The sequence below is a fragment of the Rhinolophus hipposideros genome (genome assembly GCF_964194185.1).
Source record: "Rhinolophus hipposideros genome assembly, chromosome: 6".
Lineage (NCBI taxonomy): Eukaryota > Metazoa > Chordata > Mammalia > Chiroptera > Rhinolophidae > Rhinolophus > Rhinolophus hipposideros.
In genome coordinates this window covers 75,070,819-75,192,714 of record NC_138052.1, presented here as the reverse complement: position 1 = coordinate 75,192,714, position 121,896 = coordinate 75,070,819, and the positions used below count along the sequence as shown (strand labels likewise).

At 38.9% G+C, this 121,896-nt stretch overlaps 1 protein-coding gene across 1 annotated transcript; it reads left to right on the top strand.

The window, feature by feature from the left end:
* The first annotated feature begins 12,279 nt into the window (after positions 1-12,279).
* Positions 12,280-68,795, top strand: INO80D (INO80 complex subunit D). Its single transcript, XM_081052113.1, has 11 exons — positions 12,280-12,664; positions 27,791-27,883; positions 27,999-28,245; positions 32,918-33,666; positions 40,286-40,394; positions 48,344-48,568; positions 53,586-53,695; positions 55,398-55,531; positions 61,413-61,630; positions 62,334-62,491; positions 64,096-68,795. The coding sequence occupies exons 3-11, from the start codon at positions 28,028-28,030 to the stop codon at positions 65,256-65,258; spliced, it is 3,084 nt and encodes a 1,027-aa protein (XP_080908239.1). The 5' UTR covers positions 12,280-12,664; positions 27,791-27,883; positions 27,999-28,027; the 3' UTR covers positions 65,259-68,795.
* The last annotated feature ends 53,101 nt before the right edge of the window (positions 68,796-121,896 follow it).

Genomic DNA, 121,896 nt, shown 5'->3' with positions numbered 1-121,896 from the left:
ATTCTCCTGCTGCCCTTATAGATGGCGGGGCCACAAGGCAAAAACTTGAGAGTGGCCTCTAGGAACTGGGAGTATGCCCAGTTGCCAGCCAGCAAGAAAAATGCTCGGTCCTACAGCCAAGAAACTGAATTCTGCCAACAACCTCCAAGAGGACCACAAACTCCAAATGGGAATGCAGCCCAGTTGACCTTGATTTTGGCCTTGTGAGACGCTGCGCAGAGAGCCCAGCCATATACTTTGTCTGCACTTCTGACCTCCAGAAACTGTTAAGTCTGTGGTGATTTCTTAAGGCAGCAGTAGAAAGTTATTTGTCATAACTCATCAACATCACGTCCTCCTCCATGATAGGATGCTCTGAAATGCCCACATCACTTCTGAGATTTTCTTGCCCAAAATACATTACCTCATGCTAATCATGAGAAAACATCAGCCAAACCCAAATTGAGAGACATTCTACACAATAACTGACCAGTTATCTGCAAAAGGGTCAAGGTCACAAAAGATGGGAAAAACTGAGTGGAGCAGAAAAAGGACGGCAGTGATAAACTTGGTGAAATCTGCAAGAGTCTGTAGTTTAGTTATCGACAACAAATTACAACAAAACACACTTACAGTTACTTCTCTCTAAAATTGGGCTAGTCTATGTAATCTTAAGCAATTCACTTGCCAGAACTGGTTTGTCCAATTGTTAGGCAACATGAAAAATGTTTGTAATGTGCTTTAAGATTCTTAGCTGAAATAGTAAGTTATGTTGCTACTGTTTGTCTCTTAGTAACTAATTTTATTTTTTTGTCAAGATAGCTTAATTTTGGAAGAGTTGGTGTGTTTTTGAAAAATTAGGAGTTTTCAAAATTGTAATACATTTGATGCGATACTATAAATTAAGGAAAACAAATACTATTAATGGATGCAATCCAAAAACAAAAATTTGGACAACTGAGTACATTGGGGAAGCTTTTTGTGGTTGTTGCTTTGATGTTTGCTCTTTATTTTTATTTCGAATTATGGAGTTAGCGTGTAAAACCATAAATCCACAAAAATCTTTCAACAGCTTGAAAGAATGAACATTTCAGAAGTTTTCTGAACTAAAGTCAAGATAAAGAGAGGGAAGCAAAAAAGAACTCAGTATACACTATTTGAACAGTTTGATACAGACAAGATAGAAACCACCCCCTTCTAATAGAAAAAAAAAAGGGACAAATGGCATACATGGAGTAGTTAGAACAGCTTTCTAAGAATGGTATCATGAGTCTCCTTCCCTATAACTTTTTTTCTTAGCTTCATTCCAGAGAGATGGATATATACCGTAGGGGCTGAAGAGTAATTTATCACATCATCAGCAATTAGTGTATGCAGTACTCTGACTCCGCTGCTCATACATTTTAGGGAAGGTCATTCTTCCCTCCTTCCTCCAAGGAGAGAAACATAGTACTTACCATCCAGCCCAAAGAGGGCTTAACGGTCACCTCTGAGGTTAATGTTAACATAGTTCTGGACGCAGCAACAGGAAGCATCTGTGTGTTTTACCACAAGCTGAGAGGATCCATTCGTTCCCCATTTGAAGTATAAATTTTGTTGGGATTAAACACTTAAACATTTAGATAATATGAAACATCATGGTGGTAACCTCTGAGAAAACTGAAATGATTTATGACTATGTAAATATTTATTTAGTTCTTTCCAAAAAGTCAATATTCTTTTTCCCTCCTCTGTAATTTAAAGGAAACATTTTATTAGGAAAGCTAGTCTTACAAATCTTTTGTTCTTATGTTCTAGAACCATCTATGGTGACAACAAAACTCGGAACCATGTTAGTCAATTACCAGCTGCCAAATTACCCAGGGAGCAGATGGTATAATTGATCATGTTTTACAAAATGCGGGGAGGGAATCCTCAAAGATATTTGCTCAAATTTTCTAGAGTTTCCACACAAAAGGCTATAATGAAAACCATATTTTTTCCTTTTGTATGTTTGCTTTTTACTTCAGGTGATTCTCTTATATCTGTTTTTTATTTTTTAACCTATAGAATTTTCAATATTAAGTGACAGTCATTTTAAAATAGAGTATGCATACATTTAAGAGTTTTTAGCAATAAAGTATGTATAACAGAAGCATGGTAATAGAAAAAAGTAGGATACTTAGCACTACTTCAAGATTTTTTTAAGCTAGACTATAATATGGTTAATTGGAATAGAATGCTCCAGAGTTATCAACAGAATTGTGCAGGTATTTTACTAACTACCTTAGACTATTCGTGAAATTGAGAGTCCATACTTGCTTCCTCAGAACCCTTCTCATTTAACCTATTTAAAAGCCATATCTTAATTATCTAGTAGTCTCAAAGAGATTGCATTCTTAGGAATTCAAAATCTCAAATATTAATTCAACCAATATTTATTTTGTGCCAGGCACACTGTTCTAGATGCTAAGTGAACAAAACAGATTAAAAAAATAAAAGGGAAAAAACCCTACCTAGCCTTTATGGAGCTTATATTTTTTTTTTTTTTTTTTTAGTTTTATTTTATTTTATTTTATTTTTACATCCCTCACACCGTGAACCCCCCTGCCCCCATCCACCACCACCCTGACCTCACACCGAGCCATCACATTATACACATAAAATTATAGTTGGCATTCATTAATGTCCAGCCTCTGGTGTACAATGCCATGACCAGGCATCCACAGCATCCCTGAGGTGGTCTCCCAAACAGGACACATGTTCATCGGACACCCAACAAAATCCCCAAACACTATTGAATAAGTTCCCCAAAGTAATTCTCAAAAAACCCTGAGGCCATCCTGTGGTCACCAGCCGCCCCCCAATCCCTTTACCCTTACCCCCATCCCCAGCCCCCTCCCCCCGCCCATCTAACAACTCTCGGTTTTTTGTGTCCCCAAAACTGTTTCTGATTAGTTCATACACATATTCTTTTCTTTAAATTCCGCATATAAGTGAGATCATATGGTACTGTCTTTCTCTTTCTGACTTATTTCACTTAACATAATGTTCTCTAGATCCATCCATGTTGTTGCAAATGATAAGATTTCTTTTTTCTTTATGGCTGCGTAATACTCCATTGTATAAATGTACCACAGCTTTTTAATCCAGTCATCGACCGATGGGCATTTCGGTTGTTTCCATATCTTGGCTATTGTGTAAAGTGCTGCAATAAACATAGAAGTGCATACAGATTTTTGAATTGGAGTTTTGGATTTCTCCGGGTAGATGCCTAGGAGTGGAATTACTGGATCATAGGGTAGTTCTATCTTCAGATTCCTGAGATACCATGGAGCTTATATTTTTAAAGGTAGGGTCTGTATAAAAATAAAACATCCCCTAAACAATAATTCTTTTCTCTCTTGCCAGACGTAAGCCACTTGAGGGCAGGGTCTACTATTTCCTCGACATCCTAACCATAGTACCTACCTAGCACACTATAAATGATTCATAGGTACTCCTTGAATCACTAAATAGCAGATTCTTTTTGCTTAAGCACAAATAATGGTTTTTTATTGCCTGTTATAGCTGTTTGACCTTTTTCGGCTTAGCTTTCAAAATCCTCTTAATTGGGCCCTACCCTGTTTCCTCATTTTCCACCATTTCTCAGCGTGTAACTCCTATTGTATTGTAGAGAAGGCAGTCACTCCTGCTTTACCTTATGCTATTTTCTCTGTCCCAGAGAAATAAAAATTCTCTCCATTTAGATTCTACAAACAGTGATAGGGTATCTTTTATATGCCAGGACTGTGCTAGAGATTTTCATGCCTTTTCTCGAATCTACACAAGCACTCTTCTTTGGTTTTTAGGAGTGAAAGAGGCTCCAGGTTCAGAGAGCAGTCCAGGGTCACTCAGCTCCTGAGTTGGGTTCCTGCATCTCCTCCTGAGACAACCCTGAACAGCCTTCTCTCCTCACTCTGCCCGGAGCTGAGCCCCTGCTTGTTCTCCAAAGACTTCCGGGATGTTATCTTTGCAACTCGATGGTAAGCTCTCTGTGTCACTGGGTATTATATTTTATTTCACTTCCTTACCCCACAGCCTAACTCAGTACTGTGCCCAGCGAGCACTCACTGAGAGAAGGCTAACCACATTGGGCTGAATTTCCTCGTGTTTTCAACTGTTACAAAGTTAACTTTTGCAACATGTTTTGTCTTTTGAATTAAGTTCTATATGGTCAGAACTTGCTATGTGAAAAAATGATACCTATTAGTCTTAAATATGTCTTTTGAGATTCAAGTTATCTTTGATTTACAGGTAAACAATGTAATGTTCAGCCGGTCTACTACCGTCACTGACTTTAATCACAACTCTGTTCATTTTATTTTTCCAAGCACAGAAGTCCTAGCATTGCTGGGTTTTCTTTTATTTTTTTGATCACACAATGGCTCCTTCCTGTCTTTGAGGTGAATTGCATGGACAAGTTGCATTTTGATGAGATAACCTATCTAATGTGCCACAGACAGGTTTAACTTGGCCAGCAGTTGGAAAAAAAACGAAACAAAACATTTTTAAGCCCAGTGGGCTCAAGTTCCTGTCAGTCCCCACCTCGGAGCAGGCCGGGTTAGACCTTTATCCTATGCCTGGACTGTAAAGCCAGTGAGCACGAGGATTGTCTTGTTCACTACGTACCCACTGCAGGACGCTACAGATTTCAGTCTTCTAATGTATAGCAGTAGCTCTTCAACTTTTTGTCCCAACCCACCATAAAAAATATACTACATACATGCGTAACTAAAGAGAACAATTTCAATGAAATAATACTTTGACCAAAATGACTGGATATGTTCTATTTTCTATCATTCTATTCTTTTTAGTAGGTCAGAATCTGCTAAATGGATTTAAGTTCCGTTTCAAATACACTATGCCAGAGTTGTGGTGAGGTTTCTTGCCACGGTATCACGAGTGCTAATAAGAAGACCCCTGTAATCATTTCCTGTGAAGAGCCAAGTGCTAGGGAAATGCCTAGCAGTCTGGCACATGGATGAGGGAATAAATGCTTGTGGTTTTGTGTTGGCTGATCCTGTTTTTACTGTCAAAATACATAGTTCAATCATGCTTTTTAAAATTAAACTTAACAGTACTCAAGAATACTAACAACTTTAATCAAAAAAAGAAATCTCACATAAATCATGCAAGAAAATATAGTAAATATGTAAATAGGGTTCTAATTAATTTGATATTCTTTAATACTTTAGAAATTGATTCTAGAGCAAGACCTCTTTTCACTTTTCTAATTAAAGTCTAACTTTTTCTGAATTCACCGAAGAAGAAATAGAAATTAATAGTTATGGAGTAGCTGTTATGTGTCAGATATTGTACTACATATGGTCCTATAAATCATCTTATTCAAGCAATTGTGTTAAGAATGAGGACACTGAAGTTTGACAAGCTAGGGAACTTGCACCAGTTTGTACAGCTAGTAAATAAATATTAGCTCTGGGAGATACATATGGTTTCCTGATCAAAACCCCACACTTTGCCTACTACCTAACACTGTATGTGCATTTTAAAACAAAAAACTGGTACCTGTGTTACAATGTTTTATATAACATTAGTTGGAAATATTACATGTGTCAAACATCTACTACTCCCTTTGTGTGATGACTCTTTTTGGAGATACTTAATAATCTTTTTTTTGTCTCATTGTCAGAAAAGTCTTTTTCATCAATAGCTCATATTGAATTTAAATGCATTTCTCTTTCTTTAGAATGGCTAATGAAAGAGGCATGAACTGGTTACAATATTTTCCTGTTGTGTATTCTATATGTACTCTTCCTGTGCCTCCATTTAAAAATTTTTAAGACCTTGATTCAGTGTGAAGTACACCAAAAGCTCAATTCAACTTACAATTCTTTGTTGCAGACTATCAGCTATCTGGATATTGAAAAATAGATGGGGGGAAAAAAAATCAATGGACTGTGTCTGTTTTAATGTAGATATTTGGTGTGCTGTAATCATAGTCTTTCATCTTTTTTCTGTGTTGAATTGAACTTGTGACTAGTGCTAAATCCACTGACTTGGTAGTGTTTAAAAACAAAACAAAATACTCCCTGACCTTGAGCCCTACTGCCTGTGAGGTGTTTATTGGCAAGCAACCAAAAGAGCAGCTGACCTTTACGTAGCACATACTATATGCTGGAGACCCTGCCTTGTGCCTTACATGCACTATGCCATTTAAATGTCACAACAACACAGTGATGCAGATACCATTGTTATCCCTATTTTCACAAATGAGGAAACTGAGGGTAAGTAGCTGTCCCAGGGTCGCATTACCAAGGAAAATGGTGGAGCCAAGTTTCTAAGCCAGATGACCTTGACTGGAGATTGAGTTCTTAACCACTATGGGCCCTCATGCACAAGAGGTACACATGTGGAAAAACGAAACCAGACCAAACCAAACCTAGAAAACAACTCAAGGCATTAAAATAAGGTCACTGTAGAATCAGGTTGGTACCAGAGGCTTCAAAGACAAGACTTTGAATAAGGCATCAAAGCATTGTGAGATTTATCTGGTAGATGTGAGAAAAATGGAGGCACCAAGACAAGAATGGCCATGGCCTGCCGTGGGGGTCAAAAACAGAATCAGCCTAAAAGAATTTAGGACAAGGTTGGGTAACTTTTAGTAGAATCTTATCTACTCCAATCCCCTCAGTTTTTTTTCTGGTTTTCCTTAAGAATAAAACAAAATGCAAATACCTACTGTAAGAGCATATAGCACCCAGATATGCATAAAACAGAAATACCAATGTATTTGTAGTTAAGGTAAATAGTACAATATTTAGTTACTGAGGTCTTTTTTTCCTTCCTCATGTACAACTGGCCTCATCATGTTATATCTGATAACCTTCTTTACCTGAATTTAAATCAAGCTGTTTGAATTGTGTTAATAGTTACTTCTTATTTTAATAATGAGAGGATTTTCTCCCTATTTCCCAATCTTACTACTGAATCCTGAAAATCTAGAACAGATATATGGAAAGACGTTATAGTATAGGAAGTCCAAACTTATCAATGGGCTGTATTCCAGAACTGCAAATTAGTTGTTTGGAACCTGGAATTTGTTTTCCCATGGAAATAGTAGTTAAGTTACCTGTGGGTCCACAGAAGCTTGCTTAACCAGGAATGTGTACAGAAATGAATAGTAGCCACCTTTGTGTGGACCTCTGCCTATTGCTCTGAGGACTCTATGGATTTCTCTTCTTACTACAATGTTTTGGCTAACCACTACTTTTGGGACATAGTTTTTTCATTATAAATTATAGAAAAGGCTATCACTTATAATTCTACCCAAGTCCAATCTTTTTTTTTTTTTCAACAGTGTGTACTTCCAGGACTGTTTTCCAAGTCAAGTTGTCCTTTCAGTCGTAATTGTGGAGGGCGCAGCTCAGCTCCAGTTCCAGTCGCCGTTGCCAGTTGCCAGTTGCAGGGGGCGCAGCCCACCATCCCTTGTGGGACTCAAGGAATGGAACTGGCAACCTTGGGGTTGAGAGCCCACTGGCCCATGTGGCAAAACCGGCAGCCCTCGGAGTTAGGAGCACAGAGCTCCAGCCCCCAAGACCAATCTTTAATACTGTTTTAGGCTGTTTCTTACTACTAATCATTACTTAAACTATGACTTCAGTTGCAGAGTTGTTTTCCTTAGCCTAAGGTAAGGGAGTCTGTAGAATGGCCCAAGAATGCTTATAGCCTAGGCTATGACATCACAATTCTCTGCCTGCAGCATGATGGCAGTGAGATGGCACCAGGGACACATCTTGCTCCTGCTGCTGCCAGTGACCATCTGGTTCCCAGAGGATATCTTTTGGTCCTTGTGGGGATTAAACAAAAAAACAAAACAAAACAAAACAAAAAAAGGCTTTCTTGGTTTCTGGCTTGACATCAGGGAGAAGTTCCCAGATCTCAATGCCCCTCGATTAGGTGTTAGAACTTGGGAGATTTATCTGATCATGTGTTTTGACTACCGTCGAATCTATATTACAGAAATTTCATACTTAAATAATCTAAAGCTATGATGTGGATGTCTGCCAAAGACAACACTTGTCTCAGAAACATTTCCTTGCAGGGCCCAGTAACCACAATAAAACCAAAATCTTTGCTTTAGATAGAAACATTACCAATAAATGTTTCCAAAACAGAAATGCTTAAAGTGAAAAAAATTTGTGTCTACGGCCATCATAATAGCATGGTTTTAAAAACTTTTAGGCTGTGTACACACCTCACTTTTTTAAAAATAAACTTTATTGGGGAATATTGGGGAACAGTGTGTTTCTCCAGGGCCCATCAGCTCCAAGTCATTGTCCTTCAATCTAGTTGTGGAGGGCGCAGCTCACTGGCCCATGTGGGCATGGAACCGGCAACCCTGCTGCCCAGAGCTCACGCTCTAACCAACTGAGCCATCCGGCCGCCTCTACACACCTCACTTCTACCTTTTCACCTCCTTGGGAGTTTTTACACCAGCTAAGGATTCTCGGTATGACTTTAGAAATGTTAGAAAAAAACATCTGTAAGATTAGGGAAGGTTTATATTCACACTCCTGTCCCTCCAAACAAACAAACAAACAAACAAACAACACAAAAAAACAACCCACTAAATTTGTATAACCATGTCAGTGTCTTTTTAAACACACTTGGTGATTCTGTCAGCACACATTTGCTAATAAAGGCATGGCTTTATTGCTTAAAGACATGCATAAATCTTTCACTTGAAGACCACGCAATCTAGAATGAGGCCTTTTAAGGATATAGGTGGTATTTTCTTAATAACTTCACTATAGTACTCACAATAAGGTAGTTAATTTTTACAAAATTAAAAGCATTAATCCCAAAAGGCAGATCAATTAAATATTCTAATAGTAAAAATGTGAAGGCAAGAGTTTCCTATTTCAACTAAAGGCCAAACAAGCTACTTGTGAAAGTAAGGCATGATAACATTAGATAAAAGGCACTACTGCTTCAAGTATCACCTAGGTAAAACTTTGGCATTCATGGCTGTGGGTCACTGTCCTCTACTGACTAGATCTTTTACAAAACAGCATAAGTTTATCATTGTAGGTAACATTTCTAATTATTCTAGTGCTTACCAACATACACTGTTCCTTTTCAGGATCAGGAAGTCTCTCTTAATCTCAGTGCATTTCAGTTGACAAATAACTTATATTTTTGTATTCCTCAAAACAACAGATAGACTTAGGCACTAGACTTCACAAAGGTGAAATAAGCCACTACTAAATGAAGAGGGCTCCAAACTGCTGGCTACTCAGTTTGTTTTTGGGAAAAGAGCATATGGCAGGAACTTAGCATTTCCAGATACAGAGAATTGAGCTGTGGTAGGTACCTCAGAAAATCTACAGCAGGAAAATTTGGAATCTTATTGGAAAGCTGTAGGGCCAAGTAGATCTACACTTCTTGAAAGTGAAGACAGTTATCCCAACTGTTTAAAAGAAGGAGAAAGAAAAAGAAAGGAGGAGTAGGAGGAAAGAAAGACCAATAATACTTTTTAGAGCTCTTGGGGGAATTAAATGAAAGCACATACATAAGTGTCCAGTTTGGTTACCAAGATGCATTAGGTACTCAATAATGTTAGCCAGATTTGAGTACTGGGAATTTTAATGGGAACATGTAGGATTATTTGAAGTTATGTCAGTAGTTTTGTTAGCACCTGCAGCTTCAAGGAATTATAGAGACATAGCAGCTGAGATAAATTCAATTATCAACTGAAATAAACACTGACCAATCAAATTCACCAACATTGCAAATACAGTGGAATTTCTTGGTCAGGCTATAACTCACTGAGTTTGGGCTATTTAGCTCAGCTGGTGGATAAATATCATAGGTCATAGCCATGTACAAGCAAGCTTTATAAAGAGAAAGACATTCAAATGCTAAGGTTATGCACCACATCCTGATGCCCAGATACACATCATGCAAACAAGTTTGTTGGTTATAGAAGAGCGACTGCATAAAAGGGTTCAGTCAGGAAGCACATCTTAATTTCTTGAAAAATTTAAAGCATATCTATAAAGTAATGTCACATATAAAGAGCAAGTTGTTCAAAAACACGTTTTTCAAGTCCACTACTTTGAGGGAAGTAATTTCCTTGTTATGACTAATGTGTTTAACCTCCGAATGTTTTTAAAAAAATTGTAAATATAACACAAATTCCTAAGTAAAATTTCCAAGATGGTAAGAATCAATTAATTTTACTTTAGTTGCTTTAGATTTTTCTACCAAAGAGAAAAAGAAAAAAAGAACCTAGATTATTCAGGTACTGTATTCAAATTTAGATGATAAAAAAACGGGGTCAGACTATACTATACATTTGAAACTAATATAAAATAGTATTGAATGTCAAGTCTAATTGAAAAATTTAAAAAGAAGGGAAAAATAGTATTGTGATAGCATGTGTCAGCATTGTATCAGATGGTAGTGTCAGATGGTTGCTGGACTTAAGGTGATCACTTCCTTAGCATAGGGAATAAAATCAATAATGTGGTAATAACATTGTATAGTGCTAGGTGGGTACTGATGAATAAATATGATGTACACCTGAAACTAATATAATATTGTATGTGAGCTGTATTTTAATTAAAAATCTTTAAAAAACCCAACTTCAAATAAAAACACAAGTAAGTCTTGGGGATATAATGTACAACATTGGGAATATACTCAATAATATTGTGATAGCTCGGTATAGTGTCAGATGGTTGCTGGGCTTAGGGTAATTACTTCTCTAGATATATAGATGTTGAACAGCCATGTTGTACCCTGAAACTGATATGTTGTCTGTTAGCTATACTTTTTAACACAAATCTAAAAGAAAAAAATGGGGGTCAGCATGAAAATAATATCTGAACTCACTTTAAATTAATGGGAATTTCTAAATTTGGAAGTTCAAAAATAAACATTTTGAAGTAGAGACATCAACTATTTTCAAAATGCTTTGTAATAAATTTTAAGTGAAAGAAATGAAATATTCTATTGATTCAAGGCACCAATATTACAAATTAATTCCCACTAGGTTAGCCAACATGTGTTAGAAAAATAATTTGGTAAGATTCAACTCATCATTCCCCGGAGAACACACAAAAAGATCCCCTGGTCATGTTCTAGTGTTCTCTTTATCACAAAAATAGGAAAATATCTCTGCAATTTATTCCCCTCCAGGAAGAGTTCCATGGGAATGGTTGCAAATGGGCAGCACCTTCCTCTCTCTCACCTCCTTCCTACCTCAGCACTCTGTAACTTTGATTCCATTTATCTAAGCTTTCCTCATTAAAAAAAAAAAAAAGACTGATGACATCCACTGCAATATATTAAAAGTTATTTACACAGGCTGGCAGCACACTGGAAGTTTGTAACCAACACCATTTCAACTCTAACAAACAGCCACATTTCTCAGTTCTGTGACACAGCAGAAAGTGGACAGCAACACGGGTAATGCTCCAAAGACCTAAACCTTAAACAATCTAAAAAAATAAAATAAAAAAATTAAATGCTTGGATATAACGAATTCTTAATAAGCCATTCTACTGAAAATCTAATTCCAGTTCTACAGTAACCTTTCTTCGTGGGCCGACCCTAACAGAATTTAGGATTATTTCCAGAAACATGGTTAGTTATACTTAAATTGTATTTAATCCCCACTGATCTCTGTCTTTATTTGCACTGTGAAAAATAATCAGCTCTCTCATGCCTTTCCGGACAGTCAATAGGTTTTATTTACACTGTATTGAGAAAAGGAGACAAAAGACATCCCTTGACAATTGTCTTTCAGCCATGTCAGCTTTGAGGAGAATGTATAACAAAATTTTACATATAAGGAAACATAACTTTCTATATATCCAAAAACACACATAGAACACACAAAGATCAAGTGGTGATAAAGTCTCTTGAAGTACCAATTTATGAACTGACCACTAGACACAGAACTTAGATCTACGCTGGGAAAAAAAAAAAAATCACTATGAGCCAGAAAAAAAGAAAAAATTAAAATACCACTGTCACTTATCATGGAAAAAATTAAATAGAAAATAGAAAACAATAATCACCGGAAAACCTGGGTCCTGTAAAGATTTCTTCCCATCAGAAGGTGCAGAAACATTTTTCTCCCTGGTGCACAGGAGAACGTTTCTCAAGCCTGCCCAGTTTCTTCCCTCTGCTTTTTCCCCCCAGACGCCGGTGGACACGGCCGGGGTGGACTTTTTCCCGAAGACGAGAAGTAGAAGTTGGTACTTTCTCGAGAGCGGGTGCACTTTTCCCCCGCGCCCCCCTCTCCTCTGCCTCCAAGATGGTAGGAAAGTTGTCGTTTCCGAGGGCCGAGGAGCGGCTCTCTGGTGTTATGTCCCCGCAGTGCCTGTAGTGGTGCTGTAGGAGGCTGCTGCCTCTTCTGGTGCAGCCCCGGCAGCCCTGCCTTCTTGGCTGGAGAGTATATTCAGGGATTTCCCCTTAATAATCACAGACCCTGGGAGCACTTTTTAGTTTCCAAAATAAAAATATGATCCTCACCCCTCTGGCTTGACAGGGAAAGGCTCGCTCCGGAGCCCAGGGGGGAGCCGTGGCAGCGGCAGCCGAGCTTCCTAGTCCATTGCCAGCGCCTCTCACTCTGATCTGTCAGCCCAGCCGAGGGAAAAGGGGGGAAGGAGAAAAAAAAAAAAGCGGCTGAAAGGTAAGCAGAGGCGGCCCCAGGCCCGGCCCACATCCCCGGGCTCCCGTAGGGCGGCGGGCTGGGCCGCGGAGGCAGGGCGGGCGGCGAGCCCGCTTACGTGAGGCCGGGGATTCGCCGGCCCGCGCCAGGCCCCGGACGGGATGAAAGGGTGAGAGGGGCCGGCGCCGGGGTGGCGGGGCCTTGGGACCCGGGGGCCTCGGGGGCGCCCTCGGCGGCGACGGCGGGCGGGCGGGCGGACGCGGGTGCAGCCGGGGCCGGAGCAGGGCGAGCGGCGCGGCCTGCGGGCCGGGGTGGGGGTGCGGGGCGGGGTGGGGGTGCCGGCGAGGCCTGCGGCCGGCGGGCCCCGCGGCGACCGCGCCCTGCCCCCGTGCTCGGGCCGCCCCGCGCCCCTTCGGGTCCCCCGGGGCCTCCGGGGCCGACGCGTCGTCGCGGGCTTGCATGCTGCGCGCGCCGGGAGGCTCCCCGGTGGGGCGGCAGGCCCGGCGGCCCGGACAGGGGCGTGAGGGCCTAGGAGCGGGGAACGGGCGCCCACCCACCCCTGGGCCCTGGTCGCTCGCCAACGCCCCCTCCCCCATTCCGGTAATACATTTATTTATCCCCCCTCCTCCGCGCTCCGGGCGGCCTGGCTGGGGCGGGGCGGGCGGCCTGGCGGGCGTGGGGTGGGGTGGTGCGGCGGCGAGGAGTCAGGTGCAGCCGCGGCCCGGAAAGTTTCCTGTTAGGCCCGAATGGGGGGCTGCCCTGCTTTGCGGGGCGCCCCGGGGCTAGCGCTCGCGGCCCCCGAGGGCGTCGGGGACAGCACTCGGCTATCTTGAAACTCTTTGGCAGTTCCCGTCCATCGAAGGTACTCCGCTCCCGCGCCCCTGGCCCGCGCCCCACCCCGCTCCCCGCGGGCCGTCCCGGGCCGCGAACTCCAGCGCGTCCCCCGGGGGCCCCCAGGCCGGGGCCACGGCCTGCTCCTGCCGCCCGGAAAACTTTCCCGGGGGTTTTCCTCAGCTTGGTAGTTAGTGACCGGGCTTTCGGCGGTGGGCAGGGAGGAGGTAAATTCAGGTGGTATTTCTGCTGGGCAGCCCGTCCCAACCGCCCCTGGGGTCCCTCCCCCAGGAACCGGGGGTGTTATTTCAAAGGTCGCATCTCCCCCCGCCCCCACCCACCCCACCCACCCCACCCCCACCCCGGCCCCCCGTGCGGGACTCCGTGGGGTCTCCAGCCCCCTTTTCTGCACGCCCCCCCCCCCGCGGGAGAAAGCTGTCGGCAGCGGCGAGGACACTGTCAGTGCGAGGGGGCTGGGTTTCTGGAGCAGCCCCCACTCGGACGAGTTTCCTGTCCTGCGGGGTCCCCGTCCGCTGACACCAGCGCGTGGACCGGCCCCGACAGGGAGCCCGGTTGTCAGAAGGCCCGGAAGCGTTCAGAATTAGGAGGGAGAGGAGGTGGGCAGGGCTCGCTCCCGGGACGAGGTCTGCGGTCTCGGGCTCGGGGGTCCATTTACTCCGATAATAGCTGGTTGGATCGACGTGATCGCGTGTAGTCCACCCTGGAAGCAGGAACGGGGGCATTTGCAGGAAATGGGTTATTGCTGCCAACTCCGAAGGGTCTGTGGGAGAGCCCTCAGGGCACTGAGCATAGCTGACACTGGGTGGTTTGGTGGTTTTGTTTTTTTTTTTTTCCTTTTTCCTTTTCTCTAGGTTTAAACGGATTCAATGTTAGCTCTGTTTTGGTGCCATGAGCTTTGGAAGTTTTTTTTTTTTTTTAAGTTGAAAAGTTAAATTTCCAAATGTAGACATCCTGGTTTTCAGGGATGGGATGTTTCCTGTGGCTACACTTAATCTCCTTCTGGTCGTTCGTTCTTTAGAATGGCAGTGGGAATGTTAATGTACCCTGCCCCCCACTACCAGCCTCTGCGGTGGGCACGCTTGGAGAGCTTCTTTTTCCTCGTTCACTTGCCCTCCCCGCCTTCTCTTCGTAGTGGACCTAGAGCTGTGTGTTGTGTGTATGTGTACGTGTGTCCTGCCTGGTGGCAGGCTGGCTGGAGTTCGCTGGCAGAGGAGTGCCACAGGCTGAGCAGTGAACCCCCACAGCACTGTCGTCACCCACTGAAACGCTGGCACTTTGCAGAGCAATTGGTAACCCACGTGCGGACTTCTGTCAGGCCTGCAAGTGAGACTTCTGTGACTCTTACTGTGTCTTTTTGTCTGCCTAAAATTAAACTTCTGTTTCTCCACCGTGATAGCCAGCCAGTTAGCCTTATACTTAAGAAAAGCTTGATATTTGAGGTGGTATAGATTTCATAGAAAAATGCAAATTACATTTAATGGTTGTTTAACTTTCTTGATTAATTGCAATTGCTTATTGACTTGGGAGTTCATTGGCTTATATACTTGTGTCCTCAAAATTGTTACTTCTATTATGATAGCTTGTCCTGATTTTTTTTTACAGCATATTGGTTGGAAGAAATCATTCCATGAGTCTCTCTTTTTTGTTTTTTAAGAACATTTTAAGGCTTTTTTTAAAAAAAATATCTCTTTGCCTCATAATTTGATATTTTTAAGGTATAGTGTCGACTTCACATTCCTAAGTTTTCAAACACTGTAGATGTACAAATACCAAAACTTTTGTACTTTTTCCACCCTGTCCCAAACATGTATTAAATTTCCTAATCCAGTCACCTCAAGGGCTACTTTATTTCTGAAGGAATGGCGGGTTTGATATTTTTAAAAGTTACATTTTATTTGAAACTAATAAAAGACAAATATGAAGGGTAACTATTGAATTAATTTAAAATTGCTATGGTAGTATACTTTTTCACTCTTAAATATTTAGTTTCAAAAATAGATGTTTATTTTCATTTATCTGAAATAATGAAGTTTTTTCTTTCCTCTGAAAGATTGTACAATGAAATTTGTACCCCACCCTAGCTATTTTATTCAGCATATCATGTCACTACTATTTTTAGAGAAATGAAATTTTAGTTTAGATGGATTTTAAAATTTTTAAGTCAGAGCATCCAAAATTAAACAAGTCATTGCGAAAAAAAATAAAATGCTGATCCATTCATTCTTAATCTGAGCTGTTCCCCCAGGGTTAGCAGCTCACACTATCCAGGTTTGGAAAATTGTATGGATAATGAGAGGCCATTTATATCTGAATGCAGTTAGTATTCTCAGACATGAAACACCCTGTCTCCACACACACTTGGTAACTTGTAAGCAATAGATAGATAGGTGAGACTGGGTTGGAGGCAGCAAATTGTCCCCAGAGTAGATACTCCACTGCATATACAATGGAGTCACATCCAAATCCATTTAATTTATGCTAATGTAACTCTGTTTGTCCTACAGCCCTGACTGTGATGCTGATTTTAGACAGTACTTCTGGCTATTTTGAGACACTTGCAAAGAGACTCTCACTAAAGTTTAAGTTAAAACCTTAGGCCTCTCTCTCTCTTCTCTCCTTGCACTTAAGATGTTAGCCTACTTGGTTCTGATTCTTTCCCAGAATGTGATTTAAAACAGCTTTTCAGTTAAATTGTATTTGTAGCATGATATCCTACACACATTTGGACTGGGCTTGGGTTCTCATCCCATCTCTTCCGCTGGATGGGTTATTCCACCTTTGGTTTCTTTATCTGTAAAATGGAAATAACATTTTTTTGATGTAAGCATTAGATGAGATAGCCCATGTGCTTGGCTCTTAGTAGGTGGTCCTCAAATATTAATTCCCCAGCACACCTTACCTTTCTGTTATAGCCATCTAAATACCATTTCTCCTATTTGCTTGTTTGCGTTTTGTTTTTTTCTCTCTAAAAGTAATACATGCTCATATTCATCCCATTCAGAACTACTTATCCCACTTAGGAGGCAACCATGCTTAATCTTTTTTTTTCTCTGTTCTTAAGTTTTACAACATAAACATAATCTTAGGATTTTCCATTTAACAATGTTGTGTAGTTTTTTTGTTGGTTAAAAGCTTGGGCTCAGAAGTCAAACTGGCCTTTGAATCCTACCTATGTGACTTGGACAAATTACTTAATCTCGTTCTCAGTTTCTTCATCTGTGAAAGAGGGTGATAATACCTTCTTCATAGAGTTGCTGTGATGGTTACATGAGGAATTGCACATAAAGCCTTTAGAATGGTTCCTGTATATGACCTTTAGGTAATATTTTCCTCTAAAGATTTTTAATACTTCTCGATGTGAATTTTTTCAATGTGAATGAGTTCTTGACTCAGTATATACTAATAATACTAGTGAGTATTTGAGTATAGATAGAATGTTATAATTATCTTCATGGGGCAAATAAATATTGTTGTGCTGGTAAAAAAAAATGAGCAGATATTCATAGAAACTTTCAGCAGCTTGGTGTTAGCCTAGTCTTTGCTGTTGAATTCTGAGTTGGCAAATGTAAAGGAGTGCTAAGTATACCAGTGGGCAAAGAAGGTGGCTTTACTTTCCTTCTAGCTCCTTTTAAATTCCTGAAGTTCTCTCTCTCTCTCTCTCTCTCTCTCTCTCTCTCTCTCTCTCTCTCCCTCCCTCCCTCCCTCCCTCCCTCCCTCCCTCCCTCCCTCCCTCTCACTGTCTGGCATGGACTTGAAGGCACTGAATAGTTACAGGTTTTGGTGGCTTCACCTTGGGAGGGGGGATGTTTACCTGTGATGGCAGGAGTCGCTGAAGCCAGGGCTGTTTGGCTGTTTCTCATTCATTTAACAGTAGCTGTGGGCCTTGTAACACAAAGACACATTCTCTCCCCTTTGAGAAGTTTTTAGTATAGTGAGGAAGAAAAGAAACCTGACATTTACAATTCTGAATGATAAGGGATATATTTGCCTGGAGGAAGGAAACCTATTTATTCTGGCCTAGGAGCAAGCCTTTAAAGTGAGCATTTTCCAGGGATGTTTCTGCCCTGAGCAGATGGGAGGAGTTAGGCATTCCAGGAGGTAAGACCTGCAAGCATGAATAAATGCCTAAGGACACAAGAGTATTCTGTGTTGCAAATTGTCGGAATTGTAGCAATAGGAATAGCGGGGAAAGGGGCAAGTCAGCCTGTCCTGGCCCAAGCGGCTTTATGGGTTAGGCAAAGGAGTTTGGATTCCTGTTACATTTGTAGGCAGACCCCGAAGGCCTTGGCCAAATAAAGTATTTGCATTGTAGAGGACTGAGGATTTGAGTTGTACGAAGAATGGAAGAAAGGAGGGTAACACTGGGATTAGGCTAGTGAGATGGCTGCTGAGAAGAGATTGAAGGTTTGAACTGAGGTGGTGGCAAATGGCAGTGGAGATTCAGTTGAAGGAAGTGGAGAGGCTGCTAACTGAGGTAAGGGGTTGTGTGTGTGTGTGTGTTTGTGTGCGCGCGCAGGTTGACCAGATGTAGATTTGGGAATCATCCTCATGAAGATGACAGCGGAAGTTGTAGAACAATTTGGCTTTGTCAGTGCTTCTTAGTCTTTTTTGAGAATATGATGAACTTCATGGACCCTTCTCCAGAGAAATGCATTTATTCACATTCAACAATTTTGTACATTTGGTTTGAAACCTGGGATAATAACCAAGTGTTGGGGTAGATGTAGAGTAGAAATTAAAATAAGAGCCTGTGGAAATGTTTTATTTGACTCACATTTGTGTGTGTGTGACTTTATCATTGCCATTTCATAGATGAGGAATCATATTTATAAAATAATCTTGTATTTTAACAATGTAAGTGAGCTGCTGACGGGAAAAAATCGTATATTTTGTGGGAAGATTCGGATTTTTACCTTCTTATGAAAAACATTGGAAGATCTGGAGACCCTGGTCTGCATTTTTTTTCCATTTAAATCGCACCAGTTTACTGGAACTGATTTGAGTCAGCCGCCTTTAGAGGACCAGTTTGCCAAACTGTGCCCCTGGCCCACCTATGTCAGCATTTCATCTTGCATCTCTATAAAACAAAATTAAGAGACTCTTGGGGAACACAGACGTTTAAGTGTCAGGGCAAGAGAAAGTAACCCATTGAGTAGTCAGAAAGGAGAGATTTTCAAGAAGGAGAAAGTGGTCAACAGAGTCAAATGGCTACAGAGAGGTCACGTAAGATAAGGATAGAACAATGTGAAATTTTGCAACAAAGGAATCATTAGTTTCATATTCTTAGAACAAAAGAATGGTCTTTGAGGACTAGAGCTACAACTTTTCCCCTTATTCTACAACATAGGGTTTCTGTAATTGAGAGGGACTGTGGCATGGATAGAAGCTCAGAAAGCATTTGTTGTATAGGATGATTAACTGGAGCTAATAAATGCTGTAACCAAATCAAGCACTGCTAGTATTTTCCATTACAAGAACATCAGTATATAGAAGTTAAATAGAATGTAGAAAATATTTTTAACGTTAAGTTTTTAATATGGACTATAAGGAACAATCCTCAGTGGATTGTTACCATAGCCCCAAGAAGGTAGGAGGGCCCGACTTAATGGAGAATTACACTGTACATTCAGAAAATCACTAGCAGCTGGAGAGTACATTTTAGCTCTGCAGATTCTAGATTAAAATGGTAATACCAATAAACTACTACTTACAGCTTCTAATAGTAGTTAACGTTAAGTGATTACTATGTGCTGGGTGCCATGCTAAGCACGGTTCATGAAATACCTAATTCTAAACGACTCACTGAGATACATACTATTATAATTCTTTCTTTACATATGAGAAAACTAAAACCTAAATAACTTTCCCAAGGTCACAGACCTAGTAATTAGTGGAACCACATTTGAGCACATCTCTGATACCCACTAGAACCAATGAGTGCGCTTAACGGCTGCCTGAGCGCTCCTTTACTTTTCGGATAAATCAGGTAAGGAATTCAAATAGCTTAAAGGCTATTTTAGTTTAAATTCATATTGCAAACTTATTTGCATAGTGCAGTTTGAGCACAGTATTGGGCACATAATAGATATTCAATAAGGATTTATTTGATTTAAAATATTCTTGTTTGAACTTTATTGAATATTGTTTATATGTTGGGGTGATAGGCAATATTTCTGACTGATATTTCTCATTGAATCACATCAGTTGATAGACTTGCATGATTTCTAATTTTACTACTTTTCACATTGATATGTGGGCTGTTAGTTTTTTTGTTTTTCAAATCAGTATACTCATCTGTGTAGTATTTTATTACATTTTTTTGTGCTCCATGAAGTTGAATTAAAACTCATTTCAAAAAAAGTTTAAAATTGGGGGGGGGGACTTTTTTTTAAGACTTTGAAGTATGTGATTTCGTAATAAGTAAATATTCTTTTCATTTGTAGTAGATATACTATAAAACTAACATTCTGAGAATTTAGGTTTATGCTGGATTAAAAAAAATGTAAGGTATGTTGTAGGTCTAGGCTCTTGAAAGGGAGTAGAATATAAAATTACAGATGGCAATTAGGGAAAAATGCTGGGGCCGTGAAATGAACATGCTTTTGAAACATGAGACTCAAAAGAACAGTAATGACATACAGAGATTCCACATGGAGGTGATAGAGCAGCAGTCCCAAAGAGAATAATGTTCATATTTTTGTCAAATTGGTTTATGGTTGCTGTTGGAAGACTGAAAGGGCTGTAGTTTGCTTTTGTTAAAAGCTGATCTTCCTTTTCTCCTGTAAGATCTTATTCCTCTATTTTTGCCCACTGTTCCTATAAAAAGGAATTGTTTTCTTTTCCAATTAAACTTAGCAGATAATATCAAGGGGGATTTTTTTTTAAAAGATTTTATTGGGGAAGGGGAACAGGACTTCATTGGGGAACAGTGTGTCCTTCCAGGACTTTTTTCCAAGTTAAGTTGTTGTTCTTTCAGTCTTAGTTGTGGAGGGTGCAGCTCAGCTCCAGGACCAGTTGCCGTTGCTAGTTGCAGGGGGCACAGCCCACCATCCCTTGCGGGGGTTCGAACCAGCAACCTTGTGGTTGAGAGGACGCGCTCCAACCCAGCCATCTGGGAGCTCAGTGGCAGCTCAGCTCAAGGTGTCATGTTCAATCTTTAGTTGCAGGGGTCGCTGCCCACCATCCCTTGAGGGACTCGAGGAATTGAACTGGCAACCTTGTGGTTGAGAGACCACTGGCCCATGTGGGAATCGAACCGGCAGCCTTTGGAGTTAGGAGCATGGAGCTCCAACCGCCTGAGCCACCAGGCTGGCCCGGGATTTTTTTTTGGAAAAAAGATTTTATACCTAATCATATGTCCTACTCTTGAATTCCAATATATGGATGTGTTTACTGTGGAAATATTCTTTCTGTGAGACTATTCTCAGTAATTGTTATTTTTTCTTTTTGGTAATAATTAAATAAGCCTATATTCTGCTGCTACTCTAAAGTGCCAATTACTTGCATTCTCTTCTTTAAGGGAGCGTGGATCGTTTATATTCTCAGCAAGTGATTTCCATAGCTGAAGATAATATCTGCTATAGCTGTTAATAAATGTAGTCTGGTTAGAATTTTTTTTGTTTTTTCTTTTTAAAATGATAGTCCTCATGTGTTAAAAGGTAGAGCTTAGGTATAGCTTTTCTTCATGGATTAGACATGCGGTAGTATTTAAATATTAGGGTCTGTAAGACATTGATTAAGATCATGTGGACTTTGTATATTCTGTGTTTCCTCTCTTCTTTGTATATGACAATGAATGTCAAAGAGTGAACTTCACCTTTGGTGGAGTAGAGGTAAAGAACTTCAGTTGTGGGAGGCTACGTGTAAAGAATGAAAAAAAATGGACGTTTTCCCCCTGTGATCTGTCCTAATGCTTTTGACATGATTTCTTCCCATTAAAATAGAGAAGACCAGATGAATGGTTGTTTCTAGTTTATAGACAGAGTGATGTTGATAAGAAATACCTAGTACTCTTAGAAGGATGTGAGATTTCAAAGCAGAGGGCCATTTCCCCCCAACATTCTTAACTTTTATGGTATATAAAGTGAGTCAGATCGGGGAATTGAAAATATAAGTATAAAGATAAGTTGAACTTTTTTTTTTAAGTGTGTTTTTCTAAGAGGGAAGACAACAGAAGGATAGGCAATTAAATTAGAATGTAATGAGCACCCAAAGAGGGAAATGCACATACTTTCATGGAGCCTGTAACTAACTCAATCTTAGGGAATCTGTCTGTGGTGGCAGCTAAGCTGTGTTCTGAAGAATTAGACTAGGGCTGGCCAGAAGAGAGGGTACAGAGAGAGGAGATGTCCATTGCTCTGGACAGAGGGAGCCTCTTAGGTGTGGTGACACTAGAGGAACCTGGGGTGCTCAGAGCTGTGGGGGAGGTCCTCCAATTACTCACTTCCTTGTTTTTCAGTGCATCTCATCTCAGAGATTATAAGGGCAAAAATTGTGTCTCTTACTATTATATCCTCTATAGCTTCTGGGAAAATGATAGCCTTTTCATAAGTGTTTAAAATAAGTAAATACTTGCCATTAAAGCTAGAATCGAGAATTTGACAGTGAAAATGAACTGAATCAAGTTTAGTAAATTCTTTAATAGCATGTCGATTCTTTAAAATAAAAAAAAGAAAATTATTGCAAAAGAAATGTAAAAATTATATAATAAATTTTATGATTTTAATTTTATTTTGGTATATTTTAATATACAGAATTTTAAAAGGTATTTCTGGTTAATGATGGCAGAAGTCCGGCATCTCTGTTCTCTCTTCTCTAAACCAACTAAAAATAGTGAAAGTGAGAAACAGAAAAGACAATCTTTGATAACTATCAAAACCTTGTAATGAGAATATGTGAATTACTGATATTAAGTGCAGTGAAAATTGAACAAGGGCAAGAGAAGATGCCAGGAGAGGATGATTTCCTCTATAGAACTCAGGCAAAGTGAGGGCAGCAGCTTTCTTCCAAGTAGGTGACTTACCATGGGGACAAAACGAATAACTCCATATGGGAATGGTAACATTGGTATGTACATTGGGCTCCCTGAGTGGCAAGAGACGTGGGGCTGAATTACAGACTGTACAGTTATACTATTTTTGCAAGAAGTTTAGAGTGGAGAAGAAACTGACAACAGGCAGCCTTACTGGTCTTGGTCTCCTGAAGATAAGTAAAGTCTAAATTACCAGCCCCTAAAAATCTACGTACGTCATGGGCCCCTGTGAGTTGGAGAGACTCATGCCTCAAGGGAGGAATGGATCACTGATAAGACACAGAAAGAGATAAGAGTGAATTGATGGACCAGGGTACAAAATGAAAGAGAAAAATACAGTCATTATAGAAATGAAGGTCACTTTCAAAGCAGCAAATATACATGGCTAGTTGGTGATACTGGAGGTAAGCTTGAGAAATTTGAGCAATCCAAAATGGAAAAAGTAAAAATTTATGAGGGAGGGAGGGAGGGAGGGAAGGGGGGGGAGAGAGACAGAGAGAGAGAGACATGAATACAGTAAATCTAGCTTACCAGTAATTGATATCCCTGAAGAAGACAATAAAATAAATGAAGCAGAAAAAAATTTTCAGGACATTAAGGAAGAGTTACCCACAACAAAAGAGGACTAGAAATTCTAGCATGGATTTTAGTCTTTAAATATAAAAACTTTTATTATTACGTCAAAATAGAAAAAATAATCAAGCCTCCTATAAAAGAGGCTGGCCTCAGGCGTTTACATTCTAGAAGACATGGAAAAAAATATACAAGGTCGGTAGACCCCCTGAAAAATAAGTAAATAATAAGACCCAAGGACTTTATGACCAGGCAAGCTATAGTTTAAGCATAATATCAGTTTTCATATATTTCCAAACAGGAAAACCATGGCTTAGTTCCCATAAGTTAGCCTTGGTGGTGGTGGGGGGGCGGGAAGGGGGTGGGTAGGTGGTGGGGTGAGGTGGGAGTTAGAGAAGGGAGGTGACTATATTATAAACTGTTGAATCAAGAGATGAGTTGAAAACGAAATTAAAAGGATTAGTGATTAGCATTGAATAAATTTAAATGTAGAACTAACATTAAAATGTTACAAACTATGTCAATGTGGAAATAATAACATGAGGAAAAAATACTGAGTTGAGGTTGGGTAGGTACAAAAAAGAAAATTTTTCTCATTGTTCCTAACATGAGATCAATCATGCTAATGCTAAGTATACTAATTTTCTTAGTATGCAGTAAAGCAATGTTAACTAAAGGACACAGACTATACATCTTCCAAGAAAACAGGCTATATGATGAAATATTTAATGAAAAGATAGACTTGAAAGCTAAATAAGCAATGCAAAAAAATAAGATGATAAAGTTAAGATGAAATATTTGCCATATAAATAAATATAAAATTATAAATTAGATAAACTCATTTATTGAAAGAAAATGACACTCAGATTTGAGCAAAATGTCAAACCCATTAAGAGATGCTATCTAAAAAGGGACCAACAAATATTTGAGGCTTTGCAGTCATAAAATCTCTGTTGCAACTACTCAGCTCTACTGTTAAAGCATTAAATCAGCCATAGACATGTCCTGTAAGTCAGAGTTTTCTGACCCATGATTTGAAACAGTGACTCAGAAAACTTGAGTAAAAGGATGGGCAAAGACTTAATAGGCAACTACAAACCAAAAAAATGTCAATGCAGATATTTGTGTCAGACGCGATTGACTTCCAGACAAAAACTGTCAATTGAGTTTCATTTTCTAATCATAAAGGGTAATAGTCTAGTGGTTATTGAATCTCATATGTCAAATAATACAACTTTAAAATTTATAAAACAAAAAATGTAAGGAGCAACAGACAAATCAGATTATACTAGGGGATATTGATTCATTTCTTTCAGTTCTGGATAGAGCAACCAGACAAAAGTAATAACAGCGGAAGTTAATAGCTTGATATATGATATAGTGAACAACATACCCTGGATACAATGAATACTCTTTTTCAAGAACAATGATTAGGCTCCAAGAAAATCTCAGTCAAATCCAAAAAGCTGAGCTATATGCAGATTATGCTCCTTATTAACTAGAACTAAAAGGAAAGCATAAAACTCTATCTGAAAAAATTAAATAACTCTTGGGTCAGAGGAGAAATTAAAAAATCAATTCCAATTCAACTAGAAAGTACTGATAATCAAATGTCTGTGTATTAGTACCTATGGGATATTGCTAAAGCATCACTCAGAGGAAAATTCATAGATGTAACTAAATCACTAAGCAAAAAAAAAAGTGAAAATAAAAGAATTCAGCTTAACTTACAAAAGTAAAATCAATGGGAAGACAGCAGAAAGAATTATCAAGGGTAAAAGGACAAATTGATGAATTGGAAAACATACATGGTGGCCCTAATAAATCCAAGAGATTTTGAGTGTTTTTTTTAGAGGATTTTGGTAAAAATATGAAACAGATAAACCTCTATTGAACCTATCATGAACAAAGGGAAATAGCACATATATCACATACATGTGTGAATACACACAATATGAGAGTGAATCATATATATTTAGGAAATTAAATATAAGAAGTCACATTGCTAAATTTTAAGTACATAAATTTGAAAACTTGATCCACTGCACAAAAAGCACTAAGCTGGCAGTCTTCTGAGGAATGTTATGACTGCAATGCTTTTTGACTTGTTCAAGAACATAGAAAAAGAGATTTTCTAAATTATTTTTTGAAGTATATTGATACCAAACTCTGACAAAGCACACACACAAAATAATAGACCAGCCTCAAAATACAAACGTCTTAAATATTAGCAAGTATAACTCAGCAACACATTAAAAGAATGTGTTAAAAGAATAATGACCCAAGTTGCTTTCATCCCAGTACTGTAAGAAGAGTTCAATTAAAAGGATTAGTGATTAACGCTGAATAGATTTAAATGTAGAACTAACATTAAAATGATACAAACTACTCGTATGTCAATACTAAACACCGTATTTTAAAAAGTACAAAAGAGAAAAATGATCATCTTCCCAGAAGCTGAAAAAGAATTTGATACAATTAACCATCAATTCTGAGTTTTTTTTTTTAAAGAAACAACTCTTAATGAATTAGGAATTACTTGATACTTCCTTAACGTAACAGAAAATGTATCATAATAAAAATCAGCATTATTCCTCCCATTAACTTAAAGCAGTCTCAGTCATTTAAAGTTAGGAGTAATAGTGGTCATCATTATTAGCATTGTTCCAACAGTTTTGGTCAATTCGAATAGGAAAAAAAACTGTGTAAGGTTGGAAAAAAGGGGAACTCAATCTTGACAGATATGATTACATACCTAGAATATGTCAGAGTAAAAAGTAAACATTGCCCTTCATATCCTTCCACTCCTGCCCACAGACTTCTTTCTATGATTTATAAAATGTTATAGGTATTTACATGGGCTTATTTTTTTTTCATAATGACAATCAAATTGATTCTGTAAATTACATTTTTCACTTATAAAAATCCCATATATTTTTTCCCCCTGAAGTTCATTTAGATTTACTTGAACTAATTCATACAAGATTTATGTTTGCCAGGTGGATGAGCAGGCCAAAGAGAGTGTAAAAATGAAACAGCACAGGTTTGCTTTGAAGTATTTCCTGTCCTGAATGTTCAGACCTTCAGGGCAGCTAAATTTAGATCTTTAGTTCAATTTTTCTTCCTTGCATCTTTTTTTTTTTTTTTTTTTTTTGAACAGAAGCATTTAAAAATGTGTCCGGCTCTGGAAACACCTCTTTCCATTGATTCCTCCCAAAGGTCAGACGCTTGACCCCCGAAAGCTAATCACCTCTCACTCTCCGGGTCCTTGACTCAGCAGAACAAAGCTCTTCCTTGCATCTTAATAAAGTGAAAAGGAAACGGTCTTATTTTTGTTTTACATTTGTGTATGATTAGATTTACTCAGTAATGACTGATTTTTATTAACTAAGCTAATATTTTAGGTTTTTGTTTTTTTTCCTACCTGCAATGATTCTCAAGGGTACTACAAATTCTTTATCATCGGTAGGTAGAATGTAGTAATAATAAGAATTAACATTTATAATAATAACTCCCATTTGTTCAGTGCTTAACATATACAAGGCAGGGTACTTACTTAATATGTTGTATACTTTGTATCATTTGATCCTTACAGCAACCTGTTGATAGTATAGCTACTGTTATTATCCCTATTTTACAGATGAGAAAACTGAGGTTAAATGATTTGTTCAAGGTAACACACACTGTAAGTGGCAGATTTTGGACTTGAGCAAACATGTCTTCTGATTCCTCAAGCATTTATGTATCTTGTCATTCACTGGCATAAATAATTTCATAATGTAATTCTTGTAAAGGAGAGAGTATTTCTTGAGTTTTTCTGTAGCTGATATCTCAGCTGTTCCATTAGCTATGTGGGTGACTTTCGGAGTGTGGATAAAAAAGTGGGTTAGACCACATCACCCCAATACAATGCTGACTTGACAAATTAGTCGATTTAGTTTCATTGTAGATTATGTGATTTTATGATATATAAATGCTATTGCTGGCTGGCCTTTTGTGTTTGGAGAGGTAGTGAGTATTGTGTGATTTCTTCCTCCCATTTGCTTATTATACCTTCAAAGATTCATAAGTCATGCTTATTATTCTCTTTAGTGTAATTGAAAGTGCCACGTGGTACAGAGCACTGAACTGAATGGTGGAAGTATGGTCAGGTGACTAGTCTTTGGGCTCAAAATGTTTATAGTTTGGATGGCATAAGTGTGGGGGAAGATTAGAAGGGAAAATGACTTTTTTTTAAAAAACAGGAATTTGTTCTTTTTTGTATTTCATAGAAACATTTGTTACAAATTGCCAAATATTTGCCAACCTGTCAAAAAATGTTGACTTTCTGAGGGAAGTTTTAGGTCTTTAGAATTCATTCCATTGGCATTGTAAAGAAGTTTGGGTTCTGAAAATAGGCATAGCCTGCAACCACCAGTAATGAAATAAAAAGGCCTGCTTACCCTGTGACATTTGTTTGGTTGGAAGACCCCTAACGGCTTTCAGGTATTTCCAAAACTTAACCAGAGTAAAAGTTACGTAGTTCAATTTGGAGGGGTAAGATAACTTAGTATTTTATGATGCCTCTTATTATTTGAATTCAGTATTAGGATGTTGGATTACAAGAAGGGTGATATCCCAATATTTGACTTCCCAAGTGAGCAATCTTTGCTTATTTCTGCTTGTTAACTAGGCCTTTTGATATTTTGTAGATAATCTGCTTCGTCTTGATTCTGCAGCATTCCACACTCTGGTATCCTTGGGGGTCTCTTAACAGTGCTATGGTGCAGAAGATTTAAAATCAGGTATGGCTGTGGGGCCAGAAGTCCCTCAGTGAAATTCTCAACTTCAATCTGCCTTACCACTCTCTGATTTATCATTTGGGTTTCTTTTTTTATGTGTGTGTGGTGGTCTTTTTAGCTGATGTTCACAAGGAATAGAGTCACGTGATGTATGAAGGGAAACATATACACTTCTCTGAGGTTGACAATAAGCCCTTGTGCTCATATAGCCCCAAACTGTGCAAGCAGCGGCGACTCAACGGCTACGCTTTCTGTATCAGACACGTTCTGGAGGACAAGACTGCCCCCTTCAAGCAATGTGAATATGTGGCCAAGTATAACAGCCAACGCTGCACCAACCCCATCCCCAAATCAGAGGATCGTAGGTAAGAGCTAAGAATGGAACTCAATCTTTGATTTAAGTAGTAGGCTTGGATTTTTTCTTCTTTTCATATGGTGAATTTAAATGTCGCATTCTGGGAGCAATCCTAAGTAAACTCTGGAATGCTTCTAGAGATGAGAGATGGCAATCTTTTTTAAAACGGAGTAGTAAATTTGGGGAAGTATTTGAACAGTATGTTAGAGTGTTTCCTTTTTTTTATTGATTTAATGGACTTTCTAGGATTATGAGAAAATTTCTTTTTCCCTTGAAATTGTTGCTTGAAGTCTTGGTACTGACATGTTTGGTTTGCAGCCTTATAAAGTGTTTCTGACTTCTCTACTTAGTTTTGTCATTTGCCTAAATGAGAAAAATTGTAGGAACTACTTAGGTGTTATAATTAATGATAATAAGTTTGGAATTTTTAAATCTGTGCTTGAAAGGTAGCAAAGGGTATGTACTTATTGAAAAAAAATTACTCAAAAGAATGATTACTTGAATCATTCAGAAGATTTACTTCCTATCAGACTTGTAAGCAGTGTTTGGCATTGTTTTTAAAACCTTGCCTCTTTTGGTTAAAAAGAGTCCATGTGGAGTATGTTTACTATAAATTAAAAACTAATTTCATAGTAAGGGTAGGCTTTATCACTAGAATTGTGAATTTTTGCTTTGCTGAATTAAATAAAACAGGGCGGTGTTTTTAAAGAAGTGTTATGCATGTTATTTATCTTTCATATTCTTAGGAAAATTCACATTATGCTTCACATATAATCTCTTTTCCATGTCTCTTTTTCTTCAGTTCTGCAGAACCCATGTTGAACATTGTAGGATATTACAGAGAGACACATGCTTATTTTACAAAGAATTTCAAATATTTGTTATCTTTAGGTAGAAAATTTGAATTTTTTTACTTCTACCTTTAAAAAATATATGCCGCCTTCAATTCATCCTTGTTCCTATGCATAAGCAAATGTCACTTCCATAAATTGGTTGAGAAGGAATCATGTATTTTACCTGTGATGGTGAGCAATTTTTACACTTTTAGGGTGAAATAAATAATTTGTGTTGATAGAGGTCTCACCAAAATGAGTATAGTATAATGTGGTGATTTGGGAATACTCTTAGAATTTCTAATAAGCCCTTAAGGCTTCAAATGACAATACCTGTACGTTAGAAACAGCTGCTTAGTGAGGCAAGGAATAAAATTTTAATCTCAGGTGAGAAAGGGACCACTGTATTAGGCAAAGCTTATCTGTCCAGTTGGCTTTAGCAGACTGAAAATGGTAATTTCTTACCCCTAGCCTTTTTAAACTTGAAGAATGGATGAACTTGGATTAATTTTTTTTTACATTAAGCTCCACTGTAAACACATCTCTTATATTGTTTTAAATTCATTTTATCACAGTTGCAATTGTCAACGTTGGATATTTTTCATTTCAGATAAAGCGAGTATTATATTGTGAACAGCAAGAAGTAAAGTGAGAATCATTCTGAATTTGTCTGAAATATTAATTCTGTGAAGCATGTCTTCATTTTTATATTCTAAGCAATTTCCTTTTTAAAACAATTTAAAAAAGGAAAGGACTTTTGTAGTGCTGTGTCAAGAGAAGCTATATATAATAAGTACTAGGTTACATATATTTTTCAAAATTGATCCGAGACTGAATGCAAATGATATTAATACTTTTATTGTTGGAGAGTTGTTTGAAAATAGATTAAAATAGGCATTAGCAGAAGGTAATATATTACCTCAAGAAATCCAGATTGAATTCATGTAACAATATGTCTAAACCTATGTATAAATATTTAGTTGTAACTATAGTACATGACATACTGTAGAAAAGATTAACATCTTTTTGAAAATATGCTTTCATTATTGTTAATGCAGCTACTCTTTGGACACTTAAGGATTTGAGATGGCTTATGTGATGTTTTAGGGAAAAAAATTTCCAAGGACCTTTAATTGACAAAATTATCTGGTTGGTGGTCAGCTAGAGGAAGCTTCTTAATATCTGGTGTCTAGCTTACCTGGTTTGTATTATAAATGCTAACTTACGGTCTATCGTTCTGAAATAGAATAGTGTTATGTTCAGTAGAAGTACTGGTATACTTAAAAAGTAAAGTTCATTTGCTGATATACTGGTACAGTGGGAAATTAAGGCTCATTACTGTAGCCTTTGTTTCTCAGAGATAAGTGGTTATATCAAGTCGGTTATTTTATGTAATATTTTAAATTTAAGTTTGGTATAATTTTATGTATATTTTTAGTAATACATATGTATTTAACAAGAAGTTTTCTTGTTATCTGTATGTTTGTTTTTTAAAGTAGTTTAAGATATAATTCACATTCCATACGATTCACCCATTTGAAGTGTACAAGTCAGTTTTTTTTTTAGTATATTCACAGGGTTGTGTAATTATCACAGCCTGATTTTACAACATTTTCATCCCCGCCAAGAGCCCTATAGCAGTTACTGCCATGGATAGTCATTCTTTTAGACTAGAAATTCCTGTTTGCATACTTATTTTAAATGCTGTTCATAGCTAAGTAAGCTTTTTAAACTCCAGCTGTGAAGAACTGTCCCTTTTAGCAGAGGCAAGGTTTTTAAGAGTTCAGACTCGGTGTTGTGGCAGAGCTGCCAGAGTGGCTGGTGTGAGTTGAGGGTGAGGTTGCAGGAGATCTGTACGTGCGCTCAGTCAGCCTCTGCCCTCTTACGTAAGGAAGCACACAGCACCCTCACTTACCGCTTCGGGCTGCCCACATGTACATGAGCAGAAAAGTCTGCTTTCTAATTTAAAGAAAATACCCCATCTCATTTCCCTCCACTAAAAAAACTAATCCTCTTATTAATTTGAGAATGAGTTGAAAACAACAAAAACCATTTACTCTTTTTTGGGACGCTTCTTGGTCAGTAGTAGTTATCCCTGAAGCCCTTTCTCTTGTTCGCCACAGCTTTATGACTCTATTCTGTTTAAGGTATACGTGGGACTTGGCTCAAACCTGTTAGGTGTGCACACACACACACAACACACATATGCGCGCGCGCACGGAAAAGGTTCTCTTTACTGTCCAGAAAGCTTTTTTCTTAATAGTCATATTGAAAATTAAAGAGTGCCTCTGATAGATTTACTGTTTTCCTGAAAATAAGACCTAGCCGGACAATCAGCTCTAATGCATCTTTTAGAGCAAATATTAATATAAGACCCAGTCTTATGTTATATTGTATTATTATATTCTATAAGACCCGGTCTTACTATAAAATAAGACCAGGTCATATTAATTTTTGCTCCAAAAGACACATTAGAGCAATGTCTGACTAGGTCTTATTTTTGGGGAAACATGGTATTTCTACGACAAACAAATAAAACATCTCCCAATTATTTGGTGTATCTGTATTTTAACAATTAGTAAAAAAAAAATTTGCTGCAGCTCAGTTAGTTTTTGATTAGCATTAATTATTTACTTTATTGCCTTTTTCCTAAACTGTGTTCTGTGGAGCTATCACAGTTGTGCTGCAAGAAAAATAGGTGCCATTTTCAAATAAGTTTGGGAAATTCTGCCTCATGGGTACATTTCCACCTGGAAGCATAATGCACTTTATCGTACAAAGATGTTCTGAGTAGTTGTTCAGCAGAAACAAATAACAAAATCATTATTCTGTTTAAACCATCATTTCCCAAATTTATTTAAGCGTGGAACACTGTTTTCAGACAAACTGGTTAACATACTGTGGGACTGCATGAGGAATAACAGTTTGAAAAAACACTACTTTTCTACTGGTTAAAAACTCCATAGGTTTTAAGTATGGTTATATAACATGCATTCTACTGTCCTATTATGTAGAAGGGTTCTATCCTTTCATAGCAGTTTTGAAATAGCATTTACATTACAAAAGTAACCTGCTCATTATTGAAGGCTTTGTGAGCTTTGATTTTTAGAACAGGTCTTAGCTCTGTCATTTTCCAGATGGATGATTTTAGGCAAGTTATTTAACTTCTATAAAGTTTAGTTTCCTTATCTGTATAAAGGGCATCATTTTAGTGCCTACTGCAGGTAGAAACTAGAGGAGATGGTCCATGACGTCCTTCTATCTGGCTATTGAGGAACCCATTTCATCTATAATCCTACTAACTAGTTTTATTACTTTACTTTCTCCTTCCTTTCTATTCTAATTCCCTCCCCCCTTTCCTCCCTGCATTCCTCCTTCCCTGTAGAACATACATCAAGTGGGCACTTGATATTCTTAAAGGTTATATCATAAGATCTTTGTGAATCTCCAAATATTTGAATGGCATTGGAACATATATTTTTTTCAATATGAGAATTTTAAGTGACTTGATGAGTTAGTTACCTTGTTTGCTACGAATAGAGAATAACAAAGCAGTATGAGAAGCAATAGCTGGGCGGTTATCCATGGCCACTCACTATTGCAATGACTTGTTTGTGTCTGACAACCTCTGCACATGTGCAGTTCACATATTCGCTTCAGCAAAGTTACATGGACTTTGAGGATTGCTTGAAAGTAGTGCAAGTTGCATATATGAAATCCATGCATACCGAGAGTTACGATAGTCATGCCTTTCTAACACAAAAGTTCCTGTTTTATAATATGTCGTTTTATATCCTGCTTTTCTTAATATGTATCATGAACATTTCCCATGTGTATGTGTTTTTAAAGGTACTGCAACAGCCACTTGCAGGTACTTGGCTTTATCCCGAAAAAAGAGAGGAAGAAAAAGAATGATCCTATAGATGAGGTGAAGGTCAGGCACCAGATGGATGCCATGGCCTTCAGCCTGACGGTGCCCACTTTGGCCTTGAAGATGCCCAACGGACTGGATGGGATGTCCCTCTCTCCGCCGGGGGCCAGGGTCCCTCTCCACTACCTGGAAACTGAGTTGGAAGATCCCTTTGCTTTCAACGAGGAAGACGATGACCTGAAGAAAGGGGCCACTGTGAGAAAGAAGTTGCAGAGCAAGTTGGCCCAGAATCGGCAGCGCCAGAGAGACACCGAGATTTTAAAAGTTCGGCAAGAGCACTTTAGTCCCCCTCCTGCACCTTCACAGCAGCCGCCCCCGCAGCAGCACTCCCACCTGTCACCTTTGTCCACTTCTTTAAAACCTTCCGCGCCACCACCGCAGGGTTTAGTCTGCAAGTCACCTCCACCTCAGAACACCAGCCTACCAATGCAGGGAGTGGCCCCCACCACACACACTATAGCACAAGCCAGGCAGCTGTCCCACAAGAGGCCTCTGCCCCTCCTGCCATCCAGTAGGGCTCCTGTTGCGGACCCGCCCAGGACTGACCGGGTCCTTATGAAAGCCACAGCCTTCTCTCCACACTTCTCTTGTATAAGTCGGCTGCAGAGACTGGTGAAACTGTGCACCCAGAAACATCAGTTGGACACTGATCTGTTTCCCCATTTAGGTGAGTTAATATCTATTTTGCCTTATCATGTGTGCAGAACACAACAAAATGTGCCCTTTTGCACGAAGCTTTCTTTTAATAGCTTCCACATAGGTGGTGGGGTAGAAGAGCACTTGCACAGTGTTCCAGTGAAAGAGCCTGTATGTAGGTAGAACACCTTAGAGTAAATTGCTGCTGGAGAGGATAATAATCGGTGAACACAATGCAGAATTTAGAATTCAAGTCATAGCCTCTAGTAGTAGTAGTAGGAGGAGGAAGAGTAAGAGTGGTAATCACAGCAGCAGCAGTATTAAAAGGTAGTTGTGTTTGGTTGTACGCCTCTGAGCTCAGTTGCCTGTCGATCTTAAGTTTAAGTTCTCTACGTGTCTTATCGTAGGACTTTGGAATAATGATAGCATTGTTAACATCTGCCAACAGTTGTGTGTTTTTTGTTTTTTTTTTAAAGCAGCTTTTTGAAAAAAAATTCCCAAAGCAATACCTGTTCATGACTTAAAAGTGAAACAATACAGATAAGACCTGAATATAGTTCATGTCTTTCCTTCTGAGTTTTCTTTCTTGCTCAAGAAAATCTCTCAGATCCGAAGTTTATACAGATACTCTACATTTTATATTAAGAATTTGATTGTTTTGTTTTTGATCATTTAAAGTTTTCACTCATTTGGAATTCTTGAATGTGGCATGAGCTGTGATTCTGACTTTAGGAAAAATTATATGACATGACAGCAATAGAAAAATGAGAAAGGGATGGGAATAGAGGAAGGAGAAGTCTAGTCAATAAACAAATGAAACCCTCAATCATCAGGCATGGAAATGCAAATTAAAATAACAATGAATTATCATCAGGTTAGCAAAAATTACATCCAGTGTTGATGCAGCTATGGGATATATTGCTGGTGAGTAATACGACAGTATCTGTTAATTAAAAGTGTATGTATACCTAGCATACTCACCTTTGGGACTCTCCTGTGGATAAAAATAATCAGAGTGTAAGGATATGTGTTCAAGGATGTTTATTACAGCATTGCTTGTAATATTAAAAATCTGTAAACAATTTTTACAACCAATAGGAAACCATGAGTAAATTATTGTACATATATGTTTTATGAAGTATTATGCAGCTACTAAAAAGAATGAATGAAATCTATCTTTTACCTGATTGTACCCATGATACGTTAACTAGTAAAAAATGATCAAGAGGTATTATGTGATCTTATTTTTGTGAAAATAAACTCAATAAACAAGGGATATCGGTACATCTATTGATCAAGTATATGATAGATGTTTACCAGTTAGGACTGAGCCTAGGTAAAGCGTGAGTGGATATGCATGACTAGGCCATTAACGTTGGCTGTCACACAGGGGTGGACTTGGACGCGATGTATTTTTAAGGAGATGGGAGTGGTACCTCTTCTTATATAGCTTTACATTGTTTCACCTTTTATTAAACCATGTATGACTTTGGTAATTAAAAAAATGAATAAAACTTTAAAAATGTAGATAAATAAAAATAGTAGATTAAAACACCTCAAACCTATGAATACATATTTGTTAATACCTTGGTATATTCTTACAGATATATAAAAGTAGGTTCCTTCCATACATACAGTTGTGTAGCCTGTTTTTAAATTTTTCCTAATGTATTATCAATTAGTAATTTTTCATACACAGCATAATTTCTTGTGTATGAAAAAATAACACCTAAATACTTTCTCTAATTTAAGTCCTTTCCAGTTTACATCATTGTAAAGTGTTGTAGCTGTATAGCCTTGCAGTAAAATAATTACTGTCACATCTTTAATTTTTCCTTCAAATAGTTTCCTAGAAGCAGAATTTCTGATTCCAAGCTTACCATTTTTTAAAATGGTTTTTGATATGTGTTGAGAAATTTTCCTTCAGAATTATTTTGTGAGTTTACCCTTTTTTCAGCAGTGTATGAGAATGACAGGTTTTCTACATCTTTACAGCCCTGGATATTTGCATACCTTAGATCTGAGTGTTTCTTATATTTATATTTTTGGCCTTAGAATCCCTTTGTGGTCTTAAAAAGTACTGAGGACACCATAGTGTGTATGTAAATTATATCTATTGACTACTGAATTAGGAATTAAAACTGAGAAATTTTAAAAATGCTAACTCATTTAAAAATGAAAACAAACTCACTACATGTTAATGTGTTCTTTTTATGAAAAATAACTTCTCCAGAATAAAAATAAATGTAATGTAATATTACAAATGCATTCTTTTACTTTATTTTACAAATCTTAATGTCTGATTTACTAGAAGACTGCTAGATTCTCCTATTTGCTTCTGTAGTCAATCTGTTGTGATACATGGTTTGGGTTAGTAGATGAAAATATGGTCTTAACACATTTGTAGCTGGAGAAGGGAGGAATATTTTAATAGTTTTTTTTTTTTTCCAATAATTGTCGACATTCTTATTTGATTCTACACCAAACCTTGACAAGTGGTAGTTTCTTGAAGATTAGTTACCATGTGGATTCTGAAACCATATCAGGGCATCTTGCATACTGGTACATTAAAATCCGTTGATCTGCCTTGTACTTCAAATGGATCTTTTACCCACGCAAGGTTTTGTAACATCATGTGTTGATCATTTGGAGAAAATACTGATTTACTGAGTTATACAGATGTTCCAAATGTTGACATATTTCATTATATAAATTTCATTATATAAAATATATCAACATTTGGAACATCTGTACATATATCATTATATAAAGTTTTTAAATTACATTCGTTAGTATTACCACCAATCTCAGCAGAAATGTCTATTAGGAAGTTGTCATACTTTCAGTGATGAATTCAAGTTTTCAAAAAAATTGAGCTTTCAAGTAAAACTTTGAATTTTATTATTGGTAACAAGCACTATCCATTGTTTACCTTGAAGAGATTGTTTTACTGTGGTCATTTTAGAAAAAAATGACTGCCAAATATCTAAGTCTTAATAACCATAGATTGTCAGTAATTCTTTCAGATAAAAATGGTATTGAATGAAAAAACACACAGCTAGGTTAGGTCACAATTAAAAGTCACGCAAGTACTTTTCCCCAAGACAACCATCATACTTTATATGCAGCAGAGGTGCTTTATCTATATACTTCACATTTAGTCACACAAAATACTATAAAGACATACTCAAGAACAATCTTTAATAAACAAGTGCTTTATCAAGGACCTTCTGGACACTGTTTTGTTTTTATTTCACTTTAAGTCATGGTGTGGAACATAGAATGACTACTAGTACAGTTGGGTGTCACTGCCTTGCTTCATGCTGAGGTGCCAGCAGTTTTACCCATGATGGTTTTTTTTTTTTTAACCACCAGTACAAATCTCAGCACAGTGAAAAAGGCAAATAATGCCTTCTTAGTGTTGTTTTGAAGGTAGTGTTGACCTAAGGAACTCCCTGAGAAGGTTTCTGGGACCTCTGGGGATCTGTGGACCATACGTTGAGTAACAACTGCTATTTTGGATTAATAATATAGTTTTGAATATTTGTTCATAGGCTATTTTGGACATTTGTATTTTCTATTTATTTTGCCTTTTCAATTTTTCACCCATTTTTAATGAAGTGTTTCTCTTTTATAGGGATTGGTAAGAGCTTTTTATACATATTTCATGGTTGTGGCAAAGCTTCTCCTTCCTCCCATTTGTTATTTGTTTTTAAATATCTGTTCTAATGATTTTAGAATTTAGAAGTTAAAATTTTTTATGTATTCTCTTTTTTAAGGATTTTTTCCTTTTGAATCAGGTGGGTTTTTTTGGTTTTGTTGTTTAGATTTTATTGGGGAAGGGGAACAGGACTTTATTGGGGAACAGTGTGTACTTCCAGGCCTTTTTTCCAAGTCAAGTTGTTGTCATTTCAATCTTAGTTGTGGAGGTTGCCGTTCAGCTTCAAGTTGTTGTCCTTTTCTGTCTTAGTTGTGGAGGGCACAGCTCAGCTCCAGGTCCAGTTGCCGTTTTCTAGTTGCAGGGGCACCTAGTTGCAGCCCACCATCCCTTGTGGGAGTCAAACGGGCAACCTTGTGGTTGAGAGGACACATTCCAACCAACTGAGCCCATCCGGGAGCTCAGAGGCAACTCAGTTCCAGGTTCCGTGTTCAATCTTAGTTGCAGGGGGTGGAGCTCACCATCCCTTGCCGGACTCGAGGAATTGAACTGGCAACCTGGTGGTTGAGAGCCCACTGGCCCATGTGGGAATCGAACCGGTAGCCTTCGGAGTTAGGAACATGGAGCTCTAACCGCCTGAGCCAACATGTCTGCCCTGTTTTTGTTTTTTTAACCCATGTTTGGACTCTCTTCATTCCAAGAGTATATAATTATGTTCATTTTCCTTTAGTCCTTTTATTATTTACATTTTAGTCATCTATTTGGAACTCATTAGGTGTTAGTTTTGAGACAGAGATCTTTTTACTCCCAAATATTTGCCTCTTGTTCTACCATTTACCTCTATCATCTACGAGATTTTTATTTTTACTTCTGGAGGCTGATTTTTTTTTTTTTTTTTTTTAGCTTTTGAATGTTGTGTTGAGGGCTGATTTTCCATCATTTGGAACAGAATGAAAACTTACAGAAAAAGTATTGTCTTTTTGTTTATTTATTTTTAACTCAAGCATATTAGGGGCCCAAGTTTTCAAAACAAAGGTTCTTTGGAGAAATCAGAAATTGTAATGCACCATTATGACCGAGCATAGTCTGCATTTATATTCACAAAGAGTACTTCAAGACAAAAGCAGTTCTTGTAATTAGCTTTTGTACTCCTGTTTGGGCTGGTTATCTCAGTTCGTTACATTAAAACTAGTGATAATGAAGCCAAGATCAAAGGTTCGCTTTATTGGACAGTTAATTTCACAACAGGAGAAACACTTCCATTTTAGTACTTATGACTTAGATCTTGACTTTTTCAGAGAAAGCTTAGCTGTCTTAGAAATTATTGTAACTTCTACAGGTAACTCATGTTCTAATTTTTAAAAGTGACTTAAGTGTCACTTTGTGTTTGAAAGACCTCACCTTTCAACATTTTGAAGCTGATGCTGTTGTGATCACTTAATTGTTTTTTACTTAAAACAAAAAAAAACAAACAAATTACTATTTTAGTTGAGAGAAAGTAACTTACTTTTTAAGGTGACCTCACACTTTGGATAGTCATCTTATAACTAGGTTTGAGGTTTCTTTATGCCAGTTGCAATGTGTTACCTAATTTTAAGTATTTATAATTTACATTTCAGTTAACTTTTTCTTAATTTCCCTATTTGGCACATGTAAACTCATTTAAAATGTGGAAAAAAATCTCTGAGGTCCTTTTTTTCTTTTTTAATTGGGGAACATTGGGGAACAGTGTGTTTCTCCAGGGCCCATCAGCTCCAAGTCCAGTCGCCATTTTCAATCTTTAGTTGCAGGGAGCGCAGCCCACCATCCCATGTGGTAATTGAACCGGCAATCTTGTTATTAAGAGCTCGTGCTCTAACCAGGTGAGCTATTTGGCCGCCCCTCCGGCAGCTCAGCAGCAACCTGTTGTCTTTAATCTAGTTGTGGAGGGCGCAGCTCACTGGCCCATGTGGGAATCGAACCGGCAACCCTGTTGTTCAGAGCTCACGCTCTAACCAACTGAGCCATCCAGCCGCCCTGTGAGGTCCTTCCTAATCTAGCTGCATCTAAGTTGTGTGTCAAGAAGGAAGACGTAGAATACTAGTTATCAAGGTCTCTAAGTTTCATAGTGGTATGAGTATATGACAGTTATATAGTCCCCACACTGTCATATTTTAGGCCATGCAACGTCAGTGTTTATCAAGACCGCTTCAAGATGTAAAACTTTTGAAAAGGTAAAACCCTTCTGTTGGAAGCTAGGAACTATCCAATTAAAACTAATAGCATTTAACAAAATCAAGCATTGTTCATAATATATTTCTCTACTTCTCTCTTGAAACTTGTTTTTCAAAATTAAACACAAAATGTGGCAGCTATTATTTAAAAGAATTAAACGAAACTCCAAGCCACATTAGAAATAGAATTGCCATCCTACTCTTCTCTCTTCTTGTGGAAGGAATGGCCCTGTCTAGTGGATGGAGTCCTTTCCTGTAGAGGTGTTGGGAAAGGGGAATGGAGTGTTTGCCTTTGGCAGTTTACTCTAGGGCCTTTCTTTGTTGAAGTATATGATTCCGCGACCCCTTTTGATTTTTTTCTTGCCTGAACTGCTTTTCTCACTGTCTTGAATATGTTTTATGTTTTTTCTGATATTGTAGTGATGTTTTGATACTTAAGGAATTCTACCTTTTTTGGACTTGAATTTGCTTGTGTTGTTTCTATTCCGTTAGTGAAGTGTCTGACAAAAGAAGTTCATCCTTGGAATATAGATAGCCCTTTCTGTTATAATGTCATCGTTTCGGACCTCACTGTATGTTATTAATATCTTTGTTAGCCATTCATTATTCATTATTACTATTAATGACTTTGTTAGGGATAAAACTCATCAGGAGGCATTTGTTCACACTATGATTGTACTTGCTGTAGGTGTTGGGTTACGTATTTTAGGTGGCTTTTTATTTAAATTTTAAATAGAAGTAAAATTTTCTAACTTGCAATATCCTCTCATCTGTCCCAGGGTTGGACTGGTCTGAAGAAAGCGGAGAGGAATTGGAGGACTCAGAGCAGGCCTCACCATACCAGGTTGCATGGTCCATCCGAGAAACCCTCAGATATGAAAGACACACGTAAGTCTTCCTTTTTGTTTTTATTCTAAATTACTGTAGTAGATTGATTCTTTCCTATATATGCAAAAGTTTCTTTTTCATTATTGGATCTAGTTTTATTGTAAGGAGGTAAAATAGATTTCACTTGGGAAGAAATGTGCTATATTTTTTGAGGCAAGTTATTCTTCAGTTGTCTTGGTAAATTTATTTCTGTGTCTTTCCCCTTTGTCACTGTAGGAAACAATTGAAATAGAATTTAGATTTGAAAGGGATCTTAGAGATGATTTGATCTCATTTCCTGACTTTACAGAAGAGGAAATCAAGGCCCAGAGAGGTTAAGGAACCTGCCAGGGCTACATGGAGTCTCTCTGCCTGACTTCTCCGTATCTTCGTTGGCCTAGCCCCACAGTAGCTGGAAATAGTGCTTTTTACTTCACCTCTAACTTCGGCAAGATTGATCTATTCTGTAATATGTTAATGTGCTGCATATTTCAAATGCCCTAAAATGGTTTTCGAGATAATCTCATTAAAGATTCTTAGTATCTACCTTATCAGAAAGCTGTAGATTAATGAACAGCCCCTGCAGTGAGAGTGAGAAAGCTAGTTTTTTTTTCAGGGGACTGACTGCCTTGGCCTCACAGGAATTCACTTGGTGCAAGTTTGACAGTATTGAGGGAGATCTTTATCTGTGGGGGCAGAAGATAACTCACAGACTCAGCTAATTATTTTTTTATTTTTTGAATGGATGCTCCGTGAGGTAGAGGGGAGACCAGATATCTGCCCCAGGACGATACAGTATCATTGTATGGACATACATTATAGGGTCTAGTTTTTAATTTATAGGCTTAAAAATGTGATTTGTGAGTACACCCAGAGGTGATAAGGCTAAGGGAACTGATTCATAAGAGACTACTTAGGTATTTCATATAAGTAGAATTATATAATAATTGTCCTTTTATGCCTGGCTTATTTCACTTAGTATAACATTTTCAAGAGTCATTCATGTAGCACGTGTCTTATGATGTGGTTTTTTTGGTCTTTGTGGGGTCTATTACATTGATTTTCATATGTTGAATCCAGCTTGCATTCCTCAGATCAATCCTATTCGTCATGGTATATAATCCTTTTTTACATGCTTCTGGATTTGGTTTGTGTGTATTTTGTTGAAAAGTTTGCAAAAACATTCATAAGGGATATCAGTCTGTAGTTTTCTTTCTTTGCGATGTCTTTGTTTAATTTTGGTATTGTGGTTATACATTCTATCACTGGCCTGATAGAATGAATTGGGAAGTGTTCCCTCCTCATTTTTTCGAAGAATTTGTCATTGATTGGTGGTAATTCTTCTTTAAACATTTGGTGTAATTCACTAGTAAAGCCATCAGGTCAGGAGGCTTTTCTTTGTGGTAAGTTTTTGATTACTAATTCAATCTCTTTACTAGTTACAGGTTTATTGAGATTTTTCTATTTTTTTCTTGAGTGAGATTCAGAGGCTTGTGTCTCTAAGGAACTTGTTCATTTCATCTTTATTATTTAATTTATTGGCATACAATTTTTATAATAGTTCCTTATAATCTTTTTCCCCCTATAAGGTAGGTTAGTAATGTCCCCTCTTTCATTTCTAATTTTGGTAATCATCTCTTTCTTTTTGGTTAGTTGAGCTTTAAGGGTTGTCAATTTTGTTGATCATTTCAAAGAACCAGTTTTTGGTTTCATTGATTTTTCTCTATTATACTTTTGCTATTCTTTTTTCATTTATTTTTTCCCCTAGTCTATTATTTCATTTTTGTTGATCATTTCAAAGAACCAGTTTTTGGTTTCATTGATTTTTCCCTATTATACTTTTGCTATTCTTTTTTCATTTATTTTTTCCCCTAGTCTATTATTTCATTCCTTCTGCTTGTTTTGGGTTTAGTTTTCTCTTCTTTTAGTTCCTTAAGGTTGAATGTCGGTTATTGATTTTGTATCTTTATTTTTTTAAAAAAGAAAGGGGATTTAGCTATACATCTCTCCCTAGTCTTCACTGTGAGATAATAGAAAAAATATATTGGTCTCTGTCCCGAGTTCCTGACACAGAGCTCCGGGAAGCCTTGTAAATTGCTAAGTTATAAGAGCACAAAGAGCATCTCTTGTTCTTATGAGGTGACTGTAGGTGGGCTCCTAGATGGCTTCTGGATGGGTGCTGGTCACCAGTAAGACCAAACCATAATTAGAAGCTTAGAATTTTTAGCTCCACCCACAATCCTCCAGAGAAGGATGAGAAGATGGAAACGGAATTAAGGATTGATCGTGCCTATGTGAGGAAGCCTCCATAAAATCCCAGGAGTATGGGATTTGAGGAGCTTCTTGGTTGGTGAATTCATGGCGGTGCTGGGTGACATGTGCACCCCTTCCCACATACCTCGCTCAATGCATCTCTTCCATCTGGATGTTCATCTGTATCCCTTAATAAACTGGTGAACATAAGTTGTTTCCCTAAGTTCTGTGTGCTACTCTAGTATAAATTAATCGAACCTGAGGGAGCAGGTTGTGGGAGCCTCCTCTTTACCGCCACATTGGACAAAAGTTGTGGGTAACCTGGAGACCTACTACTTGCGATTGGTGGCTGAAGTGGGGTGGGAGCAGTCTTGTGGGACATAGCCCTTAATCTGTGGGATCTGAAGCTATCTCCAGGTAGAGGGTGTCAGAATGGAGTTAAATTGTAGGACACCAACCTTATATTGCAGATAGTTGGTTGGTGTGGTCTGAGGAAAAACCTCCACACGTTTGGTGACCAGAAAGGAAATGTTTTGAGTCAGGAGTGAATGAAACTCACAGGAAAGAAAAAGCATTAAGGAAGAACTGGGTTTTCCTCTATTCAGGAAGGAAAAATCTGAGTTTTTCTTTTACATTCATCAATAAATTACGGTATCTGTATTTCATTTTCATTTATCTCAAAATATTTTCTAATTTCCTTTGTGGTTTATATTTTGGCCAGTTGATCATTTAGGAGTGTGTTGTTTAACTGGCATACATTAATGAATTTCTCCACTTGCATATAGTTATTGATTTCTAATTTTCTCCTCGGTTGTCTTTAGAAACCTAGGTTTAATTTTAGCTTTAACGTTTAGTTCTATAACCATCTCAAGTAAATTTTTATATGTGGTGTTTTGGAGTCAAGGTTCATTCTTTTGTATATATGGATATTTAGTTGTTTTAGTACTATTTGTTGAAAATACATTTTATTTCCCATTCAAATGCTTTGATACCTTTGTCAAGAATTGACCATATAAATGTTAATAATATATATAAATGAACCTATTTTTGAACTCTGTTCTGTCCCATTAATTAATGTTTAGGCTACTTCTGACTCTCTGACTAGTTTTATATAGTAAGTCTAGAAATTCAGTTGTTTGTATGCTACAACTTAGTTCTTTTTCATGATTATTTTGACTATTCTAGATACTTCTCATTTCCACAGAAATCTTATAATCAAATTGTCATTTTCTGCAAACTAGCCCATTGTAATTTTGTTTTTTATTATAAATTAATTCATGGAGAATTTATATTTTAGCAATAGTAAGTCATTCAATCCATGGTTATGGGATACTGCTCTAGTTAAGGTCTTCAAAATTTTTTCTCAGTAATGCTTAGTTTTTGGTATGTATGTCATGTACATATTTTATTAAATTTGTCCTGAAGTATTTTGTTTTTGATACTGTTGTAAACTGAATTGTTTTTGTAATTTTATCTTTCATTTGTTTGCTGCTTAATAAAATTTGTTAGACTGATCTGCACTCATTAATGTATACTTCAATTTTGATAAATTTACTTATTAGTTCTAGACTTTTTTTTGGTAAATTATGATTTTTTTTTTGCAAATAATTACATCATCCATGAATATAGACTGTTTTATTTCTTCCCGTCTTATGACTTTTATTGCTTTTTCTGGCCTTACTGCATTGGCTAGGACCTTCAGTAAAATATTAAATAGAAATAGTGGAGATGGGCATAATTGCCTTGTTTCCTTTCTTTTGGGTAAAATGTCCACGGAATTTGGATTAAAATAATTTTTGTATGTAGGTATTACATTTATTTCCTTTTCAGATCTACTGATCATTTCTGTTTGTCTTTTCTTGCTTTCTTACCTTTGTAAATCCATCCTTTAACATTTCATACATAACTATTTTATATTCAGTATCTCGTAATTGCAACCTTTGTAGTCCTTGTAAGTCCTTATTATTTTCTTCTTGTCATATAAAGTGGTTTGCCTTCTCGTGTGCATGCAATTTTGATTTTTTTTTAGGTCCTAGACTTATCCTAGAACTTTGAGTTGGGCTACTTCATCTTGTTGGAATGAGGTTTTATATCCGCTGTTAGTGCTTCTAGCATCATGTGCCCTGAGTGCGGTCCATTCCCCTGCCTTTTGTTCCCTGCTTCCGACTTTAGCTTCAATTCTGAGTTTTTAAAAAAGTTTGTTTGTTTGTTTGTTTGTTTGTTTGTTTGTTGACCAAATGGTTTGGGGAAGAGATTTCCTCTACTTCTTTTGAGACCAAAAATGCGTCCATAAGTGTGTCTTATCCTGTATGTAGTTGCTTTAGGTCCCGTGGAGTATCTAAATTGCCATATTGTTGCAAGTCTTTTATCCTGTTTTGTTTGTTTGTTTCAACTGTTATCTCTGTGAATAACTCCCAAATCTTTTTCTCATGTCCCACCTTTCTTTTGAGTTTAAACTACCTACCAGATATTTCTCATGGAATATTCTGCCAATACCACAAATTTAGCATTTGTAAAATTAAACTCATTATTTTCCTCAATATGTGAATTTCTTCCTGACTCCCCTGTTTTATCAGAGATGTTGCTTCTTTGCCCTTTCGTTGTTTTTTAAATAAATTAAAATGAATTTCATTTAGGGAATTTCATGTCATGCCTTGAGATGACAGACAAATCTGAAGTCTTAGGAAATCAGGTTTGGAATTTACTGCCCATATTTGGAGTTATTAGCAGCATTTTAATAATAATACCTGTACTTATATTGTGATTTCACATATATCATTTCTTTTCATTCTCTTAACCTCAGGGGATAAGCAAGCCCACTGGTTATAGCTCTCATTTCACAGGTGAGGAAAGTTAAAGAAGGAGGGAAACTAACATATTGAGGATGCAGGAGGTGCCAGGCCTTCTCCCTGCTGGTAAATGATGGGAACTGGCCTTCGTCTTCCCAGTTGCTACTCTTCCTCAGCAACCTGGTTTGAAACAGTATTGTCATATCTTAGAGGCATCTTAGGAAGCATCTTGGAGATCTTGAGTTTCGGACCATGCCAGGGATGGTCTGTGGACCTGTGCCAGCCTACAAACTGTTTATTACTTACTGCTCCACATCAAGATGAGTATGAAAATCATGAATAAGCTTTGAAAACTTTTGCAATGAGGTAGCAACCAGGTGCACCTTTCCGTAGTTCACTTGAGAACCATTGCTCTAGGCCATTTTTCCCTGCAGTAATAGTCTTTCCAAATAACAATTTTGGCAAGTGATTACCGCCCTCTCCCCCGACCCCCCACCGTCCCCAGGAGCTTTACTTTCCCTTAAAGACTTGCTGTTTGTCCTCTCTCTTTCCTTTTTTTAATGGAATGACACTTTCATTCTCCTAGTTATGCAGATTCAAAGTCATTGAGTCATTATTGACTTTCTTATCCTTCATATCCAGTCACCAAATTGAGTTAATTCTTTTGGAATAGCTCTTATGTTTTGTTCTTCCTAGTATCTCTGTGGCCTTTTATTTTTAGTCACTCCCCTGTCTTTCAGTTGTTAGTTGTTGACTCTGAAATCTGTATCTCTTCCCTAAATGTGCTCCAGTTTATCATTTCCAACGGTTTTTCGACTGCTCCCTTTGAGATCTCATCTGTACTTTATATTCCGTAGGTCTGAAATTTACTTTCTGCCCCAGAGCTGGACTTGCTCCTGTTCCCTAGTCTTTGCTGATGGAAACTGAGTGATAATTGTCCCTTCCATTTTCCTTGCCCAGTTGACAGAGTCTGTTTTTCATAAGTGCAGATTACCGCTCATCTTCTCCAGGCCTGCTGCTGCCGCCCTGATGTGGCTCCTTGTTATCTGTTATCTGGAGTTTTATAATAATTTCCCGACTGTTCTCTGCTTCTGTCTCTCCCTCCATTTATATTCTCTGGCAGTGTAATCTTTCTCATGCACAGCTCTATTACTGTTACCTATTTTCTTAAAAATCTCCAAGGTTCTTCATTGCCCGTGGAATAAAGGTTAAACTCTTTAATTTGGCATTCAGCTTTAGAAAGTTTACCTTACCACAGTCATTCCCCTCCCTACTCCACACCTTAGCAAAGCCAAGCTACTTAGCACTTGCTGTTCCCCATCCTGTTCATCTCTCTATCGTGGCGTATACTGTTTTATCTTTGTGCTATACCCTTTGCTTCTCATCTTCCAATTCTACCCCTTCTTCAAGATTCAGTTGTATTGTCATCTTCTCTACAAAGCTTCCATCCAGTAATCTTTCTAGTGAACTTGAATAGCTCTGTAGCTGTATTCTCTGATATTAATTATTGTTGTCTACATCATGTTAAAGATATTTATGGCATGGACAGCTCTACTAAAACTTAGCACTCCCAAAATGAAGATCTGCTGAGGGACTTGGTGGGGACAATTCAAAATAAAGATGCATGGGCCCCATCCCATGGAAACACTGGTTCAGTAGATCTTGGAAATCTGAAATTTTAAAAAGCTCCCAGATATTGCTAATTCTAGGCCAGATATTTGAATCATTTGTCTGTTTGCCCCACAGTTTTAGTTATTGATTTTATCCTCTTTGCTTAACACTTGGGATGCATTTATCTTGTGTAAATTGCACTTCAGACTTCATGAAATGTTTTGTTTCTCCTCTGTAGTATTATACTTAGCATAATAGACATGCAGTAACTGCTGAATGTTGACTAAATGAAAAGATTTAAGTAAGATCCTTCAATTGGTATATCTGTGTTAGAATGTACTCGTATACTGAAGAGAACATGTTTCTTAGGACATATACTAAACGGAAGTTTACAGAGTAGCCTGTTAAGGAGCTATTCTGAAGGAAAAAGGAGGGATACCACTTAAGAGAAACCAAGCAATGATTTACGGAAGATCAGTAGGGTAACATGTAGTTTGTAGTGTCACTGGTGTGCTATTTATATGTTACAGTAGAAGAGAAAGAAGGTAAAGTAACATGGGTCAGTTTTCAAGTCTACTGTGCATTATTCTTAACACTAAAAAGTGAGATCACATTTGTTCCATGGAAAGGGACCTTTCTAACCTCACCGATGGGACATTGCTAACTAACTATGCAGCACTCTTTCTTGTTGAACCTAAATTGCCTTTCTGCATCCTCTTCCATGGAGCACTTCCACCGATCAGTTGACATTAGCATAATGACAGAAAAAACCCTAGTATATGAACTGTTGTTTAGGATGTCTCCTATAGCAAAAAACCCCCAAAAAACTGTAGAATGTTTGTGATCCCTACAATCAAAATTCTTCAAGAAAAAGGTAGTTGAAAACCAGTACATCTAAAAGGGCAGTTCTTTGATAATGCACTGCTGGAATTCGCTGCTCTATTTCTGGTATGACCTATCTTTTATGAAATTTTGCTGTATTTCCTCATAACTGCCATGCCATTTACTCAGACCTTTTTGTAAGTAAAGGTAAAGAAAATATATTCTTCCCAAGAATTCCTAGTCATTTAAAATTTGGAAGACACTGATTGTGACATGCTAAGAAGGTCGAGTCGTAAAGCATTGGGTTGTCTCTATCCCCCTACTTATTGTTGAAACATAGTACTTTTATTTTCAGCTGTACTGGAATTCTCTTCCTCTAACTTTGTTAAAGTATGTGCTCAAATGCCTGCCGCCAAGCTTTAACCCTGTGCACCTGGCTCCCCTACTTTTCTCCACATATAATCAGTTTTTCATTTCTCTCCCTGCTCCTTCCAGGTCTGATGACGATGATATGGAGAGTAGGAGCTCCAGGGTGACCCAACTTTGCACTTACTTTCAACAGAAATATAAGCACCTCTGCCGCCTGGAGCGGGCAGAGTCTCGTCAAAAGAAATGCCGGCACACGTTAAGGAAAGCCTTGCTGCAGGCGGCTAGTAGAGAACCAGAGTGTACTGGTCAGTTAATGCAAGAACTGCAGAGAGCTGCAAGCAGTCGAACCAGGTTAGAGCCCCATGCAGTCACTTGTTTCTCAGGAATTGTTTCCGTCTGTTTCTGTATGTTTTGAGAGGATAGTTAAGGCACAATAATAAGTGGTAGGCTTTTAAGCCTGAAATATTTATTCATTGTATTTCAGTTTTGTTGCTCAAAGTTCTGTTCTACACAGGTGGAAAAATAATACTGCCATGAGCTGATAGTAAAATTAAAGCATTACTATAATTTTGCTAGAGTTTGATTAGAATTTATTCAATAAAGGATTTGAGAATGTCTTTAAAAAAATACAATGCTTAGAAATTTCTTACGTTATTTAAAAGTAATATTTAGAGTTTTTTATTACAAAAGTACCATATTATGTTTTCTGTTTACATTATTTAAAAATTCTTTCAAATGTATTTTCTGTTAATATTTACATTACCCCCATATTACGTGTTCAAAATATTTCATTACATTGGATTTCTTTTGAGGAAAATCCCTCTGTTTATAGTATAGATACTTGCTTATTTAAAAAAATTTGAAAAATGTCAATAAAAAGGGAAAAAACCTATGTAATATCACCATTCACAAAGCAGAAAGAGCACATTTTGATTCTGTTTCATTGTAGTCTTTTTCTGTGTGTGTGTGTATGTGTGTGTGTGTGTGAGAGAGAGAGAGAGAGAGAGAGAGAGAAATCTCCCAGGAGCTGTTTGTATTAAAAAGCAAAATTGAGATCATGCTGTATGTATTTTTTTTTAAAACTTTTATTTATTTAAGTATGTTTTTCCAGGACTCATCAGCTCCAAGTCAAGTAGTTGTTTCAGTCTAGTTGTGGAGGGCGCAGCTCACAGTGGCCCATGTGGGGATCAAACCGGCAACCTTGTTGTTAAGAGTACCTCATGTGCTCTTAACCCACTGAGCTAACCAGCCTCCCCATGCTATGTGTGTTTTTTATTTCTTTTTTCCCATCCATTTAACACTGAATTATAATTTTTTTCATGATATTAATTCTTTAAAACATGACTTTTAATGGTTTCATAATACAGATGTCAGTCCTTAGACCTTTTCTATTTTAGGTATGTAATTAAGCATAATTCGATATAGACTATTTGAGTTATGTGTCCAGTTTTTTTTCCATAAAAATGTCATAGCTGTTCCCCTGTTTTCTTAAAGATTGTTTTGAAAACAGGATTTATAATGTTTACATAATATTTTATTGAATGAAAATCCATATATTGGAAATGTAGAGTTAGCTGGTATTTCAGTGAAGAAATTATGATATGTTACCATTTTGGAAGTTTGTTCATTTAGGTGGTAAAAACTTAAGTCAAATCATAATTGCTTATATTAGATTATATACCTTTTGAAAATACTAGTTTAATTGAATTTCCAAAATATCTCCTTATTTAACTAAGGAAATAATTTTCAAATTTAAAAGGCTTAGTTCTATATTGAGTTTATTATTTCATACTTTTTACTTATATTTGAAAACAACCTTGAATATGTACAGTATATAACATTTTATGAGTTTATATATCTAAATATTAGCAGTGGTTATCTCTAGATGATGGGATTATTGATGAAGTTAAACACATTTGTAGTCTTTTTTTTTTTAATTTATTGGGGTGACAATTGTTAGTGAAATTACGTAGATTTCAGGTGTACAATTCTATAACACATCATCTATAAATCCCATTGTGTGTTCACCACCCAGAGTCAGTTCTCCTTCCATCACCATATATTCGATCCCCCTTACCCTCATCTCCCACCTCCAAATTTGTAGTCTTATATTCTGCTTTTTCTATATTGATCATGAGTTGCTTGAGAGAAAAAAAGGGTTTAAAACAAACAGAAAACTAAAGCACCTCTGCCTTGTAGCTATCTTATTTTGTTACATACCAATATTTTGAAATTTCATTTTAGTTTTGTATATTTTGGTTTTCACTATGTTTGTTGTAAAAAAAAAAGTAACCTGTTTTTGAATTGTGTATCTTAAAAAGATACTGTGCCCTGAGGAGTTTTGTGCTTCTTGGCATATTTAGAATTGTTTGAAACTATGTATGTGTATCTAATATACTTATGTAATGACTGCAGCCTACAGTATTTTCCCTCACTCTTAGAACTCCCAGTTCTCTGTAGGGGATGGAGTGTCCGTTCTAAAACATCCTTTAGGTCTTAGCTTACTTATTCAGGGACTTACCTTTTTCAGAGAAACACTTCTGTATTCCTTTGACTATGTTAAGTCGCCCTATTATATATGCTTATTGTGCTCTGTACTCTGCTTCACTGTAGAATTTTATACTCGCATCAATGTCTGTCTGTGAGGCTTGACAGTAATTTCTATGAGGGCAGGACAATGTACACTTTGTTCTTAAATCACCAGTGTTGATGAACAAATGAATAGAATTGAACCAGTGAAGAGACATCTGTTCGCTACTTGTTGAAAGAATTCACTCAGTTTGACATGTTTTAAAATAATATCTAAAATTTATATTGTATACTGTATTCAAGTGTATAATTTCAGTAGAAACCTTAAATTTTGTCCAGCATGAAGCAACGTATGTGTAGAACATTGAGTCTTAAGTGCATTATTATGACCTTGTCAAGATGTAAGGGACTATTGTATGAGTTTGGGACAGTTTAGTAGTGATGTAGAACACATATTTATCTATGATTTTTAACTGCAGAAGTAACGCCTTCCTTTTCAGAGCATCTCCCAAACTACCTTCAGTGGTTTTAAAAAAAAATTTCACGATAACTCAGTTTTGCAAAACAAATACCAAGATGAACTTTATTATAATTCTCACATGCATTTGATGTCTTTAGTTATGTCACCTATCTATGATTAGTAAAAGATTTACTGCCCAGTGCATTACTGATAATCATCTACGAGATGATCGTCACTCCTTGGTGATTGGCAGTTTACTACTTCACATTATATTTTAGGCTCACAAAAATCAGCTGTCAGTTGGATAATGCCCTCTATTTGATATTTTTGCTATTGAAGACTAGTTCCACTAAAGTTGCTGTTAAATATTTTAGAAATTCGAACTTTAATGGCTACCTCTTAATAGGTATTTTTAAAAATATAACTCGGGTATAAACTGAATAATATTTAAGTATTCTTACGAATAACTTCGTCATATTTATTGGTGAATATGTGGAATAAACCACTGCAATAGCTTACAGTATGTAAACCCAAATTTAAGTATCTTTTAGCCCACCAGCCTAAAGAGACTTATGTTGTTTGTGTGTCATGTATTTGTCTGTTGTTTGTGTGGAAACTTCAATAGAGCATACAAAAGGGAAGCCTAGTATTTTCATAGTAAAACCATCAAAATGTTTTGGTAATTCTCCCTTTGTTTTGGTAATAAAACATACCCAATTTATCAGGCATCTTTATCATAATTATCCATGGGGATATCAAAATTCTGACTTTGGGTTTATTTGTAGAGATAGATTGGTGATTTGGAACATATTTGTGGTTTAAAAAAATGGAAAACATGGTTTCCTTTGAAGTCTAGGATAAAGAAAACGAGGGCATGCGTTGTGTGCTGGGCTTGGTAGGTGGCTGAGCGTAATTATTCAAGTGTTCAATGAAAATTATCCATTCAGTATAGAGAGCTACCTTCTTTTGAAATCTAGACCAAGAGAATGTGGGCTTAGCTGCCACAATACTGAGGAAAACTTCATTTATTTGAAATTGTGTATCCTTTTTAGAGGGCTGAAATTAATGACCCACTTCCCCACTCTGGTGTTCCTGACAAATCTCGCAGAACTCTTAATTAAAGCAACTTCTGTGGCAGCAGGGCACCTGGTTTTCTATTTTCATTTACTGTTTATATGTTATAATAGAAATATACTTTATTTAGATTTTATGTAAAGTCATATGTAATTTAGATTATGTATGACTGTCTCTAGTTAGTGTAAATCATTCCTTTGAAATCCTTAGACAGGTGCTAGAAACAAAGGATTCAAAAGATTTCTTGTTTCTGATGCCTGACTTGTAACTCAGTGCATTAAGTTCATTCTTTACACATGTGTATACTCAGACATGTGCAAAGGCTTAGTACTTTGTGATGCTTTATAGAGTCACATAGGATAGTTTTTGTACTACTAAGAATTTAAGTATTGTTTATTTTTTTTTATGTGTGTATAAAACTGGAAGGATCTACAAATTACTAAAATGAATACTTACTATAGAGGGATTGGGAACTGGCAAATCAGGACAAGAATAGAACAAGAATTCTTCACTGGCTCCTTTCCTACTCGGTTTTTGGAACCATGTGAATGTTGCCTGTTCATAAACATTTTAAATAATATTAAAATATGTCAATATTAAATGTATAAAGTGGAGATAGCATTTAATGAAAGATGGAGTTGCACATATAATACAAGGTTAAAACATATGTCCAAAGTGAGTGCATTTTGGAAGATGAGAGCAAATCGGCCACTTCTGCATATCAGTATCCCCTTCCTTATGTTTCACATCAAGGTGTTGCAGAATACCTGTTTAGCAGCTTGACATGACCAAACTCTAATTAGGATGATAATAACAGCAGTTAACCATTGACTGCTTACTATGTACTGCACGATATACTGTATATGATAAATGTTTTCGATATGCTGTCTTATCTCTTATCTCCACTTTACAGGTAAGGAAGTTGAGGCTCAAGCAAGGCTAAGTAACTTGCTCAAGGTCACACAGCTAGTAAGACATAGAGCTGATTTTCAGAACCAGGTCTGACTGATCTAGTCTCATGTTCTTCATCACTTCTCTATCCCTTTGTGAAGCAAAAGGAAACACAATATCACCTAAAAACAAACAATAAAACAGCTAGGTATAGTTAAAACTAATTATAATGTAATTATTTGTTTTTCAGATTGGGGAAATATAGGAACTGGTCATTGTAACCCATATTTATATTTTATTTAATGAATGTAGAGAGGTAAAATGTTGGTGTTGCATTGTGGTAACACAATGTAGAAAAATTGCCCTGGATTCTTAAAGCATTTTTTAAAAATTAATTTTTCTTTCCTTTCTTAGCATAAGCCGGACCAAGTTGAGAGAGGTGGAACCAGCAGCATGCAGTGGAACCGTGAAGGGTGAACAGTGCGCGAACAAAGCCCTTCCATTCACCAGACATTGTTTCCAACGTATCCTGTCACTAAATTGAATGTGCATTGAAAAGTACTGACCCAGTCAGGGCTAGTTATTTCATTCTTTTTTTATTTTTTTTATTCTTAAGCCAAGTGAATGACATGAAATCATAACCATTTAATGTTTAAAATAATTTTTATATAACTTCCAATTTTCATGCTGTCTGCTAATTTTTTCTGTTTGTGTCCTTGTTTTTCTCTATTTAAGAATCACATCAAAATAAACAAAATTGACAGCACATAGCAGGTTCTTCCAGTGGCTGTCAATTAAATTTTGTCAACAGAATTCCAATCCTTCTGGGGGTCTAGGTGATTTGTAAGAAGCAGCTATACCACTCATTGATGGAAAAATCAAGTCGTATTATTGAAAAACTGTTTTTAGTCTTCCAAGAAGGTTATACAATTTTACAGTGTGCTTTTTTGCTGTGGGAATAATTAGCTATTTTGTATCAAGTACAGCACTGATTTGAGGTGAATGAAAGATAAACATCACTGACCAGGAAAGAAGATACCTTAAGAAAGAAAATACTTAGTTATGAAATCTTACTATTCTTTTATTAAACATTTAAAATTGAATAGCATTTAAAACATTTGTATAGTAACAATTACTCTTCTTTACTACCTGTTTGACTTTTGCCCTCCCTTCTGTTCTTGGAGTTACAGTTTCACAACTTTTTCAGCAGCATTGAAGGCTTTTAGAGTCTTAACTATAAAAGCATAAAAGAAAAGCAGAAAGATACTTCCTTATCAGATATAAAGTAAATCTGGGGGAAATGTAGTTAGTGGCTAAAAGTACGGATGCTTAAAAAAGTTGATGCTGTAAAGCTGCTATTCCAATTTTAATAGTACTGTTTGATTTAAAAGTAATTTTTCATAAGTTGTAAGTTTGAATGTGGTGTTGGAAATGTGAAATGAAAAATCCAAATTTGGATACATGAGGATTTTTTTGTTTTTTTTTTTAGAATTCTATCTTTAAATTTTTATTTTTAATGAGGATGATATGCAGAAGTTTTCCTTAAAATTAATTTTTTTTAAAACCATTATGGTGGAACTTTTAGGAGTTAGTAGGTGAAGAAGGAAATGGCCCTGCTTCTCCAAATAATGGAAGTCAGAATGACCATAAAGGAGACTCATGTTTAGGAACCCATTAGCAAAATAGCCTCCTTCAGACATACCGTGTTTCCCTGAAAATAAGACCTAGCCAGACAATCAGTTTTAAGGCATCTTTTGGAGCAAAAATTAATATAAGACCCATTGTTATTTTAATATAAGACCCCGACGGGGTCTTATATTTTTTTTAAGAGAAGTTTAATTAGTTTATTTGAGCCAAACTGGTGACAGTTGCCAGGAAGCAAAATCTCAATGGATTAAGAAATGGCTCAGGAGAATGGCAGTTTTGCAGCTTATTTTATACATTAGAATAAAAAAAAAAGTTACATTTATTTTTGCTCCAAAAGACACATTAGAGCTGATAGTCCAGCTAGGTCTTATTTTCAGGGAAACACAGTATCATCTGATAAATAATGATAAAACTGTTATCATTTTCCGGTATCAGTAGTTGGGTTGGTTCTGTAACTTTTATAGATAGTAAAATTTATACTTACTAACACAAGGAAGGGAAGAGGAAAATTTTTTATAAAAATTGAGCAATTAAATAGAGTCCTAGTGTATTTTATTCCTAACTTAAAAAAAAACCCAGATATCCTCTTGAACCGCTCTCAGCAGCTCTTCTCAAGCTGCACGGCCAAGTTTGCAGATGGACAGCAGTGCTCTGTGCCCGTATTTGACATCACACACCAGACACCTCTGTGCGAAGAACATGCCAAAAAAATGGTAAGTTCAGATTTTATTTCTGCATCAGAGGCTTCAAGCTTTTGATAGCCATCCATAGTAAGAAGCATTTTGTGACTTAGTACAAACTATGTGTATACAAAATCAATGAAACAGGTTTTACGAAACAATACTTCTGGTACCTGATATTTTCTAGTCTATTCTGTTTTACCCCCCAAAAATGCTGGTTATGACCCACTGAGTTAATTTCCTACCCTCGTTTAAAAAACAACAACACTGTTTTAGTAGTTACTTAAATATGGTTATTTTGTTTATTATCTATTCTGTACCTCTCCTTTTCTTAAAATACGTTTTCTTATACATAGATTTCCTAAGCTCTTTTTTGCCTCATTTCTCTAGGTTTTTTGTTTGTTTTTAATATATTGTTTTTCCCCCAAAATAAGACGTAGCCAGACCATGAGCTCTAATGCATCTTTTGGAGCAAAAATTAATATAAGACCCAGTCTTATTTTAATATAACGTAAGACTGGGTCTTTAATATTATATTATATTATAACATAATATAATATAATATAATAAATATAATATAATACAATATAGGATCTTATATTAATTTTTGCTCCAAAAGACACATTAGAGCTGATGGTCCGGCTAGGTCTTATTTTCAGGGAAACAAGAAACATGGTATACAATTCTATGGATGTCTTGGATATTTTATAAAATTTCTGTAATTCTACTGAACTTAATTATTGCTTTTCTTAATGCTATTATCATAAACCCTAATTAATTCAAAATAATTTGGAGGAGAGGCAAGTCTGAATTTAATGAGCTGTCTGAATTATATAGTCATTAAATGCATTTGTATTATTTTCACCCATCAGACACTTATTGAGTTCTACTATTTGCAAGATATTGTACAAGGTATATGTACTAAAAATTTGAGAAAATTTTTTTGGGGGAAACAGGGTATATGGGCCATATATTTTGAATATTTGTATACTAAACTGCATATACAAATGAATAATTATTTTACCATTTTAACTTTAAAACATTTCAAATATAAAAAATTTTGTCAGCTTATTCAGGCTCTATCATGATTAAGAAATGATTTCTATGTTTTTGAACCACTTTTGTGGACCTTCACTGATGATTTCACAGAACCTTGGTAATATAGGCACTGCAGCTTTCAAACCTCTGAAGTAAGTCATCTTGGTTGTATATTTTGATTTTAAAAAAGTTACACTGTTCAGCATACTTCTTGTCAGACTAGGAAAATATTATTAAATAGGGAGGCTATACTTCAGGATCTGCTTTATTTATTTATTTATTTATTTATTTATTTATTTATTTTTTAAGGATTTTATTGGGGAAGGGGGAAAGGACTTTATTGGGGAACAGTGTGTACTTCCAGGCTTTTTTTTTTCAAGTCATGTTGTTGTCCTTTCAATCTTAGTTGTGGAGGGTACCTTCAGCTTCAAGTTGTTGTCATTTCAGTCTTAGTTGTGGAGGGCGCAGCTCAGCTCCAGGTCCAGTTGCCGTTTTCTAGTTGCAGGGGGCACAGCCCACCATCCCTTGCAGGAGTCGAACCAGCAACCTTGTGGTTGAGAGGACGCGCTCCAACCAACTGAGCCATTCGGGAGCTCAGTGGCAGCTCAGCTCAAGGTGCCCTGTTCAATCTTAGTTGCAGGGGGTGCAGCCCACCATCCCTTGCAGGAGTCGAACTGGCAACCTTGTAGTTGAGAGCCCACTGGCCCATGTGGAAATTGAACCAGCAGCCTTCGGAGTTAGGAGCATGGAGCTCCAACCGCCTGAGCCACCGGGCCGGCCCCTAGGATCTGCTTTATTGATTTCATAAGTTTTTGATTAATATAACAATTATTATGTGAATGCTTTTAAAGAGATTAAAAGCAGTTTATTCTTTTCATCTGATTAAATATTCCTGCTTAGGCAAATTCAGCTAGGGAAACATAAGTTTAAACTAGTGTAATAAAAAGTCTTAAAGTAATAAACATTTTATATTATATAAATAATATTAATCAGGGTTTTAGAAGGTATTTACAATACAAAGTTTTGAAAATGGTTTTTTCTCTGAACATAGTTAGAGAATCAGACACCAGTTTTAACTATTTGTGTTTTAAGTTAAAAATTCCGTAAGTATATAGCAAACACGTGTAGCCCATCAGTCCTCCACTGGGAGAGACTTACACTGGGTGACAAACACTGTGCAAACCTCTTAGCTCTGCTTTCAGACCATATCTTGAAGGCAAACACATTTTACCACCTTTACTGCTGCCACCCTAGCCTTCGCTGCCATCTTCTTTGCCTGGATTATTGTCATCGTCTCCTAATTGGTGTCCCATAGCAGCCAGTAGATTCTCTGTGTGTCTCACTTTCTTTGCATTTACTCACAGTAAAGCTCACTCTTCTTGGTGTACAGTTCTGAGTTTTGACAATGCATACAGTCATGTAATCACCACCATAATTAAGGTGTGGACCAGCTCCATCACCCACACAAATTCTCATTCTGCCCATTTGTAGTCAACCCTTTCCTTTGTCTCTGCTGATCTGTTTCTGTTCCTATAATTTTACATTTTCCAGAATGGCTTATAAATGGAATCATACAGTAAGTACCTTTAGAGCAGACGTTTTAGAATATACATCTGATCGTTTTAGTCCCCTGATCAAAACCTTCCAAGGCTTTCCATTACATTGAGAACGAAATCCAAAATTCTTACTGTGGCTATGAGCCCCTTCCTCATCTGGCCCTTACAGCCTTCGTAGCTTCATCTTATACCCTCTCCTCATTTCCGGAGTTCCAGCAATGTTGGCTTTCTGGCTATTTCTTGAACACTCTAAGTATGTTTCCACCTCAGGGGCTTTGTACTTGTTTTTCTCCTTTCCTTACATGTTTTTTCTACATGCATCACTTCATTTATTCAAGTTTCTGCTCAAATGTCACTTCATCAAAGAAGCCTTCCACCTCCCTTGTATCCTGTCAGTTTTTTATCCTCATATTCCACCTTATTTTTCTTCCTTATATTTTCATGTACCTACCATTACATTATTTATTAATTAGTTTATGTGTTTATTGTCTGTATCCCTCTACTAGAATGTAAACTTTTCAAAGGCAGGAGCAGTTTTTGTTCATTGCTGTATCCTTAGATGCTCAATAAATAATTGTTGAATAAAGTAAAAGTTAGCACACAGCTGACAGGGGTTGAGATTCAGAACTAGAGGCTCGCACTGCAGAAAGTCCCGGCTGGCAGATAGAGCATGGTATTCAATAGGTATACATTGAATAGGTATACATTGAGACAGATGGTAAGTTAGTCTGTGCGGTATTGTCCCAGCATATAAGTAGAATGAGACAGTCGGGAGTGAATAGTGTTTGTAGTAATAGTGTAGGTAAACGAACAGGCAACATTAGGAAAGCCTCTAGGCTAGAGGGGCTCTAGCTCTCTGGAAAAATGGAGTGAGGGACTGCCAACGGCAAGGCAGGGCCTCAGTCATGGGCAATTCTGTGTGGGGTACTTGGCACATTACCAAAAATATTGCTGGGCTGTGAGGCATAAGCTTAGGAGAATAAGACACAATAGGACACTTAGAACCAGAAGCAGGTGATGTTGGCGGTCTTACAAGTAGGATTTGTGTCTTGGCCTAGAGCTGACTTTCTCTTGCCTACAATCCACTCCGGTCCCAGAGAGAAAGCCTGGAGTGGATGCTTACCACCCGGTGGGTTCTGCGAGTTGCTCAGTCACTGTTTGTTGAATTGAGTAATGGACATACATGTAGACCTCAGGTGTTGAGCCAAAAGAAGCAGCCTCTTTTTTTTGTAGTTTTATAAGTTTGTGCATGTTGACTTGAGCCTATCTATAATTGTGTTTGGAGTCAAGTATTTGGCTGGGACTAAACTTCTTTTAGATTTCCTAAATTTCTGTTTTAATTTTATTCTTTCTTGTTTTGAATTTGTTTGATGCTAATGATAGTTATCAGTCTTTAAATACTATTTCCTATACTCTTTATTTAGTTGTGAGTTATTACTGAATTCATCAAATCAAGTGACAGCAATTGTAAAAAAAACACTATTGTTTTATATACCAGGCAAGAAAGAAAAAATGCGGCACCGTGCATTTCTTGTCACATACAATTTTTTGTTTAATACTTGCTAAAGTAGCTTCTTTAGACTTAGGTGTAGGTTTTATCTGCTATGTTCCTCCTGGTTGTGGCTGAATTACCTGACCTGTGAAAAGGTAGTATTTTCTTACAGCAACAATAACACAGCTTCGTCTTCTTTGTGGTTATTTTCTTTTCTCATTTGGTTTTTGCTTTAAAAAACAAAGAAAGAAATTGTGGTCAGTTCTTCAATAATGAATGTTTCTTTCACTAATAATAATCTTATGCCCTGATGTTCTTTGTGCCTTTCTGCATACACGACAGTTTTTCCTCTCCATGTAAAACCAACAATGCACATACCTTAATTCAAACGATACCAGTACAAAGAGCTGTGACCAACTTTGAGCATGTGTGGGCTCAGTGCCAACCACTATCACCTGGTCTACATTCTAAGATGCCATTATTGTAAAAGATCCCCAATTGCAGAGCTATTAAAATGTGCCTGTGGGAATTGGTGAAATACGGCATTCAGCTTTAACGGTGCCAGCTGAAAAAAGCTAGCTACGTGGTCAGTTTCTTCTTCCTTTGCTGACTCACTTCATTGCAGCAGTTTTATAAAGCTGTGCTCCTTTTCTTCTCCCTTTACCTTTTCTCCCTGAACCATGTCAGTTGCCTGAAGGACTTTTACTGTGTCATGATTTCCAAGTCTACACTTCTATCCCTTTCTTGATTCCTGTGCATCAGATACAGTTTTCTCTTACCTCTTGGACATCTGCATACCTCAAACTGTATGTGAGCCAGACTGAATTCCTTAACTTTTCGTAGGAATCTGTTTATTCTGCTGTGTTCTCCATGCCAACTAATGGTGTCATCATTTAACAATTACCCAAACTTGAAACCCTAGAGACATTTTAGAGTTTCATATTCCCCTTTGACCCTACCACATCCAAGGAGCTGTCAGATCATGAGATTCGACCTCGACAGTCCCTTGCTTTCACATTCCCATTCACTCTGCCCTTCACCATGTATTTCATATCCACTGTTGAAAGAACCCTCATATTGGAATTGTTGCCTCCATTCATTTCTAGCTATCTCTTTACATTGCTACCAGGGTAGTTAATCCTTTTAACACATGTGTCAGGTCATGCTGCTCCTCTCATCAAAAATCATTCCCCATTGCCTACAAAAGAAGTTTGAAATCCTTAAATTTAGGGTATTCCAAGTCATACATGATCTGGTCCCAAACTTCTTTAAAGCGTACATTTATATTTCATCCCCTGTTATGCTCCAAGCACCAGTCAAACCCTGTTGTTTGCTGTTCTTTCTCTCTGATTTGTGCCGTTTTTTGTAGCCTAGAATAGTCTTCCACTTGCCCCGACTTAAAATCCTACTTTTTCTCTAATCCCACAAAATTAAAAATAATCAATTATCCTTTTGTGTACCCATAGAAGATGTGTATATCACTATTACCCAATTTTCTCTGTACTGTAGTTATGTATACTTGTATTCATATTTTTCTCATGGGAGAGTAAGTTCTTTGAGAGTGCAAATTTTCTTTATTTATTTATACTATAGCACCTATCTCAATGTCTTTAAATGTAAGATGGACTATATGTATACGTTGCATTAATTCGAGTTAAATAAAAATTAGTGTTTTATTCATTTACTTATTGTTATATCCTAGTTTTAGGTAGACAGTATATTTTAGGCATGATATAGAATATTAAGAGATATAAGTATTTTTTTAGGTAGCTGTTAGGTTTTCCCCACATAATCTCAGTTTAAAAATATCCATTTATTCATTCCAAAGGATAATTTCTTAAGAGGAGATAGCTCCCGTAAAGTTCAGCACCAGCAGCAGAGGAAACCCAGGAAAAAAACCAAGCCTCCTGCACTTACCAAAAAACACAAGAAGAAGAGAAGGCGTGGACCTCGTCGACCCCAAAAACCCATTCCCCCTGCAGTCCCCCAAGGGAACCTCAGCATGCCCACCAGCGTCTCACTGCCAGTGGGGGCCTCTCAGATCCGGTCAGTGACGGCGCCAGAGTCTGCATTTCCTTTTCACATTATCATGATTGCTCTCATTGCCTTTTCTGGTGTTGGAACTAGGCTACAGAAGCCATTCGGTGTATCAACCTAAACTGTTTAGTTTTCAGCGCAATTTTTATAAAATATCTGACTGGGTTAGATCGGAAGTAAAGCTTTTGATTAAAACAGAGAGAGCAGATGTTGAAATTGAGCATTTAATGGCCTGCCCTCAGATTTTCCTATTTTAACAGAAATTCCATATGTATTCCAACAGAAACGTTTCATCAGAAATCTGATGCCTTATTAATTTTGGCAGGGGTAAGCATTTTGACCATATGAATGAGGCCTCTGTTTTAGTTAAACATTTTAGTTTTATCTGTTTATTTCATTGTTTTAAATTATTATGTTGACCAGGTTTGAAATGCTCTAAAAAGTATTAAGACCACACCACTTGATACACCAAATCATATTTGTTCTACTAATTCGAAGTAAAAATCCCATCTTGAAATGATTGTCTTAATGCATAGGTAGAGGTTGTAGAAATATGTGATAATGGTGGGGTCTGTTTGCTTTCGAATTTCCTTAAAGTAAGAAATGTTGAGTTAGGATTTCCCGTTTTCATGTTTGACGCACTTGTCTTGGTGCCGTTGGTTTCGTGAAGCTAAAAGGGGAGTGGTGAGGCCAACCGTGTCGTCTTCCCCAGGAGCCCATCCACGCCCGAGCTGAGTGCTGATGAGTTACCGGATGACATTGCCAATGAGATCACTGACATTCCACATGACTTGGAATTGAACCAGGAGGACTTTTCAGACGTCCTGCCACGGCTACCTGATGACTTACAGGATTTTGATTTTTTTGAAGGTATGGTCAATACTGGGATTCAAGAAAACTGGGTTTTAAAATGAGTTCTTAAAAAGGGAAACAGTTGTTGGAGGTGTGTTTGAAGTAGTATTCCTCTTCATATATAATATCTTTTACTGTAGCTAGAAAATATAATGCTGCTAAAGCAAATTTACCCTTTTCAGAAGGTAAGGCATGTGTAATTTGTTTAACCATATTATAGACTTAGTTGTTAAAAGATTTTATTGGGGAAGGGGAAAAGGACTTTATTGGGGAACAGTGTGTACCTCTAGGCCTTTTTCCCAAGTCAAGTTGTTGTCTTTTCGGTCTTAGTTGTGGAGGGCGCAGCTCAGCTCCAGGTCCAGTTGCCATTGCTAGTTGCAGGGGGCACAGCCCACCGTCCCTTGAGGGAGTGGAGGAATTGAACTGGCAATCTTGTGGTTGAGAGCCCGCACTCCAACCAACTGAGCCACCTGGGAGGCAGCTCAGCTCAAGGTGCCATGTTCAATCTTAGTTACAGGGGGTGGACCCCACCATCCCTTGCGGGACTCAAGGAATTGAACCGGCAACCTTGTGGTTCAGAGCCCACTGGCCCATGTGGGAATCGAACCGGCAGCCTTCGGAGTTAGGAGCATGGAGCTCCAACCGCCTGAGCCACCGGGCTGGCCCTCAAATGTAATTTTGAGTGAAGACATTTCAAAACTGAGTTTATTGAAGCCTTTTAGAACTTGTCCTGATTTTAATACCCCACGTTGTACTTCAATTGAAGTGCACTTTTCCAAAACAAACTTTACTTTATCCCACCAATTCTCTGGTGATTTCAGGAGACATCTTTTATATTCTTAGAGTGTTCCTTTCACTGTTAAAAACTGGGTATTTTTGTGTTGATTAATCAAGTTCCTAGCAATAGATTTTTTTATATTGGAAATGAAGTCAGTGTAGACCCAAAGGTTTCCATGTTATGAAAAGTAGTTAGAAATGGGAGAAGAATGAGAGGGAAGAATTAGAGAGTATAATGCATCAGCATTTTAAAAGACAATCTATAAAATGAGCTGAGTGGGTGCTGAATTGTGTTAAGATCCATGTATGAATTTCTGTATGAAATGAGCTGAGTGGGTGCTTAGTTGTGTTAAGATCCAGGTATGAATTTCTGTATCCTAGTCTTCCACAGCTGTCCCTCCGGCTGGAAGAGTCTAAGAGAAGAACAACTTGGTGGATTCCTCCTGCACAGCCTTTTATCTCAAATCTGAACTGATAGGATATATTTTCTATTTTAATGACTTTAATATAACTTCAGGTAAAAACATCTGTGTATTCAGACAGTCACAATGAGTTTTGAATTGGTAGTGTTTAGAATCCCTAAGAACTTAATACTTTGGTGAGATAATTTTTGAGAGTACTATAAATAAGCTGAAAATGTGATACAAGTTCTAGGACAGCTTGACATTTCAGACCTGTCCTACACGTTAATATTTCACTTTTTCCTTCTGGTCCAGTCCTTGGAAACTTCTCTTTCAACAGGACCTCTTTAATAGAATATTGTTAGAAATAACTCACATGCATAGTTTTTGTGGTCTGGGACAGGTAAAAGCTCTGCTGATTCTTGATGGCTTTTGCTTACTCAGGAAAGAATGGAGACCTCCTCCCAACCACCGAAGAGGCTGAGGAACTTGAACGGGCTTTGCAGGCTGTAACTTCTCTCGAGTGCCTGAGTACCATTGGGGTACTTACCCAGTCAGATGGTGTGCCAGTCCAGGAATTGTCAGACAGAGGAATAGGGGTGTTCTCCACAAGTACTGGAGCTTCAGGAATTCAGTCCTTGAGCCGAGAAGTAAACACGGACCTTGGGGAGCTGTTGAACGGGCGCATAGTACACGATAATTTTTCTAGTCTAGAGCTGGATGAGAACCTGCTCCGTTCTGCTACCTTGTCTAACCCACCTACACCCCTGGCAGGGCAGATCCAAGGGCAGTTCTCTGCCCCAGCCAACGTTGGCCTTACTTCTGCCACTCTGATCAGCCAGAGTGCACTTGGGGAGAGAGCCTTCCCAGGACAGTTTCATGGACTTCATGATGGCAGCCATGCCTCCCAGAGGCCACATCCTGCCCAGCTGCTGAGCAAGGCAGATGACCTAATCACCTCACGACAGCAATACAGCAGTGATCATTCACACTCCTCGCCCCATGGAAGCCATTATGATAGTGAGCACGTGCCGTCTCCCTATAGTGACCATATCACCTCTCCCCACACATCTTACTCTGGTGATAATATGGCAGCTACTTTTTCAGCAGAGATGCCCATCATGACGCAGCACTTGCTCCCAACCCAACTTGAGGTGCCACTTGGAGGAGTCGTAAACCCCAGGACTCACTGGGGCAATCTCCCTGTCAACCTTGGAGATCCCTCTCCATTTAGCAACCTTCTCGACGCAGATGGACATCTTCTTTCCACATCCCTATCCACGCCACCCACCACTTCAAACTCAGAGACCACACAGCCTGCCTTCGCCACCGTGACCCCCAGCAGCTCCAGTGTGCTCCCGGGGTTACCGCAGACCAGCTTCAGTGGCATGGGGCCTTCTGCTGAACTAATGGCCTCCACCTCTCCCAAGCAGCAGCTCCCTCAGTTCAGCGCAGCCTTCGGCCACCAGCTGAGTTCTCACAGTGGCATTCCTAAGGACCTGCAGCCCAGCCACAGCTCTATAGCGCCTCCTACAGGCTTCACAGTAACAGGTGCCACAGCTACAAGTACCAATAATGCATCCTCTCCCTTTACCTCCCCTAACTGAGTGTGTCTGTGTGTTTGCAGGCAGGTGGGGAACCTGGTGTTTTCTATCTTTGTTTCCTCTTTATCACTCCTTTCCCCTTTTCCTAAAGAAGATTTTAAAAATAACAGATGGGGACTAGAGGGGAACTCCCTTTTCCAGTTAAACAAGTTACCCTGCAGTGGACCTTGCTTCAGTGTTCACATGTGCTCCTTTGCACTGGTGCTCATTCCCTTCTGGCAGGGTCACTCTGCCCCAGTTGGTTTCCTTAGTGGCTCAGCACAGTGACTGGACAGAAGCGACTTTTAGCAGTGAGTCCTAGAAGTGGAAGATACCTCAGATTACCAGTGCCCTGTTTCCTAGGATTCAGATCAATGCTTTCCATTCGATTACCAGGTATTTACATAGGTGGTTCTTGGTAGAATGATGCTCTTCATTGCGTCTCTGTGTGTAAGACGTAGCAAATGGTGTGCAGCGGCAGGTCAAGACAAGGCTCTGACTTAGCACCAACTGCTCACTACCACATGAGGCCAGGAGTCCATTCCTAATTGTGATCATGCTTAATTAAAAAGAAAAACACGAGTCTTTTGACTGCCTGTGTGTATGTGTGCGCCCTCGTGTGTGTGTTTTGTGTAGGGCAGGAAGCAGCTGTCCCATTGTTGTTGTTTTTTTTCCTAATGAGTATAAGGCTCTTCTCCTTTCCCACATCTCACAACCCTAATAAGGTTGGTCATTCTTTCCCACTGAGTTAACTAAGTTTCTTTACTAAAGAGGGTGGTGGTCTGGTCGCGTGAATAGCACAACCCTTTTCTGCTAAGTTATCCCGGAACACGAAAAGCTGGATTCATATTAGTGCCGTGGGGATGTCCTGAAAAGCTCGCCTGGAGTGACCGCAGGGTGGCTGAAATTCTGAGGTCTGGTGGTTATATTGCCTTTTTAGACACGCAGTTGTTCCTAAATCCCTCTGTCCTGGAATACATTCGCAAGATGTAATTAAAGAAGATACTTCGATGTGAAACACAGGATTGGTCAGATAGATTTGGAAAGATGGGATCTGTGAACTTCTTGATCCATCTTTTGCTTTTAAATTTTTCATGTTTACAGTAGTGATTCTTTGGTGAGATTTGTAAAATGTTGAAGACGCTTGTGGAATCAATGTACCAATTGTGAAGTGATATGTAATATCTGAAGGATACACATTTTAAAGTTTCTTTCAAAGCAGAATATGGAAATGAGACATAAATTTTACCTACCCTTTGGTACTTTTAAAATAACTTAAGTACTTAGGTTTAATTTTGGGGAAATTGTTTTAAAGTACCAGGATTTTAGGCTTAAAAATCATGATGGGTAGTTTAGTAAGTTGGTGACTATGAAATGAACATGTGTGTTTTCTTTTTACCTGCCTTCTCCCTTGCCCTCCCATCTCCTCCCAGAAGAAGGGTGGAACTAGATTTTAAAGGCATCTGTGCTCTGCTTTTGCCGAGATGGTTCACTGTCCCTTGAGATACCATTGGCTATTTATACCTGAGTCTAGTCTAACTTACATATATATATTTTAAAAGATGATTAGAGAGAGCATATCTATTAATGATGTGATATAATGATTCATTTGTCAGGGAATATTTGATCTTAATTCCTTTTCAATAGGTAAAGATTTGGATGTATTTTCCTACTTCCTATAAGTATTCTCTTTATGCCGTGCTAATTCTAACCAATCCCTTCTTTTGAAAGCTTTTCTTTCTCTGCTTTTTAAAGGAATGATGATCAGCAGGCATTATGCAGATACCACGTGCCTGAGATGATGGAGGGGAAGTGTCACATGGCTGTATGAAATCATTATATGCCCTATTTTGTATTTATTGAAATTTCTTTTTGTGGTCCAAAAATAAGTTTGTAATATATTTAGTTTTTTTTAATCATGATAATTGGAAGATTTATTTTTAATAGCTTTGATCTTTTTTGCAGATTGAGAAATTTCTAAATTATAAATTATGTCACAAAGCAAAATTATATTTGGTATCACCATAAATTTCTATTGTGAATGGTGAGAACAGATAATTTGACTATTTCTCACCTGTGAACCTGTTAGTAAGCTTTTTTATTTTAATGTACTATAAGGAAATGACTATGAGTAGTTATCTCTGCTCAAAAGTGTCATTTAGTTTGCTAAACTCTTTTCACACCCCATTGTAATCATCACTAGATAGCTGCCCATTCCCAGCTATTTGGTTTGTCCTCCATTGTGTACTAATGAAACATTGTAGCCGAGCAGTGCATTGACTTTCTTCTTATCAGCCCTTCTTTGACAGCAAAGGGAAAGTCACTGGTAGTCGATCTGAACTTTAATGGCAATTTGTCCCCTCATGGTAGCTGCTTAAAATTCTTCAGTTATCAAAACTGAGTTTGCAGTAAGTTGCACATTTTATTGTTTGCAATTTTCTGTTTTATGTGCATTTAAAAACCCTTTTCTGCTTTCCAGTAAGGAAGCAAGAAATGATCAGGAATGTTGCCAGTTACAGCTTCACACCAAAAACTTTGAGTAAATTCATTTTTGTTTAGATACCCAGGATGATAGCTTGAAGAAAGAGCACGCAGTAGAAAGTCCCAGTGTAGACTTGAGGAATTTGTAAGAAAGGAAATTTTCCTCTCATTTCATCTACTTCAAAACAAACATCTGAGCTTACAATTTGCTTTGCTCTTGCTGTTTCTTGTTTGAGTCCCTCTTTGGAAGAGAGAAGAACATCTGTGAACCCAGAGATATCTTGTTTTTCTTTTAGCTAACGGAGCAATTCTAGTCTATTAGTAGTAGGTTTGCTATTAAGGTGTAAAGAAAGGAATGGCGTGTCTTTCACTCCAGAAATAGGAAAATTAGTGTCTTTTAATGCCATAATAAGGCAATACTGGAATCAAAAACAAATTTTATATAAGGTCCTAATTAGGTGGAAACTAGTTTTTATTCTAATGTTCAACTCATGAGAAGTAGTAGCAAAGAAGGTTCATTCTGTTTGTGCAGTTTTGGGGGACCATTTATAAAGGCCAGTTAGACTGTGTTAATGTGATTTAATTTACAGAGTTGCTGCAGTTAGTGGATACGTTCTGTGTTCTGAGAATCCGAATTCCATTCTAATGTATGATGTTCATTGGCTGTGATCTATAGCATCCGAAGAAAAGATGTGTTTTCTCTCCTTCATTCTCTCTACATATTTGTTAATATTATTTTAATTAAAGTACTTACGACATTGTTTTTTCCTCTGTTAAAAATGGCTTAGCAATTTGCACATCTGGGTAGATTATGTAGTTAGTAAACAATTCACAATAGTTAATAGCAATTACACTTAACCCACCAAGTGACAGACTATGCAATGAAAAACTTTTCTAATTATCGTCGTGTAGCTTATACGGCAAAGGATTATTTTCTCTAGTAACCTACCATGTGAGATATGACTGCTTTATAAATGACTTCCTGAGCAATTTCATGTTGGCAGGCAGCATGTTGTGTCTAGTGTCCCTCCATGAAAAGATTATAATTTAATGAGAAGCAAATAGTAGGTATGAAAATAAAGTTGGAAAAATACTTGTTTTTCTTTTCCTTTCCTTAAAATTGTAGTTACATGTAGTTACATGTAATTGTAGTTACATGTAGTTACATGGCTCAAGGCTAAAGAAAGCTAACCCTTTACCTTTGCCAAATAATTATTTATAAGAATTATTTCTTAAGTAAGCCCAATCTCTCCACTCCAAGTTAGGAATCACCATTTTCTGTGACTAACACTAAAACTTTTCCTCATCAGAGCTTGTTCTCAATCCATGATCACAATCCAGAGAAGCAAAGACAGTTCTTTGATTTGGAAAGAAACGGTGTCTGGAAGACACACAGGTACCCTCTCGGTACAGTTTTCTTATGTGTAAGAATTTCTGTGTCTGTGGACCTGTACCATTCAGTTCTTATCAATTGGCACTAGAATTCGAGCCTGTAGGGAACTCCCGTGCTGTCAGTTGATCGACACTTGCTCCCTCCTTCCTGCGCCCTTGTACCGTGGGGGTGGGGGTTGGTGATGATGGGTCAGAGGCTTCATCAGCAGTGTCGTGTGAGGCAGTTACCTTTTCTCCAAGTTAGTTCAATAGCTTGTCGTGGATTGGTATTGTAAAAAGGTGAAGATATTAATAACACTAAACAAATTAATAGGTTTGAAATTCAGTTCAAATGTTTTTAGATATCATTTCCATTTTCTTCATCCTCTTTTTAGCCTTTTAAAATGCTTTTAAATTCTGTTTTTAATCTAGTATACATAGAATAATCTAATATAATGGTCTTCTAAACGGTCAACAGAATTCTACAGTTTATTGAGGCAATTTGAAGGAGTCCTAGAAAAAGAAAATGTAGTCCTACTGAATAGTCTTCATTTGTATCTCTTTCATCACTAACACCTACATTGCTCAAAGGATTTTTTTTTCCCGACAAGAAATATATTTCTTGGGGGTAGAGGTGAGGGATGGGAATATATATAAAAAATAGAACATAGATTTCCCCCCACCTCAATACTTTGAAAATAATTGAATCATCACTGGCATTCTACAGAAAGGTAAAACATTGAATGACTTCTTAATATCTTGGACTTTATAAGCTTTCCAATATTCTGGAGGGAACCAAAATCCATGGTTAGTAGATTAAAGTAATATTGTAAATGCTATCTTTCAAGAGATTTGTTATAAAATACCAGTGAAGATCATATTCGTTTTCCCCTGAGCAGTGAGTAAGGAAAGAAAACATAAAACATAAATTAATAATTATGTCTCTCCTAAGAACCAGTGTCATCAATGTGGAAATTGTGGGTCAAATTTAGAGAGCCTTATTTCTAAATAGCAAGAATTTTCTTTTCACTCCAGCTCTTTCTTTTTTTTTGTTAGCTTTCCTCTCTGTGCACTGTGATACAGAGCTAGTAAAAGGAAATGGGACATTTCATAGAGAGAGCAAATTTGGTTATGACTTTCCTTACCCTAGGTTCCCAGATCTTGGGAATGTTAGGCTACTTTCAATGGCAGAGTTTTTGGTGATCCAAAGTTTAGTGTGAAAAACAGTCTCATAAGAGAAAACCTGTCAAACTCTTAGGAAGCTAGGTAGGCAGCACAGCTTCCTTTCTTTTTCCCTTCTGCCGCTTGCTCAGCCCACGTCCAGTCCTGAAGTATGCACACGTACACACGTCTGTATTGATCCTGGCCTAAGAGTAGTAGAATCCTCTTCTTTCACTTTTTGTTTGTTTATTTGTTTGTTGTTTATTTTTAAGCTAGGGACCACTGAAGTAAGCTCTATATGCACCCAAAGTTCCCCTTGGAAGAATTTTCAACATGCAATGCAGCAGGCTCCCATGCAGCTAAATGCCACACCATTGCTTTTACTTGGGGAATAGACTGATTTGCCCTGAAATGACTCCACCCTGCGTGGTTAAGGTACAGTGGGTTCCAGCAGATAAGTGTGGAAGTGATGGGAAGTCTTAGTCGTGACGTTGTGTTCATCTGCTTGGAAGGGTTGAATCAGTTCCTTTCAACAGTGATCGTTCTTTTCACTGTATAGTGTTGAGTATGTCTCAGGGATTCCTTGTGGAAATGAGGGCAGTTTTTAAAATAAGAAAATAGTTTTCAAGAAACTAAAGGTGACTCATCATTGAAGAGAGCGCAAGAAAGAGAAAACATTTGGTTTCGTAGCCCACAGTGTCTTGCATAGGACTTTCTTCCTTTCTCCTTCAGCCTCTCATCTCAGCTTCAGCATACAGAATCCTTTCCCATCACGCACAGCTTTAAAACTTTTATTTAAAAATCTCCTTCCCCAATGAGCTTTCAGAATACTTATTGTAGATTTTAAGAGAAAAGGTATATTAATTTATGCTATTAACATCACCTCATAAATTATAAGTTTTATACTAAAGCTGTATTGAGTGTAATGAATTATGTTGCCTATGTGTTTGATAGCTAAAAAATTATATATGAGCTTTTTTTTTTTTTAAAACAAAACAAACTAGTGAAGCACCTTTTTACACTGGATCTCTGCCGTGTCAAGGTGTATAGCTATCCTTTGCTACCTTGCAGATATATAAAATAAAAGGATATTCTGGGGCCTCAAAATGTAGAACACCATTAGACCATTTATTACTACTCATAGAACTGTTGAGAATCATGTTTCTTTAGTAAATGATCTGTGGTTTACACTTAAGATGGCTAGAAGCTTAGTTACAGGGTAAATAGAAATACATAGATCAAGTAAAATTCCCAACTACTGTAGCTGGAATTTGTAAACTAATTTAAGACCTCTTTTATTTCCTATGGATTTATTCTTTAATTTACAGTTGATTCTGTAAGTTGGGAAGTAAAATAGAGAAAAAATAATAAATCTAGATGTTCTCAGTGTCTTATTCAGGAACCTTTTTATCCCCCCTCACTAAGGAATTCCCACTGTGACTTAAAAATAGAATTAAATTACTTGTGTGTATGTATATGTCTGTGTTTTTACACACATGCAAAAATATACATTGGGGGCACAAGTGTGAGAGAGATGAATGTGTGCTTCGGTAAAAATAGAGAAAGGTAACAGAATGTATTGTAGAAATATGATTTATTTAGTTGAGGTATTTTATTTAGTTGAGGGAGTTACTTTCTCATTGTCTCTTGTATAAATACACCAAATTCTTCATCATGTTATGTTAAAAGGCTAGCTCTGATATCATGTGCATTTTAACATTTTGATTAACTTACATTATGCTATGTTTTTAAAATGACACGAGAAACAGTAGGTTTTAAAACCAGCCTCTTGCTTTTGAGCATAAAAATAAGACAGAGAGAAAGAGAGAGAAAGACCAAGACATGAGCTTTGTTTATCTATTGGGGTGATGGGACCAGAGATCATCAATTGAACTTTTTTTTACATTAATAGATTTTGTTATATTCTGAGTTAGAAAATACTATTGACCATCTTTTCTTGGTGAAGTTAACAATATTATAGGCTTTTTATAAAGAATGCCACTTTTCAAAGCGACTGCTTTGTTTAAAGTGATGGTGGGATCATTTCGCCATGCATATTTCAAAGCTGGGATGATTGCCGGTATTTCCAAAAATTAAAAAAACAATTACTCAGTTGTGCTATTACTTATGAAGTTAGCATGTCCCCCTACCCCATAGTTTGGCTCTAGGAAGAATAATGCTACCTTTGACTTGATTCATATGTAATTAAAAAAATACATTCCTATAATTTTGAGATTTGTCATTTTGCTATACATTCATTACTGGAGTATCTGGTGGTCTAACATAGTTAAAACTAGAGTTGTTATTAAATGCTCCAATCACATTTATTTTTAATATTAAAAAATCATGTACTTTGAAATATGTCAAAACAACTTTGGATAATACACCTGAATTTGTAGTTATCTTTGAAGCCTCATTCATCTTATATATAGTCAAGACCTTGGAAAGCTTTATATGTTGTTCTTTTTCCGTTGTATTTTTGTAGCATCTCCCAGTTCCATTCACTCTTGCTTTATGGATTTAAAAAAATCTGCATATTTCTTGTACATATGCATGCAAATGAAAGAAGGGAGTTTGTATTGGTACCATTTCTCCCTTCAGTGACTAATTAATGGGATTTGCTAGAATAAATTCCCCCTGATTGAAGGGTGAAAATAAACCCTTTGTGTATATCTGTACAGAGATGTGTATATGGGATGTGGTGGCACTTTGCTGAATGTGAACTTGCCTTGTCAATGGAAAGATTGAGAAGTATTATGTTTATTTATACATTTGTATAATCTATATATACACGTATGTATATGTGTGTGTATAGATAAAGCTATATACATATATTTCCCTAAAAAAAAGTGTGTGTATAATAGATAAACAGCCTTTGTTAAGCAAGATTATACATCTATGGAAAATTCTGGATTACTCTGTAAGCAAGAGGAAGTGACAGTCTAGAGTACATTACCAGAGCGTACTAAAATGGAAATCCTTTCTGTTCTAGTCTTGTTTATGGTTATTATAAATTAATTTCTCTTAGAACTATTCTTACTTGCCAATTCCATTCATCTTCACTAACTTCTAAGTCAGTCTTTCAACATTTAAAAAAATCACACTTCATTGTGTTTTTTTTCTCCTTTATGATGTCCTTTCTAGCCAGCAGCATTTGTCTTAAGTGTATTTCATTAACTTCTCAATTGTTTCTTTTAAAGATCTTTATCTCTGAAATTTCCCAGAACATACAAGTTTTGGTAATATTTTCTATCGTAATTTTGAGACTCAGGCATTCGTCTCTGTCTCAAAAACAAACAAAAATCAACATTCAGTCAAAACTGATTTTAAAATTTTACCTAGACAATTTTGGGATATTTTACTTAAATTAAAAAAGAACATTATTATGATTTTATTATTGATGTTAGTGTTAGGTTTATTTCCTCATTTATTGTCATTAATTTGTCATTTGAAAATTTAGTTTACTTTGTAATTTTATCATAAGTTTACCATTTTCGTTTTAATGGAAAGCATACCAAGTTACATGTAAACCTCTTGAATTTTATAACTAACTCATTTTACTCATGACGAAACTGCTTTAATGAATTCTTGTGTAATGAATTCTGCTCTATTTCCTTTTGACTCTTCTCATATTTTGTGACATTCTGTTTAACTCTGCTGCAGCTCTTTAGCAAACTTGTATCTCTCTCTATATTGTGCCTTTAAAGCTCTTATGCACACACAGACAAAAGTGTATATATACATGTCGGAGCATGTGTACATATACTTTCGTATATACTCACACAGTATGTCTCTAGTATATATTGTGGGAGTGGATATATAGATACTCAAAGGCAATGAAATGTTGCTCTCTAGATATATATGTATATAAATAATGTTGATATACTGTATATACACATGTACATGTATGAGTTTTAAATGGCAATCTTTTACATTTAGCAAAATGCTGCCCTACTGGAATATTGTCACTGCAATGGCAGTTGTATGTAATGATTTAAAATACATTATCAAAAATTATTTAAAGAACATTTAAAAGTCTCATCTAAAGACATCCACACATTATTTATTTATCTTCCTTTTCCTTGTTATGTTTTTTTTTTTTTTCACTGAAAGGGAGACTGTCATTTTTTAAATGCCATGTGTCTCATGGGAGAAGGCGAGAGCTGGAGACTCACTTGAAGAACTTGTGCATTTTTCCTGTCTCTGAAATGGAGACATCCCGCAAACCAGCCTGTTTATTTCAGTTATAAAGCAATCCTAGTATTTCCATTAGTATATGTCATCCACCATCTCCTAGATCAACTTAATTCACCAATCTGCCTCTTCCTTTCATTAATAAATAATGATCGCCCAGATCATTTCGCCTGGGGGAAGTTAACTACTCTCTCGCTGCAGGGAAATATGTTATTCTGCCTTCTTCAAAATTCAACTCTGAGAGAAGGCAGCACTCTCATGAAGCTGTCTTAAGCATGTTTTGCTATTTATTAAAGGTCTTCCCAGACATTTTTTTAAAAAGAACTCCGAGTCTGCATGCACTTGACATAGATTTAATTCTTATTCCCCACAGCTTCAAGTATTTTTCATTAGTATATCAAATTGATAATTGATATTTGACACACCAAATGAGAGAATATTAAGAAAATACTGTTAAATATTTATCTTGTGGTGAGTTGGCAGCAGATTACGTTTCACGACCTTACAGAGAGAGGATTGTAAATGAATAATCCTAAATTATAAAGTGTTACAAAAAAACGGTGGATTAAGAGTATCCCCAAAGACTAAAATAGAGAGGTTGGGGTTTGAGTGATTTCAGAGTAGCTTAGCTGGAACTTGATATCAGAAGCAGCCTTTAACAAAAAGCCTTTTGGCGACTGTATGGTACTAACTAGAGTCCTGAAGTGGAAGTTAAAGCCAAGTTGCAGTGGGAAATCAAAGGTGAGGTAGCTTATTTGAAACCCGTAAAGGACAGACAGGTTGCACAGTTTTAAAATCTCTTTTGACAAAGTAACTGCACGGTAGCAAGGACTAGCAGTTCTCAAAACCCTTCTTTTTCAGTGTTCTCATTCACCTTGGCACACACAAGTATGTTTAACAGCGCATACATTAAAAATATTTACAAAAAGTTGCTTAAAGGGAATTTACAAACTGAGAAGCTTCTATGTATTTGTGTTAATAGTGGCTGGAAGCTTAGTTATATGCACAAAAGCAAGGAGCCACTTGTTTCTGCACAGACCATAGGAGCAAGGTGAGATTGGCAGGTTTTGGTAAGAGCCCCCCACACCACCCCGTTTTGAAGGAAAGGCATATCTATGGCATTGGGTATGATATTGTGGGGGGAGACCACATTTTGGGAGGTACTGGGCTTTTGGTTTGTAATTTCCCTTTAAACAAGAAGAGATGGCTCACATTTTCCATATATATCTCAATGAATGTACTGTATTACTGTTTTAAAAATTTGATGAAATAATAATGATTGGTCTCCTTTTGTTATCTGGTCCTTGTTTAATTTGTTTAAGGGTTTTTGTATACAAAAGTTTACATTTTTATGTATATTTTTCTTGTGTAAAAACTGATGTAATATGTGTATAAAACACTGTATGTATTATCTGTATATAGTGTGACAAAATGATTTTTCTTTCTTTCTTTTGGATGTATTAATAAATCTTGCTGTGAAGTAGCCTTGTTTTCGGTATAATTTCCTTTACTTGGATATTGATGGAAGCTATTAATCCAAGGGAGGTATTTTTCCCCCTCACTTTGTTATTTAAACAGACTAAATATTTTTTTTATATCTCATATGTTATCAAGAACTCGAGAGAAATACATTCATGGTTCTTTATGGCTAGACTGCCAATGACTAATATTTGTAACAGCATCAATTAAATGCTAGCCAAGGTGCCTTTAATGTGCTATCCAACCTTGAAATCCAACCAGAAGTTGGATTTGAAATTGTTACTATATATGCTGTAATGGAGGTCTTACAAGCCAATTTCTATTTCATTTAATCAGATGCCCCTTCTCTCTTCATTTTCATAGCTTCACAAGTATAAGAGCAATTTCATGCTGTATAACCAAAGTTAAAAAAAAAAAAAATCTTGAAGCAACACTTTTCCTTTAAGGTATTGCCAAGCACCTACCTGCCTGTATCCTTGAAATTGAATTGTTCCCTTTTTTTTTTTTTTTAAATATGTCAGTTGGAACTTTTCATTTTCTGTGCTGTCTTGTTGCTGAGGGATTTTGTGGAACATATAGATGCTAGGATAAAATTTGCAAAGAAAATTTTGTAATCTTTTAAAATTACACATTCCATTGTAGAGATTCACTATTTTTTATTTTTGTGGGTCATTTGGACTTGTTTTCTTTGGTCTTTAATCCAGGCATGTATAAGGTATATTCTACAACTGTATTTTGCTTCTCTACAAGAAATTAACATTTTGACGATAGAGAAAGATGTCAACAGTACTGTGTAGTAAGAGGACCAGCACGGACAGAATGTCATCCATCAATTCCTCTGCTTTTGAAATTGACCAGGTATGAAGAAGAATGCTTGAAATTATTCTGTCCTTTTCTTCAGTTACATGGTACCTAGTTGCTTTAAAACTCTTTTACTTTTTTCTAATTAAGGACGCTTTTATAAAGCTGTGCACAAATGCACAAACTTAATATTATGCTAAGTTCTTTATTTGACTTTTAAAAAATAGTAGCCTTCAGGGGACAAGCTTATTTATTAGTGCAATGTCTGAGTTGAGGCAATATCTTTAAAGGGGTGGTGCTGAGAGCCTGTGGATGGCCATGTGACAACAAAGATTAGAAGAGCATATATTTTAATTCCTTCATTAGCATATCTCCACCTCCTTGCTCTTTCCTCTGCTTCATTAACAATTCTTTTTAAAAAACTGTGTTGTTTATAAACCTGCTTATTTGAATTAATTTATTTCTTTCAGCAATGTGTGGATCTGAACATTAGGATGGTATTATTTTTCTCCTTTCACATAACTAGCTCCTGGAAAATTCTTCAACATGTGACTAGTCTGTTATTTTTCCTACTTCAAATCCCTGTAATGGAGATACGCCTATTCCTTAGCACTCTGAACTTCGTTGTTTTTATTCTTCCATCTTTCCAATCTTCTGTCTTTCCATCTTCCATTCATTTTGTAAAAGTCATTTATATTTTGGAGCAATTGGTGTTAGTGATAGTGGATGAATCACAACTGGTATAGACTCAAGTATAGACTCCAGTGTAGTATAGTAATAGTAATAGTAATAGTATAGTATAGACTCAAGTTTTTGAGTCTATACTCAAAGGCTTTGCCGTGTAGTAGGAGAAGATGGATAGCTATACAAACAACGTAAAAACCATCAAGTGCTTAAAAGAGTGATAAAATGCTGTGTATGTTCATGTTGGAAAGAGATTACCTCCAACTAAAGGACATGAAGTTTTGTAGAGGAAAGTGCATCTGAACACAGCACTTTCAAGGATGGGCAGTATTTGGACATTCAAAAGTAGAGAAAATTCCAGATGAAGGGAGCAGCATAAGCAAGATAACTCATGGTTGGTGTGAGAACGGAGCATTTCAACTTCAGTATAAAATGTATGGAGACTGGTGACGAATAGAGTGTAGAAGCTAATAGAGGTGTGAGCAGAACGAACATGGAAGATTAGGCAGTGGTCGAGGGAGTGATGGGTAGCTGTGATTCAGGAAGGCTAATCTGGCGTCACAATTTAAGATACAGGTTTGTAGCAGAGAGGTAAGTGAGGAGGAGACTATGCCGCAGACTACTTAAGGAAGTCGGAACTAGTGGCAATAAAAATGTAAAGGAGGGAGGAATTCAACGAAACATGGAAACAGACGAAGTAGCTGTCGGGCAAGGGAGAAGGAGGAGTCAAAACAGTCTTCGCCCTTGAATTTCTGGAAGAATATGAATTTCTGGAAGAATAGTGGTGCCAGTAGCAGAAGTGGGCTGCACTCCTCCACACTCAGTGATTTGGAGAGAGCCAAGGAGTTTTAAATATGTAAAGTGTGAGTTGGAAATGGGCCTCTACGTGGAGATTAGCAGTCAGTAGTTGTAGTTAGGGCTGAGAAAGGAGTCTCAGGCTCAAGTTCATTTAGGAAGTTACGGGCATAGACTTGTGTGTTGAAGCCCTCTATAAATGATCAAGGAAGAAAGATAAGGATAGATTTTGGCGAACCGCTACATGTAACCTGTTATATTTTATTTACAAGCCCAGACAGAGCTTACGTAATTTCCCCCGGTGTCCCCACCTAGTAAATAGGGATCGGGAATTGAAAGGCTGGCAGGCTAACTCACCTCCTTCACACTCCACTGGGATTGATGCTATTGAGGAAAGTCAGCCCCTCCCCCTGACCCTGACCCCTCACACACCATGCTAATGACTTGTTTACCTCACGGGGACAGTATGTGCCAGTGCCCGTCTATATTGTTAGGCCCTGAGACCCCAGCCTCTAGCACAGTGTGCTTGCCTGTAATCACACAATAAATATTGCTGAATGAAGATAGTACTCTGAAGTTCCTGAGTAGAAAGAATGCAAATTTGAAGAGACTTAGAGGATCTGGTGAAAGGCAGTGTGGCAACTGGTTAAGGCTGTGGTCTTTGCGGCAAGACTTCCTTGGTTGGAATCTTGACTCCATTATTTGCGAACTGTGTGAGCTCGCCTCAGTCATTTAATCTCGTCTATAAAATGCACTAGGGGGAATATGTGACACAACCCACAGAACACTTAGAATAGGCCCCAGCACATATTAAGCGCTTGGTCAATTTTAGTTACGCTCATTTTATGGCTAGAGGAAAAGATTAAAGCAGGATGGGAATAGACAACAGCTTGGGCAAGAAGTTTCTGATGATAAAGGGAGTCTGATAAGGGAATGCTGATCTTTGTGATATGAGGACATAGGTAACCAACAGAGAGGGTTCCTTTTACCCAATCAAGTTCCAAAATATTCTAGGATGTGTTCAGTTCCCGGAGCCCTATTAACTGAAATATGTTTGCCTTTTGCTTTATAATACTTTAAAATTCATCTTACGTAGTACAAAGCACCATTTAATCGAACAAATGATATCATTGTATTCTGGAGAATATACTTTGGGTTAAAAACTATTTAAGAAAATAGAAGTGTAAAGAATTAGAGGGTCCTTTATCAAAAGATGTGCTTGTCACCTCCTAAACGAGAGAAGTAGAAATGAAATTAAAAGAGCCAGACCACGTGTTACTTCCACAGTCCACAACAGCCAAACAGGGAGCCCTGGCATACTTACTCTCTGTACTGTGGATGGTTAAGACTAAAATCTTCCCTCTATTTTCTCTCTAATCTCCATTGTTTCTTTTTACTGCTAAACACTATATTTGCTCTTTCCACTATTACTCTTTAACCTGTTGCCATTTTATTCTCCTGACGCTACTCATCCCAAGGCCATCAGTGACCTTGCTATCCTTTAACCTCTAGGAATCAGCATCAAGGACATTCCATTGTCCTGTTTGTCCACTTACATCTCAGATTATGTCTTTTGTCGGTTCTTTGTTAGTTCCAACTCCTTTCTTCTCCCTAAATTTGAGCATGCCTCAAACTAATCCTTCCGCCTTCTCTGTAGTTCTTACTCTGAGGAGGAGCTCCCAGTGGGGGACTGCTCTCAGACTTGGGTTTCACCTTTCCGTCTGCTTCCCGGGGACCTCCATCTCCCTATTTGATCAGGACTAAAAATTTAGCTTATCTAAATCCACACTTCACCTCTTTTCCTTTTAAGCCCGTTCTCACTCTGAATTTTTGCCCTTGTTCATTAGTTCACTTCTTCATTCAACAAAGATAAAGACTCCCAGTCACACCAGAATCTCCAGTCTTCTTGACTTCTCCCAGTCTCCCTGCTTTTCATGACTTTGTGACTGAAGAGTGCCGGAGTTTCCTAACTGATGTCCCTGCTTCTAATCTCTCCTCCCTCGGATCAATCCTTTACGTACTCTCCTGCCAGACAGAGCTCCCCAAGACATTCCAAACTTGGCCAAGAGTAATTTATGATTTTGGATCTGAGCCTCCTTTATTTCATCTCCTTCTATTCCCCCGTTGGAAGGTCCTAACATAGTATGATTTTCAAGGCACCTCATAATGTCTCTTATAATCTTTTTGAACCAGATTTTATTGTGTGACCATGATTAACAACACACGTTCTTCCCTTCACAGCCCATCTCTTCCCGCCAAACTTACCTACACTGCACACATCTCTGTGCATATGCCCCTAGTCCTGTCTGGACCTATGATAGTGCATACTGTGAAGACCCTCCCTTTGCTTATCCAAGAACTACCTTCTTTCAAGCTTACTTTCAAGCTATCCTACCCTCGAGAAAACTTCCCTTTCCTGAGAAATCCTAGTCACCTTTCCTTGGCAGCACTCTGCCTGTAGCACTATGTAATTTGATGCAGTTTATGCTTCCCCAACTTTATTTATCTTTCTATGTTTTGTGCTTACTCAAGAAGACCAAGCCACGTTATGGTAAGGACCTGTCTTTTTAAGACTCTTATTGATTAAGATGGTGGCCCAATGCATGTAGCAGAACCTCAATAGACTGTTGCTCCTTATGATGCTCGGAGAAGCCAAAGAATACATCTTATTTCTTTGGGTAGGGGGAAGACAAAGAACCTTCAAATATATCTTGATATTCAGAATTAGCGATCTTGCCTATAACACTCATTGGTGACAGCATATGGTAGGTTGTCAGCATTTCATTTGTCCATGTACTGTCTCCCCCAGAACATGTACAGAATATTAATCATTAAGAACATGTATCCAGTGTCTTTTTGTTTTACTTAATTTTTATGTATTGATAGAATAGCAGTGCCAAAATTGTGTTTGAATTTTGGTATTGGAAGTATAACATATTTTTCTGTTCATAGCTACAACATTTCTCTCTGAAAATAATAAGAAACTTGGGGATCTAATTTACTTGTATTATTATTTGTTTCTCATCGTGCTCCTGCTTAATTAACAGGCTACTTGACAAAATAAATTTATTCCTGAAAAGTTGGCAGTAAATCTGATTTATATTAATTAGTCATATTTTCTTGTTGACATAAATTACCAAATTGGAGATGTTCTCCTATGGGAAGTGTTTTGGGTCTAAGACTAAAAAGCCTTGCTGGAAACTGCAATTAAATATTAAAATCACATATTCTTAAATTTCTGATAAAATAATGTTTACATTAACTAAGAATGGAAGCTATCCTTGATGCCATGAAATTAATCCAGTAGGAAAAAATGAGCGATGTTTTAAAAGCATAATTTCAGTCTCAGAACAAGTAGAATTCTAAAAGTCTCATTTTTTGTTGGAATAATTTATTACTGGTGTGAATTTGTATTGGCAAACGAAAACACGGGCAGCCATTTATTATAGAAATGAGTAGTTCACTAGAAATAGCACTGGACTAGGAAGAAACACTCAGGAAAAAAAAGCAAGCTGTTTCTTTAAACTAGATGTTTAACTTTGGGAAAAGAACCGCCTTCTTCTGGACCTTGGTTTCCTCATCTGCACACTATGTGAATTAGGCTAGATTGGCGCTTTGCTCCTGGAGTGTCCTCAAGGCCCCTCAGAGTGTGGGCGGGATGGACTCTCACACTTCATGTTCCCCCTTCCCTTTTCACGGGCTGTTGTTTGAACAGTGAGTTCCCGAGCTAAAAATTAAAAATGTTTGAAAAAAAAAAAATCTTTGAATTATATAATCTCCAAGTTTCCTTCCACATCTAAAACAACAACTTTTATTTTTGTTTTGAAAATAGTATCTTTGCTGTGAAATACAGATCGCTAAGCAAACAACGGTTTTGGACCCCCTTTAAAAAAAAAAAAATCACGTTTTCCCCTCCTTGTCCCACCATGTGGTAGCTTTGTAGGGTCCGGAGGATCAGGAAGATCCATGAACAAAATCTGCTGAGCACAGTCAGGGAGCACCGAGCTATGACACTCTTCAAATGCATAATCATGTAGCAACAATAGTTTTCTCAACGTATTTTGTTCTTTTTTTGGTTAGCCTTTAAACGGTCTTTGTTCCGAAAAGCTGAAATCTTTCTGCTTTTGGTTTTGCGGATCTAACTGTCGCGTTTCCAGATCTGTGCTTGGGGGATACCTGGGACTTCTTTCCGCTGGTAACTAATCCGTCACTCCGCTTTCTAATCAGAGCCCTTTGGGCTACTTTTACTGACATCTGCATGTCCTTTCTCCATCTCTTTCATAATCATTCCCAAGAGACTCGGTCCACCCTGGTGTGGGGGAGGGGCTCCACCCTGGCCTCCTGGCCATCTGCATGTCTCCACATTGGTCCTGTAGCTGCCTCAGAATGTGAGGGCCTCGTGAGGAGATGCTGTGGGGCCATTTCCCACGCACTCCTGTGCCCCAGCACCTAGAACTGTGCCTGGCATGTGGTAGATGCTCATTCATTGAAGGAAGGAAGGAATGAATGAAGAATACATGATTTGTCATTGCTCCTTATTTGGTATGAAGACTGCTTATAATTTGTTTATAGAAAACATTATTTAACTGTATTATACAAGTACAACATGTTCTTATAAAAGAATTAGAAAATGCAATTAAGCAAAAAGACTAAAATACCGAATGCTTTCACCCATAAATAACCTCTGTGACATATTAGTGAGTATTCTAGACTTTTCTCACTATATGTCTACGGGTATACTTACATTTTTTTTAAAAAAATGGGATCCTACTATACATATGGTTTTCTAGCCTGCCTTTTAATGATTTAACAGATGGTGAAAATTTTTCAGTGTCAATAAATCTACATCTCTATCATCATTTTTCAAATGGCTGCATAATCACTGTATGAATGTATTACAATTTATTTAACTAATAGTCTTTCTGGGCAATTATAATATTACATATATATGTCTCAAATTGATGTAAAGGTGTTGGCAGATTTAAATGGGAAGAGATCTAGGGCAAGCATGCCAGAACAGCTGTCTTCAATTATTTAAAGAATAGGGGTGACATGTATTTCACGTAGTTCCAGAAATCAGACTTGGATTAGTGGGTGAACATTAAATGGAGGTCAATTTCAACTGGACAGAAATAACTTTGTAATATTTCTTAAAAATGGAAAAGGCTGTCTTACTGAAGTAGTGGACTAACTCTGAAAGATCTCAAGGAAAGTTTGGCTGTCCTTGTTTCTGAAAGAATTCCTGCCTTGAAGGAAGATTGAAGTTACAGTCCTACAGTTCTGTGACTTCTGTAAGCAAATTCCATAAAAGAGTCAGGAGTGATCCCCTCATGCTGGTTTTATGTGGCTAAATGCTATGGTTTCAAGCTCTTCCTGTCTCTAGACTAAGGCAGGAAAACTAAGTCTCCAAAATTTATCTTCTTGTGTATAGCCTGGGAAGTAAGAGTGAGGAAGTAAGAAAGAAAATAAAGGTTAAGTGTTTAGAAGAGTTTTTCTTTTTCTTGAGACTCTTTTATCTCCCACTTATCTCACTTTCCTTATTTCTCTTTATTTTATCCTTTCTTTAATTTCTTTCTTCCTTCTTTGAGTTCATTTTTGACTTGAAATTCAAGCTCCAGGATTGGTGGAGTTGGCTGTGACATGAGGGTGTGTAGCATGGACCTGGCAGCTCTGGCTCAGGGATGGCTAGTGAGGGATGGGTGCCCCGGGAAGGAGCTCTGGGGCCTGTTTCTTGCCCTGCCTCTCACCCACTGGACTTGGCCATCGCCCCAAGCTTCTAGTGTGCTTGCCAGATTCCCTGTTAGAAGGCTCCCAATTGCAAATGCCCTTCGTCTCTTGGAATCATGCCCTTCCTTCTTTCTAATATGCAGGCCTCAAAGGACATTTCTCCTCTCCATTTCTGAGTCTCCATGACCTCTCAGCAGACCTCTCCCTAGGGAAGAACAGAGTAGAATGAGGAGAAAACTCTCCTTAGTGTTGGGTGCTTGTGGTGTGCCTGGGTAGGCATTACAGAGCACTTGAGACCCCTAAGCTCTGCTGTTCCAGACAGCAGCCACTGGTCTCATAGGGCTACTGAGCCTTTGAGACGTGGCTAGTTGGAATTGAGCTGTACGGTCAGTGTAACATGCATAGCAGATTTCAAATACTTCATATGAAAAAAAGAATGTAAAACACCTCGTAAATAAGTTATTATATTAGTTACATATTGAAGTGATAATACCTTGAATTCCTGGGTTAAAGGAAAGTGTATTATTAACATTAGTTTTATCGTTTTTTTAAATTTATTTTTTATGTAGCTACTAGCAAATTATGTATGGATCTCGCTTTTTTGCCTTGCCTTACATGTTTATTGAACAGCGCTGTTCTAGAACCTTCCAACGTAGCGCGTGCTCCCTGCACTGGCAGCATCAGCATTTCCTGAGAGCGTGTTAGAAATGCAGACTCTCAGAGCCCACCCCAGACCTAACGAATCAGAATCTTCATTTTCATCAGATCTGCATGGATATGGGTGAGAGTTCAAGTCTGAGTAGTGTCTCTTAGACGGCGTCCTGTAGATTTAGTGGTCTATCTGCTACCAGGAATGCATTCAGCATGGCCATTGCCCTGTGGCATGGTGGACAACACGTGAAAGGCTTTCAGAATTTTGCTGCCAATACTGTTTGTTTTCTGTCTGCCCCCACGGGCTGTTTTGGTTGAGCTGGATTTCCACAGGGACACTGTTGTCTGATCACACTTAACATAGTGGGCTGAGAGGTGGGGTGGCAGATGCAGCTGTGTCATAGTAGAAGGGGGAAGCATCAGAGAAAAAGACAAAGTCCTTGTTTGGCCTCAAGTTAATGGTTAACTTACTTGGAAAAGGAAGCAGTTGAGACCGTGGACTTTAGCTTCTGGCTTTTTTTTTTGACAAACTTCTGTGGCCTTGGTTTAATTATCCTCCCATCTTGGAGAACTGCAAACACTGGGAATGGATTGGGCTCTTTTCTATCAAGTTTTGTGAGCTAGGGGATTGAGCATGAAGAGCAAGTCTGGGCTTTTCACTGTGGCCTGCTTTTTGCCCCTTGTCTGCATAAGTCAGACACGTCATTTAGCTTTGTGGGTCCCCAGTAAGGCCTCCCACCTATAAATTACGGATTAGTGTTTTGAAAATAGTCATGAGGAAATGACTCAAGTAGAATTTATAACAGCTGTATTGAATGTCTTCGTCCATTTGTGTTGCGATAGCAAAGCACCATAGACTGGATAGCTTATAAACAACAGAATTTCTGCAAGCCCAAGGTCATGGTGCCAGCATGGTGGAGTTCTGGTGAAGGTCCTCTCTCAGATGACCACCTCTTTGTGTCTTCGCATGGCAGACAGCAGAGAGGGAAGCAAACTCTTTCTTCATTCTCATTAGGGCACTAATCTTGTTCATGAGGACTCCATCCTCATGGCGTCATCTAATCCTCATTACCAACCGAAGGGGTAGTAAATTTTGGGAGGACACAAACATTCAGTCCATAACATTGAGACACAATTTACATACCATAAAATTCACCCATTTTAAGTGTAAAATTTGAGTAGAATTTTTATTAATAGCTAAGTAGGAAAGAATTAACACTTTCCTCAATCCTCTTGTACTAGAGTCAATCGCATGACATTGTGGATGTTTAACTGCTTTGAACCGACGATGTTATTTAACCTTACCTCTGAAATGCTGTTTGTCAAAATTTTTTCAGAACAGGAAAATATTTTCCGTGAGCATGATGTCATTCCATATTTTCTCTCTCTCTTCAAAGTGCAATGCAGTAGGAGATATGTTACACAGATCTAGATATGATAATTCTAGTTTTTCCAAATAACTCTTCATACTATACTTCGTTTTACACTTGGAAAATAGATTTCTTTCTTTTTTTACATTTTATTTTATTCGTTTCAGGTGTACAAAACAACATAACGATTAGACATTTACACCCCTCACAAAGTGATAACCCCACTACGTCTATTGCCCATCTGACATTGTACACAGCTATTACAGTACCATTGGCTATACTCCCTATGCTGTACTGTATAGCCCGTGAAGATATATGCATATGTATATATGTATATATATATAATGGATAGATACAGATAAATAGATACATATATAGATATAGATATTTATATTGTGTAAATATAGGTAAATATATTGATATTTATAACTGATATTCTATATTATTTTATGTTAGTTTCAGGTGAAGCACAGTGGTTAGGCATTTATATAATCTATGAAGTGATCCCCCAATAAATCCAGTACCCATCTGATACCCTGTATGTCTTCACAACATTATTGATTATATTCCCAATACTGTATTTCACATCCCCATGACTGTTTTGTGACTACTACTTTGTACTTTCTAATCCCTTCACCTTATCCCCATCCCCCAACCCCCTTCCCATTTAGCAGCCATCGGTTTTTTCTCTGTATCTGAGTCTATTTCTGTTTTGTTTGCTCGTTTATTCTGTTCTTTAGATTCCACATATAGGTGAGGTCATATGGTATTTGTCTTTCTCAGTCTGACTTATTTTACTTAGCATAATATATTCTAGGTCCATCCATGGTGTCACAAATGGGAAGATTTCATTCCTTTTAATGGCAGAGTAATACTCCATTGTATACATGTACCACAAGAAAATAGATTCTTTCATTCAATAAACAAATCTATAACTTCTGATAAAAATATTTTTCAATATTTAGAAAAAAGAATTAAAAGAGTTTTGAGGGAGAACTAAGCATGGATAGTTTGCTGTGTATAGAAATTATGATTTTCATTAAAAAATACATCTAATAAAAAGCAGAGATGTAATGGAGGAATGAGTAACAAGTACAAAGCACGTAGCAGAGCCAGGCTTGCTCATGCCCAATGAGCTCCTCTGGCTGAAAATGAAATGGGAATATTAACACTCTATCTCCTCCCCTCAATTTCTTCATAACACAATGGAGAAACACATTTGAAGGATACAAATATCCATTTCATTTGTATATATCTGTGTGTGTTCTCTGCTTGGTTACAAAGAAATGACTTGTTCTGCCCTTCAGCTGTTTCTTGACATGACTTTATGGGGTCTCTGTCTCTCTCTGTCTCTGTCTCTCTATCTCCTCTCTCTGTCTCTGTCTCTGTCTCTCTCTCCCTCTCTCTCTCTCTCTCTTTCACACACACACACACACACACACACACACACACACACACACACACACAAGCCATTAGGCAGAAAGAAAAGAAAACTGCAAGGTGAGTAATATCGAGCCTCCTGAACTCCAGGTGGATCAAGTCTGTCCACACACCCAGGCTCCCTCATGGGTTGTTGATGCTAGAAGTGTTGTGAGGAGCCCATTCTCTCCCCTTGGATGCCCTGTCTCTCTCTACTGGAAGTCAGTGATATTCCCTCTCCTGCCCCATCCATCGCTCAGGCCTTTCTTACTCCTTAGTAAATTTGGACACGTCCACAGCCCCGTGCCTGGCACCTGTGACTGGTGCCCAAACAGGAGCACCAAGCATGTATTTTGAAAGTAGACTGAGTGAACTTTTTGACCTGAGCATGCAGTGGATAGGAAGTAAAAAAACTTCAAAAGTCGATATCAGGGAGAAAAAAAAATTGCACAAAAAGGGGCAGGAAGAACACTCCCTTGAAATCTTGTGGGGAATTTGACACAGTGACCCTGGCCTCGGGGAAGACAGCTCAGGAGCAGTGGCAGCCAACTGTCTTTGCTTTTGTTACTCATCTGGGTCAAATGCTCCATTGCTTCTCACCCCGCCTACCTCTTGCCTCTGGAGAATGGCTTTGAATGAAAGGTTGTTGTTTTTGATTTCATACAGCTCAGCCTTTGGCGCTGATCATTTGTAGAAAGGAGGAAACCTGTAAAGGGACATTAGATTGTTGCCTGTGGAGACTGCAGATTTTTAGGCCTTGCCTTTCAGAAATACTGAAGATTAATTTATTTTCCCTTTTATTTCCACGAATCAAGCCGAGGAAGCCCCTTACTACTTGATGTTTACCAGTCTGAATCAAAGACATTTGCTTTGTGGCTTTTGTGAATCTTCCTCCAAGAACCCCTCAGAGCTTCATTTCCATTGAAATCACTAGGGGTGCACAGTGTGCAACTGTGGTAAAAGTTTGACAAGGACAAGCTTTCATTGGCACATTCATACCCAGTAAGACATCTGTCACTGTGCCTTCAGCCTTAATGGCTTCATGCCATGCATCTAAATAGGTGGCCTCTCCGTCATTCTTAAAAAGCATACACATTATCAATCAAACAATTCTCCTAAGGTATAACCCAGGAATAGCTGCGTCATTCAGTTGTTGAATGGGAATGGCTTTAGCAAAAAGAAAAGTAACTGAAAGATAATATTTAGACCGAAGCATCTCTCTTTTTTACTTTCTCTCAATACCTTTCTTTCTCACCTCCCCACATTTCCCCTACTTTGCTTCACTGCCAGCACCGTAAACCCAACAGATCACAGACATCTGCATGCACACACACACACACACACACACACACACACACTGAAAGTGTGCATGTGTTTGCCACCTTCTGCCAGAGACTTGCAAGGCCCTCGTGTTCTCTCTGGAGAATAGGGGAGGCTGGTGGAATGTTCTTTACTCTGACATATGCAAATGCTCACCTGTGGCACCCTGCAGAGCAGAGCTAGACTTCTAGGTTTTTTTTAATATGCCTGGAGGATGTTGTTTCAATTATTGATGGAAAGAAATTGTGGCTTGAAGGAAGGGCTGAGGGTGGAGAGTCCAGGATTCCATTTCTCTTTTTAGGTTTATTTTGGGCAGGTTGGTGTTTTTCTTTAATTGGTAATAAATTTTCATTTTTGTATTTGAAGCTACTATTGAGAACTGACCCTTTAGAATTTAATATCTGCAGTTGTGGTGATTCCAAATATTTTCTTTCTTTTTCTGGTTCTTGGTCTCTTTCAGTACCAAAAATGCAGTGTTTTCAACTTTGCCACTTCCTCTGGCCACTCTTCACGTGCGAATACACCTGTGCGTTTTGACTCACTCAATCATCTAAAAAATATTCTTCTGCTAGAACATCTTATCCCAAGATGTCAACTCTTTTCCTTGTTGTGCCTTTACAGCTTCTTTTCTTTTCCCTCCACAACTTCCCTCTTCATAATTGGAGTCATTTCCCTTTCTCCACCCAGCCCTTCCACTAGCTCAACTTTGGGGTCCAACAGCCCAGGATTTGAACCCCAGTCTCCACACTTACTAGTTGTGGCCTATGCCAGTTACTTATCCTCTTGGAACCTCAGTTTCCTCTTGACTTATAATGAGGTGGACTGTGGGTCTGAATTTGGCCCACAGACACAGATGTGTTTTACTTGCTCTGCAAATGTGTTAAGAATATTTAACATTAAGGGAAAAAATGTATATATGTATATTTATACACACACACACACAGAGGGTGCAAAAAATGTATATACATTTTAAGAAAAGAAAAAACTGTTAAAATTGTAATACTCAATATATACCAATTACAGAAGATGAACACAAGTCATCTTTGACTTCAGTAATTACAAGAGGTGCTCAAAGTGGTTACCATCAGCGTCCAGACACTTCTGATTACAGCGAACTTCTGTTTGAGCAACATTGACCTAAGTCCACGTGTATACATTTTTTCAGTACCCTCGGTGTGTGTGTGTGTGTGTGTGTGTGCATAGCATTTTAAAATATATTTTTATAAAAGTTTTTCTTCTTCCCTTCTAGGTTCTTTGGCTGGCCTAATAATTAAATTGATATAAGAAAGATTAACAGAAGAAAAACAAATTTAATTTTGTATATACAGGAACCCCAGAAATATGATACTCAAGGGCAACTGGACAATTAGGTTTCTTTGCCACCTGAGCTAAGGACTGGGATAGGGATCTAGGGCTTCAGAGTGGGAAGCGTAATTCACAGGAAGATAAGAAGAGCAGATGTTTGGTAATCAGATGTTTGCCCTGTCATGCAGGCAAGTTTTTCAGATAAAAAGTTACCTCTGGAAGGAGCTCTGTTTCTGGGTCATCCCCAACCCCCTTCTAAATTCTTTCAGGCAGTTAAGGGAGTGGTAAAAGTTTTCTTGAGTCTATTGGATCTTGCTTTCCTTCAGCTCAAAATAATCCACATGCAAAAGTGGCACATTTTGGGGTGACCTATTCAGCTCCCCTTCAATATGTGTGTGTGTATATATATGTATATTTATGTATGTGTGAATATATATGTATATAGCTTTGAAAAAATCCCCAAATCTGGCTGCTGTAACTCCTGTGTGGCAACAATTGGCCCGAGTTGAGCAGTGGCTGTCCTCTTTAGATGACATGCTCTTTGTCACCAGCCCTGCCCCCATGTCAATATTTTAATTTCCAGTTACTGACTTATCTGAGTTGCTCTGGTGGCTCTTGGAGTCCCCTTGACTCCCTTCTGAACATTCCTGAGGACAGGATGAAAGGGCCAGGAGACAGGAGTCATTACCGAGGAGCACCTCGTTTGTTGTGGGCCTTTCTCACCAGCTTGGCGTAGGACTCTCCATCCTCGGTGCCTTACCAGAGAAGGCACCGGAGTAAAGGGTGCACATCATTTCCTTGGGGGCTTTTCCTGCTGTCCGTCAGCATTCAGAATAAATCCTTTCTTTCCTTGGTGTCCCTGCCTCTGCTGAGAACTGGTCTCAGTCATTTACAAGTGTGCTTTCCGCATCCTACCCCAAGGCAAGGGTCCCATCTCGCTCACTGTAGACCCCCCCTCCCTTTCTTGCACTCTAGACTTCTGGCCCTGAACACACTGTCCCACCCCAAGCTTAGGGCTGGGTAGATGTTTATTGAATTGTATTGAATTCCTTAGGGAAATTCAATTTTCTATTTTCACATTACCAATTGAGAAACTAATGCATGAAGAAAGGTACTTGTTCAAGATGGTGGAACTCCATGAGATGAGGAGCTCGTTAAATCTGACTCTAACTCATTGCTTTCACAATGCCTGGCACATCATAAGAGTCCAATAAACAATGAATAAAAGAAAGAATGAATGAGGTATTGACAGCAAAGGCCGGAACCCAAGTCTCTTTTTCTTCTCTCTAAACAAGGATGATATGCATTAAACCAATTTAAATTCTGCACTGGATATGAATTGGCATTCTCAAGAATGTCCTCGCTTTTGTCTCTCCAATTAATTAAGAGACTGCATTCTGTACCCAAAGAAGTGTTGTTCTTACCATCTCTAGTCGTAGGGACTTCTCGTAGAATTCAGATATTGCATTTTTCTATATTTGGCCTATGCCCCACTGAGTGGTGGAAGAAAGTGAGAAAATCTCTCATAATGAAACTGGTAGATTACTATGTCTTTGTCAGTTTGATACAGAACATTAGCTCTTTCTGTTTAACTTCTTAGACCTTTGTTCAGAGAAATCTTCACATCCACATTCTCTAATTCAAACTTGCTCTCCAAAACTGAGTACAGCTATTATTCGAATGCTGTTCAAAGATGAGAGGTTCACACACTGGCTAGAGGCAGGTACCAAAGGACGATTTTCACCTGACTTGCTGCATTTCTACTTTATAACTGGATGGCAGATACATCTGAAAAAGCAACATTAAAGTTGAAGTTAACTGTTAGGAAAAAAGAGTTCTCACTATAAAATTCCCTTAACATACTCCTACTTTTTCCTAGTTGATTCTACATCATACGTGCCAGTTTCTAAAATCCTGGATGAAAGTGGAACTTCTTTTTTAGTGTATACAGTATGGCAGTGTGGCCCTGCCCAGGACGTATTTTTGACATCTTTAAGATCTAGGCATTTGGAGTTAGTTCCAAGATTTTTGCTTCCTGTTATAGGTTGGATTGGGTGTCCCCTCAAATTCAAATATTGAAGTCCTAAGCCTTAGTACGTTGCCATGTGGCCTTACTTGGAGTAAGGGTCATTGCCAATGTAATTTTCCTGCTGTCCCTCAGACAGCAGGCCCTTAATCCAATATGACTGGAGTAAGGTGGGTCCCTAGCATGAGGTGGGCCCCTGATTCAATATGGCTCTATCCCTGTAAGGGGGGAAATTTGGAGACAGACAGGCACCCCATGTGAACATGAAGGCAGAGATCGGTGTGATGTGTCTATCCACCAAATGAATGCCGAAGATTGCCATTAAACCACCAGAAGGTAGGCAAGAGGCTTGTAGCAGATTTTCCCTCACAGCCGACAGAAGCAACAGACCCTGTCGACACCTTGATCTTGGACTTCCAGCCTCCAGAACTGGGAAACCATACATCTCTGTTGCTTAAGCCATCCACTGTGTGGGTCTCTGTTTTGGCCGCTTTAGCAAACTGATATACAGGCAACCCCCATATAACACGGCACTTCTATAACACGGTTTCGCTCTAACAGGGTTCGAGGAGTAAATCCCTGAACGACACGGAACGTAATAAAAGTTGTTAAGAGCAAAAGATACCTCATTTGAAATTTTTCATTCGAACATGAATGTCGTATCAGATTTGACTGCAGAATTTTAAAATTTATTAAAATTTTAAATCCATTTTGTTAGTGGACTATTAAGTTCAGAGGATGAAGATATCTTGTCAAAAAGAAAACTCTCTCTGTTAATGGTGCTTGGTAGTGATGACGAAGAAAACATTATTTAATACATATTAATATGTTATACTTTTGGTGAGACTTGCTTTAATAAAGATATTTCTTTTAATTATAAAAATATAATAGTATGTGTTTTTAATTTTTGGAACCTAAGCCCCTTTTCTGTACTCGTTCTTTGTGTCGTTTAACATGGATTCTCCTAACACGGATTCTCATAACACAGCATTGTTTAGAAACCTAACAACTGTGTTATATGGGAGTTAAACCTGTACTTTCCTTTTCACGTACTTCTCTCCCCAAAAGACTAGCTTGCAAAGGTGAGGTGCTTACCTGAAGGCCTGGAGGGGGACTCACGGGGAAAAGAAAATTCTAGCTTTTCTATTCCTGGTGTCTCTTTGGCTTCCTTTGCCAGCAACAGGACACAACGGCTGAAGGTGTGAGCACTTGAGCTGAACTTGAATTTTGACACCACATAGGAACTTATCCTCCTTATCTATATAAGTAGGGAACACGAATAGCACCACCTCCATCGGGTTGTTGTGTGGTTTAAATGAGATAAATCATAACGTGCTTAGGGTGTGCTCAGCACGACCTCAGTGCCCAATAGATCAATGTTATTATTTATTCTACTGTTATTATTATTCTACTACTTGGCATTTTCCAACGGAATCTCTCCCCACGTTTCTCCCCATCCAGGCTGTTTGATCCCGGGCCCTTCCTTTTAGCCCTCTGTGTATCTTCATGTCCCCCATCTGCTCAGGTGAGCTGGGAAAAGAGGTGAGATAGTTTACCTAGGGCGGTGGCTCTTCAAACCTGGCTGTGAAATTGACCTCATCTGCCTCAGTGTCATGGGGGACTTGTAAGTGGTGATGCTTGGGCCACCGCAGACTTCCTTAAGGAGAATTGCTGGGGAGAGGCCCCAGCAATCTGTTCTAGGCGATTCTGTGCTCGCTGAAGGTTGACAGCCACAGATACAGGATGACTTTCCCAAGTCTACAAACAGCAGCTTCTCCAGATGTGCCTTCCTTCTTCCCTCCTGCATGCTGTTTCTCCAGGCCTGTTGATCACATCTGCTCACAAAATAGGAGGGGGTGACACTGTTTATGCCCTAGTCCCCAACCTGGTTCTCTGAATTAATGATGCTTCATGGAGTCTGTGAGGAGAATGTCTTTCTCTGGCAGAGAACACGGGGAGCTTCTTCTGCTTTTTTTCCAACTGGATGTAACTATCTCCCCTACTCTGTTCAGGGGCCACTTCTCAATCTCTCCATGTGCTCAGTGCCTGCAGCAAGCAGGCCCTGAAGAGGACCAGAATTTGCCATCCAGAATTTGGCATAAGGATGATTTTAGGCTAATTATTTTAAAGAAATAGCAGGCATAGTAAAAGCTCTGAAAACGGAGTGGAAGTTACCCTTTTGTAAGAGCAATTTACATTTATAAGGGAAATCTCCATTGGTAGGGAAGCATATCTCACCCTCTTTACCCAGAAGAGGAGGATGACCAAATTTGTAGAAACTCTTATCAATGGAGAAGGCACTGACCTAAATCTGCATAACAACCATACCCCTGTTCACCAGGCTTTTCCTGCTAACCTCCCATAACTGGCTTCCCCCACCCCCATTCCAACATCTTCTTGTCTTTAGCTGAAGACGGTAGCTAAGGTGGTGGCTTGTGCCCTCTGGGGAGTTACTCAGTTTTCCTGAGTCCCACGTATACAGGAGGTCTACATGTGATTAAACTTGTTTGTTTTTTTCCCTGTTAATATGTCTTTTATGACAGGGGATGTCAGCCAAGAACCTATAAGGGTGGAGGGAGAATTATTTTTCCACCCTACAACCCCCAGCAACGTTTACTGTCATGGGGACAGAAGGGTAATCCATTGATCACCTACACATTCCTTAGTGCAATTCCTTCCATTGAGACAGGTGAGGGCTAGCTGCAGAACTTCCATCATTTGTGTTCCATTTGTGCAGAACTGAACCACAGCCAGCTACCTGAGGTGGGGGAGATGTGAGTTCGCCATTCTCGCCTTGCTGTTCGCGGCCCATCCCTGGATCTCAGCGTCTTCCTCTTCCTGGGTGTGAGGCCAGCTGGGCCCTGGCATACTTTTTAGCCTAGACGCTGTGCCTGCCAATGACTTTCACATCCTGTCCTGATTTGTTGTGGATCTACTTGAGATCTTTCCTGATCTGCACCGTAGGCCCATTCTGCTGTGGGTGTTCACACTGTCACCTCAGGGCGTGCCGTGTGGTGAAAAGAGGCTTGGCATCTCAGCGTGGGGTGTGTAGGCTTGTCTTTGCCACTCTACCTTCACCTCTAGTACGTCACTGAAAAGCCCCAGATGTTCCCATACTCCACGTCCTCTCTGTCTGTTCCAGATTGGGACACCCTCCATCCTTCACCTGATCTCACCTGCGGTCAGACTCTTTGGAGTCAGGCACATCCCCCTCCCGCCCTCCCTTTCTCCCACCACCTGCACGTGTCCACCTGCACGTGCACACATACACGCATGAGTCCAGCTGAGTCTCACAGGGGTGTTTGCAATAACATATTTGAACACAGATGGCCAGCAGCTTTTTTGGCAAGTTTTTCTTCCACCTTCGGGAAAGATTGCTATTTTATTTTATTTTTTAAAGCTTTTATTAAAATATCGCTAACATACAATATTATATTAGTTCCAGGTGTACATAAGAGTTATTCAATAGTACCCACCTGGCACTATACAGTTTTACCATTTTATTGATTGTATTTCCTATGCTAAAGAGGTGATCGCTATGATAAGCCCAGCAACCATCTGACACCTTACCATGCTATCACTATATTATTGACTATATTTGCTATGGTGTGTGTTACAGCCCCAAGACTTATTTGTCTTATATCTGGAACTTTGAACCTCTTATTCCCCTTCACCCTTTCCCCACTTTTTAAAAATTTCAATTACAGTTGACATTTAATATTATTTTATATTAATTTCAGGTGTATAGCATAGTGGTTAGGTATAATTTATGAAGGGATCCCCCTGACTAGTACCCACCTGGCACTATACATAGTTATTAGCATATTATTGATTATATTCCCTATGCTTTGCTTTATATCCCCATGACTATTTTATAACTACAAATTTGTATTTCTTAATCCCTTCATCTTTTTCATTTTGTCCCCAACCCTCTATCACCCCAGCAAATCTAGTACCCATCTGACACCATACATAGTTATTACAATACTATTGACTATATTCCTTATGCTGTAGCCTACATCCCCATGACTGCTGTGTAACAACCAATTTGTACTTTTCAATTTCTTCCCCCTTTTCACTCACCCCAAAACCCATCTGGCAACCATCAAAATGTCCTCTGTATCTATGAATTTGTTTGTTTATTTTATTCTTTAGATTCCACTTATAAGTGAAATCATATGACATTTGTCTTTTGCTGTCTGACTTACTACACTTAGTACAGTACCCTGTAGTTCCACCCATATTGTCCAGATGACAAGATTTCATTCTTTTTTACGGCTGAGTAATGTTCCATTGTATATATGTATCATCTCTTCTTTATCCATTCATCTATTCAGGGACACCCAGGCTGCCTCCACATCTCAGCTATTGTAAGTAATGCTGCAATGAACATGTAGATGAACACATCACCTGGAAGCAGTGTTGTGGGTTTCTTGGGATAAATACCCGGAAGTGGGATTACTGGGTCCTTCTTTGTCTCTTGTTATAGTCTTTTTTTAAAAGTCAATTTTGTCTGGTATTAGTATTGCTACCCCAGCCTTTTTGTTGTTTCCATTTTCATGAAATACCTTTTCCCATCCCTTTACTTTCAGTCTGTGTGTGTCTTTCAATCTGGAGTCTCTTGTAGGCAGCTTATGTAAGGGTCTTGCTTTCTTATCCATTCAGCACCACTATCTTTTGATTAGAGCATTTAATTCATTTACAGTGAAAGTAATTCTTGATAAGTATGTAGTTATTGTCATTTTATTATTCATATTTTTTAATTATTTTCATGTTAAAGAAGTGCCACTAAGATTCTTTGTTAATTCTGGTTTGGTGGTGATGAAGTCCTTTAGCTTTTTCTTGTCTGGGAAGTTCTTTATCTGTTCTTAGATTCTAAACGATAGCTTTGCTGGGTAGTCATCTTGGTTGTAGGTCCTTGCTTTTCGTCACTTTGAATATTTTCTGCCAATCCCTTCTGGCCTGCAAAGTTTCTGTTGGGAAATCAGCTGATGGTCTGACGGGAGTGCCTTTGTAGGTAACTAATTGCTTTTCTCTTGCTGCTTTTAAGATTCTCTCTTTGTTTTCAACCTTTGGCATTTTTATTATGATGTGTCTTGGTTTGGGCCTGTTTGAGTTTATCTTGTTTGGGACTCTCTGTGTTTTCTGGGCTTGTATGTCTATTTCCTTTGCCAGGTTAGGGAAGTTTTCTGTCATTATTTCTTCAAATAGGTTTTCAATTCCTTGCTCTCTCTCTCTTCTCCTTCTGATACCCCTATAATGGGAATGTTGGTACACTTGATGTTGTCCAATAGGCCCCTGTCCTCAGTTTTTTGGATTCTTTTTTCATTTTGCTCTTCTGAGTAGGTGTTTTTTGCTACCTTATCTTCTAAATCTCTAATTCGATCCTCTGCTTCATCTAATCTACTGTTCATTCCCTTTATTGCATTCTTCATTTCCAATATTGTATTCTTTATTTCTGACTGGTTCTTTTTTTACATTTTTAATCTCCATTTTTATGTTTTCTATCTCTTTGTTGAAGTTTTCCCTGAGATCATTGAACATCTTTATAACCAGTGTTTGGAACTCTGAATCTGGTAGATTGCTTGTCTCCATTTTGCTTAGCTCTCTTTCTGGAGCTTTGTTGTTCTTTTATTTGGGAAATGTTTCTTTGTCTCCCCATTTTGGCTGTCTTTTTTCTATGTATTAGGTAGGGCTGCTATGTCTCCTGATCTTATGTAGTAGGTATCCTATATAGTAGGTATCCTATGGGGCCCTGTGGCACATTCTCCTTTGTGTGTCCCTTGTGTGGGTTGTGTGTGCCCTCCTCTTGTAGTTGAGCCTTGGTTACTGTTTGCACATCAGTGGGAAAGATTGACCCTTGGGCTCATTGGTTGTAAGTACTGGCTGTGACTACAGTGGAAGAGTTAGGGGCTGACCCTACAGAGCATGATCTGCCTCAGTAGGGCTCTAGTGCCTGCCCAATCCACCCATTGGGTGTGTTGTCCTTGGAAGTGGCTGGGTGATGCTCCAGCTCATTTAAAAGCTGGCCACTGGCTGTGCCAGTTCCAGGGCCACCTGGAAGTGGATCTGCTGCTGGCCAAGTTCAGCTGAAGCCCATACCCCACCCACTGCCACCTGGTAGGAACCACAAAGCAAATCCACAGCTGGCCGCCACCTGTGCTGTGCTTGGAGCTGCCTTGAGAGGCCAAGTCATGAACCAAAGTCAGCTGCTATTATTGCCTGGCTTAGGGCTGCTCAGATGGAGGTATGGGACACACTTAAGCCAGATGCTGCTTGTCTGGGTTCTGAGAACCTTTGAGAGACCCTAGGAAAATTTGTAGCATAAGCCAAGTCAGGTGGTTTGTATTAAGAAACCACTGGAACTGGCTTGGGTGTGCCTGAAAGTTGGGTGGGGCAGGGTCTCGAATCACCAGGGAGTGGCCAACAAACAGCACTAGCCAGCTTGATGGAGACTCAGATATGAAGGCCACTTTTGTGTCTGCAAGCTGGGAAGAGGGAGGGCTCAAAAAAGAAACAATGGCTTTTGCCAGCTCTTCCACCTGAGACAAAGCTGCCCCTCCAGCCCTCATCCTGAAGGTAGACAACTCAGTTCCCCCCAATATGTCCCTGTCAGCTCTTCAGCTACTGCCCCAGAACTGAGCTCAGAAACAGGGATTCTGTCGGTAAGTCCACATGCGGGTCCTTTTTAAGAGGAGCACCTGGGAGTGCAGTTGTCTACCATCTCACCCAGTCATAATCTCCACTGTTTTTCACAACTAGAAATTATGTGGACTTCTCTCCCTGGCACTGGAACCCCGGGCTGGGGTGGATCTGGGACTTCTCGTTCCTGGGGAGACCTTCGCAACTGAGATATTCCACCCAATTTTTAATGGTCACACACAAGTGTGGGACCAGCCCTTTCCGTGTCTCTGCCCCTCCTACCAGTCTTGAGGTGGCTTCTTCTGTATGTCCCTAGTTGGAGGGCTCTGGTTCCGCAAGATTTCAGGTGATTCTCAGTGATGGCTGTTTTGTAGTTTAGTTGAAATTTTGATGTGGTTGTGAGAGAAGTTAAGCACAGTGTTTACTTATTCTGCCATCTTGACTAGAACTCCGAGATTGCTATTTTATCATTCTCCCAGGAGTATTTGCACATTAATAGGAGGCTCTTGACTATCAAAGCCTTTGAGTCTCAAAGTAACAAATACTTTAGGGTGGAATACAATTATCTGAGTCAGACAGTGGGGAAGCTCTACTGGGGGGCAGGCCTAAACCTTACCTTCCTAGCAGAGGCCTTTCCTCTGGGCTGACTGCCAGCCCTGAGCCTTCTTGCCCAGTTACTCTGTAAATTCATCAGTCTGTGTCTTAGGAGGCTCTTGTTTTTTTTGTTGTTGTTTGTTTTTTATAACAACTTTATTGAGATATAATTCAAGTACCATAAAGTTCACCCTTTTAGAGAGTACAATTCAATTTTTAAAAGTACATTCAGAGACTTGTACAACCACCACCATGATCTAGTTTTAGAATGTTTTCATCATCCCCCCAAAAAACTTTGTATCCATTCGCAGTCACTCCCAGTTTCCCCTTCCCCTCAGCCCTTGGCAACTACTGATTTACCTTCTGTCTCTATAGATTTACCTATTCTGGACATTTCTTATGTGTAGAATCATACAAATATGTGATCCTTTGTGTCTGGCTTCATTCATGCAATATGTTTTCAAGGTTCATCTGGGATGTAGCATGGGTCGAGCCTTCATTCCTTTTTATTGATGAATAATATTTCATTGTATGTATATGCCACATTTTGTTTATCCATTCATCCACTGATAGGCATTTGGGTGTATGTTTGGTTTTGTTCACTTATCATATGACCCAGCCATTTGAATTAAACCTAATTTGCGGAGGGGAAAAAAGACCCCACTCTATCTGGTTTAATTCAGTTTCCTTGGATGAGTATCTCCTTTTCATGGACCTGTGCACACTCAGCAAGAATAAGTTTACTATTTAGCATATTTTGTTAGTCATTCTGACACTCATTTTGTGTACTAACCATGTCTTTTATTTTCTGGGTTTTGATGCTTGGTGATCTGGGCTTTTGCTGACTCCAGAGGAACTGTCTCTCCCAGGGGTAACCAATTCCTAGAAATAGTAAACAGCTTATTTTCAAATGCAAACCAACCACACCCACCTCTTGTATTGGCCTCTCACACTCTGGGCCACTATCCACCTGCCCCAATCACCCTGGGGCCAGGTACCAGACAACTAGGGATATCTCCTATTCCCAGAGCCTGCCCAAACTATTCAAACTAGCCAACCCCAATTCTGGTTAGCCTACTTACCCTGCCTTGCCCATTTTTTCCCATGAAAATTTCAATAATGACCTTTGCCCATGCCCCTCTTCTATCTCTTCACTGACCTTGGTGTTCCCCGTATGCCCCCTCCCCCCCAGAACTATGAGGGACAAACTAGCTTTTCTTTCTTCCTTTTATTCTTTCTCTTATTATTTAAAACATTTTTTCAGTTATGACTTACAATATTATATTAGTTTCAGGTGTACAACATAGTGATTAGACATTTATGTCTTACGACGTGATCACCCCAATAAGTCTAGTACCCATCTGACACCATACATAGTTATTATGATATGAAATGACTATATTCCCTATGCTGCACTTTACATTCCTGTGACTATTTTAATAATTGGCAATTTTTACTTCTTAATCCCTTCACCTTTTTTGCCCATTCCCCAACCCCTCTCCCATATAGCAACCATCAAAATGTTCTCTGTATCTATGAGTTTGTTTCTGTTTTATTTTGTTTCTGAGATTTCACATATAAACGGAATCATATGGTATTTATCTTTCTCTGACTTATTTCACTTAGCATAATACACTCTACGCCCATCCATTGCAAATGGCAAGATTTTATTCTTTTTATGGCTTAGTAATATTCCATTGTGTATATGCACCTCTTCTTTATCCCTTCATCTATCGATGGGCACTTGGGTTACTTCCATATCTTGGCTATTGTAAGTAATGCTGCAGTGAAGATAGGGGTGCATATGTCTTTTCAAATTTGAGTTTTAGATTTCTTCAGATGTAGGCCCCAAAGTGGCATTTCCGGGTCATATTTTTAATTTTTTGAGGAACCTCCATACTGTTTTCTATAGTGGCTGAACCAATTTGCAGTCCCACCAACAATGCACACATGGGTTCCCTTTTCTCCACATCCCCATCAACACTTGTTTTTTGTTGATTTATTGATGGTAGCCAATCTGACAGGTGTGAGGTGATATCTCATTGTGGTTTTAATTTGCGTTTCCTTGATGATTAGTGATGTTGAGCATTTTTTTATATGTCTATTGGCCATCTGTATGTCCTCTTTGGAGAAATGTCTATTCATATCCTCTGCCCATTTTTTAGTCAGACGGTTTGTCTTTTTGGTGCTAAGTTTTATGAGTTCCTTGACGTATTTTGGATATTAACACCTTATCAGATGTATCATTAGTGAATATCTTCTCCCTTTCAGTAGATTGTCTTTTCATTTTGTTCGTGGTTTCGCTTGTTATGCAAAAACTTTTTAGTTTGATGTAGTTCCATTTGTTTAGTTTTTCTTTTGTTTCTCTTGCCTGAGGAGGCATATCCAAAAAAGTATTACTAAAAGCAATGTCAGAGAGTTTACTCTTTATAAGTAAACTATCTTTCAATGGCAATTGTCTCCTAACCTTTGGCTTTACCATATCTGCACAGTAATACCACCTAACAAAACACCTTACCTAGGACATCACCAGATCTTTTATTAGTGTTGGACATCACACATCAAATTGTTTTTCTCAGTAGCTTTGTATACAGATTTTATTTTATTTTTTATCATCTCCAGCTTACACTGTGAAATAAGACTTCAGAAAAAAGCATATCATGCAAAGCATCTTTTATGAGATTACATTTGCAATCTGCTAAAGAGAGGTGGCAATGGTGTGTATTTTGATCTTATTTGGGAAGGGTTGACAGGTATTCTTGAAAATGCACCTGTTTATGAGTGGTCCCCACTTCTGCACAAGGCCTGGGACACATTCTAGCAAGCTGAGTGTGTATAAATAGTAGCGCTTTATTGTGGTAAAAGAAGAGGACAGCTAATCTTTTACTCTCATTTGTACAGGTTTATTACATGTTCTAGCACGTAGGTTTTTGGGTCAGGTAATACATTATTGGAGTTGGTGGGTGGGGGGGACAGTCCTGTGCTTTGTCAGATTTTTAGCAGCATTCCTGACTTCTACCTACTAGATTCCAGTGGTATCCCACCCCCTAGTCCAGGTTATAACAAACAAAGAAGTCTCTAAACATTAAATGTCCTTGGTGATGGCGTGCAGGGGTGAGGGTGGGTGTGGGGGAGGACAAAATTGCTCTAGGCAACCACCCCTGTAGGGTGATGAGGGACCTTGAAATCCAGCCACCTTCTGGCTGTGGGAAGTCCTCTTTGTCATCACCTGGGGTGAAGGGGGTGGACACTTCCAACAGAGCTGGGTCTCCCACTTCTGAGGGAATTTACTTCATTTGGTTAACTTTTCTTCAGTTAAACTTACTGGCTGCTGCCCTCAAGCAAATCATTCTTTCCAGGAAAGCTCCAGTGTCTCGCTCGTCTCTATGATCACAATGTGGCTCCAGACTTTGAGTGGAAGGAAGAACTGCACGCAGCCTGGCCTGAGAGGTAAGGGGTTGCACTGGGAGAGCACTAGCCCATGTAATGGAGTCCTGAGCAGTGGTTCCCGTATCACCTGAGGAGTGTATTGCAAATGCACATCTCTGTACCCCAGCTCTGACCAGAGCTGAATAAGCCATCAGGCAAGCCTGGCGCCTGCTGAGAACACTGGCAATGCAAAAGCATGTGCAGGAAATAGACACAGATTAGAAAATAGTTCAATGTAGAAAGACACTATTTAAACTTCACAGCCATTATATATGTATTATGTATTGGATGACTTAGGGAATCAAACACAATGTCATGGTTTGGTATTGTTTGAATTATATGACGGGTGGAGCTCTGTGGCACTTCCGGGATATTAGGGCATCTAGAAAGGTCGGGACTCTGAGGGTGAGGCCTGTGCTTCTGCATTTTAAGTAACTCCCCAGGTAGTTTTATCCATTTTAACATTTTGGGATCCTCACGTTAGCATAAATATCGGTAAGTGTGTTCTTCAAAAATGTTTATTGGAGCTTTTCCACTGCAAACATATTACATTCTTATTCTGGAAAATTTGGAAAAATTTAAAAATGTTAAAAAGGAGAAGGAAGTTAAAACAATGCCCAAGATCTCACTATCCAAGATTGCCACAACATCTTATGTATCTCTTTCATTCCAGTCTATTTCTTTTTCTTTTAAAATTTGTTATTGTTTTTTAAAATCGAAGATATATATGTATATAGCCAAAAAAAGAAAAATCAGAATCAAATGTCTTATGGAGGAAAACATTACTTTTCTGCTCCATTTCTCTCTGCTCTCCATTTTATTTTCCGGAGGCCCCATTTAGATCTCTATGATTGTTGTCTTCTGTGTGGACTCCATATTTCTAAATACTGTGCTTAGCTTATTATGTATTACTTATCTATTTTGGACACAATCCTTGACTCCCTGGAAGTTGAGCATTTAGCTCCCTTACACACCCTCCCTCCTCTCTGCCCTTTTCTTCCCCATCGTCCCAACATGGTGATATCCCAATGGGGGCTTAACAGTCATGTCTCTTTACTGTTAGGTTACATTATACAATGTCTTGCTTTTCCTGGAACTTATAATTATCGTATTTTTGTATTTTCTATGGATCTACCACTATACAAAAAAAGATTCTTTTTTTCTAAACACAACAGACCTTTCCAATAGAAATTTCCAAAAACGTTCTAATGGCTTTTCCAAATGCTCAAACAAATCATGCAGTCCATCAATCCGATGAATCCTTGGCGTCCCCCCACCCTCTGTGATCTGCTCCAGCTGGTGGGGTGCTCTCTGGCTGGGTGCACATGTGACTTCCTGTGATTTCCCTGTACTGCTCAGACAGTTCCATTTTCTCTGTTCCTATTTTCTGGAACTTGTGTTAGATGTGAGTCTTTCTCAATTGTTCCAATTCCCTCTACCTCCATTTTTCATCTCATTTTCTTTTGGTTTAGCTTTTTGGAAGTTTTTATTAGCTTTTTCTCATTAAGCCTCCTATTGAATTTTTTACTTCAACTACCATATTTTTACTTTGTGAAAGCTCTTTCTTCTTCCTTGTTTATTCTTGTCTGCCCCTCTCCCCCAATAGCTTCTAATTCTTTTTATGTGGGTGCTGTACACTTCTCTGAGGATTTTAATTAATACCTCATTGAAGTTTTATTTTGTTTATTGCTTTTTCCACATTTTATTATTTTTAATGATTGTTCTATTCATTTAATTATTCATTAAATACTTATTGAGTGGCGTTTATGTGCCATGTATTGTTCTATGAGTTGGGGATATAGTGGTTAATAAGATAAAGTCCCCCGACATTATGAAGATTATGTTCTAGCAAGGGAGAATAATAAACAAATGAATAACATTATGGCGATGAATAAAATAAAGCAGGATGAAGGTGTTGTTTTAGATAGACTAGCCATGGAAGCCTTCTCTGTCTAAGGCTTCTTTACTCCCCTGTCTGCCACCTAGGCTAGGATGATTCATAAGCTGGCCTCACCTGGGCCTGTGGAACAGAGTGCCTGCATATAACCATTGCTTGTAGCTTGGGGTTCCTCACAGCATGGCGTCTGGGATCCAAGCCGGAATGTTCTAAGAGTGAGCTTTCCGAGAGACCAAGTCAGAGCTGCAAGACTTGTATTAGTTATAGGAAAATCATTAAGACCAGCCCAAATTAAAGGAGAGGGGAATTAGACTACACTTCTTGATGGGAGAGTGGTAAGAAGAACACATAGGATGGGAGGAAGTGTTGTGGCCTTCTTTGGAAAATACAGTCTACTGTATGTTAGGACTGTCCATTCTGTTAAACCAGTTGCTATTTTTCTGTCCATTTTGCATGTTTTGAAACTGCGTCTATTTAGCTGTTCCCGCTTCTATTCTTTTTATCCTTATATATTAATACCCTTTTGTTAATCCTTCACAGCCTAGTTGAGTGTGGGGAGAGGAAGGGAACAAATGTGTGTTGTCAGTTGGCTATTTCGAGAGGGTAGTCACAGATGCATGGCTTTCGATAATCTGCAATGTAAATTGTTGAAAGTTGATTGTATATGGCAGAGTTAAGAGGTGCCCAAAGTAAAATATTTTCTCTCTTTTTTTGCTCTTGGATTACATCTGAAGAAAAGAAGGCACACAATGCTTAGGTGACCTTCCAAAATATTGCTCAGTTAACACAGAGCTGAGACTATATTTAGATTTATGTTTCTCAAATTCTCTGGGTTATACTGGAAAATAACAATTAAAAAGAAAAAGGACAAAAATATAACCAAAAAAAAAAAAAAAAAGAAAGAAAGAAAAAAGAAAAGACAAAAAAACCTATTTCGAGGTTCAAGAACCTTAGGAGATCCTGAGTTAAGCAAAGTTAAACAACTTTTCTGCAGGAGTTCTCAAGGTTGTCATATGCTAAAGTACCTTATGAGTCTCCAAGGAGGGAGAGAAGAAAGATGTGCTAGAGAAAGGGCGGGGAGAGTGCTGTCAATTTTTCAAACTCTGTGACCCGTTTTGTCCGGGTTTGGGACTGGCGTTTTATAGACCACAGTCTGGGAAGTGCTCATGCAGACGCAAACGGTTTAACTACATTCACAGAGGCTCCCCGAGTGTCCCAGGTGCGTTTTCTCATCTTGTAAATGTACCACCAAAATGAGCTACTTGTTTTTCTATTTGACCACCAACACAGATGCGCATGACACAGATAGATGGCCAGTGAATACATATGGCCAAAGGGGTTTGCCGACTTAATAACCGCTCTTTTTCTGTACATGTGTTTGGTAACCAGACAGGCTCATCTAAGCAAGCACTTTAAGAGCCTTTCATTCATACATGTGAGGTTTAGAGAAGGAGATTCTTTAAAATTATCTTTTTTCAGGATCTCAACTTTCACTGCGTATTGGTAGCTTGGACTTGAGAAAATCGTTTCGTTCATGATTACTGTAATTTGTTTGACTCACCTACAGTATTTTCAGTCTTGGCTGAGCATTTAGGGTCATTTCACCTTTGGCCACCAGATGGCAGAGCACTGCCGGGTTATGATCATGATTTTTCTCTGCGGAAGGTTTATGCCACTGACCGGGAGACGTCAGCCTTGGAGGAACAGTTGTATTTTTGGAACACTTTGGACATTAGATTCTAGCTTGTTTTAATGATACTTGGATTTATTTTTGATTATGTCGGTACTTAGGACAAGATAATTGAGCCATAAACAGGACCTTTAATAAAAAGTGCTTCATTTTTTTTTTCTTAATGATTTGTCAGTTGTCCTATTGTTGGCATTGTTGTTTCAAGGTCAGTTTTCTGATAACACAACAACTACATTTTTTTTTAATTGGAAAAAATAAATTAAGACATTTGTGATATTAAAAAATTCCCTCAATTCAGGTTGCTCATTTTGTATATTGTAAGGAAGGCCTGAAGGACCTGAAAACACTTTTTCCTTTTTTTATTTGGATCTTAAGAACAAGGATATTGTTATAGATTTTATGGATGCAGCATAGTTTCTGCTTTTCCAGTCAAAGACAAGATTATCTTTTTCAAAGGAGATGAGAATTAAGATACACTGAAGATTCTGGAGAGATGGGGCCCCTGCAGGAAGGGAGATATCCCAGAAAAGAGGAGACCCTTGGGTAGTTCAGCTGGACTTATGATTTTGGAACCCATGAAGAAGGAAGGAGTTCTCAAGGGGACTTGAACCCTGTGGAATGAGGAAAAATTAAATATTAGCATTTTTACAACTAATTTGCTGGACATTCATTCACCTCCAACTGGTTCTTCAGGATGGGAAATGAGGAGACGAGGATAACCAAAAGCAAAACTTCATTTCCTCTCCTCACTTCCTCTATCCTTTTTGTCCAGCACCAAGATTTAGTAACTGTCGTCCTCTGTCACTCTCCCCCCTCATCTGGAAACACGAGCCATTCCTTAAGTGCTGGTCATGGCGGCTGGGAGGTGAAAGGTGAGGTGAGTGGCTATTCACCCTCTCATGCCACGTCCCTTCTCAGCATCTGATTAACAGCCTATAAGAGGAATGGACCTGTAAGGAGCCCTGGCTTGGGCTCCAAGAGGTGCGTCATTTAGAATGTTTACTCTAGGAAAGAACGGGGCAGCCAGGGCTGTCCATCACGTGATGGGTCTGTGTCAACATGGTTTGGGTCATGGCCAGGTCCCAGGCATGTGCTGCCCCTCTAGGTGGCCAGATTGGCCATTTCCTGCGAAGGTGGCGCTCGGAGGGCCACTGCTGTCTTCTGCACCACCCAACCAGCCCTTGGCCACCAGCTTCTCCATCTCATTGGGAGGGCTCTGGAGCCCATTGTGTTTTCTGTCCTTGAGTCTGGGAGAATCGATTCCCTGAGGCAACTAGGAAACTTGTCGCATAACTCATGGGCTGCACTTGTGTTCTCACAGCAACACAGCTGTCCCCATTGCAGTCAGAGGCCTACTGCTGATTAGAGCAGTCAGTTAGGATGAGCGCTGGGCGAGTTGAAAGGATGAACTGTGCCCTTTTTCAAGGTCTCTTCCTTCCCTATAATTCTAAGTTTCTCCTGTGTTTTGAGACCCTGGGATTGTTGAGGTCAAGGGAGTGAAAAGCATTACGATTATTTATTGTCACAATTGCCATCTGTCTGCTACTCTGCTGACACCCAGGGCCCCTTATCAACCTCTGTGAACATCAGGTCACCGCCATTTATGAAAAAAACCCCACAAAAACAAACAAGTGCTTTCATGAAAGATGCATAAAAGATGCAATTTGTAGGGACTACCTCCTTGGTACGTAAAACCATCAAGAGAACAGACATAAAGCAAGTTGTCTCAAAGCATGTGGGCATGAGGATGGTTGATCTTGAACCTGGCTCCTGTGACAGGCAGGAGTCTGTTTTTGGCTAGGATTGTTTTTGTGTAGATAGACACACCAGTTTTGGTTTCTGACACCTTGTCTCCTCCTGTAAGATACATTGATTATACTTCTCCCAACATCAGAGAATTTTTTAAAGCCTGGCTGAAAAGAATCGTAATAAAAATCTATAAGCGCCAGCTTTTATGTATTTCACTTTTATTGAATTCCTTTTAGTATACAAGTAGCCTATTTTGTAGCACTCAGTACAACGTCCATCTGCAGATAGAATGCACTGAGAGTTGAGAGGCAGAGGCAGATATGGAGGGCAAGAAAAAGGCAAAGTAGAGGAGGAGGAGTCATGTTACATCCTAAGCTAGGGCCACTCCTGTATCTCATTTCCTGTTTTGTTTCCTGTGTTTTTTTTTTTTTTTTATAGGTTAGGATAATTTTCTGATATGGCTGAAGGGTGCCCTTTAAGTTTCAACTTTAAAAAAATACTCCTCTGTTTATTAATAGATGACAAAAAATGGCACAGAATGAACATAGCATCAAATAGCTTTCTTGGGTTCTTCTTGGATTCATTTCCTCATAGTTTTTGCTCAGAAATCCAGGTGTGGAATCAGCCCGTGAACGCGTGTCAGCTGCTAACTTAAGTTTAACTTTCTGTCCTAGTTCAACGGAGAAAGATTTTACAGCAGGTGCTTTATCTCCTAGCCCCAGACTTTCTCAAGTCTCTCATTATCCTCTTATCAAGCACTTTACACTGTTGGCACAGCCATGGTTATGAGTGCTGGGAGGTGCTTCACCAGATCATTTAGTTAGTGACAATGTGACAGCTTCTGCTCATGGGCACCTCTGAGTCACGATGTAGGCTGAGTGTGGAGTTCCACATCCACGCACACCAGTGCAGGCCCTGTGCTCATCCTGACAGAACATGTGGTGGGCTCGGTGGGAGTGGTCCCATCTTCCCTTGGGGACCCAGGACCCAGCAGGACACCAGATTCTCTCCAAATAGCTCAATACTTTGCCCACTGATCACATTCAATCCTCATTTCCTTTTTTTCCTTTTGGCTGGGCTTCTGCCCTGTGAGTGCTGCCAGGCCGGTTGTCTGAGTCTGAGGAGCCAGTGCTCATAGAATGTGATGTTCACTGCAACTCGTAGCATGTGAGATGGTGGCTAGCATGGCGCCTGACACCTGGGGATTGCAGGGTAGACATGTCTAGGCAGGGATTGTTGGCCCAGCCAGCCTGCCCTCAGCCAACCTGACGTGAATGGCTCTGTTCTGTAGATGAAGACATGACAGAAGGATTTCCTTTGAGGTCATGGGGTCTGCTGAGGCCTGCCTCAGTGGAGTCACATCTCAGGGGACTCAGGGAGGAGTATTGGGGTACATCTTCCCTAGCGACAAAACTCCACACCTTTAACTGATCTTGGACAAGGATTTGCCTGCTTTATGCCACCACAGTCCCCTCTGGGCTGACTCCCAGCACCTCTGCAGAAAGGGCAGGCTAGTTATGACAACTGGGAAGTGCTGTAGGCTCCCACCTCCCTGGGGAGGGACCACAGAAGTAGGAAGGCATTAATGTGCTCAGATCTGCAGGGCGAGGTGCCGTTCTCACTCCCATAACACAGCGGCGAACTGTCTCTCTGGGATCTCTCAATTTGATATTTTGGTACAACCTGTATCCAGCGCTGAAAAAATACATTTTTCATTATCGCTTAGGAAATTGCCTGTTCTCAATTATCCTGACATCTCACAAGCTTATAGTACTAGATTTTCTGTTTAAATCTCCATTTAGTTTTTTTTTTTTTTTTTAAATTCATCAGGATGATTGTACAATAGTTCTTTTGTCTTTTTCTTTCCCTGTACCATGTAACTTTTCGGGATGTGGTGTTATCTTTCTCATACAAACTGGAGATTTCTGGAGACAGGCCCCACTGGATACTTCACTTTGCCTAACCCACCCCACGGTTCTCTTTAGAGAAAAAGACTCTGCCAGGAGTGGTGGAGGAGAGAGACAAACCCAGGCGGTAGTGCTTTCTGGCTAACTTTTTTTAAAAAAGTTAATTTTAGTTAAGATTTAATTGAACGCTTTAGACCTAAAATCATCCATTGCAATATGTCAAAATATTGCTTAGAATACTGTTTAACTATTTCATCTTCAGTAGGATGAAATTACACATAAAATATTATGTCAAGACAATCATCACAGAATAATAAAGCTGGAAAGGATCATGCATATATTTTCTGATGCCCCACAGAAGAGGAAATGGTAGCTCCTGCAGAGAAGTAAGATAATCTGAGCAACTACTGAGTGGTTGTGGCGGATTAGAGGGTCTTCACCCCTCTCTACACCCCACCGAGGGGTGTAACGTTATAGTGCCCTCCAAGGTGGCTCCTGGCTCAGACATGTCAGCTGGCTTTGGCCAATGATATGGTAACTAATGTGATACAACCAGGTGATGAAAAAGGCTTATTCTCTCTCTTGCTTCTCTGCCACCACCATGAGCACATGGCCAGGCCAGCCTCCTGGAGCAGAGAGACATGGGCCCCTGGTACACCGGCCCCAGGTGATCTAGTCTAGGTCAGCCAACCCACAGTTGGATTCCAAATATACAAGTGAGTCCAGATGAAATCAATGAACCTCACAGATGTGTGAGAAATAAACATTTGTTGTTGTATGGTGCTGAAGCTTTGTGGTTGGTTGTTTTATGATGTATAGTTGGGTAATGGACTGAATGTTTGTGTCTTGCCTCTCCCCCTCGCCCCCCAGTCCATATGTTAAAGCCCTAATTCCCAATGTGATGGTATTTGGAGATGGAGCATTTGGGAGGTAACTAAGGTAATAAGGTCATCAGGGTGGCCTGGTCTGATGGGATCCGTGCCCTTATAAGAAAATCACCAGAAAGCCCTTTGCTCGCTCTCTTTCCCCCTCCTTCTTTGCTTTTTCCTCCTTACCTCGCACACACTGAGGAAAGGCCACAGGAGGAGGCAGCCACCTACAAGCCGGGAAGAGAGTTCTCACCAGCAACTGGAGGTTCTCACCAGGCACCTCCGGAACTGAGAGAAATAAATGTCCGTTGTTTGAGCCACCCTTGAGGCATTCTGTTACAGCAGCCCTAGCACACCAGATCAGGCAGCAATAGAGCGCGTGTGCAATGGCAGAATGAAGACTGGGTAGGTCTTAGGCACCTCAATTGAGTCTGGAGCTCTGCCCACATTTCAGGCCCCTGCCTAGTCCTTTTTTGAATGCACATGTGCAAGTTTGAAAGTTCTTTCTTCCCCTCTCCTTTTAAGCTCTTCGTTTGGTGCCCTCTCCTTGTTCATGGGCACTGGGCTCAGGTCAGGGCTCGTTCACACCAGCCTGCCATGTGTGTACGGGCAGCACTCCCTGCTCCGGACGAGGGTGGGCCCCCCGCCTTCTGGTGGCCTCTCTCCTTGCCAGGTAGAATGATCCCTCCTAAGCTGCTGCACAACTCATTTTTAATTCAGAACTGTCTTTCTCCTTTCGTTGGCCCACTTCAAATGACAACTTGATAGAAAAAGGGACAGTGAGATGTAGTCTTAGTGTTTTCTGATTTCTTTCTCTAATAGGTAGATATACTTGTTTGGAGGGGCAGGGGGAAGTTTCTATTTGAACATAACTGAAACTGACGTTGGAGCTGGAAATAATATGTTAGAAAGTAGTAAAAATTATCAGAGCAAAGGGCTCCCTGAGGAGCTAACTTTAAACTTTAGGCATCACATTATTTTTACTGTTCCCTAGGCGTAGGATTTGTAAAAAGGAAAGAGGATATCGTCCCTGTCTGAGTTTAGATTAAGAGGTCCACTATAGAGCTAAAAAAATATTAGTTCTATTTGTAATCCAGATGAAAAAAATAAAGGAAATTCCACGTTGTACTATTTAGATTACATATGTGAACAAGTATACTATTATGGAACTGTATGATGATTATATTTGTTTCATTATTCAGTATACTTTAAATGATAATTTCTAAGCAAGAATATATGTATATTCTTGTTTAGAAACATATATTTTATAATACAATATAAATTATATAATACATTATGCATAAGAATTATATATTAAATGGTAATATATAACATAAGCATATTATTATTATATACAGTGTAAATTATATATATGTATATATAATTTAAACTGTATTACAATGTAGTAAGTGAAATTAGGTGAAAGAACTATACATTATGCCCCCAGCCTTGAGGCTAGTTTAGATTTTGCTACCGAGGTTGCAGTCGGAAGATGAGGATGATTAATATGAAAATATCAGACAAGAAAAAAGGGAAGGTGTGGGGACAAAACCCCAAAAAACAGTTTCCAGGCTCTCGGCCTCACATAGAAAGGTGCTGGCTCGGGTAGTAAATGGCCATCAACTGTGATCAGATGCCAGCAGCTGTGGCTAGTTGGCCGTCAGCTGTAACCCGTAGGCTATTGGCCACTAATATAACGGCTGTGGCTATGCTAGCAAGGAAGGAATGGGGGCTAGCAAGAAGATGGTGGCTGGCAAGCGCGGACGGCTGTTAGGCAGATTATGTAGATCCTGCTTCCTGTGTCTCCAGCCCAGCCACCAGCGAGAATATATTGGTTTGATTCCCCTATCTATGGCTCCGTGGGTGTTCCTTTTTGGCCTTACCGTGTCCTGCGTTCTTGGGCGGGGAGTGGGAGCTGAGACCCTGCACGACAAATGGCGCAGCGAGCAGGGTCCCCTGCGTGACACATGGCGTAGTCGGCAGGATACGGTGCTGGCCAAAGCTTTCCGAAGGGCAGTGGAGCAGTTTGTGCGTATGAAAGCTCAGTCTGAGGAAGACCAGGAGGAGCAGCTGTTGGAGAGCTCGATTCCCGTGGAGGGGTGGAAAGATATGGACGGTTCCCCAACCAGCAGAGGCCGGAGAAAGCGGAGACAGCGAAGGTTGTTGCCGCCCTGTGGGCTGGGAAGTGCTTGCTGAGGCAGCCCGGATGCAGGACTTTTAGTCCCAGGAGGAAACGCTTGCTGAGTCCTCCGTGGGAGATGAGGGTGAGGTCAAGGTCATCCCTTACCCCCAGGACAGCCCTGGCAAATGACTATGGACTATGGGGAATTGCCTTCCATCCCTAATTTAATGGACGCTTGACTGTTTGGGAACATACCACCATGTAGTGGGACTGGCGGATGTTTGCTTTTGTGTCTTGACTGGCCGCCATTGATAATATGTAAGCACCTTGATGTGAGCCGCTGTTGTTCCAGCACAGTACCCTGAGAGGCCCAGAGAGAGAGTGGCAGTGCCCTGAGGCCCTGGCTGTGTCCAGGAAGTCTGGCTGTGTCCAGAGAGAGTGGCAGTGCCCTGAGAGGCCCTGGCTGAGTCCAGGAAGTCTGGCTGTGTCCAGAGAGAGTGGCAGTGCCCTGAGAAACTCTGGCTGTGCCCGGGGAAACAGGTGGTACCCTAAGAAGCCCAGGAAGTCTGGCTGTGCCCAGAAGTACTGTGGTGGTCCCCTGAGAAAACCTGGCTGTGCCCAGGGAGACAGGTGGTACCCTAAGAAGCCCAGGATGTCTGGCTGTGCCCAGAAGTACTGGTGGTGCCCTGAGAAACCCTGGCTGTGCCCAGAGAGCCTGGCTGTGTTCAGGATAGTGCATTCACCTCCAGGCTCCTTGCACAGGGCCCCTCGCAGAAGACGCTTGTCGCGTAGATCGTGAGGCGAGACCCTGTAGGGGTGGAGTGTGGGGACAAAACCCCAAAAAACAGTTTCCAGGCTCTCGGCCTCACATAGAAAGGTGCTGGCTCGGGTAGTAAATGGCCATCAACTGTGATCAGATGCCAGCAGCTGTGGCTAGTTGGCCGTCAGCTGTAACCCGTAGGCTATTGGCCACTAATATAACGGCTGTGGCTATGCTAGCAAGGAAGGAATGGGGGCTAGCAAGAAGATGGTGGCTGGCAAGCGCGGACGGCTGTTAGGCAGATTATGTAGATCCTGCTTCCTGTGTCTCCAGCCCAGCCACCAGCGAGAATATATTGGTTTGATTCCCCTATCTATGGCTCCGTGGGTGTTCCTTTTTGGCCTTACCGTGTCCTGCGTTCTTGGGCGGGGAGTGGGAGCTGAGACCCTGCACGACAAATGGCGCAGCGAGCAGGGTCCCCTGCGTGACAGAAGGTCAAAAGTTTATTATTTTTTGTTGAATGTATATATGCCACCCTTTCCCCCAAAGGATTTAAGATGGTTAATTTAGTTTTCTCTCTGGTGTTTGCATAAGAAATGGGGTCCAAGAAGAAGCAAATTATTGAAAATGAAAGTAAAGGTTGGAAGCCGTGAGGGGGTGGGCCTATTTGGTACAGCTGGGTGACCTGAACCATCCTATGCTATTCAGACTCTCAGATGAAAGCGCTTTCATCTACCCCATGGCTTTATTGGCCTTCGCCTCCCATCATGAAAAGACGAAAAGGCTAGGCAAAATCTTCCCTAGGACAGGGTGGGGAGGGGTCTCCTGGAAGTATAAGAATAATGTCAACAGAAAACCCTTTCATGCATTCAGCTTACTTGAGTAAGAACTGCTGGGCTCCACCATCGATGAACCTGACCTCAGCCTCAAGGGAAAGCAGCAGCTGTGAAAGCAGGAGCATGGAACTGGGAGTGGGCCTGTCCGTGAAATTTGTGTATCTCCTCAAACATGAGAAATAATACAATAGTTTAGTCACACAGGGAATCCATTAGACTTGGCAATTTAATGTCTCCTTCCTTCAAATCTTTTCTTGAGGGCTTGGGGGCAGGAGTGTCTTCATAGTTACCATAATAGATCTAATTAGATTCCCCAGGGATTCCTGACTTGTTCTTTGGGCAATACGAAGAATGTGATATTAAAAAAGAAAAATGTCAGTCTTGTCTGAAAAGAAAATAGATTATAAGCCTTGATCACTCATCGTTTCAGATTAACATTGAAATGCTACAGGTTGGATCTGTCAAATGGGGCAGCAGAAAATATGGTTATCTCCAAACAGGGGAAGGGCAGATTAACAAATTTCATATCCAATAATACTTATTGAGCGTTTGCTTTGTGAAACTCAAAGTTCACCATTCTGAGTCAGTGAGTGTTCAAAGCTTCACAAAATAAATCTGTATTAAATGAAAAATAAATCAATTCTCATGGTCATATAGCCCAGAAAATTTACAGCTGAAGTAAGACAGAGAAAAGTGACCCCGCCTTCCTCTTCCCTCTGGCTCCCCCATCACTTCACCCCTATTGTTAAGTCTCCTAGACACACACAAGTCAGTCTTTCAGCTCAGGATAATATAGGCTCATGCGCAGAACAATGGTATGGGCTCATGCTTAACTGTTTTATTTTTTCAGGAGGTGAGGGTTAGAATGAGAAGCTCTGTTGCTTCATCCTAAGCTTGTTCTCCTAGCTATGCTGCCTTTCCTTTGAAAACTTCAGCAATGTGTTTTAGAAAATCAACAATAGTATTTTGTGTGCTTTAATGAATTCCACGTAAAGCTATAGAGAAGAGGTCTTACGCCATCTTTGGCAGTGCTGTGCTCACTCACATTTCAAAAGGAAAAACAGATTATTTCCCATCCTAGAGTTTGAGGTGGGTGACATTTTATTTTAATAATTAAAAAAATTGCCTTACGCAGTAGCCTGTCTGAAGAATTAAGTATTTTGCTACCCAGGGTCCAAAGGTGTGGGGATAAGAATCTGATCACTGCCCTGCAACAAGTGTGCTCCCATGAGCAAATCCACTTTTCTCCAATCTTCCCGGTTGAGTCTTTAAGGGTTTGGCTCTCAGAGGTCCCTTCTACCCATGCAATTATATAAGTGGTATGTTTCTGTAATCAGTAGCTGACTTAGCCACTCATTCTAGGAGGAAACCCACGTCTCTGATGGGGAGCTGTCCTGTAGAAGAATGAATGTTTTTCCACCATGGGTGCATGTGCCCTTCTAGGGTGAATCTGGAAGAATGTTCCAACCTTTTGGGGGTGGAGGGTTCCCTGTGCAACTTAGCTACTCTCTTTTTGTATCTTGTGTGTCCTGCAAGATTTCACTTTATTGAGGTCATGGTATAATCTTTGGAATAGAAGAATTTGGCCTAAGACTTTTAATGCTCATTCTGCCACCATGGCTGAGACTGTTCAAGCCAAATCAGTAGGGGAATAAGAATTGTTCAAGCCTCTTGGAAGGAGTTTTCGGGGATAAAACGAATTTCTTTTTTGTTTTTTTTCTAATTGCCAAAGGTAGTGCCAGTGAGACAGTCCAACTGCTAGTGACATACTTATCTGAAGAGAGGCATTTAAGCTCCAAACCTTACCTCTGATAGAAACTGATTTTGTCAAATTACTGTTTGGCATGTGCAGCAGAAACACTCTTATTATTTAATATTTAACAATGATTTTCAGTTAGTTAATCAGAAAACTGGTTGAAGTAGATCATAAAAATTGTTATATACATACCATGAACATTTGTTGTAACTTAAAACATGCCATATTTCATGGATCCTAAGGTGCACATTTTTTTACATTAACACTTCTAAAATTGGGATTGTTTTGTAATCACTGTCTGCCAGGCAAAATTCAAGATGTAGTTCTCATTGCCAGTATGAGCATATTAGTTTGCTGTTCCTGGTGGCATGACTGGACAACTACAGATCTGAAATGTTTTAAGCCACAAACCATTCTCTGAAGAAGAAATGTAAGTCCTGGTTGCTGTTGACAAATATTCTGTTGACATCTAGTAATATCAAGAAAGTGACAGCATCAAAACTTGCTGAATGGTATCAGAGGCTGGGGAGAATTTTTGGAAACAATTGGGGAGTACTCATTTAAGAAATGCTGCATTGCCATCACACTGATGGCACAGCAGAAAATATCAAGTTGAAAGACATAGACTTCCGTGATTATAGAAGGAAAATGACGTGTGAGTTGGACTCTACATGTCAAGAAGTTTTAGGTACATCAACCAATTTGTTTTGAAAACAGATGTATATTTAATGTAGGCACAAGGCTAATACACACCTATTAACACCTTCTGTAGCTAAAATAATTTTTTCAAGAATTATAAAGCAAAATTTCTAAGTGATAAAAGAAACTTTGATTATAGTTTTGGCTGTATTTTTTCTTAGTGGTATGCATAATATAACGTATATCTTAAAATCAATGGTATCTTAGATTTGATGAAGTACAGTAAGCAGAAATTTATTATCCACTCTTGAATGCATTCTTGGAGCAATTTTATTTGAACATCAGTTGGTGTGTCTTTTTTACATCTTCTATAATTTGTGGTTGCAATTTCTTTAAACTAGAGTAAGAACTGAAAGATGGTGAAGAAGACCAGATTTCAGCAATATTTAGGAGGTAAGATTGGCAGACTCATCTAGTCATTGGATTTATGGAGCGAAAGAGAGAAAGAAATGCAGCGATTTCCAGGTTTTTGGTCAAAAGGGTTGATAAATTATGACCCTAGGGACAAATCTGAGCAACCACCTGTTTTAGTAAATAAAGTTATATTGGAATACTGTCACACCTATTTGTTTATGTATTGTCTATGGCTGCCTTTACATTAAAACAGAGAATTGAGTACTTGTGACAAAGACTTTATGACCCAAAGGCCTGAAATATTTATTATCTGGCTCTTTACAGAAAGAGTTTGCCAACCCTTGAACTAGGGGAATAGTGGTGTCCTCAAATTAGTAAAGAACAGATTTATAGGGAAAGATGATGGATTTGTTACATTGGGCTTCTCTTATGAATAGATTTAGAAACGAGTGAGCAGTGTATTTATTTAACGAGAAATCTTGAATTCAGTAAAACAAAGAAATGAACTGAAGGCAAAAATATTTTTAGGGGTCTGCAAGGAGAGTGTTAACACAGAGACAGATCCTTTTGCCACTGCTTCTGAACTAGAAGCATGGGAGAGAGAAAACCTGATGTTCAAAGGATTTTATTCTCAGCCTCCTGTGAGGCAAATTTGGGGTGGGTCTGTGCCAATGGAGTGCTTCACAGAGCTCTCCAATTAAATGTTATCTTAATGAGTGTGATCCAATCAACACCCAGAAAATTAAATCTGAAGGTTAGTTTCATACAGTCTTTATTCTCTGAAGGTAAAACCAGAAGCTATATTTTAGTGGGTTTTACTTGGAGCCTGAGAAAAAGCAAAGCTAAAAAAAACCCACAATGTGAGAAAACAATTTATAAGAAGCATGATGATAAGTTTAAAGGGCTCATTTGCTTTGGGTCTCTTTTGCTTTAGGGTGTGGGGGTGTATTTTTTTTTAAATTAAAGTTTATTGGGGTGATAATTGTTAGTAAAGTTACATAGATTTCAGGTGTACACTTCTGTAATACATTCTCTATATCTCTCATTGTGTGTTCACCACCCAGAATCAGTTCTCTTTCCATCATCATATATTAGACCCCCTTTACCCTTTTCTAGAGCCCCCCTCCCCCTTACCCTCTGGTAACCCCTAAACTATTGTCTATGTCTATGAGGTTTTATTCCTTTATTTGCTTGTCTTGTTCTTTTGTTGTTTTCAGTTTCATATACCACATATCAGTGAAATCATACGGTTCTCAACTTTTTCTGTCTGATTTATTTCATGAGGAGTGGATTTTATGCATAACAAAAGGTCAGTCATGTCTGGGCTCCAGAAGGATTAGAGAGTTGTCTGATGACATCAGCCTCTCTGCTTCCTGCTGACCACTGCCTCGTTACAGAAAAAATGGGAAGGTCTGGAGGAAAAGCAGGCAGATTGGGGTGGGGGTGAGGGACAGGGAGGGAGTAGAGTGAGGTGAAGAGGTAGGGTGGGAGTTAGAAACACTGAGTTTTAATCTCACTTTGGAAATCACTTGGAATGTCTGGGGAGGAGAAGCCAGCTGGAAAACTAAATAAACTGGTGATTGAAATTCATTAGACAACTCGAGTGAGTTCTGATCAAACACAGAATTACCTGCATTGTAAAAAATCAAAGAATGCCAGGAAAAGAAGAAAACACACTTAAGATAAAGAGACGCACATTAGCCCTCTTCTAGGGAAACTTGCTAGGGTATTAATTACCTGCCTGAGCTTCTGATTTTGGTGAGTGCCTCCTAAAGGACCAATCTGGGTGAAGGATGGTGGAGCTCACCAATTCACCCCAGATAAGAGGCTCTGCCTGCCTCAAGGCTCTCTGCTGCCCTGGGCCCTGCCCAGGGAGGGTCTGGACATTTCAGTTGCTTGAGCTCTTTGCAGTTTTTGGATAAGGAGGGAGGGCTGAGTTGTCATGACTGCTGGGCCTCTGGGAAGTGCAATGAGCCTTCTACATGGCTATGGACTCTGTCAACAAGGCATTTGTTTCCTCAGAGCTGGCCCTCAAAAACAATTCTAAATATTTGAAATGGGGAAGAGATAGAAAGGAAATGAAGCACTTACACCAGCCATTTTGCTGGATTAACGGGCGGCTGTGATTGCCTCTTCAAGGTGACCTTTAGACACAGCTCTGTGAAAGTGTGGAGAAATTCCGGGGCGCCTAGCAGCCCCGGTTCCTGTATATGCGTAGTGTGTTGGTGGGCAATTACTGAGCATGGGAAAAGGGATTGCATTATTAATATATGAATTATTAATTATTATAATTGCATTTGTCATTTATGGAGCACCAGCCATGCACTAGAAGCTGAGCCAGACCTTAAGCGCCCCTGCCCAGTGGGGAGTGACTGAGGTAATTACATTTGAAATAGCTGCAATCACAGGCTAACAATATGGCTTGTGGCAAATACTCAGTGCATGGTGTAACTCCTGTTCTTCTCCTTTCTCTAGCGCCACATATCCTCATATGGTTTTTCTAATTTTTTTTTATGTAAAGATGGGGGAGGAACTATTTGTCAGGAGGAAAGATGCTGCATCATGTTATTTTAATTAGTATTTATTACATCTTCCTACTGGCAATAAGAAACCAGGGGAGAAAATGCTCCATGAGAAATCACAGGCAATCCTTTTTGTCTGGCCAGCTATCTCTTGATTGAGGACTGATAGTCATAAGAGGAGTCCATACAAGGATGGGGGGGATCAATCTTGCCCTGTTGGGAAACCCCTAAGTAACGAGCATCATATTTGCATTGTATAGGCAGCACCTCTCCCTAGATAATATTTAACACTTAATATGTAGAGTACTAGAATGGTAAGGCTGTAAATGATTTTAGAAATCATCTTGTCCAAACTTCTCACTTTGCAGATTTGGAAACTGAGGCCCAAGATGTCACACAAATTGCCTGAGGTTATATGTTTAAGGCAGAGCTGAGACTACAATGGGGGTGTGTTAATCCTTGAGTCAGGGATCCCACAGCTAGTCCTTGTTTGACTTGCTTTGGAGAAGGAGCTAGTATAGAATTAGACTCATGAAATTGCGAGGGGAAAAGCCAAGTTCAAGTCGTGAGGCTTATTGTAAGAGTTTTCCAAGCAGACCCTTAATCAGTAATTTTTTTTTCTGTTCTCACTCTGTTCATTGAGCAAAAGGCTCCACCGCCAATATCATTCATTACATGCAATGACTCTCCACCACTGGGAGAATATCGCTGTATCCTTCCTCCAGCTGCCATACCTCCATATTCTGGAGTGGATCAGGGGAAGGGCTTGCGAAAGTTTGAAAGCCTCCATACCACCCCAGTGGAATCTATCCATTTAGAAGAGCAGGCTTCCCACCCATTGTGTCAGGAAGATGGTCAGAGGCATTGGTTGTCAGGGCACAATAGTGTGACTCCCTGCAGACTGCAACTTTGGCAGTGTTCCCAAAAGGCTCTGCGAAGCACATGGAATCCAGGCACATTTTGGTCTGAGTCTCAGCAAATCACTTTGGGGCCCCCAACTGCATAACGTTGCAAGTTTGATACCTCACAAGATGCATTTGCCTTTTTGTCCAGATGCGGACAGAGGTCTGTGCACTTCACCTCTTTCCTAGGCTGTCTTTAGACTGCCATGGAAGGAGGACTGCAAAATGGTAATCTTTGCCTGAGGGATGTTATTTTTCTGAAATTTTGAACAATGTAGATACTATGTGTTCCTATTAGTCTTAAATAAGGACTCTGTTGGGAATGGTGGACAGCCTCCTGGGCAAACATTTACTTATTTCCTCATCCTAAAGGACTGTGTTGGGTATTTTAATAGAACATATACAGCCTTCAGTAAATGAGCTATTTATTTACAATGAAAATTATAACATGGGAATATTACCTATGGCAGGGCTTCGCCGTTCATTTCTGGGAATATTTTCCATGTTTCCAGACTTCATATTCTAGGTAAAGAAGAGTCATGGAATTTCTGCCTCAAACTACTCTATAACTGGGAGATGTTTATGTTGCAGTTTCAGATCCAATTCAAGCCTCCAATTTCTTTGTACTTGAGTACTATTCCCCCCCCCCCCCCCCCCCCGCCACTAGACTTTAAAACCTTCACTTGCCCAAACACCAGTCTCATGCCTGCCATTTTGAATGTCTGCTTCATTACATGCATGTGAGTCATCACCAACACCAGCTAAGACCCTCCTTTCGCAGTTCTATAAATGACCACATTCCCATCTATTTTTGTAAATGCTTTGGCATTTGGACGGCATATACATTTTATTGAATTTCCTTGTATTATGGCTTTTCCACAGGGAATTAAGAGGCTCATTCAGAGCCATGTGATTACAGGAAGATGTGTGAGGAAAGCAACAGGGATACTATAAGACCCCATTCTATAAGGTCTGCTGGGCCCAAACAAGGAATCCATATGTTTCCATTTCCCTAATAGGCAGGGAAAATAGAGAGGCCTAGAGACACACACCTGCATAAGCAGCGGAGCAGAAGTAACCTATAAACACATGAAAAGCAGCTCTCAAACAATTCCATCTGCATTTTATTGAAAGAAACCTTTGAAAAGGA

Bases quoted from the DNA above. Each gene is read 5' to 3' on its own strand.
- INO80D (XM_081052113.1), top strand. From the start codon at position 28,028: ATGTATGAAGGGAAACATATACACTTCTCTGAGGTTGACAATAAGCCC. The intron at 28,246-32,917 runs GTAAGAGCTAAG...GTGTTTTTAAAG, and splicing joins CCCAAATCAGAGGATCGTAG to GTACTGCAACAGCCACTTGC. The intron at 48,569-53,585 runs GTTAGAGCCCCA...TTCCTTTCTTAG, and splicing joins GCTGCAAGCAGTCGAACCAG to CATAAGCCGGACCAAGTTGA.